The sequence below is a fragment of the Ursus americanus genome, chromosome 23 (assembly GCF_024610735.1).
Source record: "Ursus americanus isolate L20-20 chromosome 23, mUrsAme1.1.p, whole genome shotgun sequence".
Classification (NCBI taxonomy): domain Eukaryota; kingdom Metazoa; phylum Chordata; class Mammalia; order Carnivora; family Ursidae; genus Ursus; species Ursus americanus.
Genome location: NC_142149.1, coordinates 35,312,451 through 35,434,346, shown reverse-complemented (window position 1 = coordinate 35,434,346; position 121,896 = coordinate 35,312,451). Strand labels below are relative to the sequence as shown.

General features: G+C 41.8%; 2 protein-coding genes across 12 annotated transcripts; one reads left to right on the top strand and one right to left on the bottom strand.

The window, feature by feature from the left end:
- Nucleotides 1-310: 310 nt before the first annotated feature.
- Nucleotides 311-87,052, top strand: SYNRG (synergin gamma). Of its 9 annotated transcripts, none has more exons than XM_045773719.2 (23): nt 311-457; nt 7,472-7,512; nt 10,995-11,113; nt 24,729-24,859; nt 25,659-25,764; nt 26,303-26,414; nt 30,928-31,137; nt 32,138-32,371; nt 33,290-33,367; nt 35,604-35,800; nt 36,401-36,649; nt 38,019-38,152; nt 44,139-44,257; nt 44,449-44,511; nt 49,124-50,071; nt 59,229-59,819; nt 60,973-61,136; nt 61,915-61,968; nt 62,448-62,544; nt 64,440-64,588; nt 84,880-84,990; nt 85,352-85,387; nt 86,391-87,052. In XM_045773719.2, the coding sequence occupies exons 1-23, from the start codon at nt 381-383 to the stop codon at nt 86,520-86,522; spliced, it is 4,152 nt and encodes a 1,383-aa protein (XP_045629675.2). In that variant the 5' UTR covers nt 311-380; the 3' UTR covers nt 86,523-87,052. The 9 variants fall into 9 exon arrangements, with proteins under 9 accessions (XP_045629675.2, XP_045629671.2, XP_045629674.2 ...); XM_045773715.2 differs by having other exon boundaries at nt 30,928-31,230; XM_045773718.2 differs by having other exon boundaries at nt 10,992-11,113.
- Nucleotides 87,053-90,208: 3,156 nt separating this feature from the next.
- On the bottom strand, nt 90,209-113,506 carry DUSP14 (dual specificity phosphatase 14). Of its 3 annotated transcripts, none has more exons than XM_045773722.2 (3): nt 113,380-113,506; nt 92,973-93,061; nt 90,209-91,531 (listed from the first exon to the last, which is right to left on the bottom strand). In XM_045773722.2, exon 3 carries the CDS (start codon nt 91,437-91,439, stop codon nt 90,843-90,845), a length of 597 nt encoding a protein of 198 aa, XP_045629678.1. In that variant the 5' UTR covers nt 91,440-91,531; nt 92,973-93,061; nt 113,380-113,506; the 3' UTR covers nt 90,209-90,842. The 3 variants fall into 3 exon arrangements, with proteins under 3 accessions (XP_045629678.1, XP_087710728.1, XP_045629679.1); XM_087854602.1 differs by lacking the exon at nt 113,380-113,506 and adding an exon at nt 111,671-111,834; XM_045773723.2 differs by lacking the exon at nt 113,380-113,506 and having other exon boundaries at nt 92,973-95,749.
- Between the last annotated feature and the right edge of the window lie 8,390 nt (nt 113,507-121,896).

The window sequence follows — 121,896 nt, the reverse complement described above, 5'->3', positions numbered from 1 at the left end:
CATTTCAGTTTAAAAAGCAAGGCTCGATCTCCACTTTCCACTAACCAACATGCCGGTTTTTCAAACGGAGGGACAACGCTTTGCCGCTCGGCCTCCAGCCGGGCTCTCGGGAGGGCCTTGGCAGAGAATGAATAAGCTCGCCTGAGCCGCCCAGGCAACCCCAGAGCTAGAATCGCGCTCGGAGGACCCCTAGCTGCGGTCAGGCCACGTGACGAGGGCGCGCCGCATTTCCCCCCTCCCCGGGGCGCGGAGGGTCACGTGGGCGCACGGCTCCGCCCCGCCGCCCAGTCTGCGGCGTGGAGGGGCTGGCGTTTGCCCCGGAAGTGGCTGTCTTCAGCTGACAGCTGCTTGTAAGGTGGCGGCGGCGGGCCCGGAGCAAGATGGCGCTGCGGCCGGGAGCTGGAGCTGGCGGCGGCGGGGCCGCGGGAGCCGGCGCTGGGTCTGCCGGGGGAGGCAGGTGGGTGTGCAGAGCCGGGCCAGGCCCCAGGGTTGGCCCCGCCGGGGCGAGGGCTGTGTGGCGGTTATGGCGGTTTTCACTCGCTTCGACCCCTTTTCCTTTGGCACTGGTTTACGGGAGAAGGGGGTCCTCCGGGGACCTAGGCCGAGGGGGCGGGGGGACCCCGGCGCCCGACTCCTGTCTCCCAGGCTCACGGGCCGAGCAGCGAGCGAGAGCGTCCCAGTGCGGGGAGGAGAGGAGGAAAAGGAGCAGGAGGTGAGGGTCCGCTTGGCTGGGCTGGCCCCCGGCCGGGGCTGGGGAGAGCAGGAACCCCAACGCCTCGCTTCCAGCCCGGGCTGGCTCCGAGCGACCAGACTTCCCTTTCCTAGGGCTTTCTGGTTTTGACCGGGGTTAGGGTAGTGAAGGCTCTGAAAAATCTCACAAAACTGAACAGCTGTTTCCAAGATGTGTGTGTGTGTACTATTTGTCTTCCCCGTTTAGAATGTCCTGTCCTTTTTATCACCTTAACAACACACGAGAAACAGCAGGAAATGCTGAAGACCTTTGAATTAATAAATAGAGCTCTTGTAGACGTAACTCATAAGACTTGTCTCCTTATTAAAATCAAATCACTATTAAACAACAGTTACGCAGTTATTAGAACAAAGCTTCCAGACTTTTACTTAGTCCTTAAATAAATCTCTCCTCTGTCATATAAAAATTGCCTGTGGTTCTCATATCCAGAATGATAAAGGAGAAGAACGTCTGCAACTTGACGAGTTCGTCGTTTAAGGAAATCCTTTGTTCGGGGAAGTTTTCACCCCACTTCTATAATAATGACCTAGTACGAGTTTGTTTTGTTAACCGACTCATAGTGCATACACATTAGAAGATAAAATTAGCTTTTTATCTTCAGCATCCTAAATTATTTTTGGAAAGCAAGGTGTTAGTGTTTGGTAGGCAGTGTTTTAGCTTTGGAGTCAGGAACACTAAGAAGTGTCAAGTATTTAAAGTTATCACCTGCAGGTGCTTATATATATACTAGGAAAAGAGGGCAGTGGCTGTTGAATGAACCACCTGCGTGCAGCCCCATTTTCCATTTCTTCTACACATCTTTTATTTTAGATTTAAAACTTTTGTTTTCTAATCTACACTGTTTCATTAGCATCTTTCATGAATACTTGATGTAAGTCAGTTTTTGGCTGCAGAAGACAATCTTTTCTATATGTGATGACGGTTTCTGATATGTTCTTGAGTGGTATTAATTTAATCAAGTATATGATTAATCATGGCACTAAGTTCTGGAAAAATATAAACTTAATTTGGTATTTTAGGCCTATGGGTTTTCTTTTGGTTGGTTTGGTTTCTGTTGTGTGTGTGTGTGTGTGTGTGTGTGTGTGTGTGTGTGTGTGGAGGGCCTCATGTGAAGAAAGTTGAATGCATCATCCCCCCTTAGTTTATAGTGTTTTAATGTCACCAGTCCACAAACACTCATTTTTAAAAATAAGTATGGCCTGAATTGTGATAGAAGTTAGAATGATTGATTTTAAAATTTCTTTCATCTATAAAGGTTGGAGTAACATCGAATTCTAAAACTGTAGAGGACAGGGACGCCTGGGTGGCTCAGCCGGATAGCAGCTGCCATTGGCTCAGGGCTTGATCCCAGGGTCCTGGGATTCAGTCCTGCCTCAGGCTCCCCGCTCTGCAGGAGCCTGCTTCTCCCTCTGCCTGCTGCTCCCCCTGCTTATGTGCTCACCCATGCTCTGACAAATAAATAAAATCTTAAAAAATGAATAAATAAAACTCTAGAGGATATATGGGAGAGAAAAGTGGTTTAAATGTTCCTTACCTTGCAAAATGTGTGGTATATGTTACATATATTGAAAACTTTCTGAGGCCAAAAAGCTGTATGCTCAATAAAGAAAGAATTACAGTTTTTAGAGAGCAGCGGTGAGGGCTGAGTTTATTTAATAAGGAAGTTAACATTATGATAGCCTAAGTCTATTTTAAGGGAAAAGAAAAAGAGCCAGGCAGCCTTTCTCAGCTTTTAAAGGAGAAAATCCGGGAACTATAAGGTACCATATTTCTTAGGTACTTGTTTCTGTTCTGAGAGACTAAACAAAAAGCAATGGCATTTTCCAACTTCATTAACATTAGCCTATTTTTGATTGGTATCATCGTTGGGCTACTTTAGAATAAATGGTAGAGTTATATAAAGGACAAAATTTACCCAAGAGATGAGAAGTATAATTTTTTTTAAAGACAAGTACAGCGGAGAGAAAGATCTTGATTAGTCTGTAGCCTTCTGGGATATTATCATTTGTGAGCTTGTCTATGTTTTTCCTTCTCTTTTACAAGCTCCTTAAGGACTTCCTCATCTTTTCATCTTCCACTGCTTTTAGTACATAGAAACATAGTAACATAGAAAACATTCTGTAAATATTTGTGGATTTAGGCTACATTGAAAGCAAAGGAGGTATTTCAGCTGGGCCTCATTTGGAGGAGAGGAAGGGGTCAAGGGATTGTCATAAGAAATGTGAATGCATACTGAACACTAAGGGAACAGCAAGTAAGGCCAGATGGATTGTGGGAGACGAGTTTTGTAAGATAAAACTGAAAAAGTTATGCTAAAACTGGAGGAGGCCTTGGATATAAAGTAAGGAAATTGAGGTTAAGGGGGAATGATTATGATACCAGGAGTGGTCTTATCAAATGGTCCTTTAGGAAGATGCATCTCACCTGTGCTCTGTATTAGGAGTTTGCGAGGCTGGAGGCGGAGGTTTTGCTGGAGTCCTTGCCTGGGGAGGGAAGGTTAGTAGCAAAGGTAACTGAAAGGGAAGGATGAATGGGATAGGCATGTGACAAGTAGACCTCCTGGTTCTGCTTTCATACTTGGGTATTGGTAAGAAATAGTGGTTTTACCTTTGAAATTAAATCGCTGGTCATCTTGCTGCCCAGTTTATAGGTTTTGGGTTTTTGAGGTTTTTTGTTTTTTGATGGTTTTTTTTTGCCAAACTTTTGCTGTCTTACAAGTGTCTTAGCTGCTTGTCTACCCAGTCTTGAAGCATGTTGTTGTTAGTTGTCTAAGCATTCCAGAGAATCATGAATGGTACATAAGTCACTAAAGAGTTTGGGTTGCTAAGTAATTACTGGAGTAAATGATTTTGTCAGTAATGTTCTTAATTTAGTTTTTACTGGTTTTCAAGGTAACGTTTATACATCCTATACATTTATTCTTGTCTATTTGGTTATCTTAGTTGGGGCCTTGGCAAACTTGCCGTTCTGTGTCCTCATTTGACAGAGGGGGAACTAGGACAGGGTGGTGAAGGGGTTTGCAAAGAACTTTACAGTTAATTTATAGCTGAACTGGAAAAAAGAAAATATAACTTGAGTTTCTAGTTTGTACTTAGCCACTAAGCCATATTGGTAATTGTAATCTTTAAGACTGATTTGGAGAAGTCTGGACAAGTTGATTATTTAAATGCATTCCTCCTAAGTTTATAAATCTTAGTATGTGTGAGTAGCTTTTTTAAAAAGCGATAGTACCAAATTTCAACTTGCAGTTTAAACATCTTATCCGGGTAACGCACAGTTTAGCTAATATGTCTTGTGTGCAGTTCAGAAAAGCTGTTCACTATTCAAGCCTCTCTTTGTGTGTGGGACTGCTTGTGGTAGAATTTGCTAACAGTTCAAATCCTCTACAAAGCTGTAAATCACATATAACTAGCTATCCAGCTAGAATTTGTAAACCACAAATTGTTTTTTTAAGATTTTATTTATTCATTTGACAGAGAGAGAGCCAGCGAGAGAAGGAACACAAGCAGAGGGAGTGGGAGAGGAAGAAGCAGGCTCCCAGGGGAGGAGCCCGATGTGGGGTTCGATCCCAGGACTCCGGGATCACGCCCTGAGCCGAAGGCAGACGCCTAACGACTGAGCCACCCAGGCGCCCCCAAAATTTTTTTAAATTAAAAATATTAATAGAGCTAAAAGACTCTAATGTTTGGTGTTTAGCCTTTTTCCTGGAAAGGAAGTAATATACAATAGAAAAATGCAAGGACACATAAATTTGGCATATAATTCTGGATTTCACTAGATTCTTTAAAGATTATCCGAAACCCCCTTCAGATCCTTGACTCCCAAATCGAGTCTTTCCCACTCAGACTTTTTCTTCCTTGAATTGTCCCATTTTCTTTCCCTCCAGCCTCATAGAAAGAAGTCCCTCTTCCTTTTCAAAGCAGGTCTCTTTTGCTACCTTCCTGTGTTAATCTCATTCCCCAAAAAACTTTGTTTTATCAATTTCTAAGTATATCTTTTCTATCCTAAACCTTTCTCCCTACAGGTCCAAGAGTTTCTCTTCCTCTTGACACTGCTTACTCAAAGATCAGCATTTTTGGAAGCAGTGAGCTTTTTTGTTAATCTTCATTCTGATCACCTTTTCTACATCATTAGATACTGGTAACTACTTCCTTCTTTCTGAAATGTGGTCCTTCCTTAGTTATCACTCAATTATAATTAACTCCCTTGGTTTTCAGTGACCATTCCTTATTCAGTTTTTACCATAAGAATTCTCCAAGTTGCCCTTTGGTGTCTTCTCCCTGTATATGCACATTCCCTTAGCGATTTCATTCACAACAAGGGCATAATTTTTTTGTTGTTACCTTTATTTAAAAGAGTCTAGCTAGGGGCGCCTGGGTGGCTCAGTCTGTTAAGCATCTGCCTTCGGCTTGGGTCATGATCCCAGGATCCTGGGATCGAATACTGCATCAGGCTTCCCGCTCAGCGGGGAGCCTGCTTCCCCCTCTTCCTCTGCCTGCTGTTCCTCCTGCTTGTGCTCGCTCGCTCTCTCTCAAATAAATAAAATCTTAAAAAAAAAAAAAAAGCCTACCTAGATTGATCTAGGCCCTTCTCCTTAGCTTGAGTTACTTTTCTGATTGCCTGCTAGTTTGCTCTTTGAGGAGCAATCTTCCTCCTTTCTCTCCAAACCTATTCAAGGGTTCCTTCTTTTAGGAAACAGTATCGCCATCCTTGCCATTGCTCGGGCTCAAAATCTCAGCGTGATCTTTAGCCCTTTCTGCTTCTTTACTGCTTTTCCCCCATCCTGGCAATTGCCAAGTCCTCTTGATTCTTCCTTTTGAGTAGCTTTCATTCACCTCTTCTTTTCTAGTCCCACCACCCTGCTTATGGCCATTTTCATCTCTTATTAAGACTATTGTGGTAGTTTCTTAGCTGGTTCTTTTTGCTTTAAATATTCTCTGCTTTACCATGTTCCTAGAAAAACCTAAACCGCATTTCTGATTATTTCACTTTCCTACTTAGAACCTCTGACATCAGGGAAATGCAGATTCAAATCACAGTAAGCTAATACTTCATACCCCTTAGTATAACTATTATTAAAAAAAACACCCCACAAAATAACAAGTGTTGGTGAGGTTGTGCAGAAATTGGAACCCCATGCGTTGCTAGTGAGAATGTAAAATGGTGCCACGGTTGTTGAAAACAGTTTGGCAGTTTCTCAGAAAATAAGCACACAATTACTATATGACCCAGCAATTCCACTCCGAGGTGTGTGTGTGTGTGTGTGTGTGTGTGTGTGTATGTGTATGTATGTATGTGTATGTATAAATCCATCCAAAAGAATTGACAGGGAGACTCAGACACATGTATACCAACGTTCATAGCAGCATTATCCACAACAGCCAAAAGGTAGAAACAACACACGTATCCTTCAACAGTTGAGTGGGTAAACAAAATGTGGTACATACATACAATGGAGTATTTATTATTCAGCCATAAAAAGGAAAGAAATGCTGATACTGGCTATGACGTGGATGAATCTTGAAAACGCTATGTCAAGTGAAATCAGCCACATACAGGCAGGACAAGTATCGTATGATTCCACTTAATCTGAGGTAGCTAGAATAGGCAAATTCATAGAGACAAAAAGTAATGGCCACCAGGGGCTGGGGGAGGGGGTGATGGGGACTTATTCTTTAGTGGGTATAGAGTCTTTATTAGGGATGATGAAAAAGTCCGGAAATGGGTTGTGGCGATAGTTGTACAACATCGTGAGTGAACGTGACACTACAAACTATACACTTATAACTGGTTAAAATGGTAAAACTTTGTTACGTGTATTTTACCGCAATGAACAATCTCTGCCTTCATATAGTATTCAAAGGAAAATCAGAGGTCCTCCACAGTCTGCTTCTCTAATCCTCTATCTTATAGTCAGCCTTAAATCATTTCTCTAAACACACAGCTCTGGCCTCAGGGCTTTCACTCAAACTGCAGCGTGACTCTCTTTGAGGTTCAGCTAAAAACAGATGTTCACAAAACGCCCTGAGCTGTAACCCATCAAATTAATCTTTTTCTTTTCATCTGTTAGTATTCTGGACCTCTCGCAGCACTTAGCACGTCCTGCCTGGTATTAGAGTTTGTTGCCCACATGCATGCCTCCAACAAGACTGTGAGCTGATCCAGTTCCTCCATGTAGTAGGGACTCAGTCCGTGTTCGCTGAATTGAATCTCATCCAGCCTTCTCATTTTATGGATGGAGAAATTGGAATCCAGGGAAGCCACGCAGGGACAGGACCAGGACTAGCTTCAAGGTCTTCTGTTTTCCAGTTCAAAAATTTTCTCCCGGGGCGCCTGGGTGGCACAGCGGTTAAGCGTCTGCCTTCGGCTCAGGGCGTGATCCCGGCGTTATGGGATCGAGCCCCACATCAGGCTCTTCCGCTATGAGCCTGCTTCTTCCTCTCCCACTCCCCCTGCTTGTGTTCCCTCTCTCGCTGGCTGTCTCTATCTCTGTCGAATAAATAAATAAAATCTTTAAAAAAAAAAAACAAATTTTCTCCCTACGCTAACATGCTGTCATGCAGCCTATGGACATTCAGTCTGTGTTGATACTGAGGATTGTACTACAGGACAAATGGCAGGACTCTGTCTATAGTTCTTTTGTTTATGTAAAAAAATTACATGTTTTATTTGAAATCTTTGTGTATATTAAGATCCTGATAGTTTTCTTTCTGTTTTCAGCTTCATGTTTCCGGTTGCAGGTGGAATGAGACCCCCTCAAGGTATGTGAAAGCTGAAGTTTTAAAGTTTTCACTTTCATGTTTCTGAACTTGGGAATTAAGTGGATAAAAAAAGTCTTGTTGCTGTCAAATAAAGTTTTTCTACAGTCTTGAACTTATACATATGCCAGCTATTCTTCAAATTTCTCAAAAATTGTATAATTCTAGATGGTTAGCTCTGCAGGGCAGAAGCTATGTCTGCCTTAAGCTCGTTGGTACCTGCAGTACCCAGCATACTGATAGAAAATTATAGGGTCTCTGTGGGTGTTCGTTGAATGAGTAAATGAACTTCTTTAATTATTCTGTACTGCCATGTTTTCTCTATATGAATTTGGTCTTATGTATGTAAGAGATCATATATTCTCATGCAGTATAAATTATTTTTTAAGTCTCCGTTTTATTCTTTTCAATTTCTTTACTGGGTATATCCCTTCTCTCTGTTTCAGACAAGGGCCTACCAATATCAGTTCTAGCTGTGTCTTTAGAGCAACCGTATGAAGGGGTCCAATCTTGACTTATGCTGCTGTGCCACTGGGACACAGCATTGAAGAAAGAATATGTCTGCCTTTCTCTTCTTCCTGCTCATACCCTCTTCATTGTACCCCTGACGCATCTCAATCTGCTTCTGAAAACTGGCCCTTCTCACAAAGCCAGTGTTGATTGCTTATGGTAGAATTGCTAGAGAAACAGAGACTCCCAGGTCACCCGTAGAGATGAAAGATAAAGAGCAGCTCAGTAGCAGGTGGTCAGTGGCTCATACTGACTTTGTCTCCATTTGTAATCAGTGATGGAGGTTGCATTTCAGGTAAATTTTTCCAAGGGTCGGTTGTATTATTTTCATTGTGCTGACATTTATGCATTATTTAAGCTATCTGTAATTAGATGTGTCCCAGATTTAGATTGAATGGTTTGAGATCTTTTGTTCTTTAGGAAGGCGTTATAGAGTGATTCATTATTGTGGCTCAAGATTTTGCATTTTTATAAAACTTTCAAGTAAAAATCTGCATATAGAGCAAGAAGAGAGCCCAAAAGGTTGCATGATATTTTTTCTTCCGGAATTTGGAATTGTTTTTGAGATTTTTTCTTTTTACAAAGTATGTTAGCATGGACTTTTTGATCCTTAGAAGGCTTTAAATTATGCATGGATTATTTCTGAAAGCATATACAAGAAGCTGACAGCAAGAGTAGCCACAAGATCATGAGTAGGTAAACAGGAGACAAGAGAGAGATGAGGGTTTTCACTGTGTATACTTTCATGCCTTTAAACGTTGTAGTAAGTACCTGAGTTACCCATTCCAGAATTGCATAAAACAAATCCAAATGAACAAAACTTTAGGTCCAAAGGGGCAAGAGGAAAACATGTGAAGTTCCATGAGGGCAGGGACCTGGTTTTATTGACTACCATGTCCCTAGAATGGTGCCTGACAAGGAGTAGGCCCTCACATGTTTGAATAAATGATTGAATGAATAAATGAATGCTATTACTAATGTTACTTGTAAATATGGATGTTCACGCTTCTGAAATTAAACTGTGTGTAAATAACCTTTAAAGTACACAGAACCCACAAGGTAAACGCGGTATACTTTACCAGACTTTTAATTTTTTTTAATCAAAATTTTTTTCTCCTTTATTTACTTATGTATGTATGTATGTTAGTTACCGTACAGTACATCATTAGTTGATGTAATGTTCCATAATTTGATGCCCAGTGCTCTTTGCAATACGTGCCCTCCTTAATACCCATCACCATGCTAACCCATTTGATTAAAAGCTCCTTATAGTAGAACCAACATAGATGTAATAAAAGTGCAGAATTAGGGGCGCCTGGGTGGCACAGCAGGTAAGCGTCTGCCTTCGGCTCAGGGCGTGATCCCGGCGTTGTGGGATCGAGCCCCACATCAGGCTCCTCCGCTATGAGCCTGCTTCTTCCTCTCCCACTCCCCTGCTTGTGTTCCCTCTCTCGCTGGCTGTCTCTATCTCTGTCGAATAAATAAATAAAAATCTTTATAAAAAAAAAAAGTGCAGAATTAGGGTGAAGTTTGTGTTCAGGCCATGGAGGGATTTTGTTTTGTTCACAGTTGTGTACCAAATACGTGCCTAACATATAGTAGGCACTTAGTATTTATTAAATTCCTGAAGGTATATATCTTTAGTCTCCTCCACTCTTTGGAATACTTCATTGGAAGAGTTTGGGAGTTACTTTAATCTAAATCCTGTTTTCAGGATAGTTCTCCTGCCATTGCATTATATGCTTTCCATGCTGATGGCTATTTAGTGGTAAATGTTATATTAACTATTCATCTAAGGAAAGAGAAGAGGAATATCATTTCTTCTTCAATATCATTACTTCATATTAGGTATTGACCAGTTTTACAAATCAACCGAGGCACAGAAGTTAAGCAAGTCCCAGAGGTACTAAGTGACATTTCTCGTTGGCATCCACAGTTCATGCTATTAGTATATATGTTATTGTATAGTTAGTTATATGCCGCTGCATAAAATATATCCCAAAACTTAAAAAATACACATTTTATTATTTCACATTGTATCCACGGATCAGGTATCTGGGTATGGCTTCACTGGGTGGTTTTGGCTCAGGACCAAAGAAATTGCAGTAAAGGTGTCAACCAGGGCTGCAGGCATCTTGAGTTTTGTTAGGTCTGGGTGGTCTGTTTCCAAGATGGCTCGCACATACAGATGACAAAGTTGTGCTGCCTTTGGGCAAGAGGTTTCAGTTCCATGCCACATGGATTCTCCAGAGGATGGCTTAAGTATTCTTATGCTGTGGCAGTAGCTTTCCCCAGAGCAAGCGATGGAAGAGAGCAAGGAGGAAGCTGCAGTGGCTTCTAAGAACCAGTCTTGGAAGTTACACGTGGTCATTTCCACCACACCCTGTTGGTTATACTGGTCAGCCCTATTCAGTGTGAGGGGAATGAGTACCAAGAGGCGGAGATTGCTGGGATCCATCTTGAAGGCCAAATATCACAATTAGGCCATCCTGTTCATTTCTTAAGAATGCACAAAAATTCTGTAGAAAAGCTATTTTCTTTGCTTTACAGATGAAGTTTTATAACTTGCCCAAGATCACATAGCTAAGTAACTGATGGAACTGGTATCTTACTCAAGTCTGTCTCACTCCACGGCCTGTGCTTTTTCCACTAAACTGTGCTGCCTCCCAAGTAACAAGTCCTTCGTGTACTTATGGTTTTAAGAAGATAAACTTTAAAATACATTGACTTTAGGGGCGCCGGGGTGGCTCAGTTGGTTAAGCATCTGATTCTTGATTATGGCTCGGGTCATGATCTTGGGATTGTCAGGTCAATCTCCACGTCGGGCTCTGCACTGGGTGTGGAGCCCTCTTGGGGTTCTCTCTCCCTCTGCCCCTCCCAAGCTCGCATGCACGCGCACACTCTCTCTCAAAAAAAATTTATTTTAAATAAAAAATAAATACATTGACTTTAGTGACACCTTTGTTTTTCAGCAGGACTGATGCCGATGCAGCAGCAAGGATTTCCCATGGTCTCTGTCATGCAGCCTAATATGCAAGGCATGATAGGAATGAATTACAGTTCTCAGATGTCCCAAGGACCTATTGCCATGCAGGTACTTGCCTCTTTAACCAATTGTTTACAAAGTTATGGTTTGTTGTTACGTGTTACATACTAAGAGCTACATACTAGGAGCTTAATATTATATTTGGAAATAAATGTCTGCATCTTAGGTGGCTTCCTTCAAAATAAAATAAAGATATGTTCATAAGAGTGGGGGGAAAAAACAAGATAAATCATATAAGGAAAATCTGGTGACTACTTTATTTGATTACTCGCTTAGAAGAACTTTAGAATGACATCTTGGAAAGTTCAGGGACCTGATGCCATGAAGAAGCATTGTTAGAAGTAACATTGTTCTCATGAAAGGAGCTGTGTCATTTTTTGGAAGATTTAGAGCCTTCTTTGTACTGAATTATGTAATCTCCATAACTTTTTAAAGAGGTAGTGTCTCCATTTTTCTGAGAAGGACTCTGCAGGTTTGTGAGGATGCCCACAGAGCGTAGGAAGCCAGGATTTGAACCTAATTTTTGAATAAGTCTGTTTTATCCAAATTATACATTGACTTCTCTCTCAATTGAATAGTTTAAAGCAGTGGAATGACACAATCAAATTTGTATTTCGGAAAGATCATCCTGACTGCTAAGTAGAGAAGGATGGAGGTGGAGAGGAGGGCAAAAGTAGATAGAAGGAGAATCATTAAAGGGTGATATAGTGAGAGCAGGTGAGATGTTGACTGATTAAAGCAAATAACGTTACATTTTAATTTTAGAATTGGTGAATGAAATTGATAGTATCAGAATTTAGTAAGCACTGCCTAAGATAAGATGGGATTCTTCCATTTTGGATCTCTCTGTAAATTATCTTCTCTATGATATCCATTTAAACCAAGTAGCCAAATAAACTGAATCCAGGAGTCAGATCTTTGAATGGCTGAATCCAAAGTGTTATAGTATTTTTTTCTAAATAAACATATTAGGGGTGCCTGGGTGGCACAGTTGGTTAAGTGCCTAACTCTTGGTTTCTGCTCAGGTCATGATCTCAGAGTCATGGAACCCAGCCCTACACTGGGCTCCATGCTCAACACGGAGTGTGCTTGAGCTCTCTCTCTCTCCCTCCGCCCCTCCCCCCTCACTGTCTCTTTAAAATGAATAAATAAATCTTTAAAATAAATGTATTCCTTCACAAATAAGCCAGAACCAAAAGAGTTTCCACACTGTAAATAAATATTGTAATGGCATATATTTTGTTTTTGCTAATTTAAAATTTTCTGTTTGTATGTTTTATCATGTATACAATATATTAGTACAGTAACACATATATAATTTATAAATAAGTAATATTCAGCATTTACAATCAGAATTTAAGTTGGGGGCGCCTGGGTAGCGCAGTCATTAAGCGTCTGCCTTCGGCTCAGGGCGTGATCCCGGCGCTCCGGGATCGAGTCCCACATCGGGCTCCTCCGCTGGGAGCCTGCTTCTTCCTCTCCCACTCCCCTGCTGTGTTCCTTCTCTCGCTGACTGCCTCTCTGTCACATAAATAAATAAAATCTTTAAGAAAAAAAAAGAATTTAAGTTGAAACTATTGTGTTGAAGTTATATAAGCAAATAAAGCTTATGTGTTGTATGTAAAGATTTAGGAGAACTTCCAGAATCATTCTTTATTCATCTCCAGTAAAGAAATGGGACTAAATTGAGCTTTTGTAGGTTTTAAATCATGTTACTCAGCTTTTGCTAGGTCATGTTACATAAACAGCAATCCCAAAATCTCTGACTTACAAAAACAAAGGTTTATTTCTCATTTGTGGTATGTGTCCTTTGTGGGTTGGCTGTGACTCCGATCCATGTTCTCTTTATCCTGAGACCCTTACCTAGGACATCCCAGAATTGACATAGGGAAAAGAGATGGCCAAACCTTGTTACAACTTTTAAAGCTTCTTCTCAGAGGTAGCATTTATCGGTTACTTCTACTCACTGAAGTAATATGGCCAAACGAACAGCAGTAGGGGAAGAATATACCAGGAAGAATGTACATCACATAGGATTGTATAATCTTAAACACAGCAAATAGCTGGAAACAATCTACCATAGAATGCAATGTTGTTGTTGTTTATTGAAGTATAGTTAACATACAGTGTTATATTAGTTTCAGGTGTACAATGTAATGATTAACCAATTCTATGCATTACTCAGCGCTTATCAAGATAAGTATACTCTTGATCCCCTTTTTTCACACCTCCTTCCATCCACATCCACATGGCACACACTAGTTCTCTTAAGTGTCTGTTTTTTGGTTTCTCTCTCTTTTTTTTTTTTTTTTTTGGTGGTTCCCTTGTTTTGTTTCTTAAATTCCACATATGGGTGAAATCATATGGTATTTGTCTTTCTCTGAGTGACTTATTTCACTTAGCATTATACTCTCTAGGGACTATCTGTGTCATGGCAAATGGCAAGATCTCATTCTTTTTTATGGCTGAGTCATACTCCATTATATACATCTTCTTGAGCCATTCATCTTTGGATAAACACTTGGTTTGCTTCCATATCTTGGCTATTGTAAATAATATGGCAATAAACAGAGGGGTGCGTAGTGTTTTCATTTTCTCTTATTGTTGTTGTTAGAGATTTTCATTATTTATTTGAGAGATAGATAGCACGAGCACGAGTTAGGGGCAGAGGGAGAGGGAGAGGGGGAAGCAGACTCCCCCTTGAGCAGGGAACCTGATGCGGGGCTCAATCTCAGGACCCTGAGATGATGACCTGAGCGGAAGGCAGACTCTTAGCTGACTGAGCCACCCAGGTGCCCCTTATTTTCATTTTCTTTGGGTAAATACCCAGTAGTGGAATTACTAGATCATATGGTAATTCTATTTTTAATTTTTTGAGAAACCTCCCTACTGTTTTCCAGTGACTGTAGCAATTTCAATTCCACCAAAGGTGCATGAGGATTCCTTTTTCTCCACATCCTTGCCAACACTTGTTATTTCTTGTGTTTTTTATTTTAGCCATTCTGACTGGTGTGAGGTGATAGCATTGTAGTTTTGATTTGCATTTCTCTGATGATGACTGATGTTGAGCATCTTTTCATGTGCCTATTGGCCATCTGATGTCTTCCTTGGAAAAATGTCTGTTCAGGTCCCATTTTTAATCACTTGTTTGTGTTTTTGGTGTTGAATTATATATATCAGATAGATACTGAATTATTCTGGATATTACCCCCTTATCAGACGTATTATTTGCAAATACCTTCTCCCATTCAGTAGGTTGCCTTTTCGTTTTGTTGATGATTTCCTTTGTTGTGCACAAGCTTTTTATTTTTGTGTAGTCCCGAGAGTTTAATTTTGCTTTTGTTTCCCTTCTCTGAGGAGACATAGCTAGAAAAATATTTCAGTGGCCAATGTCAAAGAAATTACTGCCTGTGTTTTCTTCTAGTTTTATAATTTCAGGTCTCACATTTAGGTCTTTAATCCGTTTTGAGTTTATTTTTGAGTGTGGTGAAAGAAGGTGGTCCAGTTTCATTATTTTGCATGTAGGTGTCCAGTGTTCCTAGCCCATTTTATATTCTTGCCTCTTTTATTGTAGATTAATTGACTATGTAAGCGTGGATTTATTTCTAGGCTCTCTATCTTGTTCCATTGATCTGTGTGTCTGTTTTTGTGCCAGTACCATATAGCTGGTTTTTCTTTTTAGATTTTATTTATTAGAAAGAGAGAGCATGAGCAGGGGAAGGGGCAGAGGGAGAGGAAGAAGCAGACTCCCCACTAAGCAGGGAGCCCGATGCCAGGCTCGATCCCAGGACCTTGAGATCATGACCTGAGGGGGCGCCTGGGTGGCACAGCGGTTAGGCGTCTGCCTTCAGCTCAGGGCGTGATCCCGGCGTTATGGGATCGGGCCCCACATCAGGCTCCTCCGCTGTGAGCCTGCTTCTTCCTTTCCCACTCCCTCTGCTTGTGTTCCCTCTCTCGCTGGCTGTCTCTATCTCTGTCGAATAAATAAATAAAATCTTTAAAAAAAAAAAAAAAAAGATCATGACCTGAGCAGAAGGTAGACGCTTAACCGACTGAGCCTCCCAGGGCCCCAGTACCATACTGTTTTGATTACTACAACTTTGTAATATATCTTGAAATCTGGGATTGTGATACCTCCAGCTTTCTCAAGATTGCTTTGACTATTCAAGCTCTTTTGTGGTTCCATACAAATTTTAGTATTATTTGTTCTAGTTCTGTGAAAAATGTTGTTGGTATTTTGGTAGGGATTGCATTGAATCTGTAGGTTGCTTTGGGTAGTATGAATATTTTAACAGTATTTTTCAGTCCATGAGTATGGACTGTCTTTCCATTTGTGTCATCTTCAGTCTCTTTCATCAATATACAGTTTTCAGAGTATAGGTCTTTATACTCCTTGGTTCAATTTATTCCTAGGTGAGACTTCTGGTGTAATTGTAAATGGGATTGTTTTCTTAATTTCTCTTTCTGCTACTTCCATTATTAGTGTATAGAATTGCAACAGATTTCTGTATATTAATTCTGTATCCTGAAACTTTACTGAATTCATTTATCAATTTTAATAGTCTTTTGGTAGAGTCTTTATGGTTTCCTATTTATAGTATCATGTCATCTGCAAATACTGACAGTTTTACTTCTTCCTTATCATTTAGGATGCCTTTTATTTCTTTATCTTGTCTGATGGCTGTGGCTAAGACTTCCAGTACTATGTTGAAAAAAAGTGGTGGGAATGGATATCCTTGTCTTGTTCCTAGTGTTAGAGGAAAAGCTCTCAGCCTTTCACTATAGAGTATAATGTTAGCTGTGGGTTTTTATATATGGCTTTTAGTATATTGAGGTATGTTCCCTCTAAACCCATTTTGTTGAGTTTTTAATCATGAATGGTTTGTATTTTGTCAAATGCTTTGTCCACATCTGAAATTATCACACGGTTTTTATCCTTCTCTTGTTAATGTGATATATCAATGCTGATTGCCAATATTGAGCCTCTCACCCTTGCATTCCTGAATAAATCCCACTTGATCATGGTGAATGATTTTTTTAATGTATTGTTGGATTTGGTTTGCTGATATTTTGTTGAGGATTTTTACATCTATTTTTCTCAGAGATACTGGCCTATAATTTTCTTTTTTTGTAGTGTCTGTCTGGTTTTGGTATCGGGGTAATGCTGGCCTCATGAAGTGAATTTGGAAGCTTTCATTCCTGTTCTATTTTTTGGAATAGTTTGAGAAGACTAGGCATTAACTTTTCTTTAAATGTTTGGTAGAATTCGCCTGTGAAAGCATCTGGTCCTGGACTTTTGTTTTTTGGGAATTTTTGATTACTGAGTCAGTTTCATTGCTAGTAATCAGTATAATCAGAAATTTTCTATTTCTTCCTCATTCAGTTTTAGAATGTTACATATTCCTAGGAATTTATCCATTTTTTCTAGGTTGTTGAGTTTGTTGGTATATAATTTGTATTATCTTATAATCCTTTGTATTTCTGTGGTATTTGTTATTTCTCCTTCTTCATTTCTGGTTTTATTTGAGTCCTTTTCTCTTGATGAGTCTGGCTAAAGGTTTATCAATTTTCTTTTTCTTTACAAAGAACCAACTTCTAGTGTTATTTTTTTGTTTTCTTAGTGTCTATTTCATTTATTTCTGCTGCAATCTTTATTATTTCCTTCCTTCTACCGGCTTTGGGCTTTTTTTTCCCCTAGTTCCTTCAGGTGTAAGATTAGGTTCATTGTTTGAGATTTTTCTGAGGTAGGACTGTATTGCTATAATCTTCCCTCATAGAACAGCTTTTGTTGCATCTCAAATATTTTGGGCCATTATGTTTTCATTTTCATTTGTCTCCATGTATTTTGAGATTTCCTCTTTGATTTCTTGGTCGACCCATTCATTGTTCAGTAGCATGTTATTTGTGTTCTTCCAGATATTTTCTTGTGGTTGATTTCTGGTTTCATACTGTTGTGGTTGGAAAAAATGCATAATATGATTTCAGTGTTTTAAAATTTATTGAGACTTGTGGACTAAGATGTCATTTATCCTGGAGAATGTTGCATGTGCACTTGAAAAAAATGTGTAGTCCACTGTTTTGGGGTGGAGTGGTCTGAATATATCTGTTAGGTCCATCTGGTCTAATGTGTCATTCGGACATGTTTGGATGACCTCTCCATTGATGTAAGCGGAGTGTTAAAGTCTCTTACTATTATTGTATTACTGTCAATTTTTCTCTTTATGTCTGTTAATATTTGCTTTATGTATTTAGGTGGTCCTATATTGGGTGTATAGATATTGATAATTGTTGTATCCTCTTGTCCTTTTGTCTCTTGTTATAGTCTGTTTTAATGTCCATTTTGTCTGATGTAAGTATTGCTACCCTAGCTTTCTTTTCACTTCTGTTTGCACGGTAAATGTTTTTACATCCCTTATTATCTCAATCTGCATGTGTCTTTAGCTCTGAAGCCTTTTGTAGGCAGCATATAGGTGGGTCTTGTTTTTTTTATCCATTCTGTCACCCTATGTCTTTGGATTTGAACGTTTAGTCCATTTACATTTAAAGTAATTATTGAGGGGCATCTGGCTGGCTCACTCAGTAAAACATGCAACTTTTGATCTCCGGGTCATGAGTTCGAGCCCCACTTTGGTCATAGAGCTTACTTTAAAGAAAATTAAAATTAAAACAAATCTTTTAAATAAAGTAGTTATTGATGATCATGTACTTATAGCCATTTGTTACTTCTTTATGGTTGTTTTTGTCATTCTTTTGTGTTCCTTCGTGTCTTGCTGTCTTTCCTTGTGGTTTGATGGCTTTCTTTAGTATTATGTTTGAATTCCTCTCTCTTTATTTTTTCTCTCCATTACAGGTTTTTGATTTGTAGTTACCATTAGGTTCATGTATAACTTCTTACGCATGTAGCAGTCTATTAAGTTGATGGTCACTTAAGTTTGAACTCATTCTAATAGCACTAAATTTTTACTCCCTGCCCCCATATTTTATGTATATGATGTCATACTTTACATCCTTCTATTTTACAAATCACTTGGCTGCTTTTTATAGATAGAATTGGTTTTACTACTTTTGTGCTTTAATCTACATGCTGGTTTTATAAGTGATTCATCTACTTTCATTATATGTTTGCATTTACCTGTGAAATTTTTTCCCTTCATCATTTTCTTACTCCTGATTATGGCCTTTTCTTACCAAAGAATTCCCTTTAACATTTATTGTAAGGATGGTTTAGTGATGAACTCCTCTAACTTTTGTATGTTTGGGAAACTCTTTATCGCTCCTATTATGAATGATAACCTTACAGGGTAGAGTATTCTTGTTTGCAGGATTTTTTCTTTCAGCACTTTGACTATATCATGGCACTGCCTTCTGGCCTGCAAAGTGTCTCCTGAAAAATCAGCTGATAGCTTTATGGGGTTTCCCTTGTATATAACTGTTCTTTTCTCTTGCTGCTTTTAAAATTCTCTCTTTATCACTACTTTTTAATTATTGTGTGTCTTGATGAGGACCTCCTTGGGTTTATCTTTTTGGGGGCTCTCTGATTCCTGAATCTGGATGTCTGTTTCCTTCCCCAGGTTAGGGAAGTTTTCAGCTATTATTTTTTCAAGTAAGTTTTCTTCCCTCTTCTTTCTGTCTTCTTCTGGGAGTCCCTATAAAGTAAACATTATTATGCTTGGTGATACCACAGAGTCTCTTTGACCTGCTCTCATTTATTATTACTCTTTTTGTTGCTGTGGCTCTTGAGCTTGGTTGCATTTCATTAAGCCGTCTTCCAGATTGCTGATGCATTCTTCTGCTTCCTCTAATCTGTTGTTGATTCCCCCTAGTGTATTTTTAAATTTTAGTTGTTGAATTTTTTAGCCCTGACTGGCTCTTTTTAATATTTTCTTTCTCTTTGTTGATGGTCTCACGGAGATCCTCCACTGTTTTCTCAAGTTGGTGAGCATCTTTGTGACCATTACTTTGAATTCTTTATCAGGCATATTGCTTAACTCCATTTCATTTAGCTTCCCTCCTACCCTTTTTGATGTGGTCTTAATTAGCTGTGGAAGGTCTATTCTGCCGGTTTTCAGGTTGTTTTCAGTGTTAGTCACATAGATGTAGTTCCTGTCTCAATGTGTCCATGGGAGGAGGTGAGCTCAGGATCCTCCTACTCTGCCATCTTCCCCAAACTACCCCCATTCTGTTTTTGTTTTTGCTTTTGTTTTCTTAAGTAGGCTGTATACCCAACATGGGGCCTGAACTCATGACCTGAGATCAAGAGTTGCATGGTCTACCAGTTGAGCTAGCCAGGTGCCCCCTGTTTTTTTGTTAGTAGCTGTTGTAATGGATGTGAGGTAGTATCTCATTGTAGTTTTAATTTGCATTTCTCTAATGAAGGGTGTTGAGTATCTTCTCATGTAATTATTGGCCATTTGTGTATCTTCTTTGGGGAAATGTTTATTGAAGTCTGTCCATTTTTGAATTGGGTTTTTTGTCGTTGAATTGTAAGAGTTCTCTGTATAGTTTAGATATTAATCCCTTATCAGATGTATGATTTGCAAATATTTTCTTCCATTCCGTGGGCTCCCTTTTTACTCTGTGGATAGTGTTTCTTGATGTACAAATTTTTAAGGTTTTCATGAAGTCCGAGTTTTGGTGTTTTTTTTTGTTTGTTTTTTGTTTTTGGTTTTTTTTTTAATATTTGGTAGAATTCACCAGCAAAGCCATCAGGTGCAGGACTTTTCTTGTTGGGAGATTTTGGTTACTGACTAAATCTCTGTGGCTGTATGACAAGTCTTCCCATGTCATTCTTCTTTTCAAAATTATTTTAACTATTCTAGTTCTTCTATCTTTCCATATAAGTTTTAGAATAATGTTGTCTATATCTATGAAAAATCTTACTGGAGTTTTGATAGGAATTATGGTAAACCTTTTTATCAATTTGGGGGAAATTGACATCTTTAATTTGTGGATTCTTGCAATACATGAGCATGATATGTCTCTCCATTTAGGTCTTTGATTTCTGTCATCAGCATTGTATGGTTTTCGGCATAGAAGTTCTTTAAATGTTAGATTTATATCTAGGCATTTCATTCTTTTGAGTAATGTAAATGGCATTGTTGTTTTTATTTCAGTGTCCTGTTCATTGCTAGTATATAGAAATGATTGATTTGGGTATGTTTGTTTTGTAACGTGCAACCTTGGTGAACTCACTTATTCTAGGAATTTTTTTTTATAGATTCCTAAGGATTTTCTATGAAGATAGTCATATCCTTTTATTGGATTTTAACCTACTGTATTTGCTTCATATTTTTAAAAGAATAGAACAAAACAGTTATAATTCCATTCTTCTACTTCCCCAGAGATGGTTATCACTATCAAGAATTCAGTGCTTATTGTTTTCGTATGTATTCTTCTTACACTTCTACTATTTTACATGTTTGAATATTTATGGACATTATATATTTTCTAGGGTTTGTACTTTTCTGCATTTGATTTTTTTATTTGACATTGTTTCTCCCTTAGATTTATCCCTGTTATAGAGTGAAGCCAAATTTGTTCATATAGCTGCTGTGTAGTATTCCGATGCATGAGTGTCTGTATACTTATGTTGGTAGACATTTATATTGCTTCCAATTTTTTGTTATTTGTTCCAGTTTTATTGATTTCTAAAAGTTCATTGTATATTCTGGATTCTTGCCTTTGTGGTTTTTGTGTTGTCGGTATTTCCTCCTATACTTTGGTTTGTCCTTTAATTTTGGTGGTGGTGTCCTGTGTTGAAAAAGTTAAGTCAGATGGATAAATCATTTCTACTATTCGAGTTTTGTGTCTCATTAGACATAGTCCTACTCTGAGATCATAATATTATTCTCCTATATTTTCTTATTAAACCTACCTGGAATTGTTCTTTGGCATCAGTGTGAGTCTAAAGTTCTAATTTTATTATTTTCCATTTGACTAGCCAGTTGTCTCCAAATCATTTATCAATATCCCATTCTTTCCTCATTGATTTCTAAGATTATACTATCCAATTTCTTTTGCTTTGGGTTAGTTTCTGAGCTCTTCTATTTATCTCATTGCTGTTTCTGTCTATCCCTGCATCTGTAACTACCTTAGTCTCCTAATTTTTCTAGCCTAAGGTAAGCCTTGATATCTGCTAGTGTGGATCTTCTTTGTTCTTCTTTTAAAGAATTTTAGCTATTCATGGTTCTTTCCTCTTCAGTATAAATTTTAAGATAAGCTTGTCAAATTCCACATAAAATCTGTTGGGATTTTGATTGAAATTGATATTTTTACTTTTTTAATCTGTCCTATCTCTCCAGTTACTCAAATCTTTAGTAACCTTCAATATTCTTCATCTAGGGAGTGAACTTCTTTATCTTTAGTGTTTTTAGCAGTTTATTGGATATATCTCAGATTTCTGAGTTATTTGTCATGTCATCCACCTGGTATATAACTGGAGATCAGTATTCTTTAACCTTTTGGTGTATCTAGATTTCAAAAAAATGTATTAAGAATCTGTATAGGGGCGCCTGGGTAGCGCAGTCGTTAAGCGTCTGCCTTCGGCTCAGGGCGTGATCCCGGCGATCTGGGATTGAGCCCCACATCAGGCTCCTCCCCTGGGAGCCTGCTTCTTCCTCTCCCACTCCCCTTGCTTGTGTTCCCTCTCTCGCTGGCTGTCTGTCACACAAATAAATAAAATCTTAAAAAAAAAAAAAAAAAGAAAAAAAAAAAGAATCTGTATAAATGTGGGGCGCCTGGGTGGCACAGCGGTTAAGCGTCTGCCTTCGGCTCAGGGCGTGATCCCGGCGTTATGGGATCGAGCCCCACATCAGGCTCCTCCGCTATGAGCCTGCTTCTTCCTCTCCCTCTCCCCCTGCTTGTGTTCTCTCTCTCGCTGGCTGTCTCTATCTCTGTCGAATAAATAAATAAAATCTTAAAAAAAAAAGAAAGAAAAAGAATCTGTATAAATGTATAAGCTAACTTTTCAGTAGTAGGAGAAAGACAAAATATCATCTAGCAAGTTTGAATCTTCCTGAAGAACAGAATTTTGTAAATAGGAAGACAATGTGTGTAAAAATGCCTGTACTTTTTTCATTCTTTATTACTTTTGTGAAATATCTGGTCTTTTGGCCTATATGAGTTGAGTGAGGTTTTTTTGCATTTTATGTGCCTTGGGTAAACTAAGAATTTAAAAAGGAACTTAATCCCTCACAAGAAAGAAATGGTGATTATGTGATGTGATGGAGATGTTAGTTAATGCTGTGGTGTTAATCATTTTGCAGTATGTAAGTGTATTACATTAACACGTCGCATACCTTAAAATTAGACAGCATTATGTCAGCTGTATGTCAGTCTGGAAAGCTGGAAAAAAAATAGGGAATTGATTAAGTTATTATATTTAAATAGAGCTGGGAAAAAAAATAAATGTAATCCTAGGACTACAGTGCTAATTTTTAGCAGCAAGAGAACCACACTATGACTAAAAGTAAGTATATATTAAAACTCCCACCCAAGATTTAGAATAGAAAGTGTTAGTAATTAAGCAATATGAATTATTTGTAACTCCCGTTGTAAGGTCCTAAAACTATTCATAAGCCTTCCAAGCTGCTACTATTCATTGAGCAGGTATATGACTGAGCAGATGAATAGACACAGAACACATTGAAATTGTTTTTAAGTCTAAATCTGTGGTAGTTGTTGGTAATTGGAGAGGCAGCGTAGCCTAATGGTGGAGAACCTGGACTTTGGAACCAGACACTGCCTGGTTCTCATACTGGCTCTGCCACTTACCGGCAATAGGTAAGGTAGTTAACTATTTTTGTACTTCAATTTCCTCATCTGTAAAATGAGAATAATAGTAGTGCCTACTGCATAGGTTTGTTATAAAAAGTCTATTAATATATGTAAAGTCTTTAGAAAATTCCCTGGGACATATGAGGAGGTTCATAAGCGTTATTATTAAGGTATTCTTATTGATCATTATCAGAAATATCTCTAATTCTAAGGATCTTACATATATTGAGAATAATGTATGTAAGTGCCTCATTCTAGAGTTGGCATATGGCATGAACACAATAAAACGATACCTGTATTATAACCATGAAGTGTTCATTTTTCTTATCTAATTGCCTTAATTCTGTATTTGCCTGCAGAATCTTACTTTGTTCCAGGAAAATAAAGGGAGGGGGGATCATCATTGTTTTTGAGAGTGTATTACTTTGTTGTCCGTATAATTTTTAATAATTATAATAACGGCTCTTTACTCATATATGCTACACAGTGTTCCGGGTGCTTTACCCACATTATATTATTTCTAGGCCTTAAAACAATCCTCCACTGTTTCAATGAGGTACACTTTTTTCAAGGTTCAGAACGAGGGGATATTTTTGATAATTTCTAAGAGGAACTTTTTTTTTTTGAGGGAAACACTAACGTGATTTGATTTCTTCAACAAACATTTTTAGATTAAAATCAAGATCTTAGTCTTGTTAAAAAAACAAACTTCATTAAAAATGAATTGCTGAGGGTCGCCCGGCTGGCTCAGTCAGTGGAGCATGTGACTCGTGATCTCGGGGTTGTGAGTTCCAGCCTCTTGGGTATCAAGATTACTTAAAGGTAAAGAACCTTTAAAAAAAAAAATGATGAAAATCTGACTATATTAATTCCCATAGTGGTAATATAATCTTTACCTTAAAGTAATTTAAATTTTGGTAGTTTACATTAACCAAGTTTGTATAAGCAGGGGAGTTAAGCTTTATTACAAACACATCCTTCATCCACTCTAACTGAAAGTAGCCATCCTGGAATAATGGACTAGGCAGTTTGGGCGACTAAAGTAGCTGGATGCATGTATTCAGGTTTTTGAAGGAAGAGAGAGGATAAAAGGTTTAGAAGAAGCAAGGAGGAATATTCCCCTTATTTACAGGAAATGTGGAAGAGAAGCAGCAGTCTCCAGATGAGAGCGCTTCCGGAGACAGCCGGCTTTCAGTTAGGGAACAGAAGGGAGGCCTGTCAGGGAGAAGGCTGAGGAGTAGAAGAATTTCCATTCAGTGTAAATTAGCCATTATCATCATTATCAGTGTCATCATCATCATCATTATTAACGTTAGATTTTGTGATTAGCTATTGTGTAATACTGTTCTTACTTCTGGATGCTTGAATAAACTTTATACCGTGGTATTGCTATATCACTTATTGCTGATTAAATATATTTTATTTTCTGTAAAAGTTTGGGTATCAGGCCTGTGATAATAAGCTCAAATTATTCATTATCCTATCATACTTACTGGAAAAGATGTTTAATCTCATTTTTGGAATAACTACCATATGCCAGGCTCTTATCTGTTGCTGGAGATACAAAGACATGTAAGATATGATACCGCTTCTCAAAGAGTGTGGGTTAGTGAGCTCACCAGAATATACCCCGTATGTGCGCATGTGCTTCGAAGCATACGCACCTCTCGCTGTTAGCAGTGGTCACCTCTCAGACAAGGAAATGAAAAGGGTGACATAGTAAGGGGAGCTTCCCATGTTTAGCCTGTGTTTTTTGACTCTGTTATTTTTTTTTAAATTCTATAGCTCATTAATAAAAACACTAAGTAAGAATTCATGGAAGTCATAGTTTTTCTCTGTAACAATTAGAAGGAGGAATTGTGTTTTTTAAGCCTTTTGTTTCTTTCAGGCAGGGATACCAATGGGACCAATGCAAGCAGCAGGAATGCCTTACCTGGGACAAGCACCTTTCCTGGGAATGCGTCCTCCGGGCCCACAGTACACTCCAGACATGCAGAAGCAGTTTGCTGAAGAGCAGCAGTAAGAGACCTCAGGAGTCAAGCATAAAGATGCATGATAGCTGCTATTTTAAGAGCGGTCAAATGTTCTTTCATGCAGATTTGAAGCCAGTACAGTCATGTTGCCTTTAAGATACTTGGCAATACAATTTTCTGTAAAGTTTTAAGCAAGAATGGACCTTACGGACCCTCTAATTCAACCCTTTAATTTTTACATTTAGGGAAAGTGCAGTCCAGAGGATGAAGTGGCTTGTCAGTCCAGGTTACACAGTTACTAGCAAAGCCTGGACCCAAATGTAGGCCTCCTGATGCCCCAAGCATTGCTCTTTCTCCTGTACAACACTGCCTTCCCAAGTCAGTTTCTTTTTTGTCTACCTCCCTGTCTGTTTTTTGAGATTATTTTTGAATGCAAAAGGTTTTCTCTTTCTCTTGCAAATTAGACAAGAAATAAATTCATATCTATAATTTAGGTAAATCTTTTTTTGGACTCATTTCATATATTTTGAAACTAATATAATAGGGAAATAGTATTGTCATAAGAAAATTAAGTATAATTAGCGGTGAGGTTTTTAGTTCTAGAAATGTAAGGTGATATTGCTAAAACTATTAGAAGTATGAATATAACACAGTTTACTCATTTCATTTATTTTGGAATTAATATAATGGGGAAATAGTATTGTTATAAAAAATCAGATATAATTAGCAGTGAGGTTTTTAGTTCTAGAAGTGTAAGGTGATATTGCTGAAACTATTAGAAATATGAATATGACACAGTTGATAATCTCTGAAGCTAGTTCTTTACTAGATTGTTTTGCCTTCAGAAAACGATTTGAACAGCAGCAGAAGCTCTTAGAAGAAGAAAGAAAAAGACGCCAGTTTGAGGAGCAGAAGCAAAAGCTCAGACTTCTGAGTAGTGTGAAACCTAAGGTAATGTCTTCCACCCCCGCAGCACACATACACCCTGCGTGTGCCTCTCACTCATTCAGTGGATTATGTCACTTGGGCACCAGCCCAGGCTCAGGCTGTGGTTGATTCATTTGGGTCTATCCAAGTCTAAAAGTGAAGAATTCTTCTTTTCCTGTAAGACACTGTACTGTTGAACGGAATGGGAGATTAACCATCATCTTCTCAATTCTTTTTTACTACCATTGGTATGTTTGCCATCTTTCCTTGGGAAGATTAATAATTGATCTGAATATTAATTAATATAGGATACTTAATATCATTTGTGTCCTGAAGTGTTTATAAATGAACCCTTTAATATTTTTGTGTTTTATACAGTGTCATTTGATGCCTTTGGTGTACTTATACACTTAGCAGTGTTTTTCTGACTTGGAGAATTCCCTATCCAAAGTACGTGGTAAAAATATAGAAAACAGACCAATATCTGTACTTTCAATTTGGGAGGATCTAGGATGAAGTGAGCCATACGTGAAGATATATCCATATATCTCTTGTCTCTTAGACAGGAGAGAAGAGCAGAGATGATGCTTTGGAAGCCATAAAAGGAAACTTGGATGGATTTTCCAGAGATGCTAAGATGCACCCTACTCCTGCATCACACCCTAAGAAACCAGGTGAAGTTTAATTTAAAATTTTCCTTTCGTCGGAAGGTTATTTCTTGTGTGTTTAATTGACCACTGCGTGTGTGTGGAGAGTCAGTGCTTATCTCATCCTTTTAGCTGAGAAAGACTTGGATGTTTTAAAATTTTCAGGAGGTTAAGAATAACATATCATTAATAGACGAAGAGTTGTTGACTCATTCAGCCAACCAAGTACTCTTTTCTCCTGGCATAGATTACGTTGATAAATGTTATCTTAGACCCTTGTATTGTAGAAGCTTTTATAGGTGAGATCAGTGGGGAACAATCTAATATTGGCACAGTGACCAGTTCTTGACTTTCTGGGACAGCTTTAACTCTGTCCTATTAAATTCACTAGTTAGATTATATACTGATTCTCATTCCACGTGTGCCCCAAAGTAAACTACATAGCAAGCTTGAAAAGAGAATGGATATAGCAGTCAGATTGGGTTCAGAAAGGAAAAACATAAATAAAAATGAAAATTATAAGCGGAATACTTAGGAAGTAATTGAAAAATAGATATTGGAATGTGAAACCAGACCCTGCATGGAACTTAGAAGAAGGGAGAAAGCAGAGATGAATGGTCATCGTTAGGGCAAACACTGTTCTGTCCGTATAGAATGCCGTTTTCGGACAACTAGGTGTAGTTTAACAACCTCATTGTTAAATAATAAATTGTTCTTTTGATATTTAAGTGGTCTCATGAGTTCAGTCAACATGCATGCATCAGCTGTTTCTAGTTAACTGCTTTGTGCTTATCCAAAAAAAGATTTTTTGAAACAAGCCCAAGAAGTTTCCAGAGCTTCTCCAGTTGAGGACTTACACCTAGGCCTAAAGTACATAAAAAGAGTTTTCAGCCGTTTACCCACCAAAGGCATCCCTTAATCCCCCTGCTCCTACTGACTATTCACCTTAAACTATGGATTATACAACCTATCACGTAATTTTATATTTCTTCTTAATCATACATATCACTGTGAGAGTTTGTAAGCCAAAATATATATAACACATAGATTAACATAACTACAAATATAAAGAAACAGGGCTTTAGCATTTGCAGCCTTATTGCTGGTAAATAGGGTCCATTTAAAAAACACTCATAGTAGCTCTCAGTTTTCCATTATTACTAGTTTCTACGAGTGCTGGTCTGAGAACCCAGATTGAGAACTTAAATCCACACTCTCGTAACCATTTTTAGAAGGGGTTGGAATTCACTGGGTCATGGCTTTTTTTTTTTTTTTTAACAAAATTAATTAAAACAGTAGTTTTGGATATTCATTTTGCATCTTCCATAAAACCTGGAAGCATTGAATGTTCTATTTTATGAATTCAAAAGAGAAGCATGTGGTGTCCCCATTTTTCAGATGAGAGTCTTTTTTTAAAAAGACTGCTCCTGTGGCATTAGAGTTTAGTAAATGTTAAGGCAATTTAAAGTAGTTAAAAATATGAAGAAACTTTATGTGTAGAAAACCCTAAAGACCACCAAAAAAATGTTAGAACTAGTAAATTCAGTGAAGTTATAAAGTCAGTATGTAAAAATCTGTGGCACTTTCATACACAGTAAACTATCAGAAAAAGAAATTAAGAAAACAATTTCATTTACATTGGCATCAAATAGAATAAAAAACCTAGGAATAAATTTAACCAAGGAGGTGAAAGACTTGTATACTGAAAACTTCTAAGACATCAGTGACAGTCATTGAAGAAGATACACACAAAAAAGGAAAGATATTTTGTGCTCATGGATTGGAAGAATTATTGTTAAAATGTCCGTGCTACCCAAAGCAATCTACAGATTTCAGTGCAATTCCTATCAAAATTCCGGTGGCATTTTTCACAGAAATAGAACAGTCCTAGAATTTGTGTAGAACCACAAAAGACCTCAAGTAGCCAAAGCGGTCTTAAGAAAGAAGTACAAAGCTAAAGGCATGATGTACCCTGATTTCAAAGTATATCCCAAAGCTGTAGTAATCAAAACAATACGATACCGGTATAGAAACAGAAACATAGATCAGTGGAGCAGAATAGAGAGTCCAGAAATAAATCCAAACATATATGGTCAGTTAATTTATGACAAAGGAAGCAAAAATACACAATGGGGAAAGAAATGGTGTTGGGAAACCTGAACAGCCACATGCAAAGGAATGAAACTAGATTACTATCTTACACCATACACAAAAATTACCTCAAAATGGATTAAAGACTTGAATGTAAGACCTGAAACCATAAAACTCTTAGAAAAAAACACAGGTGGTAAGCCCTTTGACATTGGTTTTGGCAATGATTTTTTTTGGATCTGATTCCAAAATCAAAGGCAACAAAAGCAAAAATAAACAAGTAGAACATCAAACTAAAAAGTTTCTACATAGCAAAGGAAGCCGTCAACAAAATAAAAAGGCAACCAGCTGAATGGGAGAAAATATTTGCAAATCATATACCCATAAGGGCTAATATCCAAAATATACAAAGAACTTATACAACTCAATAGCAAAAAAAAAAAAAAAAAAAAAAAAAATCTGATGAAAAAAATGGGCAGAGGATCTGAATAGACCTTTTGCCGAAGAAAACATACAAATGGTCAACAGGCATATGAAAAGATGTTCAAGATCACTAATCACTTGGGAAATGCAAATCAAATCACATTGCAAGCTACAATGAGGTATCACCTCATACCTGTTAGCATGACTGTCATCAAAAAGACAAGAAACAATAAATGTTGGCAAGGATGTGGAGAAAAGAGAACCCTCATGTATTGTTGGTGGGAACGTGGGTTGGTGCAGCCACTGTGGAAAACAGTGTGGAGGTTCCTCAAAAAATTAAAAATAGAGCTACCATATGATCCAGCAATTCCACTACTGGTTATTTATCCAAGGAAAATAAGAACACTAACTAGAAAAAATACACGCATCCCATGTTCATTGCAGCATTATTTACAATAGCCAAGGTATGGAAGCAACCTAAGTGTCCACTGATGGATGAATTGGTAAAGAAGATACGGTGTATGTATACAACAGAATACTACTCAGCCATAAAAAAGAATGGAATCTCGCCATTGGCAATAGTGTGGCTGGACCTTGAGGGTGTCAGGCTAAGTGAGATAAGTCAGAGAAAGACAAATACCATATGATTTCACTCGTATGTGGAATCTGAAAAACAAAACGAAGGAAGGAGAAGAGAATGGTAGTTGACAGAAGAAAGTGGGGTGGGAGGTGGGTGAAATGGGTGAAGGTGGTCAAGAGGTTCCAACTTCCAGTTATAAAATAACAGTCATGGGGTTGTAATATACAGCATGAGGACGATAGTCAGTAGTTTTGTAGTGCATATTTGAAAGTTGGCTTAAAGTTCTCATTATGAGGGGAAAAAATTTTTTGTAACTTTGTATAGTGACAAATGGTAATTAGACTTATTGTGGTGATCATCTCACAATGTGTATACTCTTATCGAATCACTGTGTTGTGCACCTGAAACTGTGTGTGTTAGCCGTACCTCAGCAACAGCAGAAACAGACTGAGAGGCACATGGTCCAGTTTGAAGCTGGCTGCGGAGGGGCAGACATGGAGATAGGGATGATGTTGCCTTTATCTGTTTCTGTGTGCGACTCTAGTTTTTGAAAGTTGATTTATTTAAAATTTTGTGGATTTTGAAAAAATGTGAAGAAGCAAAAATGATATTATTAAATGAAGTCCCTGTAGAGAAGGTTTATTACATAAGTAAATCTCACATTTAACAGTAAAGAGCTGCAATGATGTTTATAGACTTTAGAGCCAAAGATCTCTTAAACATAGTCCTCAGTCAGGGTTTACTTTCTTAAATTCACTGTTGAGTTGTTTGACTTAGCACTTTATGGTGTCCCAATCTTGATGCTTTTTACAGTACCATCTTGGTATTTTGTTTAATGTTCTTTTGTACTTTTCATTCCTCAAGTGGTAATTTTACTGATGTGAACTATGTATGCGAAGTGTATGGATTAGGCATGGTATGTCCAAAGTGACAAGTATGTGTCATGCATTGTTTCTATCTGGCATAATAAAATTTAATCATCAGAGTACTTATCTGTCCAAAATGTATTCAGCAGCATGGAGGTAGGTTTTCTAATATGTGGTACATACTGGTTTGAGAGGATATTACCCCAAACAGATGACTTGGGTGTCAAAAGTAACCACCACTTCGATGTAAATTATTAGTGGTCTCGGGGGTAGGGGGGAACTGGCATAAACCAACTAAAAGAAGGAAGGAAATTTTGAGTTTTATATTTTTTTGTTTTTGAACAAAATGTAAAAATACCTATGAAACTGCTCTTTGAAAAGAAAAAAATGTGTGTAAATAGACATCAAAGTGTTTTTCATTCATTCAGTAATTCCATTTGACTCTCATTGCATGTTAGTTCTTGTTCACCTCTGCTGTTCATGTTTCAGTATATTCTTTTGGAATTGTACTACATCTTAATTTCTTTTTCCTTGTTGATTTTCATTTCCATGTGTTTCATTGCCATTTTCCATTTTGCAGATTATCCCACATCATCTCATTCTACTAAAACTGTCTCCCCATCATCTGCCTTTCTTGATGAAGAAGAATTCAGTGACTTTATGCAGGGGCCTGTTGAAGTGCCCACATGTGGTCCTTCTTCCACTTCCCAGCCTTTTCAGTCTTTCCATCCCACCACCCCACTTGGCCAGTTGCATACACAGAAGGCTGGAGCACAGCCTCTCCCTCCAGGTCAGATTCCAGTGTCTTTTGCCTTACATGGTGTCCCTGGGCAAATTCCTTCTTTCTCTACTGCTGCAGCCTCATACAATGTACAGAAAGCAGGTAACTCCTAGAATATTAATGAAAGCATTCTTAAGATAATCTTGGATAATTTACCTCTCTTATATAAGTAGAATAATACACTGTTGTTGGTAAAGAGACATATATGAGCACTGAATATATGAGCACTACTGAAATTCACCAAAATAGGAATCTAGATTTTTTTTTTATTCTGGGGGCTCACATTCCAGAAAAATAATTTAAAACTTTTGCTCCTAAATTAGGAGCTATTTAAACCTCCTTCGAACGTTAAAAACAAACTGATTTCTACAGATTACTCGTGTTTGGGAAAATCACCAATATTTTGTTCAGAGTAATGAGTCAAGAAAAGCTGCTTTAAAAAGTGCTCTCTCTGGTTCAGTGGTAGAACACTTGGGGGTCAGAAGCCCGGGTTCTCCATTTATTGTCAGTGTGTCCCCGGACAAATCTTTAAACTGTACCTTAGTTTAGCACTTGTGAAAAGATGGGAGGGGGGATGGTTATACACTCATTCTTGAGACATAGGTCCTAGCAGACATGTACTTAGTCCAAACTTCCTCAGTCGGCAGATGTAGAAAAACACACCCAGAGGTGATGTTACTGGCCAAGGGCCTCCCCAGTAGTGAGTTGGAAGTGTCTATCTTGTGCAGGTCACCAGATTTCTAAGGTAACACTCCTTCCACTATACCATTCTGCCTGCTGGGTCATAGAATTCTTGAGAACCAAAGTAGGTAATGATGTTTAAGTTCTCTAAAATCTCTAAAGGCTTTCGGGTCCATAAAAAGTGTGTTAGTGATTGGATTATTTCAAAATTTACATTATGTGTGGCAGGGCCTACCCTTGAGAATCTGGGGATGGAAATGGATGATTGAAAAAAAAAAATCAGAAATTTGCAATTATATACAAATAACCCTTCATGCTGTTTGTTTAGGCCCTTCCTTGGAGGAGAAGCTCCTAGTATCTTGTGATATAAGTACGTCTGGGCAGGAACAAATTAAATTAAATACCTCTGAAGTTGGGCAGAAAGCCCTAGGCCCAGGTTCCAGTAAGAACCATCCCAGTTTAACGGCCAAAAACGGGGGTGCTGTAGATGGACGTGTAAGTGGCACCACCAGTGCAGAGGCAGAAAAGACTTCAGACCAAAACCTGTCCATTGAAGAGAGTGGTGAGCTCATGAAATACTCAGCGAAAAGTTTATTTAACCAAATGTCGCTCAAACGCTAACACCTTAAGCATTAATCTTCAAATGAATGCTGCTTGATTTTGCTAATCAGTATTTTGCTTAAAATATTTTAATGCATTCCTTTCTCAACAATTAACCCCTACAATTTTGCTCTGAATTCTTTCAGCACAGTTATTCCTTTTAAGAATTTTATGATAACCAGTTTTTAAAAATCAGAATCATTCCTGATTTTAAATTTCTTTTCCTTTTATTTTATAAAAACTCTTTTTCCCCGCTTACACTTTCTGTTCTTCCATAAGGGTTGAAAGTTAAAATTTAACTAGAAAAGTCACCAATGAGAAATAGTTTTCCTTCTCTGAAATAAATCATACACACTGCTGCCTTAAAAATCCAAGTTTTTATAAACTCAGCTTGCAGAGATGAATTAAAATTTGCATGCCCAGGAGACAAACTTGTGGAGGATTTTTTCTGAACAAAATTAAAAATCCTATACATCTAAGGCAGCAGTGTCATACTCAGGTAAAAAAAAAAATCAAACTTTGCCAAGAAATATTAGTACAAGCTGCAAGGAAAGCTTGAGCAATTACATTTTTTTACATGTGTGATTTTTAAACCACCAGCTGTCATGTTTTCTCCTTTAATTTGTAATACATGTGAAATGGTGCAAGCTTCATGTGGTTCAGAATATTGATTTGGTACATCTTAGTTTTTTTCGCTTACTCTTTAGGACATAGTTTATGTACAAGAGTTGTTTAGAAACCAGATCTTTTCATTGTATTGGTGACTTTTTTTTAGTATCTTCAACCAGCGCTCTTCTTATAAAAAAGGGGGACTCAGTGGAATTTCCCCATCTTCTGCATGGACCGTTATGTATGTTAAATAGTGTTTCTTATCTCCTAGGTGTGGGTGTATTTCCCTCACAGGATCCTGTTCAGCCCAGAATGCCTCCTTGGATTTACAATGAGACTTTGGTTCCAGGTAAAAAAGCTGCTTTGTCCAGGATTACCATCTGGATATTAAACTTTAAGTGTTGAAAACAGAGTTGTGAATATTTACTGTTGTGGTTACAAAATATACAGAAGGAATTTTAACTTTTTTCTTATTTTTTTCTGAAAGAGTACAGAAAATTTAAAAGATCTGATATTTCTTTTTTTTTTTTTTTTAACGATTTTATTTATTTATTCGACAGAGATAGAGACAGCCAGTGAGAGAGGGAACACAAGCAGGGGGAGTGGGAGAGGAAGAAGCAGGCTCATAGCGGAGGAGCCTGATGTGGGGCTCGATCCCATAACGCCGGGATCACGCCCTGAGTCAAAGGCAGACGCTTAACCGCTGTGCCACCCAGGCGCCCCAAGATCTGATATTTCTTAAGACAGCCTTATATGTGAAATAGCTATATAAATGTGAGAGAAATGTTTTGCTTTAATGTTCTATTGACGATCATAGACTATTATTTCTAAAAGCTTTGCTTAGATTTATCATGCTTTAAAAGATATTGTTATCTCATAGATTATTAATAACTTTGCAAGAATAATAATAATACGGGCACGTGGGTGTCTCAGTTGGTTAAGCGTCTGCCTTTGGCTCAGGTCATGATCCCGGGGTCCTGGGATCGAGTCCCACGTCAGGCTCCTTGCTCAGTGGGGAGCCTGCTTCTCCGTCTCCTCTGCTGCTCCCCCTGCTTGTGCTCTCTCGTTCTCTCTCAAATAAATATATAAAATCTTTTTGTAGTACTAATACATTTAAGGCAGTTTTCTGAACTCTTACTGATTAATTTTTATATTTTAAAATATGTCTTATGTGAAATAAAAAACCAAGTAGCATCTTTTTCAACATTGGAAGGTGGTGTTTACCACCTGAGCCAAAAAATATCCCTAAGGTGCATATTTCGTGATAGTGTCCAGTCGATATGAGGAGATACTCTATTGAGCCATGGCTGATGTGCCTACAGTAATGACTATTGTAGCAGCATGTGTTAATCAGTCTTTATTGTAACATGTTCACTTTGCTCTATTTTGCCAATCCCTGGAAAACTGTCGCTGAACTTCTTTTGGGGGAAAAACCAGTAATGTCTACTTTACATCATAATCGTATACTCACCAATTGAAAGACTATTTCCCCCAAATCCTATGGGACTTCAGTTGTGCATAAAAATAATAGGTTTTCTTCCAACTGCTCATTAGACAATTTGCATCTTCTTCCTCTCTGTCTTCAAGCCAAACAAACAAACAAAACCCAGATCTGCTGTATTTTGGAGTTCCTTCCATTTTCTGCCAGCTTGTATCTCTTTCTCCCTCGTTCCGAAAATACATCCACACATAATTTTCTAACTAAAATATGTGTTCTTATAGCTAGCCTACTAACCTATAAACCGTATTTAAATACTGCCTGTAAAATTTTTGCTTTAAATGTTTTTTTTTTTTCTGTCTGCCTTAGCCCTACCCACTGTCATCCCCCAAAACTCCTCTGACTAGGGTTGCCAGATTTAGCAAATAAGCATACCTAACATCCATTTAATTTTGAATTTCAGATAAATAGTAAATAATTGTTTAGTATAAAAGTATGTCCCATGTGATATTAGCATCCTCTATTTTATATGGCAACCTCGTCTCTAAGAGCATTTCCCATTTTGTCCTTTGGAAACCCTATTTGATTGTGGAAAAACTCCTCAGCAGTCCCTTCCTTTTTTTTTTTTTTCAAACATGTATCCTGCTTTATCAACTTGACTGAAAGTATGGCTTTCTCTGAAAGCTCTATTCCCATAGCACCTTACTCAGTGCTATTTTTGCTTATAGCCTCTAATTCACTGGGGGAGGAGACAGGTGGTATTGGTACAGTTCTCGCCTCCCCACTGCTATTTTCAAGCTATTCCCACAACATTACTTTACAACTTCTCTTTTAAAGTGCAAAGCATCTGTTTATACCACCTCCATCTTAATATTGTTACTATCTTCTGAATTCTAAGACTTTCTCTGACCGTTAGCCCCAAATCTTCATCTTTAGGACCAAGTTCCAACCTGGCTTCTAAGCTGCAGACTCTGATTGTGTGTTGGATATTTCCACTTGAATAACCTTTACAGCAATTCAAACCCTAACATGACTTCAGTTCTATTAAAGCAGTTTGACTTAAGATCATTCTTGTGTGAGCAACAATGACAAAAAAGAGCAATCGCTTTTAATGTTTACATTTGTAATCTGGTCTTTCCTTTGATAGATGCCTATAAGAAAATTTTAGAAATCACGATGACTCCAACTGGAATAGATACTGCTAAACTTTATCCCATTCTGATGTCATCTGGACTTCCCAGGGAAACTCTTGGACAGATATGGGCCTTAGCTAATCGAACTACACCTGGCAAACTTACTAAGGAAGAACTTTATACTGTTCTCGCCATGATAGCAGTAACACAGGTAGACATTGTTTCTTAAGTTAGATCTAATAATTTTTCAATATAAATCCTATTGACTACAACCTTGTAGAGCTCCCTGTACATTAAAATTTAGATTATTTTTAGGATACAGTACTTCAAAAATGTACAGTTTTGTTTGATTCACATACTGGCAAAATACTCTTTTGTTTAAAGACTGTTTAGTATATTAACATTCTCTGACCTAACTGTATCCTTTCTGAACTTGAAAGTTATTCAGTAGTAGATGAAATTACTCTTCCTGTATTTGAAGTCCATATTTAAAATTCCTTAGATATAAAGTATTCTTGGTCTGGTAGCAATTTTTCTCGTAATACAAAATCATTGTAAATGATTTGATGATAATGAGTTAACTGAACTTGTCAGAGAGTACGGTGTCACCATTGAGCTGTGTTAACCAGTTCTTTGCCTGATATTAGGTTTACATGAACCTTGTAAGTTATTTTCTCGTGTCAGATTCATGAGTTTTGGGACTTAGGGTGGAAAGCTATCAGGACTACAGATTTTACATTTAGGTCTCCCTTTGATTGTATGTGGTTTGCAATCCCCTAAAATGTTTCCATTTTCCTTCTATTCTGTATAGAGGGGTGTTCCTGCCATGAGTCCTGATGCTTTAAACCAATTTCCAGCCGCTCCTGTTCCAACTTTAAGTGGCTTTCCTATGACTTTGCCTACTGCGGTGAGTCAGCCAACTGGGATGTCTTCAGGCCCTGCAGGCTCCATACCCCTCAACCTTGGACAGCCAGTCATGGGCATTAACCTTGTTGGGCCAGTTGGGGGAGCTGCAGCCCAGGCTTCCAGTGGCTTCATGCCAACTTACCCTGCAAATCAGGTAAGTGGAGAAGTGGTGCATATTCCAAATAATCCCTGAAAGTGAATCTGGGCAGCTTTTTTTCCCAGGATGCAGAGAAGATTGTGATGGACACTGGAGGTGAAAAGTAAACAGTAGTAAACAATACAAAATTCAATTTCTCATTATTTAAAAAAAATGAAATTTCTTAAGCCTTAAGAGATTTGAATTTTGGCTAAAAGTTTATATAGTTCTTTTATAGTATATACATTTTAAACATCAAGCTTCATGAGGTTAACTAAATTTCTAGATTCTGTCTTTTGGAAAAGCTACTAAACGTGAAATTCAAGTGCTTCCATTTATTTTTCACTTCTCAGATTAGCAAAAAGTTTAGGAAACATAATAGTGTCAGGGAAAATGGTTTGCTGGTGCAGCCTTCTTGGAAGGCAGGTTTGGCAATAGCTACCCAAATTCTATATGTCTGTATCTTCTGACCTAGCAGTCACACTATTAGGAATCCATCCCATTAACAAAAATATGCAAGGATATTTGTCATAGCATTGTTTGTTAGAGTAAAAAGTTAGAAATAGCTAAATGTCCCTCAGAAGAAGAAAGGTTAAATAAATTTCGCTTCATCCATATAGTGGTAAACTATTTGGTCATTAAAATGAATGATCTACATGTACAACATGGAAAAGATGTCTACATTATATTTATAATTACGTCTTTTTTTTAAAGTGCGGAACAATGTGTAGTATAAGCTCATTTTTCTATAAAACAAATGAACTGTTCACGGTACTTCCAGAGCATGTGATTAGGAGCCAGTGTTTGTTGTTGACTTTATACATATACTAATGGATTATAGTAAGCTTGTATCACTTTTGTAATTTACATCATGTATAAAATGTTTTTTAAAAATGGCGGATTCTCAGTAATAAATGTGATTCAGCTGTTCTAAAATTGTGTAGATTAGTTCTTTAAACCAATCTTTTACCTTTTGTACAAAAGAGTATCTAAAAATACAAGACAGGGGCACCTGGGTGGCTTAGTCGATTAAGCTACTCACTCTTGATTTTGGCTCAAGTCATGATTTCAGGATCATGAGATCAAGGCACGAGTCAGGTTCCATGCTGGGGGTGAAGTCCGCTTTAGATTCTCGCTCTCCCTCTCCCTCTGACCCTCCCACCACCCCCCCAAAATAAAAAAATACAAGACAGATTCTTGCTTTAGGTACTCGAGTTGGTGTTAAATCTAAAGTGTTGTTCTTCTAAAATTAGATAGTCATGCCTATCTAATTAAGGTCCTAAACTGAGAGATTTAAAAGGCAATTTTTGAGTTTGACAGTTGTAAATTTGTTGTTTACTCTTTTATCAATTCGATCTCTCTATTTAAATGTCCTCTATAAACTTAGGTGGTAAAACCAGAAGAAGACGACTTCCAAGATTTTCAAGATGCTTCTAAGTCAGGCTCCCTTGATGACTCATTCAGTGATTTCCAAGAGTTGCCTGCTTCTTCAAAAACAAGTAATTCCCAGCATGGAAACAGGTAGAAAAGGGTTGAATATAGTTAACATTGTGTTTAATAATGGACAAAGAGGCATCCATAGTGAGAAGCCTAAGTAAGAAATTTACTCTCATGCTTTCCTTGATTAGTCCCTCTTTATTCATACTTTTACCATTGAAACTTTTCTCCCCATCGTCCACCTAAAACTTTAGCACTACCGTTTCCTCCCAGAACACACCTGCTTGCCAATATTTTTTTCTTTGCCTGTGCTAAACCTGATTATAGCTGAGTGAAGCTGTGCGGTGATGACTCTATGTTCTTGTATCAGAAGCAAGTCTTTGGCTATTGAAAAGCTTTTTAGACAGAGGCACGTAATTTGATATTTTTGCAATATAACATACTGTTGATTTTCCACAGAAATAATAATTCTGAAATCTAAACATGATTATTTATTCATGTCTCCCTTATGTTTAAGATCAGTGACTTTTAGGCCTTCAGATTTCTGTTCGTTTGTTTGCATACATATTTCTCTAACGTCTTATGTACTAGCTTCACTTTTAGGTTACAGTAACTGTCTCAGTATGTTGCCAGCACCTTTCCATCATTTTTTTAAAGTTTTTAGGGACGCCTGGGTGGCTCAATCGGTTAAGCGTCTGCCTTCGACTCAGGTCATGATCTCAGGGTTCTGGGATCAAGCTCTGCATTGGGCTCCCAGCTCAGTGGGGAGTCTGCTTCTCCCTCTCCCTCTACTGTTCCCCCGCCATTCTCTCTCTCTCTCAAAAAAATAAAATCATAAAAAAAAAAAATGTTTTTAGATACTACTTCTTCCACAGAATGGAACATATACCAGACTTTGAGCAAGCAATAGGAATTTCTTTGGTTATTTCTGGAACTTGTTTTTGTCAGGATACATTTACCATTTCTCTTATGTTCCTCTTGGTGCAATATCATCTTTTCCATTTTAACCAATTGATTATCTCTTAATGCTTCCTGCATATACACTGTAACAAGAACTAAGGGACAGGCATTGTAGGGAATTGCGAATTAGGAAAAGAACTATTCTCTTGATTTGAAGAATACGTCAGACAAACGTAAGTGACAGAGGAGAAACATTTGAGGGATGGGACTGTAAAGTGCAGGGACTTCCGAGCCTGCTACACTGGCGCACACACTTAACCGATAGACACAATAATAATACTTCTTTCTCTGCTCTCTTCCTTCAAACAAAATGTGTATGTTCTGTCTAGAACCTATCTGAATGACTCAGGGCATCTCAGATTACGCGCATAAAATTAGATTCAGTGTTTTCCCAGTCAAAGCTAAATTAAAATTTGTTAAATCACTATCCCCTTTGTTGGTGAATCATGTGACCATATCCAGTCACCAAATCAGAAACATGTTATTTATTTTTGGCTCCCCGCTCTCTCCTTTACCGCCATTGACTCTGTCAGTTCTGCTTGGCCTGGAAAAAGGCTGCGTGTGCTCTTGCCCCTGCCTATTCTTTTGACCATTGCCCTTCCCCCACAGTTGACGCTCCAGCCATGCCAGAATGATTCCAAACTGAGTCTGCTCTTTCAGGCTTCTGACCTTTTATCTTCTTCAATCTGAAGTTCTCTCTATAGTCAATTCTAGTTCTATTTCAAAAATCAGTTTAACATAGGAAGTTTTTACTATCCCATCTGTATCAGTTGCTACCTCAAAGATGAGGGCCCTTCCCTCATTTACTGCCCTAGTGCCTTCTGGATATCTGTGCCCTGATGACTGGGTTACTGTTTACCTTCCTGGGCTGCCGTACCTGAGGACCATCTTTCACGGCTATATATGTAATACTGAGCCGTATTATGTAATTAAGAAAGGATTATTGGATGAATGTGTTGCAGTATGAAGGTTATAAACCAATTCATCAAATTAGTGGTTTACTCCTCTGGGCGGGGGGAGGGGGAGGAGAAAAAACGTCTCAGTAGGTGAAATTGAAATTTGGGCATAGAAAGCTTTAAGATGGTGGCCAGATCCAAGATATATGGGATATTAGCAATTTTTTGTGGCATTATCTCCACATAATAGTTTACTTTCATACACAGTCAGACTTTATAGACTTTTTTTTTTTTCAGTTCTGGCTTGATTACTTCCATGCTTACATGAAAACATTTTGCTCATGTCTAAGAACCCACACTCATTGTTTATTTACTCACTGAAAACATTTACTTACCATCTGCTATATGCCAGACATTGGGATAGGCTCTAGAACTACAAAAGCAGAAAACGCAGTTCCTGCTATAAAGAAGCTTAGTTTTATCTGGGTATTTATAGAATCTGATAAAATTCTCTTAGAATTGGTCCTTCAGTCTTTGTATGTGTGTACATGTATAATGAATTCCCTAGTTTAGATCTCTATTCCATATTATGAGTTTATTTTAAAGGGATATTAAGCCGAGGTGAGACTGCTTTGGGCCGAATTTTTTTCCACTAGGTGTGGAACCTATCACGGGGCTTGAACTCACGACCCTGAGATCAAGACCTGAGCTGAGATCCAAGAGTCAGACTCCTAACTGACTGAACTACCCACGTGCCCCCTGGGCAGCATTTTTAAGCAAAAAATGGGCATTATTGGGGCGCCTGAGTGGCACAGCAGTTAAGCGTCTGCCTTCGGCTCAGGGCGTGATCCCAGCGTTATGGGATCGAGCCCCACATCAGGCTCCTCCGCTATGAGCCTGCTTCTTCCTCTCCCACTCCCCCTGCTTGTGTTCCCTCTCTCGCTGGCTGTCTCTATCTCTGTCGAATAAATAAATAAAATCTTTAAAAAAAAAAGGGGGCATTATTTGAGAAGATGAAAAGCCAAGTAAGTTAGAAGTAGGCTGGAGTGGAGAGTATTGTGAGTCTGTGAAAAAAAATCTCATTAGTTAAGGGCAGCACCAATGTGGGATGGCTTATGATTTGTGACGTAATCTGTAAAGCATTTTAGAGATAAGAAGTGGCCTGAGAAAAGCGATCCCTGCTACTGTGTGGGATAAATTCAGCTGCCATAGTAACCCTGTGGTGAGGTGATGGGAGGTACTCTAGGTTTAGAGTCAGGCACTGAAAAGTGTGCGTCTCAGAAATTGGTCAGACTTGGTGTCGAACTGCATGTCAGCAGAAGTAGCTGGCGCTTGAGTCAGCATGGAAGGGGATGCAGTATCATTCATTTATCTGTTCACAAAACACTTAACTATGAGCCGGGCACTGGGGATCCTGGAAAAATAAACACCACAGACATGGGCTACTGATGATAAAATAGTTCAGAAAGGATTAAGGTGTAGGGGTTTTGAGTTGGTTAGCTTCATTTTACTTTTTACATGGCAGTATTTAGTGTGGTGTCTGTTCAATCAGATGGGGGTCCCCAAATGTGGGGCGATGATCTCGTGGAAGCCGGTGGCGGCCGGTGAAAGGATTCACCCCAGGCAGAACAAAGGAGATAGAAATTTATTGAATACACCGCCAGGGAGCAGTGGGTCAGACAGCAAAGGAAAGACCATCTGCCACCAGGCAGTGTGTAGGGGCCGGTTTAAAGGGGGAAGATGGGGAAGTATGGCCACAAATGGAATTTTCCCTTTTTGGTAACTATGCCAAGTAGCCCACTGGTCTGTTAGAGCCTGTGGATATTTTTGAGCTCGGTGGACTGATGGGCTTGTCTGTATTCAGCCAGGTGGTCGCTGTGGGCCCTTTTGCCTTAAGTTTCCATGGCTCAAGCCTATTGTCTAAAACATGTCAACATTTAGCAGGGTAAGCAGCTAAGTAAAATCATCTATGACAGCCAAGTGGAGTGATTATAAAACAAATGGATGCACTGGAGAAAAAGCAAAATGCTTTTTTTTTTTTTGGTGGCCAAATTCTCTTAAGTCTTATCTTTCAATAGAATGCAGGTTCTTAGATTTTAAAACATTATGCCTCTCACTATCCTTCACTAGTATTAAATAGTAGAAATAACAGTTTTCGGGGCGCCTGGGTGGCACAGTGGTTAAGCGTCTGCCTTCACGCTCAGGGCGTGATCCCGGCGTTATGGGATCGAGCCCCACATCAGGCTCCTCCACTAGGAGCCTGCTTCTTCCTCTCCCACTCCCCCTGCTTGTGTTCCCTCTCTCTCTGGCTGTCTCTATCTCTGTCGAATAAATAAATAAAATCTTTAAAAAAAAAAAAAAATTTTTCTAAAAAAAAAGAAATAACAGTTTTCATATTTGGAATAGATAAGTACTTTATATAACTGGGCTAAACACTGTCATGGTGATTACAGTATTTTTTTTAATAATTTCCGAGAACTAGAATGAGTTATTAATTTGTAATATGGATAAAATTACAGTGTGAGTCAGCTTTTTTTTTTGAGTGGAATTTTATTTTGTTGACTTCAATCAGTATTTCATTACCTTGAAGGTCCTCTATTTTTTCCCAGTCTTGAAAATAATTTTAAAATTAATAATAATTAAATGTCACATTTAATAGATTTTACCAGTGGGCTTTACAAGACCATAGCTAAAGTTGGCATTTCATGAAAAACAAATAGGTTGTTCAACTTTGTGATTTTTTTCCCCTCAAACATTAATTACTTTTATTTATGTGTAACATTCTGTTCAATGAGTTGTAGTTTAATTGCTTATGGAACTTAAAAAATCCACCTATAGTGTATAGATGATGACCTGTTTGTCAAGATCAAATATATCGCAGCTCTTTTAGTGACGTGAAATTATAATATTTGATAGCACTAAGTCCTAAAGCACTGTGGACCTCCATTAGCATGCATGCGCAAGAGCTGGGATTTTTACCTTGCTTGTAGGCCACTGATAAGACGATTTAAATGGCTGTGGAAAGATTTTTGCTTCAGGGCAAAGAACTCAATAGAAATCCATTTATATAACTTGTGTGTGTGGTATTGAATGACACAAACTAGTGGTGGAATGTAGTAATTCATATGTAAAGTTATTCTTCCAGGGAGCTGCCTGGGTGTGATAAGAAAAAGAGAAAAAAAAAATGCCGTGCTTTTATAGTATGTGTTTAAGCCATCCAAGAATTACCCACACAGATACTACTCATTACACTGTTTTTCCATCCAGGGAGAAATATGTCCACAGGCAAAAGTATCTTTATCTAATTTTGAAGTGATTGTTGTTTTGCTACAAAGATAGCTTCTGGAACCGCTGATGTGATCCTTGTGAAAATGTAAATTGTATTAACTCTACTGCGGCTTATCAGCTGTGTGAACTTCTGCCAGTAAGCGATGCAGTAAGATCAAATAAGAACAATTTACATCTCGGCTTGAACAACATTTCATAAATAGATGTTTATCTTTTTTTTTTTTTTAATATTTTATTTATTTATTTGACAGAGACAGAGACAGCCAGCGAGAGAGGGAACACAGCAGGGGCAGTGGGAGAGGAAGAAGCAGGCTCATAGCGGAGGAGCCTGATGTGGGACTCGATCCCATAATGCCGGGATCACGCCCTGAGCTGAAGGCAGACGCTTAACCGCTGTGCCACCCAGGCGCCCAATAGATGTTTATCTTAACTAGTCTACCTCTGCATTTTGAACCCATCTGAAAGAATAATTTATATTAAGGCTAACAGAATTTACTCTGAAATATTGGCTGTATATATTTGGAACAGTTCACTTTTGCAATTTTATGGACCTTAAGTTAAAATTGTAGGAGGTCATCATTTTATGAGAATCTATTTCTAGAGCCATTCCAACTGTTTCTGTGGTTTACAGAGATGATTAGATGGTCAGTGTGGGTCTGACCCCTCTTCAGATAAGCAAGCAAGGAATTATCACATGGGTGGTGTGTCAGTATATTTTTCCAAGAAAAAAAGGTGTTTAAAAAAAACACAAAACATGGTTTTTAGCCTCTGCGGTGATTATAGATATAGTTTCTAACTTTTAAAAGCAGGGAGGCATGAATTTTAATCAGGTACCTGTTTGCCATTTTCATTCTAAGCTTCTATTTGATGATAAGGGAAGGATTCAGTGTTCTAGTCATTAAGAAATATCTCGTTTTCCCTTTCAGTGCCCCTTCTTTGTTGATGCCACTTGCCGGAACTAAAGCGTCAGCTTCGACGGATAAATATGCTGTGTTTAAAGGAATTGCTGCTGACAAGTCCTCGGAAAATACTGTTCCATTTGGAGGTAAAAACACGTTGTCAATTCATAAACCTATGAATGTAAGCCTTTTTAGTGGTGGCCTTTTGTGAGAAATGTATAAAACGCTTACACCATGTGTCAAGCATATATGGGTAACCCAGTCTGCCTTACTGACTTCCTTGAGCTTTAATCTCAAAGTTCCTAAACTTAATGGCCTTTTTGTCTTTTCATCATAGAGCCTGGTGATAAATACAGTGCTTTCAGAGAACTCGAACAGACAGCAGAGAGTAAATCTTCAGGTAAGTTTTTGAGTCCTTAAATGGATAAATTACTTCAATTGTTTAAAAATTTTATTTATTTTAAGTAATCTCTACACCCAGCATGGGGCTCAAACTCATGACCCCAAGATCAAGAGTCACATGTTCCTCTGACGGAGCCAGCCAGGCACCCCTCAATTTTTAATAAAAGACATTTTTTGATGGCTCTTTCAGTGATACTCCTGAACATGTCTTTATTATATTGTATGTATGAGGGTTTCTTGGCTTTGTGCCTCTGGAAATTACAAGGAAACAAAATGTGGTTCTGCTACTGGAAATTATTTTCTAAAATTTAGGGCAAATCCCAAATTGAAGCAATTTCTTCTGAAGCTAGTGCGTTCCCTTTCACTGGAAGCCTTCAAGCCAAGTTAGACTTCTGTAAGAAATGGAGGACTGTGACTGGTCTCAGTTATTTTAGTGTTTAACAAGAACTCGAACTGTTGGCAGTCTGTGGACTATGCAAAAGGTAGCAACCAGTCTTTTCAAGATTTTCAAAATCGGCTCTTAGTAAGATGAGGTAAGAGGGACTTATAGAAGGGCTTAAAGAGAGTAGAAGGAAATATAGAATGATAGTTTGAGAGCCATATGTGTAAAGACTGGAAGTTATGTTTGTGGTTAAATCCTAACCGGATGTGTAGGGTTTAGATAATCCATAGGGCAAATTATGTCCTTCAGAGTTTAACTGCACATGCTATGGTATTTGTAATCTCTGCGGAGGTTTTCTTCCTGAGCACAGCGCCATATTCTACCTTTGTGTGCTGAGTGCTCAAATTGGGAACATCCTTTTTAATCGTTTGGTCTCACCCTTCTGTGGAAGAGGGTGGGAGTGGGGTGGGGGATGAGAGGAGATTGTAGGAAAGGTAATGTATGTGAAAGTTCAAGGAAAAAGTGTACTGCTTAGGGGGCCTGGGTGACTCAGTCAGTTAAGCGTCAGCCTTCGGCTCAGGTCATGATCCCAGGGTCCTGGGATGGAGCCGGGATGGAGCCCTTCATTAGGGTCCCTGCTCGGTGGGAAGCCTGCCTCTCCCTCTCCCTCTGCTGTTCCCCCTGCTTGTGTGCTCTCTCACTCTTGCTCTCTCAAAAATAAATAAAATCTTTAAAAAAAATTTTTAAGTGTACTATTTAAATATCTCTAAAAATAAAAACCCACCAATTCTAAAACTATTGAATCCCTTATAACTCTTAGGTTCTAGAAGTGTTTCCTTGTTTCAGTCAGGCCTTTAGGATGTATTAACTTTTTTCCTCAGTGCCTGTGTTAGGCAGTAGGAATACAAAGATAAACCTGAGAGGAACTTGGGGCACCTGGGTGGTTCAGTGGGTTGAGGGCCAACTCTTGATTTTGGCCCAGGTCATGATCTCGGTCCTGGGGTTGCACTCAGCAGGGAGTCTGCTTCAGGATTCTCTCTCCCTCTGCCCCTCCCCCTGCTCACTCACATGCTCTCTCTCTTTCTCTAAAGTAATAAATAAATCTTTAAAACACACACACACACACACACACACACACACACACATATATATATATATATATATATATATATAAAACCCTAGAGGAACTTTTGGCTTGTTAGTTGGGTTTGACTCCCAGCAGTGCTTTCCTCACCTCTTGGGCCAGGCGAGTTTGGAGTAAAGAGCGTGGTTAATATCAGATTTCTTTGTGTAGTGTGGTATTAGTGATCATATCATAGGTATGTTATTCCCGGGAAAGACAGTGGTGCCATCAAAGTGGAAGCAGTACCTTAGTAACAGAACCCCGTATTGTTGCTGCCATGTTTGTTGGCTTGCCTTCATTCCTGCCTGAACTTTAAGTGAAAGAGTTAAAGAGTTCCAGGTAGAGGTGCCAGCTCTGTTCATTTTAGGAGACTATATTTTATGCTGTTCTCATAAAAATACATTGGCCTGAATGCATCAAGTACGTTAGTGTCTTAGAATTTATGAAAAATCATGTAGTATTGTGTTCAGAACTGTGGGTTTCATAGGTTACTAAGTGACAGATATTAATGATATTTCCTTTTTCCTACCCCTATAGTTTAAACCATAAATTTAAGGAGATGAGGAAAATACTCTATATGGAGAAGTGACCCTTCTTACTGAAGTTTTAGCAAAAAGTGACCTCTTTTGAAATGTTTTTAGGGCCTAAAAAGTGACGGGAATTTATGAGGATTCAGAGGATTAATGTACCCTCTGATACGCAAGCTTCCAATGACTGCAACTAATTTATTTGCCCCAAAATTCCCTTTGTTTTTGAACTTGTAAACCCACGCATTTTTATTTCTTTTTGACTCTTTCACCCAGCTTACGTTTCTAATGGAAACATTTACAGTTCATCAGTAAGTTTAGTTTGCTGTGGTGATTTCTTTTTAAAAATAACAAAGCAAAACTTGTCAATTTCACAGATATTTCAAAGCAGCACATCACAAATTTAGACTGTGACAAAATTGGCTGCTTGTTACGTTTTCATTTACAGAAATGATACAAATATTATCAGTAATATACTTATCCAAAATTGTAGGGTGATTTTTTTAAAGTTTTATATCTGCTTCTCCTGTCAATTTGTGAAATTGACTTTAGTTTTATTAGTGGTATGTCTTAAAAACATAAAATACAGAAATTTTGAATGCTGTTCCTCTCTTTCTAAAATTTCTCTAATAATACTAAATAGGTTTCTCTGTGTTGATGGATTATGATGGTGAATTAAGTGTCTCAGATTAGGAGGAAAAATCAGCTTCCATTGTTTCCTATGCTTGCTTCTTATGATGTATCAAGGTATATATCATGTTACAAACACAATATATTTAAAGCCTATGTTATTTTAATGACAGTTTTAAGAGTTAGATTTTGGTTTGAAATATACTTTTATAGCTCATATGTTTCTATATCTCATTTTTAGGGACAAATAGAATGTTAAAACTGGACAAAGAAATTAAAGCCTATATTTTAGTTTATAACTCTTCAGAAATAGCACTCGTATTTTCAAACAAGTGATGTTGGTATAGCTATACTTATATTTGGTTTATCTCTTGATTTTCATTACTTGGTAAAACCTAGTGGATTTTATGAAAGACCTTCAGACACCATTAGAAAAACTGATATTATCTGCATCCTAACATCGTACTTATGATGAGGCAACTTGTATAATGTATAAATGCTCTGATAATAAAAGGAACTCTATGTAGAATCATGGGTCTAGATTTTTATCAGCATCTTAATTGAGTCTATTTATTGGAAATACATTGTACCTATTTTCTCTAAAAAATGATAAAAAGGGGCGCCTGGGTGGCTCAGTCGTTAAGCATCTGCCTTCAGCTCAGGGCGTGATCCCAGCATTCTGGGATCAAGCCCCACATCAGGCTTCTCCACTGGAAGCCTGCTTCTTCCTCTCCCACTCCCTCTGCTTGTGTTCCCTTTCTCACTAGCTGTCTCTATCTCTGTCAAATAAATAAATAAATAATGTTAAAAAAAAAAAAAGATTAAAAAAAATTTCAGTAAGTCTTTCCTCAGAGTAGCACAATATAAAGTTTAAATCCTATCCCTTGAAATTTTTAATGCAGTTGGTATTTATTCAAATCCCTCTGGATTTTAATAAATAAGAATAAGTGCTCGTTGGTACAGTGGGATGGCTGGTTTCAAGAACAGCCCAAGTACTCAGATTTTTTTTCCATGAGATTCAGCTTATTTGTTGTAGAGTGTAGAAAAACCACTTTAAAATGTGTCCTTAGCAGGGGGCGCCTGGGTGGTACAGTCCGTCAAGTGTTCAGCTCGTGGTTTTGGCTTGGGTCTGATCTCAGGGTTGTGAGATCCAGCCCCGCATCAGGCTCCCTGCTTGGTGCAGAGTCTGCTTGAGATTCTCTGCCCCTCCCACTTGTGCTCACACGAGCACACATGCTTGCTTGCTTTCTCTCTCTCAAATAAATAAATCTTAAAAAAAAAAAAAATGTGTCCTTAGCTAGAATGTTTTACAAATAAGTAGATACCTTTTCAAAAATTTTCATCAAAGTTCCCTTCAAATTAATGCCTCCATATGCTGGAGCAAGACCACATAATATCTAACAAGATGCTTAAAGTGCCTAGTTGAGCAAAGCATTTCACATCCTAAATATTAGATGCAGGATTTTTCATAATACCTCATTGGTACCTGTGATATTTTTTTCCTAACTGAGCACCATGTAAAACATTTCATCTTTAAAGGATCATTATGTCAACGTGTATCTCTTCAGGAACATCCAGCACCTATTTCTTCTTCCCTTGTGTGCTTGGCTGGCTGGCTCTAGTGAGAAGAGGTCCTGAGAGCAGCACTTTTGGCCAACCGAAGGACCTGGCACTAGGAGACATAGCACCCTCAGATGAGCAAGTGAAACTGATACTGTTGGCTGCTCTCTGTTTGATTTGTATTTATTTTGGTATCACTAGCCTTCGACGTGGAAACAGACGCGTAGTTTCCAAAGAGATGTTTTGGTGGGTTTACGGTGTGGTTGAATAATGTCAGGCCAATGAGGGGAAAGTCTCTAAAAGTATGCTTGTAATTTAATACGCTGTGTATCATGTGGTTTTCAGCTCAGCATTCTTATTTATTTGGCTGTATTTTTTTTTCTTTCAGGAGAAAACTTTGCAGAATTCCGATCCGCAGGCGCTGATGATGGCTTCACCGATTTTAAAACTGCCGATAGCCTATCACCACTAGAGCCACCAACAAAAGACCAAACTTTTCCAGCGGCCTTCCCCTCAGGAGCTATACAACAGAAACAACAAACACAAGTGAAAACCCCTCTGAACTTAGCAGACCTAGACATGTTTTCCTCAGTTAACTGCAGCAGCGAGAAGCCCTTGTCTTTTTCAGCTGCATTTAGTGCATCCAGACCTGTTTCCACACGACCGCAGCCGGCAGGATCTGCTGCGGCCACGACAGCATTGGCATCAATGAAGATGTCTAGTTTGGCTGATGATTTTGGAGAATTCAACCTTTTTGGGGAATATTCTAGTCCAGCAGCTGTTGGGGAGCAGGATGACTTTGCAGATTTTATGGCTTTCAGTAATAGCTCAGTTTCATCTGAGCAAAAGGCAGATGACAAATATGTCACCCTTAAAGAGGAAGCGAGTCCTGTTCCTCTAACCGGCAGCTCGAGCAGTACGGCGAAGAGCGGACAGAACTCAGCTGCCACGTCTACCAAATATGATGTCTTCAAACAGCTTTCTCTGGAAGGATCTGGACTAGGTGTTGAAGAACTGAAAGATAACACTCCTTCAGGAAAAAGCGATGATGATTTTGCTGACTTCCACTCCAGTAAATTTTCTTCCATGAACTCAGACAAATCCCTGAGCGAGAAATCAGTGGCTTTCAGACACACCAAAGAAGACTCTGCTTCGGTGAAGTCCTTGGATCTCCCTTCCATTGGCGGCAGCAGTGTCGGCAAGGAGGACTCTGAAGATGCCCTCTCTGTTCAGTTTGACATGAAACTGGCTGATGTGGGAGGCGATCTTAAGCATGTCATGTCTGATAGCTCTTTGGATTTACCAACAGTTAGTGGCCAGCATCCTCCTGCTGCAGGTGAGGAATTGGTGAGATTACTCTGGTGATGGTGATGTAGATTTCAAAGATGGTGTGGTGGGCGTTGATTTACAGTAGAGTGAGGCTCTGGCTCTTAACCTTCATGAATTTCTAATAACCTCTTCATTGCCAATCCCATTAAAGCAGTGTCAGATTTGATTGTATAGATACTTGGATATATGGATCCCATGAATACTGTGGAACTTAGAGTGGATCGCTCAAATATTTTTATTTTTGAAATTGAACACCAACTTGGTGTTAGAGGCACATAAAAATCCACTGCTGAATGAACCCTGCATCACCAGGAATTTTATAAAGACTTCTGCAGTGTCAGTAATGTTGCTCTATTTCTGTGAGTGAGGTCAGTGTTTCCCTCTCCTCTCTTCTCTCGGGTCTGTTTGGCAGCTGCCAATATAGGATTCTGTTCGGTTTATAGAAACTGACTCTTGGTAGGCCAAGAAAGTAAAAATGTCTAGCTGGTTGTACTGCAGTTTGCCACGTCCCCGCCAGAGAGGAGGGAAAGAGCCTGTCTGTGGATGTCCTGTGTGCCAGAGTCTGGCAAGGAGGAGGGCATGAGTTGTTAGTGGAATTGAGGTACAGTTTTCGGCTCCTCTATTACTGAAAGTATTACACTGTAACAAATCTGTAGATGGTAGAATAGGGTAACTACTAACTTTCTCATGAAGTGTTTGAAAACGTCTTACAAGGGAGCCCTCTCTAGATTCTGTATGGATTTACTGGTAGCAGTTTTTTCTCTAGTCCAGCTTCCTGTTGTAAAAACTAGATTCCCAAGTGTCCTCATTTTTATTTTGTTTTGTTATTTGGTATGTTATATAGAAAGATAAACCCATTTTGTGGCCTTTAATAATGAGAACTATCTCAGTATTACTGTATTATTCTAGAAAACATAATACGCATTCGAAGGGTTTGTTGTTTTTTAACTAGAGAGGGACACACAAGACACGTCCAGGTTTACAGATTGTGGCAGAAATGTCAAAGTAGTACGGCTTTTGTATATATCAAATTGGCAAGTCGGAGAACAAAATGACACCCATCCTTTGGCAACTGAAGTGTTGGGGGTACCCTTAAACAGCGTGCTGGTCAGGGGCAGGTTTTCAGAGACAGGACGTGTCTTACACGGCGGCTTGCTAGGGCATTGTCCGAGAGCAGCGGACTGTCTGCAGAGCTCCTTGCGCCTGTCTACTCCCTTTTTTTGTATTTTTCCTCGGATGTTTTCCTATTTTTTTGCTGCTGTTTGTTTGATAGAGTGATTTTGTTTCTCTCTCTCTTTTTTTTTTTTTTTTTGTATGAGCTGCTTGAGCCACAGTGGTAGGTTGCAAAGTGCTCTGTTTTTTGAAAAAAAAATTGATTTTTATTTAAAAAATCTCATGACATGTATACTAACTAGCCTTTTGGACTCTGAAGTTATAAATTAGAAGCTATTTTTCTGAAAGTGAATCTATATTCTTTCATAGTGCCAAGCTAGATGTCTTTATGAGAGGAGTCTAAATCAGGTTGGGGATGTCTTTTTCTTTTTCCTTCTTTTTAAATTTTTTCATTTTATTTGGGGAGGGGAGGGTTTGTTTGTTTGTTTTGGTTTGGTTTTTTTTGACCGAGCTTGTTCTGATCGACCTGTTAAAATAATCTTCTGTGCTCATGTTCTTTTATGTATGTTTGGAACATTCCCAGCTTGGAACCTGTAATGTTCAAGCCAAGTCTCTTCAGTTTGAGGTTATTCTTAAAAGCAGAGTGTTTCCTCTTTTTGATCTGTAAACCTCCTGTCGGAAAGGAGCAGTATCCCTTTAGAGCGGTTGTTAAAAGGGGTTGCTGTCTGACCAATGAGCTCCATTGTCGAGCAAAACTGCTGCATCCATGTACTGTCGAAGGTAAACGGCAGGGACTTCTTCAGTGCATTTGGTTTTACTTTAACCTCATGTTGACGACAGTATCTCTCGCTCTCTTAGTTTGAGGGTTAAAGGTACTTCTTGCTGCAGAAATAAAAAGTGGGCTGACGAAAAGAGAATAAAACCTAGCAGACTGCTATCTCTGGACCTTAATCTTGCTTAGAAACCCTAACTTAACTCTGAAGGGGATACTGTCTCTTTTAACTCTCGCTATAATTCTTTGTATGGAAGGTAGATAATACTAATAACATTGCCTGATTTCTCTGCATATTATTACATTTAACCCTTTGAGCCCTTGCTGCATATAATTTCAACTAGGCTGCTTTTGTCCCCACCACCAAATTTAATCTCTCTGGCACTGAAGCATCTTGATGTGCAGTCCTTAACGATCATCCGGTTTTGTTGGCAGCAAGAGCTTACCCTCGTTTGTGACACTCTCAAAGGGTTAGCAAGACTTCTGTAGCTAGCTGCCTACCTACCTGTAAAGTAGCTCTTCTTTGACATTGAAAACCGTTGTATTTTAATCAGCGCCTTATTATTAGTATTTTTTTTTTTTTGGCTGCTTTTCTGATGTCTTTTTTTCAACCTAGACATTTTCTGTGTGAATGTGCCTTTTCGAACTTGCTTTGGTATATTCCTCTGCAAATACTGACCTGCATGCTTATTCTGATGACTTCTTTTCCAGCTCTTCTGTACCACTCTCTTTTGTGATCTGTAAGTCCTATGTTAATAAATAATTCTTTGGCATATTTTGAAAGTGTGGGGATGTGTGTAATTTGTACTTTTTCAGGGTTAGACCAGAGAAATATCTGGTCCGTATCAAGTGCAAAGCAATAGCACCTCCTGTGATTAGAGGGTCTTTCCCTTTTTTTGTTTCTTCAAATACCTTTCTCCTAAGAAAGTATTGGTTTAGCCTTTTCCCCTTATAATTCCATTGATAGAAGTTTTTAACATGGCACTGAATTAAAACGTAACTTTAACCTTACACTGTGTAATAGGAAAAATTTACTCCTTTCTTCTAGTGAAAAAACAGGTTAGATGTTATTGCTTTGTAAACATGACAGCCTGTCTCCACTAGGAGTTAGAGTGTGTGAAGAGAGGGAGCGGCTGAGGGGACAGATCTAAGAGTTGAGTGTTGGGGACAGGGGATACATCTGATAATAAATAGATACCTGTAAATTTAACTTAAATCATGAAATGGTATTGAGATGGACTTCTGACCACAGTGCATGCAAACTGAATTTAAATTGATAGTCTCTGTAATGGAGAGCGTTCAGTGTTAATACCAGGAAGTCTTCAGGACTGAATTCAGTGTGAGTCTGAAATGGGCACTCGTGCTCGAATTGTAGAGCACGTTATCTTTGCAACTTCAGAGTGTATCATGAAGCCACCCCTGAGTCTTTTTCTTTTTTTACTCATAGTCATAAAGCAAGTTCTTAAAACAATTTTAGGGAATGTCCTCAAAGTAAGCTTTAACCCACTTTCCTTTTTAAGAAAACAATTCTAGAAAGACGCACAAGTTAGCAATGAGAGAATGCCAAGTTTGGAAACTATTTTTTTTCCATTTTAGAGTATATTAATAGCAAAAAGCCTTGGGAATATTATTATTTTTTAGATCATAAACCCAAGAACAATTAAGACCTTGGAAAAAAAGGATTGTTTCCATGGTTTACATTTTTTTTCTTACATTTTGAGATTTTAGTTCTTTGTTCTTTTTTAAAAATTTGAGGTGGACAGGAAATTAAACCATTTAAGATGAGGATTTTGAATAGGATTCCAGAGAGATCGCTCACAGTATCTGAAGTAGGCCGTTTGAGAAAGAGAAAAGTTGCATGTTGGGGTTTGGATTAATTCAAAAGTAAAGCTGTGTCTGCCATTCAAACTGTGTTTTCCAGAAATTAATGCTTTCAAAAGTTGGATAAATATATTACGTCTTAATTATGATGTTTGCTGCTAACTAATTTGGAAGAAAGAGATCTTGGTATAGCCTCTGTCTAGTGATGATACCAACTGCCCTTTATTTAGGATTTTTCTTGTGCCATATATAAGACCAGTCTTGTGGTGGCTTTGGCAAGGAAATTCCTTTGTCAATGGAACGATCTAATGCTAGATTGGTCCATCTGGGACTGCTTTATTTGGTCCTTTCTGCATTTATCTGAACATGCTACAGAAAATGACTAAATAATAATTATTTATATTTATAAAAATAAATATAGCTCATTTTAGAAAATGACTAAAAATAACTGATTTATATAAAACATAAATATATAAATATAAAACATAATCATGTTCATTTAATAATAAATAATATAATATAAACTTAATATAAACTTATTATATTATAATAATATAATATAAACCTAATATAAACTTGCAATAAAGACTTGAAGAACTCATGCTATAGATTCAAACAAACAAAATACTGTTCTGTTTACTCCTGTGCCAAGTAAAGTCATACAGTTAGTTCTTGATGTCATATATCAGTGCCTGAGAAATTGTACAAGTGTAGTCATATTCTACAGTCACTCTCTGTTCACATTAAAATCTCTACTGATTTTTAAAAGTAGCAAATGAACATGAAGGGGACACTGGCAGTATCGAAAAGCTGGGCTAAATTACCTAAAATAACTCAAATTATTTTCTTTTTAAAGACCTACTTCTAGCTTTGTTTTTCCATCAGTTGAATTCTTTTGATAAGTTGTTTTGGAAAATATTGCCCCAATGGCTTTGAGAGCATATTAAGTTCACGGGCATAAGAGGGTCTTCTGGGTGCTGCCTTCTCTCTTGGATGTCCAGAAGACCCCACATGCAGTTGCCATCTTCTGTGCTCATTTGGTGGGTTTTTTAATGAGATTTTTTCACGATGACCATGAGCAGTGCCACTGTATGGTTGACCCTTGAACAACATGGCGGTTAGGGACATTGACACCCCCCCCCCCAGTGCAGTCCAAATCCCCATACAACTTTTGACTAATAGCCTACAGTTGGCCAGAAGCCTTACTGATAATATAAAGTCAATTAACATATATTTTGTATGTTATATGTATTATGTATTCTAATAAAGTAAGCTAGCAAAAAGAAAATATTACTAAGAAAATCACAAGAAAGAGAAAATACATTTACAGTACTGTATTTTTTTTTAAATCCATGTATAAGTGGACCTGTGTGGTTCAAACCCGTTATCATTCAAGAGTCAACTGTGTATCCTGACACCATTCCTTGGCCTTCCAGCCCCTTCTGACTTCAAATATCTCCAGAATAGCTGCTTTTCTCTGTTGAACTTTAAAGCACTGGCACAGAAACCTGGGGGTGCTTTCAGATAGCGTGGGTATCGTTTAAACCATAGATTTCTGTGAGTCGGGACAAAGGAAAAATGAGGTTTCTATGCGGATTAGGGAACACTAGAAGGCAATTATACCGCAGCATTTTGTAGCCTGTCATACTCACGCTGTGATCACTTTCATTCTTCTTTTCGTGAACAACTGTCCGAGTGTTTGAGACTTCCAGGACACAGCCCGGGTTCTCTAGGTAATAGAGCACGTGAAGGTAGAATAGGGTCAGGGGTGGAAAGAAGTTGAGATGTAGGAATATCTCATGGTTTGCTTTGGTAAGTGAAGTTTGGATTAAATCAGTATTGGAAATTAAAAGGTATTTCTTAGTCCAATGAACATTTTTGTTGCTATATAAAACCCTGGGGAATAGTGGACTTTGCACATGTATCCTTTCTTCTTTTTCTAAACTCCCTTCTCCAGAGCCAGGAACTTAATCACCTGGGCATATGCTTACTGCTTTAGAAAACTTCCATGGAAATGGCTATGGCCTTTGCGTCGTGTAGTGGCGGCTCACATTCTTTGTTCCCAGAAACACCTTGTTTTGTCTTCAACATCCATTCAGAGGGGATTTGAATAGAGGTTATGGAAGAGACTGCTCGGGTTACTTGCCAGCGTAAGCAAGAAAGCCATGTCTTGATTTGAGATCCATGATGGAAAGGAGCTCGCCTAGCTGATTCCTTGGCCTTTGTAACAGGACATTCCTGATTGCCAACAAATACCTGTATTACAGCACACAATTTGGCCTGTTATCAGTGTGCAATTGCTGTCCGACCTCGCACAGCCTCGGAGCTCTCCAGGAGAACTGGAGATACAGTAGTGATTCTCTTTTCATTTTATTGCATCCATTCTCTGTTTTCTTTTTCCTGTTTCTCCCGCAATTTTCAGAATTCACCTATCGAATGGAACACCCATCTATAGAAACTTCAGTGCTTACAAAATGTGGGTTATTCCACATCATTCTTCCAGACAGGCTTCCATCACTTACGTTGTAGGTCCTACAGCTTCTTTAATATTTTGAAAACCATCATACGGTAATACATGTAATTTGACTGCTTAGAAAATGTAGAATTGTTAACGTGAGAAATGAGAAATTTTCTTAGTTTAACCTACCCTCAGTGAACTGACTTACCACATTTTTCTTAGAAAATGGTTTACTAATATTCCCCATTCCAGGAACTACTACTCAGTTTTTATATTATTTATAAATGCTAAGATTTGGGAAGCCTGTGTTCTCATCTTCCTTACATAATTCAGTGTTCGTACTTCCTTATGTGCTCAAATGCATTGCACTTCAGTAAATTTTTTTTTTACGCTTTAGTAGCCAATGAATAAGCAAAAGTAAAATTTTTAAATCAACCTTGAGGCTGGATTTTGGTATATTTGTATATTTACTTTTCTTTTTTTTAATATAAATTTTTTTTAATCTTTCTTTGGTCATTTCTGTGAATTGCTCTAAAAGGCAAAATGTTATGCCTCTCATTTTTAATAAAAGTAAGATTTGTTGAAGACCTGTATGTTTAAATATAAACATATTTAAAAGCTCTTCAGCTAAGGTAATCCCTTATTGTTTATAATGCATTTAACCTGATTACATTACAATCATTTCTGGTTTTTTTTAAAACCCTAATTTTTTTCTTACTGCATAATTGCACAAAAAGGTCTTTTTATTACCATAGTAACCGGGTTGTGGTTTCCGAACTAGAGCTTAACTTCTCATTAAATTTACCTTTGGTCTTTGGGAAAATTGCCACCCTTCTAGTAGATGAGATTCTTGGCGCAGTTCATAATACAGCTTCCCCAGAAAGCTTTCTAGTAGGGTCTAAGAATGAAAAATACCCATGTTGTGAGACATTTTTCTGAGTGCACCCCTTGAAGATGACTCTCGTGTTTAACTGCGTCTGCCTCCAGATTGCAGTCCGCCTCGTTGGAGTCAGGGCACCTGCTGCTCCCTTTCACTATTTGGGGGGGCGGGGGGAACAACACTACAGCGGACACCAAGAAAGCATTTTGCCTGAGGTCTTGTTTTATTCATTCTAAACCGTACATTTCTCACCTGAAGTCTTTTTTTCCCTGCCGTTTAACAAGCCAAATTTGAAGGGTACCATTTACACCACAGAGGTCTAAAAAACACTGTTCTGTGAACGTTTTCTGCTTTTTGCTGGTTCGCCTTTTGTGTAATCCAGGTTTTTCTTTCCACTTTTATTATTAATGTAGTGCCCTTTTCCTAATTGAGTTTAAAGAGAAAGCGAGAGAGGTTCGGAGTATGCTCTTGGAGGAGCTATGGAAATGTCAGGAATCTCTTAACCCTCGGGGGAACAAAGACACAATGACCTAGTGTGGTTCACCTATTGACTTAGTTAGGAAAACCTGGGCCCCAGAACTCTTGAGCATTTGCCTTGTCAACCGTGTTTGCGGTTGTGAGAGAGAGGGAGTCTTGCACCCGGCCCTCCGGCCTCGTCCACCGAGACTGGAAGGACACTCAGCCCGTCAGCCAGACCGGACGGCCGGCGCGCTGGAGTGAGGGCCCCGCACACGAGCGGTTTTCAGCCTCAGCCGCTTTGGCGTTTTGAAAACGGGCAAGAAACTTCCCCTAGTTGAGACCTTTAAAATGATGAGTTGACATTTCATTTTTACTCTGAAATAATTCCATTTTAGGCCCTAAAGCGGCAACTAAATGTAAGATGAAGGCCGGTGGCAACTAGGCTGCACAAATACCATTAGTACACGTTGCTCACCAGGCGCTGAGCGGGGCGCTTTACCCGCGTTTCCCGTCCAGCGTCACGACACAGCCCTTCCAAGGCCATGGTCTTCTCAGTTGACTGAGAAGCAAACCAAGGTTGTAAGAACTGTTAAAGGACTTGTGTCGTGCACGCAAGCAGTAGGTGGCGCCGTTGAGTTGAACCATGATCTGTCTAAATCAAAACCCTACGTTCTTGGGGCGCCTGGGGGGCTTGGTCGATTAAGTGTCTGACTCTTGATCTCAGCGCAGGTCTTGATCTCAGGGTTGTGAGTTCAAGCCCCACATTGGGCTCCACGCTGAGCATGGAGCCTACTTGAAATAAAACCTTCCATTCTCTCTATTGTTTTATGCTACATCTTAAATTATTTAAACGTGTATTAAGAATGCTTTGTAAAATGAGTCTTCTGCCCCAGCATTTCTTTCTTTTTCTTCTTTCTTTTCTTTTTTTTTTCTTTTTTTTTTAATGAGGGGCTGATACATAGTTGAAGGAGAAACAGGAACCCACCAGGACCCAGACATTTGATTCTATTTGTTAGAGGCTAAAGTAGATTAGATTGATTTTTCTTTCCTCATACTCCATCACAGCAGTGTGGCGTCCATATTGACAATAACAACTAGGTAAGTAACTGCTTAATTAAAATCTTACCTTTGATCTTGCCTGAGACAGAGACTCCTAAGAATTGGTTAAAAGTTAGGTAACATTATTTTCACTTTACTTTTGAGAAATTGTCAGTTTTTAAGTCGTTTGTCATGTACATTTCATACGTCCATGTGTTCAAGGAACATTTCCCAACCAAGTCAAGACGAAAGGGACCAGTTTTAGGCAGGGAGTACTGTAAGTACGTTTTAAAGTTTGTAAGTGAACAGTTTATTAAATGACCCTAACCATGTCATACATTGGTAGATGATACTCCTGTCTTTTTATAGTAATCTTTACATGCAGGGAAATAAAAGGCTCTTTGTAACTAAATATAAATGCCAACTCAAAGCTAATGTGGGTTTTTAAAGATCAGATTTTACAGCCCAATTCCTTTAATTTTAGTACAAGCTCTAAATTTAGTTAACTCCAACATAGCATAAAACTAATCAAATATGCTAGACATTTTGCTTCTGCAGAGTTCAGGGCATTTTGCCTAAATCATGAGCTTGCCTCTAATTGTGGGGTCTTATTTCCCTTTCAGATATAGAGGACTTAAAATATGCTGCTTGTGGAACCTACAGTAGCAATTTTGCAGTGAGCACACTTACGAGCTATGACTGGTCAGACAGGGAGGACGCGTCTCAGGGCAGAAAACTCTCTCCATTTGTCCTCTCAGCAGGAAGCGGAGCCCCCTCGGCTGCCTCAGTTCTTCAAAAGAAAGAGACATTTGGCAGTTCCGAAAACCTCACCATGACCTCTCTCTCCAAAGTAACAACCCTCGCAAGTGAAGATGCTCTTCCAGAGACCGCCTTCCCAGCTTTTGCCAGTTTTAAAGATGTGATTCCTCAGACCAGTGAGCAAAAGGAATATGAAGGTGGGGACTATAAAGATTTCACGAGACAGGACTTGCCGACAGCCGAACGGAGCCAGGAGGCCACCTGTCCGAGCCCAGCTGCCAAGAGTGCGTCTCACGGCACCCCTAAAGAGTGTGCAGATGACTTTGGAGAGTTTCAAAGTGAAAAGCCCAAAATCAGCAAATTTGACTTTTTGGTGGCCAATTCACAGAGCAAAATGAAATCCAGCGAAGAAATGATCAAAAGCGAGCTGGCGACCTTTGATCTCTCTGTTCAAGGTGAGTCGCTTTCAGCGTCGATTATCGTACTGTGGTGGTTTCTTCCACTGAGGTGATAGATGTTCTTTCATACGAATAAAAAGTTGGTCTCTGGTTTAGTGGGACACAGATTTTGCAGCCTCTGAAGTCCGGGTCTATCATAAATAGCTATAAAAAAGGTTTACAACTGCACTGAAGTCAAGCCAGTATCCCTCAGATAATTGCTTTGGGGGCTAAAAACAAACGTAGCGCAGAGTCTGTCGTTCATTAGTGTGTTGGCTAGAGGAGTACTGTGTTGAAAGAGCCAGAGAAATGGATTTGATCCCCTTGCGGGCAAGTTCGCGCTGCTCTCATTCCCTGGCTGTGGACTGTATTTTTCAGTCCAGAGACTGCAGCGTGGTGGTGTGGGTATGGATCCCGTCTGCACACTTGTTTTGACTGATCCACACAGAAGGTTTTTAATGTGTGGAACAGCTGCCAGTAGATAAGAATCATGAGCTTGCACGATGTGTGTTTCTACCTTTTCTTGAAAAGTTGCCATCTCTGGCACCCCTAGGCCTATATCTCCCCTTTCGACAGTCCTGCGGAGCTGTGCAGCACTGCTCCCTCTGACAGGTGGGACGTGCTGTCCCAGTGTCACAGGCCCACCACTTCTTGTCCCCGGCTGACCTGGTGCCATCATTTACTTGACCTGCCTGCTCTCCGAAGGCATTGGAGTGTGCCGCTTCTGCTTTAAGCCCGTCCTGACCCAAGGCATCCCTGGTTTCTGTTGGATTGGGAGTATGTAGGAGTTCGGTGCAAATCCATGACTAATGACTGGAAAAGTAACACAGCTCTTATGCACTGATATTTAAAAATGCTATTTACTGCACACTTAACAGTCTACAGTGTAGGGTAAACATAACTTTCACATGCACTGGGAAACCAGAAAAAAAATTCATCTGACTCACCGTATTGCAATACTCACTTTATTGATGTGGTCTGGAGCCAAACTATCTCCAGTATCTCCGAGATATGCCTGCATAGCTTGCCAGAGAAGAATGAACAAGGATTGTGTTTCTGAATGCTTCGTGACGTAAGCATCCAAAGAAGAGGGTCATGTTAGCAAGGGAAAGCTTCCGCCTGCGTTAAGCTGAGTGATGAGAACCTTTGACCGTGCCATCCACTTCTCCAGGATCGCACAAAAGGAGTTTGAGCCTTGGCGATAAAGAAATAAGCCGCTCTTCTCCCTCTCCGGCTTTGGAGCAGCCTTTCAGAGACCGTTCCAACACTCTGAGTGAGAAGCCGGCCCTGCCTGTCATCCGTGACAAGTACAAAGATCTGACCGGAGAGGTGGAGGTGAGTAGGGGACTTTCCTCCAGGGGCAGGTAAAAGACGAGCCGGGCGCTGAGGGCCTCAAGAAAAATGCTCATGGGGAAGCGAGGGCAGAAAGTCACAAGGAACCAGACGTAAAATATTTAACTAAAGGGAGAGCATGGCAACATTAGCCCTGGATGAAAATACTTCCAGGTGGGCCATCTGCCGGAAGTTGTCAGCGACCCTGAAACTGAAATTATTCATGAGCCTTCACGAGGAAGGAAGTGTTTGAAGGAACTTGTCTTTGAGCGCTTAGACTTTATCATTTTAGACTTAGCGAATGTTGAACCATCAGAATAGAGGAGAGGGGGAGCGTGTTCCAGATCTGAGTCCCACGCTGTCTTCCTCCTGCAGCCAGTACTCTCAGCTCTCCGCCTCGCCCCTCCTTGTCACTCATCCATGCGCGCACAGCGGCCTCGCTGTGGAGCGGGAAGCCGTGGTCTAGTGTTAGCCCTCGTACTAAACGTCCATGGGGTGAGCACCTCTGAAGAAGTTTGCGCTAGTACCAGAGCAAATGAGGCAACATGTACAGAGGGAAGCTGCTACAAAACGTTCCCCTCAGATTTGCAAATCCTGTGCTCAGAAGTTACACGTGTTAGTAATTTTGAACAGTCGTTAGTGGTTTCAAAAGATAAACCGTGCTTGAAGTAGAGTGGTTTTAATAAAAAGGAAAGTCTTCCAGTGCTCTTTAAATGGACAGAAAGCACAGAGGCTTCCAGCCTTCCTGGTTTTAACCCAGCTCTTGTTATGAATTCCGCAGGAGAATGAGAGATACGCGTATGAATGGCAGAGGTGCCTGGGGAGTGCCCTGGATGTGAGTATGTTGCTGCACGGGAGTGCTGTCCTGTGCCATTTTGCCTTCTTGTTCACTCGAATGGACAGAGGAAAACCCGAGGAGAGCCCTCCCTCGATGGCCTCGTGCAAAGGGAAGCTCTGTAGAAAGTCATACATCATAAGGGAGGCTTTCACATTTATGTTAGCAAACACTGGCTCATTTGTCACTTGTGCCCTCACCTGTCACTGTGTTTAAAAAATAACAAAAGGCTGTCATTAACACTGCCTAAATTAAAATAGTATTTAAACTAAGGAATCTCTTCTCCAAAGAAACGGAGGGTTGTAACTTCAAGGTTAAAATTAAGTTCTCAGATTCGTGTCCGTGTAGTCATTTACATGTATCAGCCCATCATGCTTCTTCACACCTCCCGGCTTCTCCATTGGGTTTTCTACTGATAGGAAATTGATTTGCAGTGACTTTTCTCAATTATATAAGGCGAGGCCTTTCATTTCTCGTAGGTCATTAAGAAGGCAAATGATACTTTAAATGGAATCAGTAGTAGTTGCGTGTGCACAGAAGTGATCCAGTCCGCTCAAGGCATGGAGTATTTACTAGGTACGTTCTTTTGTGTTGTAGTTATTCAAAATCTTGACATTTGACAGTATTTTCAGTTTTCCCTTATGTTAAGTATTGTAATCTAGATCTTTCAAGCTACATCTGACTTCACTAAGTAGCGTCTGCATTTGTAGGTAAGATGCTTAAGTCATAGAAACAACTGTTTGACTTAAGGACCCTGTGGCGAAGTTTCTCAATCCTTATACACATACCAGCAACAGCGTAAAATTGGGTCTGCGTTACCAGTTTATCAAAGAATCTGACCTAGATGAGGCATTAGAGTGAAATCCTCTCGGGGGCACTTGGGTGGCTGCATCGGTTAAGCATCCGACTCTTGATCTCAGCGAAATTCTGGGGTCTCCAATTATTGCCTTACCATGCTCGTGCTCTGTTGATTCTTCCTCTCTACCCCTTGATGACATCACAGATTCCTTACCTTCCGGACCATCTCTGTCTATTAAATGTCACAGTCCAGCTTGAGACCCCAGTCTCGGTCTAGTCCGGTGTTGCTCTCCTCCTGAATCAGGTCACATTTGGCCCGTGGCCAGAGCCACGTGCACTGGACCCGAGTGGTTTTCAGATCTCTGTTCGGGTGTCACCTTCTGAGTGAGGTCTTCCCTGGCCTCCCTTTCTCAAAACTGTGTCCCTGCAACCCACCCTGGCACTTCTGTCCCTTTCTCTGCTTGATTTCTCCTTTGCCCTGTCACCTTTAATAGCTTGTATATTTTACTTACTCTTGCTGACAATCTGTTTCCCTCCCCTGGAACGAACCTCCAAGAAGGGAGTGATTCGGTCTTTTTTGTTCCCTGCTGTGTCTCTAACACTTCGACTCGTGCCTGGCACACGGCAGTCACTCAGACATGCGCTGGACGAGCAGAGAGTGAAGGGATGCGGTCTCTCCTTCGCTTCTGCCGCCTCCCTCTAGCTCCTCCCCCTGCTCAGACCGGCACAGTCTCACTGCACAGACAGACCAGGTAGGAGGGTACCTGTCTGTCCTCCTCTAGATTTCCTAGCACCTGTGAAAGATTGTCTTAGAAGCCCCCTCACTTGACTTAGGGTAGGCAGTCATTCCTGCCCTTCCTCTGGGGAAAGAAGAGGAAAAGCAGAGTGGTGGACCCCAGCTGATGATGCCCTACTCTGAAGACCCCCTGGAATTCCTCCAGTCCTTTCTTCTAGAGGTTCAGGGGAAAGCTGGGGATGTATCTGGTGGCTGTCCTTAGAAAGTGAAAATACTTGGCACCTTTCATCCTGGCTGGAAGAATTCAGCCACAATTCAGAGACCACAGGAGAAGGACCACGCTCTGTTCTGTTAAATATATGTAAAAGATGCATGAAGCCACAGGGTTTGTAAATCATTGGGCATTCGGAGAAGTGAGATAATTCTTAATTACTTTGTGATGATATTGACATTCAGATTCTTTTAGGCTTTTGATGTTCCCTTTTCCGCCAGTTTAATAGGATTTCCCAACTTAAACAGACGGACTTATAAAGAAGCCAGAAAAAAATGAGCTAATATTTGCATGGCGTCTCTTGTTTTACGGGCACTGTTGTAAGCCTTTTACAGTATTAACCCACTTAATCCTCTTTGGCGAGGTGCTTTTTATTATCCTCGTTTTACAGATGAAGAAAGTAAGGTCCAAAGAGGTTATGTGACTTCCCTAGAGTGACACAGCTAGGAAGTGGCAGAGTTGGGATTTGAACCTGGGTGGTGTGGCTGTGGTCTGTGCTCTTACCAGTAAGGTACACTGCAGCACTGTGTAGGCTGGAGTAGTACGTTCACTTCTGTGCAGATACAGTCCGTATTTCCCGCTAAGATACCAGCAGGCGGTGGTGCAGCCCTGTGCTGCCCACGCCGCTCCGCGCTGCCCGCCTCACCCCGCTCTCTCACCCTGCAGGTGTCGTCGAGGTGTACAGAGTGACCAAGCGTGTGGAGCTGGGGATAAAGGCCACCGCGGTGTGCAGTGAGAAACTCCAGCAGCTGCTCAAGGACATCGATAAAGTATGGAATAACCTCATTGGCTTCATGTCCCTGGCCACGCTCACGGTAAGGCCGTTAGACGTTCAACACTCGCTTTCCTTTCCAGAAACCTCAGTGGTAAAACGAAGTGTCCGTTCCTGTGGCGGCACTTCCTGCAGGATGAAGGTGCAGTGCCTGTTGGACCGTGGGACGTTCAGGGAAGGGGATCTTTGTACAGTTAGCTGAATGGCACCAGCTGGGCCTCTCGCTAGCCTCCGGGCCTGTGGAGCCCACATAAATCAAGAGCACAGGAAAACAGTCACTCGGTCAACATCCTGCTGCTGCTGCTTTTTTTTCGTTTTGTTTATTTAAATAATCTCTCCATCCGACGTGGAACTCACGCTCACAACCCCAAGATCAAGAGTCGCCCATCTTCCGCCTGAGCCAGCCAGGCACCCCTTTTAAGTCACATACATAGACACGCATTTTGCAGAGCATCGGTGTGAGTTCCTCTGTTTGCCCTTCCAGGTCCGCACGGCCCCGTATGTGTCCTTTCAAAAAGCTGGGCAACACATCTTGCTCCTGTCCTGTGGTTCATTTAGCCTTTTTACTTTCTTAGGTCCTTAGATTATTTCTACTTCTTCCTATTATGAATAGTTCCATTCTGAGTATCATTAAACAAATGACTATTTGTCCTTTCAGGGATATAGTTCCTCCAAGTGGACTTAAAAGGTCAGAACATGTGTTTGCACACGTGCGTGCGTTCGTATATAGCTATTGTTACTTTTCTTGTGTGGCTTTCCAGAGAGCTGGGGCTAGTGGGCAGTGCTTCCAACAGTATGTAAGTGTCCTTCTCTTTACGCTGTGTTCCAGCTTGTTTTGTCCGCTACTTCATTTAGCAAGTGTGTAGTGAGTATCTAAAGGTGTTTTGTTTTGTTTTTAAAGATTTTATTTTTAAGTAATCTCGACACCCATTGTGGGTCTTGAACTCACAAGCCCGATATCAAGAGTCACATGCTACCAACTGAGCCAGCCAGGTGCCCCCCTACAGGTGTTTTATATTTCATTCATTTTGTAGAGGCTATGCAGCATTCCAGATGATAATTTATTTCCTTTCTGTGTAAATTGATCCTCTGTTTTGACCATTTGAGCATCTATTCAATGAAATACGGTCATTGACCTTACATATTTCATATTTGTAATAGATTTATATATACACACAGACATAGACTGGCAAACTTATATCTGTTATTTTCTTCATCTTCTATTTTCTCTTCGTTTTCCATTTCATTGGGCAAAACTATTTTATTTTTATATATTCATACCTATTCAGTTTGTCTCTGATAATATCCTTTATTTCACAATAGTCAGAAATTTATCTTCCTTCCACAGCTGGAATAAATATGCTATTCCATTTTCTTCCTTTCTTTCCCCCCCTCACATATAACTGTGTGACCCATCTGAGCGGGCCGGCAGCCACGGGGTAGGAAGCGGTTCTCACTGCGCTGTGCTGATGGGCAGGCGGATACCAGCTGTCCCAGCTACATGCCTTCAACAGCAGATCTTCTCACCATTGTTAGGTTGCTTCTGGTTTGTAATCTAAGTTCTTAAAGAGTCTAAATCATTTCCAAAATCTCTATTCTGTTCCGTTGGACTATTTTTCAATTTAGAACCTAAAATCATACAGTTTGGGTAATTATTTTTGAAAAATACAGTTCTGGCCAGTACAATAAGAAATGAAATATAAATATTTGAAAAGAAGAGATAAAATTATGTTTATTTGGTGATATGAAATACTTATGAAATCTGAATTCAAGAGGTTAAATTTATTGAGTTTGGCAAAAATTCATAGCATTCTTACATATTAATCGTAGCTAGAAAGTATAATAAAAATGGGAACCTCATTTTTCTTAATGTATTAAATCACTCAGGTCCTTATCACTTCTGACCGCATAGCTAGAGTTGCTGGTTCATTTTGTTATCCCCTGTCAATCTGTTGTGCACACCCTCCTGGCCCATTATTTCTGAAATGCCAGTCTGGTTGTGTCATTTAAATCCCATTTAAAATCCTGCAGTGGGCTCTCCACAGTCTTCAGGATCAAGTTTCAACTCAGTATATAAGGCCTTTTCCATCCCTTGGGCTGCCTTTGCCTCTTTCTCTGTTAGACTGCTTTTCCCTCTGCATCGCTTCTCCCAGAAGTCATTCCAAAGAGCGTCTCAGTCTGAATTCGATGCCCTTCCTGGGTGTGTCCACCGCACAGTTCTCTCTGGCCGAGCACTTAACGTGCTTGTTGATAATCGTGTGTTTGCTTGTTTCTTGCCCACTAGGTTGTCCGCTCCTTAAAAGCCAGACTGTGTCCTTTATTTCTTTGTGTTCTAATGCAGTGTTTGGTGGGACTTTGCACTTTTTGTTTTATACCCTTTTGAACCTTCCAATTTTTTTCAAACTAGGTATGCATTTTTTTATCCTCATAATGTTCATAACTGGTGTAAATTTTTTAAATAAATGGATAAGAAAAATGAAACAGGGGAGAAAGGAGGGGAGATAAGATAAAGCCAGGAATGAAGTTAAGTATACAAAAGTGTGTGCTTTTAAAGTGCTTTCATTTGCTAGTGGTGAGCTGTAGCTAGTTGACTTTATGCTTTCTAGGAATTGACGTAAAGAAGACATGATGAGTTCTGTAATTCACCGTGTTCATAACGTAAAAACAAAGCCACTAGTTGGGAGACGCGTAATTATTCCTAGTACTGATACCAGAAAGCTTGTCTTTTGTGGGCTTTTGTAAAAAGGAAACTAAACGTAACCCGTGTTATCTTCAACCTCCTTTCCGCAAATAAAGCAAGAGGTTTCAGTGAGTCCTTTCTTCTGGAATCTCTCGGTATAGACCAGATGGCACAGCACCAGGCACAAGTTAGCAGAAGTCATTCTAAGTGTGGGAAAATAGATTACACGGGAACTGGGAAATAGCCCGGCAGGGCACACGGGCAGAGGGCTCACGTCTTTGCTCTGTGAAGAAAACCTGCAAGTAGATGGAAATAGACCACCATCCCAGTAAAATGTGAGCAAGACCGTGAAGGGATCTGTGGAAGGGCAGGCACAGCTAATCCGTACACGTTCACTCAGACCCAAGCAGGATTGCATTTTCTACCTAATAACAAACCCAGTTTTTGTTTGGTTTGCTTACTGGAATCCTAATGGTGTCGATGTGGTAAAATGGGGACAAATCCTGAGGGAATTTACTAGGAGCTCTAAATTGGTATCACCCTATAGAGGGTGTTAAACACTGTACTTCCCCCCATCTGTGAACTCCTTGAGGACAAGGACCAAGACCACATTTTTTCATCTTTTGTTCTCTGAGCACAGTGCCGGGCACCGTAAATCCCCAGTAGAGGTCGGGCGAATTCAAGGACTTACACTGAGAGTAGTTGACGCAGCAGTCCCGCTGGTAGGAAAACTTCCCAAGGCGACGGTTCTAAATACAAGGCCACAAAAAGAAGCAAGTTAAATGCACAAGTTGTTCTTTGTAAGAGCGAAGAATCTAGAGGATCAGTCAAGTCAGTTGTGTGGCTCTTCCTATGAGGCTGTTGTGCAGCCGTTTCTTTAAAGCAGCACCAAGTTTGAAATAACACCGGCTGTTACGACAGGGCGGGAAGGAACTAAGCCACGACGGCAATAGGGTTGTGTTTGGGTGACGAAACCCTGGGTTTTCTAATGTTCCTGAGCGCCAGCTACAAACCAAGCGGGTTGGCTCATGGCGTTCAGGGGTGGCTGCGGGACAGGGCAGGACGTGTTACCAGCTGTTCATCATGGAGTTCACTGTGGTGGTTCCTTTGCTTCGTCTCTCTCGCCAGTCTTCCAGAAGTCTTACCTCGGAACTCATCTGTGGCATGTTTCTAAGGAATACGATGTCTAAGACCAAGCGTTAGCAACCTAGAGATCAGTGTGTGTCTGGGTCTCTCCTAATTCACCCATCTTTTGCTTCCTAACTTTGTGCTAAGGTGAACCAAATAAAGTGTGAATATCTTCAGCAGCAGCAGCCAGCTTTTACTGAATGCTGACCATGTGCCGTACCCTGTTCTTAACTCTCAACTTTTTAATTTACTTAATACAGGACTTTTGAGGGTAGATACTATTATTCTCCCCCCTTTACAGGTGAAGAAACTGAGGCACCAAGATATTAGACCTGGTTTCAGTCTCAAAGTCAGGAGTCTGCTTTTCAACCACTGTACTCCGTTGCATCCTTGAAATGGGCAAACTGGGCGGGGACAGCCAGAGATGTGCAAAAGCCTTTCCGGGGAAAGAGGGTCGTTACTCAGCACCCGTGTTAATGAGGGGGAGCACCAGGCGTCTGTCCTGGCATTTTGGGTAGGAAAAAGTCAAGTTCTTTTCGGTGCATTTTCCCCTATTTTGTATCCCAGGATTGGAGAGCAGCTTAAGAACCTCCCCCTTTCCATTTAGATGGTAAGATTCTTTGTTTTGGTGGCAGTCAGTTTCTCATGTAATTAATGCTTTGATTATCTTTTTTTTTAATGTTTTTTTTTTAATTATATTATGTTAGTCACCATACAGTACATCCCCGGTTTCCGATGTAAGGCTCAATGATTCCTTAGTTGCGTATAACACCCAGTGCACCATGCAATACGTGCCCTCCTTACTACCCATCACCAGCCTATCCCATTCCCCCACCCCCCTCCCCTCTGAGGCCCTCAGTTTGTTCCTCAGAGTCTCTCATGTTTCATTCCCCCTTCTGATTAGCCCCCCTTTCTTTATCCCTTTCTTCCCCTACCGATCTTCCTAGATCTTATGTTCCATAGATGAGAGAAATCATATGATAGTTGTCTTTCTCTGCTTGACTTATTTCACTTAGCATTATCTCCTCCAGTGCCGTCCATGTTGCAGCAAATGTTGAGAACTCGTTCTTTCTGATGGCTGAGTAATATTCCGTTGTATATATGGACCACAACTTCTTTTTTTTTTTTTTTTTAAAGATTTTATTTATTTACTTGACAGAGAGAGACAGCCAGTGAGAGAGGGAACACAAGCAGGAGGAGTGGGAGAGGAAGAAGCAGGCTCACAGGGAGGAGCCTGATGTGGGGTTCGATCCCATAACGCCGGGATCACGCCCTGAGCCGAAGGCAGACGCTTAACCGCTGTGCCACCCAGGCACCCCCTGGACCACAACTTCTTAATCCAGTCATCTGTTGAAGGGCATCTCGGCTCCTTCCACGATTTAGCTATTGTGGACATTGCTGCTATGAACATTGGGGTGCATATGGCCCTTCTCTTCACTACATCTGTACCTTTGGGGTAAATACCCAGTAGTGCAATGGCTGGATCATAGGGTAGCTCAATTTTTAACTTTTTAAGGGACCTCCACACGGTTTTCCAGAGTGGCTGTACCAACTTGCATTCCCACCAACAATGTAGGAGGGATCCCCTTTCTCCACATCCTCTCCAGCAATTGTTGATTCTTGCCTTGTCAATTTTTGCCATTCTAACTGGCGTAAGGTGGTATCTTAGTGTGGTTTTGATTTGAATTTCCCTGATGGCTAGTGATTTTGAACATTTTTTCATGTGTCTGTTAGCCATTTGTATGTCATCATTGGAAAAGTTTTCATATCTTCTGCCCATTTTATGATTTGTTTATTTGTTTCTCGTGTATTGAGTTTGAGAAGTTCTTTGTAGATCTTGGATACCAGTCTTTTATCTGTAGCATCATTTGCAAATATATTCTCCCATTCCGTGGTCTGCCTCTTAGTTTTTTTGACTGTTTCCTTGGCTCTGCAGAAGCTTTTTATCTTGATGAAGTCCCACAAGTTCGTTTTATCTTTTGTTTCTCTTGCCTTTGGAGATGTGTCATGAAAAGGGTTGCTTTGGCCGATGTCGTAGAGGTTGCTGCCTATGTTCTCCTCTAGGATTTTGATGGATTCCTGTCTCACATCGAGGTCTTTCATCCATTTGGAGTTTATCTTTGTGTATGGTGTGAGCAAGTGGTCAAGTTTCATTCTTTTGCATGTAGCTGTCCAATTTTCCCAGCACCATTTATTGAAGAGACTGTCTTTTTCCCACCGGATGTTTTTTCCTGCTTTATCAAAGATTAGTTGCCCAAAGAGCTGAGGGTCCATTTCTGGGTTCTCTATTCTGTTTCATTGGTCTATGTGTCTGTTTTTGTGCCAGTACCATGCTGTTTTTGTGATCACAGCTTTGTAGTACAGCTCGAAATCCGGCATTGTGATGCCCCTGGCTTTGTTTTTCCTTTTCAACAGTTCCTTGGCGATTCGGGGCCTTTTCTGGTTCCATACAAATTTAGGGACTATTTGTTCCAGTTCTTTGAAAAATGTCATCAGTATTTTGATCAGGATAGCATTGAGAGTGTAGATTGCTCTGGGTAGCATGGACATTTTAACTATGTTAATTCTTCCGATCCATGAGCATGGAATATTTTTCCATCTTTTTGTGTCTTCCTCAATGTCTTTCAAGAGTGATTTATAGTTTCTAGAATATAGGTCCTTTACGTCTCTGGTTAAGTTAATTCCAAGGTAACGTATGGTTTTTGGTGCTATTGTAAATGGGATGCATTCCCTAATTTCTCTTTCTTCAGTCTCGTTATTCGTGTATAGAAATGCAACTGATATCTGAGCATTGATTTTGTATCCCACCACATTACTGAATTGCTCTATAACTTCTAATAGTTTGGGAGTGGATTCTTTTGGGTTTTCCATATAGAGTATCATGTCATCTGCGAAGAGAGACAGTTTGACTTCTCTGCCGATTTGGATACCTTTTATCCCTTTTTGTTGTCTGATGGCTGTTGCAAGGACTTCTAGTACTATGTTGAATAATAGTGGCGAGAGTGGGCATCCTTGTCGTGTTCCTGATCTTAAGGGAAAGGCTTCCAGCTTTTCCCCATTGAGAATGATATTTGCTATAGGCTTTTCATAGATGGTTTTTATGAGATTGAGAAATGTACCCTCTATTCCTACACTCTGAAGGGTTTTAATCAGGAAAGGATGCTGTATTTTGTCAAATGCTTTTTCGGCATCTATTGAGAGAATCATATGATTTTTGAATTTTTCTTTCTGGATAAAATCATGACATTGATTGATTTGTTAATGTTGAACCACCCTTGCATCCCAGGGATGAATCCCACTTGGTCATGATGGATAATCCTTTTAATGTACTGTTGGATTCTATTAGCCAGGATCTTGTTGAGGAATTTGGCGTCCATATTCATTAGGGAAATCGGTCTGTAATTCTCCTTTTTGATGGGGTCTTTGCCTGGTTTGGGGATCAAGGTAATATTGGCCTCATAGAATGAGTTTGGTAGCTTTCCTTCGGTTTCTATTTTTTGAAATAGCTTTAGGAGAATAGGTATTATTTCTTCTTTGAATGTTTGGTAGAATTCCCCAGGAAAACCATCCGGGCCTGGAGTTTTGTTATTTGGAAGGTTGTTTATCACGGACTCAATCTCTTCATAATTAATTGGCCTGTTTAAAAAATCAATTTCTTCCTGTTTCAGTCTTGGTAGTTTATAGGTTTCCAGGAAGGCCTCCATCTCTTCCAGATTGCTTAATTTATTGGCATAAAGCTGTTGATAAAAGTTTCTAATAATCCTTCCAATTTCATTGGTGTTGGTTGTGACCTCTCCTTTTTCATTCATAATTTTATTAATTTGGGTCCTTTCTCTATTCTTTTGGATAAGTCTTGCCAGTCGTCTGTCAATTTTATTAATTCTCTCAAAGAACCAGCTTCTAGTTCTGTTGATCTGCTCTACTGTACTCCTGGTTTCTAATTCATTGATTTCTGCTGTAATCTTGGTCAACTGCTTCCTCGTGCGTGGATTAGGTCTGTCCCTCTGTTGCTGTTCCAGCTTCTTGAGGTGAGAATATAAAAACTGCATTTTAGATTTTTCTATTCTTTTGAGTGACGCTTGGATGGCTATGTATTTCCCCCTTAGGACTGCCTTTGCAGTGTCCCATAGGTTTTGCACCGTTGTGTTTTCATTCTCGTTGGTCTCCATAAATTGTTTAAATTGATTTTTGATTTCCTGGTTTATCGAATCATTCCTGAGCAGGATGGTTCTTAGTCTCCAAGTGTTTGAGTTTCTTCCAAATTTTTCCTTGTGGTTGAGTTCCAATTTCAAAGCATTGTGGTCTGAGAATATGCAGGGAATCATTTCAGTCTTTTGGTATCGGTTGAGACCTGTTTTGTGTCCCAGAACATGGTCTATTCTTGAGAATGTTCCATGGGCATTAGAATAGAATGAGTATTCTTTGGTTCTGGGGTGTAGTGTTCTATATATATCTATGAGGTCCAACTCATCGAGTATGGCATTCAAAGCCCTTGTTTCTTTGTCTATTTTTTGCATGGGTGTTCTGTCTATTTCTGATAGTGGGGTATTGAGGTCTCCTACTATGAACGTATTTTTATCTATATGTCTCTTTATTCTGGTTAAGAGTTGGCTTGTGTATCTTGCTGCTCCCCTGTTGGGGGCATATATATTTATAATTGTCATATCCACTTGTTGGATACCTCCTTTAAGAATAATATAGTGCCCTTCTGTGTCCCTAATTATAGTCTTTAGTTTATTTTTTTTTTTTTTTTTTTTTTTTTAAAGATTTTATTTATTTATGTGACAGAGAGACAGCCAGCGAGAGAGGGAACACAGCAGGGGGAGTGGGAGAGGAAGAAGCAGGCTCACAGCAGAAGAGCCTGATGTGGGACTCGATCCCGGATCGCCAGGATCACGCCCTGAGCCGAAGGCAGACGCTTTAACGACTGCGCCACCCAGGCGCCCCTATAGTCTTTAGTTTAAAATCCAATCTGTCTGATATGAGAATTGCTACCCCAGCTTTCTTTTGAGGTCCATTGGCGTGAAAGATGGTATTCCATCCCTTTACTTTCAGTCTGAATGTATCTTTAGGTTCAAAATGAGTCTCTTGTAGACAGCAAATGGATGGGTCATGTCTTTTTATCCAGTCTGCAACCTGTGGCGTTTATGGGAGCATTTAGGCCATTTACATTGAGACTGATTATTGAGAGATATGATTTTAATGATGCCATGTTGCCAGTAAAGTCTTTGTTTCTATCAATTGTGACTTTCTGTTCTGTATCACTCTTGGGGCCTTTTCACCTTTATAGAACCCCCCTTAATATCTCCTGTAGGGCTGTTTTTGTGGTTACGAAATTGGTCAATGACTGGCGATTCTGGAAGGTCTTTATTTCTCCATCAATTCCGAATGACAGCCTTGTTGGATAAAGGATCCTTGGCTGCATGTTTTTCTCTGAAAGAGCTTTAAAAATGTCCGCCCCCCCCAACCCTTTCTCTCATTCCAGGTCTGTGTAGACAGGTCTGACGTAATTCTGATACCTTTGCCTTGGTACGTGAGAAATTTCTTTGCCCTGGCCGCTTTCAATACTGTATCCTTGGATCTAATATTTGCAAATTGCACTATGATGTGACGTGGCGTAGGTTTGTCGTCGTTGAGCTGGGGGGGGGCGGTCCTCTCTGCCTCTTAGACACGAATGTTTGTTTCCCTTGCTAGATTAGGGAAGTTTTCAGCTACAATTTGTTCAAATATCTCTTCTAGACCTCTGTTTTTCTCCACCCCCTCGGGGATGCCGATGATTCTGACATTGGAACGTTTCATTGAGTCAGTAATCTCCCGTAACCTACATTCTTGAGCGTGGATTTTTTAAAGTCCAGATTCTATTTTAACTTTCCCTTCTACTAACCCATCCTCCAATTCGCTGATACATTCTTCTGCCTCATTCACCCTGTCCATCAGAGCCTCTAGTTTTGACTGCATTTGGCTCATAGAATTTTTAATTTCTGCCAGATTCGCTCTCATTTCCGCCCTTAGAGATTCTATATTCTCATTAACATTTTTGTTAATACTTTTTTCAAGTCTACACATCATCTTGACCATTGTTACTCTGAATTCCATTTCTGATAATTTGGTTATATCCATATCCATTAGTTCTATGGCACAGGCCACAGACTCATTGTCTTTTCTTTGCTGGGGGTGATTTCTCCTTCTCTTCATTCTGATGAGGAGAGGTTGCGGGGTTGTCCAGAGCCCAAATTATTGATCGGGACCCAGGCCGTGTGCCCTTGTTTTATAGGGACCTTAGGGATGTGGGCTTCTTGATTTTTCAGCCTGCCTTCTGGGGGAGGGGCCTGCCGCGCCGATACTCAGGCAACCCTGTTTGGGTAGAGTCTCCGTGTCCCCTGCGAGGAGGATGGGAATGGGCATACTGTGAGCCGGTGTTTCCAGGCTTTTGTTCTCTGGTGGCTTTCCCTGGCGGTTTGCTGTGCCTCTTCTGAGAGTCAGAGCAGCAGTGGCCGAATCCCAGCCTCTGTCTCAGAACAGAGGGATCGTGGACCGTTCTCCACTGATGTTCTGGCCACTTTAACTCTGTTTCTGTTGGTGCTGCTCAGCCCTGCAGCGTCCTGGGATGTGCGCCCCACACCCGGCGTCCCAGGCCTCAATTCCAGGGCCGGCGCGTCTCTGTCCTTTGTGTTTCTAACGCCGCCAGCAGCCCCTGCGTGTTTCCCGGCTCACGGTCTCTGTCTGCTGTCTCGAGGGTGCCCGTCCGCGAGTCCGCCCGCTCCCCCGTGCAGGTGGCTACCGTTTCCCGGCGCCCAAACGCGGCGGCTCCCTCCCCCTTCCGTTTATCTTCCGATATCTGTGTGCGGTTTCACGGCTCCCCGCTTCGTACCTTAATACTCAGAGCTGGAGATATTCGTTTGTAGAGATCCAGATGTATCCTCCTGCGTCTCAGGCTGATTCCGTGGATGTTCAGGGTGGTCTGGTACCTATCCAGCTCGACTCAGAGGACCGGCTGAAAAAGGGGTCCCCTTCTCCTCTGCCTTCTTAACTCCCTCGTCATGTAATTAATGCTTTGAAAACTAGATTTCTGTGCTCTCTGGGTCATGAGATCAAGCCCTGTGTTGGGCTCTGTGCTGGGCGTGGGGCTTGCTTAAGATTCTCTTTCCCTCTCCCCCAGAGATATAGTAAGTTGTGTTACTTAAACCATTGAATGAGCTTTGACAAATGCATACCCCAAATAACTAATGCCCCTGTAAAGATGCAGGATCTCCCAATCATTCCAGATGGTTTCCTCATGCTCATTCTTTGTCGTCATCCCACTCCGAGATTGTAATCCGCATTCTGATTTTTTTATACCAAGGATTAATTTTGTTCAGACCTTTTTAGAGAGCCATAGAGGGGCACCTGGCTGGCTCAGTTGGTAGAGTATGCGACTCTTTTTTTCTTTTTTTTAAGATTTATTTATTTATTTTCGAGAGCATGCGCACGTGAGTCAGGGGACGGGCAGAGGGACAGAATCTTCAAGCAGACTCCCTGCTGAGCATGGAGCCTGATGTGGGGCTCGATCCCAGGACCCTGAGATCACAACCTGAGCCGAAACCGACAGTCAGATGCCCAACCCACTGAGCCACCCAGGCGCCACGAGCATATGACTCTTAATCTCAGGGTTAGAAATTGGAGCCTCACAATGGGTGTAGAAATTACCTAAAAATAAAATCTTTTAAAACAAAACAAAACAAAGCCGTAGAATTTGCTTTTGTGATTTCAAAGAAACCCTGTTGAATCTGGTTACCATCTAACCTGGGGAAGTATTGCCCTGTTCACATGTGGTGATTCTAAATCCCTCAGTGTGGCAGAAAGTGAGGTAAATGGGAAGGGTTGCCAGACTTCCGTGCCCTCCTCAAGCTCCCCTGAGGAACTTCCATATCTAGCATCCATTTCTAGTGACTGATGTTACCTGACATTTTTTTTTAGACACGGGATAACAGCATAGGGATTAATTAGTCTGTAACTAAACAACCCAGGAATGCATGCAGATTGTACAGGAATGCAACTGAGTATCCGTTCCTCTAAGTACTCATGCTTTTCCAGTTGTGCCTTTTTCACCAAGTTAGCTGTGACAGAAAAACAATCCTTCTCTGCTTGGTTATTATCCCTGATTACACCGTGCATTCATTGCCTTCTGATAACCTGTAAGTCTTTGGTCTACAAAACTTACTTGAATTGCCCACTGCCTGAAGAATAGTATGCATTCGCCAGAGGAAGTATAAGATAGGACTTGTCACAAAGAAACTTTTACTCTAAAGATAGATACGCGAATGTAAATGACACCAACGAACATCTGTGTAGTTCCGTTGGAACAAAACTGCAGCCTCCGGGGACTCTGGATGGGAGACTCAGTACAAAGAGATCATTACTAGAGAGAAGCAGGTTGGAGGTTGTGTAGGAAGCTTGTAACTCTTTGTACCGTTGCTTCATTTAGGTAGAATTTGAAGTTCTTTAATGAACCAAACGGCCATAGTCAGCCTCTTCGATTCCAATAATATGATAGTTTATTTTGTACCTAGAACCTGTCAGGCATTGTGCTGTGTGCTTTCCATTCCTTCTCGTTTAACCCTAGGAACAGTCCTTTGAGGTCAGTAGTATCATCCCCATTTGCAGCTGATGAAATTAAGGCTCAGAGATGAACCTTGCCTGAAACTGACAAATCAACGATTTGAATGCACATCCTAGTTTAATTTTTTTTTTTTTTAAGATTTATTTACAGGGTGCCTGGGTGGTATAGTAGGTTAAGCGTCCGACTCTTGGTTTCGACTCAGGTCGTGATCTCGGGGTCGTAAGATCAAGCCCCGAGTCGGGCCCCAGGCTCAGTGCAGAGTCTGCTTGAGACTTTCTCCCTCCCCACTGTGTGCACGTGCTCTCTCCTTCTCTCTTAAAAAAGTTTTTTTTTTTAAGATTTATTTACTTATTTGAGAGAGTGTGTGTGAGCGCACGAGTGCGGCGGAGGGGCAGTGGGTGAAGGAGGAAGTGGACTCTGCACTGAGTGCGAGCCCCACGCGGGGCTCAGTCTCACGGCCCTGAGATCATGAGTTTCAAAAGTCCGCTTTTCTTACCGTGTCGGTGCCAGCTTTCAGGACGCTAAAAAAAAGACTTGTTTCTTCCATGAAGACATCATGAAACTATTCCCATCAAGAAGCAGCCGCATTACCTTTCTTCGGTGAAAAAGACCTGGAGCGTTAGCGCTCTGTCACAGTCCCAGTGCTTGGGCCAAGGAAAGCAAAGAACACAACCCCAGGCTCCAGACCATGGCTCCCTGATATTTACTGGAGCTGGAAGCTCTCCTGTCGAGTTCCAGCGAGCTCTTTAAACGCAGGCCACACCTCCCTCTTGTGGTGGAAGCGTATGCGCCTTCGGGCGCAAACCTGCCCGAGCTGGTGTTTCCCAGGAGGTCAAAGTCATCTGTTTTAGTGAGACGAGGGAGTTAAGAGTTGAAGTGCAGTAGGTTTGGAACAAAGGAAGTCTCGGCCCTGGAAAACAAAACAGATGCGTTTTTGCCATATAAAATCTGCAGAAAGAGACAGGACTGCTACTCTCCTAACTCCGGTCAACTGACAATCATACAGGCTTTGGTTCCACTGTTATCCTCAGTGTAATGCAGATTCTTCTGTACTTCCTTGCAGTGTGAAATAAGCAGTGAATCTCAGAGCACCTCCCTTGAGTCGCTGAGGCCTGTCAGGAGATCAGTTTATTTTTCATAATGTTAGCTTGCTTATCATCTTGCCAGCGCACACGCTGTTTTAGAGACCGAATCTTCCTTATGTTTCTGCATGGCTGTCCTCAGTTGACAGAAGGTGATAGGGTGGATGGAATAAGGCACACACCCCCAAAGATGACCATGTCCTAATCCCGGGGACCGCGAATTTCTTACCTTATGTGGTAGAAGGGACCTTACAGATGTGATTAAGTTAAGGGTCCTTAAATGGGGGAATTTACGCTGGATTATCAGGCATAGAGTGAGCATGAGAAAAAGCCACAGACAGTTGGACCAAAGAAGTTGGCAGATCCTCTGCTGTTGGCTTTGAAGATAGAAGGTGGGACCATGATTCGAGGAATGGACAGGTGGTCTCTACAATCTAGACAAGGTAAAGGAACAGTAGAATTTCTGGAAAGAATGCTGTGTTGCCGGCTGACTTTAGAATTCTGACCTCCAGAACTATAAGAGAATAAACTTCTGTTGTTTTAGACAACTAAATTTTTTCCACTTTGTTAGGGCAACAATAGGAAAAATTAGACAAAACATTGAAACTAAGCATCAGAATGGTTACATTGTAACTCAAACCAAAAAAGTCTAGAATTACTTGTGGAACTGTGTCTCAGTCATTGTTTGTATTAGTCAAATTAAGGCGGGGCTCATGCTGTGGGACACCTCCCCCACCGTCTTAGTGACGTGGGACCACGGAGCCGTGGTGCTCCTGCTCTGCGGACGTCTCAGGTTGGAGGGGACCCCGTGGACAGGTCCTTCTCACTCAGGGACCTAGGCGACAGAGCCCCCACCACGTGGTACAGAGCTGATCACCAAGGGAGGGGCAAGGGAACGTGACAAACATCACATTGGTCGTAAAGGCTTCCTCCCAGAAGTGACCCGCGTGACTCACGATCACATCTGCATGCTATATGGCCATGCATCGTTTAAGGGGATAGGACGTGCCCGTCCTACCATTTGTCCAGAAGAAGTGTAATGAGGATATTTGTAAAGAACACTAATTACTACCAAATTCTTCTTCCTTGATAGTGATTTTCTTGGACGCCTTTTTAGCAGTTTATCGTTGGCTAAAGACTCAGGATTGTATATCCCGGTCTGACTTTGGGACTTACTGTACGAAAGTCATTTATACCGTAACTGCTTTTTCAAATCTTGACTGAATGCATGAAACACTTGCCGATTAATATGGATGATGTTCAACTTAAAATGGCCTGTAGAGGGCACACCTTCTTAAAGCCTCACGGCCACGGATTGCTGTCACACTGCTGCTGTGTTCAACAACCCGTTATCGGTGTGTATTTGTAAAGGTTAATTTTATCATTTGAAAGATTAATGTGATCACAGGGTAGTTTATGAAGAGCCTTATGATTTTCACGGGAGATTACAATACGACCTTTTCTTTTGCTTTCTTTATGCCTTTGGTAAACAGATATTAAAGGGCTTTTCTTAATTGGATTGATTTCAAGATTGGCTTTTCCCAGTTTCTAATTATTTCTCAAATAGCATTTGTTCGGTAGTAACATGATCGATGTCTATAACGTAGAGTATAGAAGTGCCACTGTTCTTTTAACCTCTTAAAAAAGCTTGTTGGATTTTGTCAAAGTAAATAATTTTAATACTTATTTAGAGCATTTCAGAGAACTTTTTATATATCTCTGATGGTCCCAACAGCAACTGAGGAAGGTAGGTAGGACAAGTGAAAGTGTTAACCACTTTATAGATGGACAGAATTGGACAGCAAACAAATTATAGTTTAGCCTGCTTCTAGATTTGACCAGAGTTGGCCATGATTGCAGTAGAAAAGAAAAATGACTGTCTGGCTTGGCTAAGGCCACGTAGGTTCGCTTCAGGGTCAGAGTCCTCATGCGTTTCGGTGAAACATCTGCCTCCCTTTTCTTTGAGAACTGTCTGTCCTTCCTTCCCTAGGTGTGATCTGAATGGATTCAGCTCGGGTTAGTTCAAGAAAGGTTTGTGAGGGGCGCCTGGGTGGCGCAGTCGTTAAGCGTCTGCCTTCGGCTCAGGGCGTGATCCCGGCGTTCCGGGATCGAGTCCCACATCGGGCTCCTCCGCTGGGAGCCTGCTTCTTCCTCTCCCACTCCCCCCTGCTGTGTTCCCTCTCTCGCTGGCTGTCTGTCAAATAAATAAATAAAATCTTAAAAAAAAAAAAAAAAAAAGAAAGGTTTGTGAAGCTAATACACTGTTTATGGTTTCAAATTAGAAAGGGATGAGAGGGCGCCTGGGTGGCTCAGTCGGTTGAGCATCTTTCTTTGGCTCAGGTCGTGATCCCAGGGTTCTGGGATCGAGTTCTGTGTCGGGCTCCCTGCTCACCAGGGAGCCTGCTTCTCCCTCTGCCCCTCCTCCCTGCTCGTGCATGCGCGCGTGCGCTCTCTCTCTCTCTCAAATAAAATCTTTAGAAAAGGGGGGGATGAAGAAACATCATATATAATCTATACATTTTTCTAGGGAGAAGCCATTTTTTCCCGTAGGGAAGAATAACATAATTTCTCAAATACAAAAACAGTACACTAACTCCTCATGGTTCAGCTTAAAGTAACTATAAAAGATGTGACTATTATTTTGGCAGGAATTTGCCATCATCCTGGGTCACCTCAGTACCCACTAGGACAAACCAGCCAACCTACCAGGCTCCCAGATCCTTGACCACTGGACTCAGGGACCCTTGTCTCCATGGCACTTCGGCCACCCGTTCCCATGATCTCATCAAACTGTAGTACGTGCGCCAGCTTAAAGCCAGACCTGTTTCTGAGCCCGGATTTGTGACCCTCTGGCTGCCTGCACTTGACTCACACTGCTCTCGTTGGGTTCTCGGGACAGGACAGCTGTTTGACCCTTTTACTTGGTTGCCATCAACTTCCATCCTCACCTCTTGTTCCCACCTACTTGGTTCTTAGCTTTTGAGGTTCCTTATGTCTGTCCTTGGACAACCATGGATACCAGTTTGCGTAGGACTGAGGGATTTCCTCAGAGCTGAAACTGGAACAGTCTCGAACAAACCAGGAAGTTGGTCACCCTGGTCTGTGAAATCCATATGTGGCAACACTGTAGGATGGTACTGCAGGCACCCCTTCCCCGCACCGTGTTCACGACATCACACTGGCCCCTTGAAATCAGCCGTGGTGGCGGTATTTATACCATGGAAGTCTGAATGCTACATTGTGAATTAGACCAAAGAGCTGAGGAAACGTTCTCCCATATTTGAGAACTGTTACCTGATTCAGCGAGTCATTCACCTACTTGACAGATGGGGGACATTCTGAGATCTGTCTGCTTCCCCACCTCAGTCTCAGTCCTTCACGGAGAAACCAACCAGCGCTCACGACATCCGCGCTCTGGTGAGCGCGAGCATGGGCTGACTGTAGATGCAAGAGCTGGGCAGCCGTTCCAGAAAGAGCACTGAGAATCGGGTGACTCTGGAACTCGCAGTAAAGATGATTGTGTATTTTATTATTTGTAAACTGTGTGCTTCGTGGTCTTTATATCAGTAAAAATTTATAAGCTCATGTACGCGTGTGTTTATATGTGCGTGTACGTTTGTACACACGTGTGCATATTTGTCTCTTCGCAAAGTCCATTCTTAGTGGATTAATGCCTCCGGATTGGCCAGGGATCCTGTTTAATGTCCTCCAGTGCAGAGGACAGGCCCCACAATAAAGAATTATCCAGCTTAAAATGTCAGTGGTGCCGGGGCGCCTGGGTGGCTCAGTCGTTAAGCGTCTGCCTTTGGCTCAGGGCGTGATCCCGGCGTTCTGGGATCGAGCCCCACATCAGGCTCCTCCACTGTGAGCCTGCTTCTTCCTCTCCCATTCCCCCTGCTTGTGTTCCGTCTCTCGCTGGCTGTCTCTATTCTGTCGAATAAATAAATAAAATCTTTAAAAAAAAAAATGTCAGTGGTGCCAAGTTTGAGAAATCTCTGCTCTAGGGTATATAAAATCAAAGTAAATTGGTTTAGGTATATCTAAAACTTCTTCACATTAAGAATACAACTTTTCGGGGGCGCCTGGCTGGCTCAGTCAGTAGAGCATGCAACTCTTGATCTCAGGGTTGTGAGTTCGAGCCGCACGTTGGACGTAGAGATTACTTTAAAATCTTAAAAAAACAACAACAAAAAAAACCCCACAACTCTTCTGAAGCTTTTTTTTTTTTGGCTTGTTTTGTTTTGGTTTTATAATTAAGTGTTTTTCTTAATTGAAGGATAAGTGAAATCCTAAATGCAGAGTTGAATCGGTTTGTAAGCCCGCACCCCATCAATATGTGCCGTGTTTTCATCACCTCTGAAAGTTCTCTCGCCATGATCTGATTCCAAAATAACCACTGATCTATGTTCCATAGAATTCTGTCACCCTAGAGTTGCCCGCCCTAGAACGTTGTATGGAATTACATAGCATACGTGTGTTCTTGTGTCTGGCTTCTTAGCATGTTTTGAAAATGCGTCTACATTGTTGTGTGTGTCAATATGACCCCTTCGTCAGTGAGTACTAGTCCGTTATGTTGACATACCATGGGGCTTTAATCCGTCTCCTTATTTATAGAGACTATTTCGAGTTGACTAATGCGAATAGGGTTACTGTGAACACCTTGTACATGACTTGGTTAACATGTTTTCATTTCTCTTGGATAAATATCAAGGAGTGGAATTGCATATAAGTTCATACAGTAGATATGTATTTTAAGAAATGAAGAGCTTTCAGGGCGCCAGGTGGCTCAGTCAGTTAAGCGACCAACTCTTGATTTCAGCTCAGATCTTAGTCTCAGGGTTGTGAGTTTGAACCCCACACTGGGCAGCATGGAGCCTACTTAAAAAAAAAAAAAAAAAGAAAGAAAGAAAAAGAAGTGAAGGGACGCCTGGGTGGCTCAGTCGGTTAAGCATCTGCCCTCGGCTCAGGTCATGGTCTCGGGGTCCTGGGATCAAGTCTCACATCAGGCTCCTTGCTCAGTGGGGAGCCTGCTTCTCCCTCTGCCTCTGCTGCTCCCCTGGCTCGTGCTCTCACTCGCTCTGTCTCTCTCTGACAAATAAACAAATAAAATCTATTAAGAGAAAGAAAGGAAAGAGAGAAAGAAAAGAAAGAAAAGTGAAGATCTTTCCAGGACCACCTGGCTGGCTCAGCCGGTACAGCATGTGACTCTTGGTTTTGGGGTTATGAGTTTGAGGCCCCTGTTGCGTATAGATATTACTTAAATAAATAAAAAAAAATTTTTTTAATTTTAAAAAGGGGGCAACCCTTTTGGGTCCCCTCCGTCCTTGGGAGCTTTGTACTATCACTTTGCTATCCCTCAATAAACCTTACTTTACTGCCCACCAAATAAATAAATAAATAATAAAATAATAATATATATATTTTTTTTAAAAGAAAAAAACAGCTTTCCAAAGTTGGGACCTGTCCTATTAATCATTGGGCTACACTCCATATTTCATAGATTTGTTTTAAGGAGGAAATTATAAAATGCATGTGGAGAGCTTAGTGTGGTACATAGCAAGTAAGGGCTTGGCTGATAATAACTTCGTATGTATTCTCTCTAGCTGATAACTTCTAAGTCTCACAGTCTGGAGCACTAGCACTATATAGCCGTCTTAGTGCTTATGTAACATCAGAACTTGGCTGTCCACAGGCATTTCCAACTCAGCATATACCAAACTGAACTCTTTTCTTTTTTCTTAAGATTTTATTTATTTATTTGACAGAGCACAACAAGCAGGGGGAGCGGCAGGGAGAGGGAGAAGCAGATTCCCCACTGAGCAGGGAGCCTGATGTGGGGCCTGATCCCAGGACCCTGGGATCATGACCTGAGCCGAAGGCAGATGCTTAACCGACTGAGCCACCCAGGCGCCCCACCAAATTGAACTCTTATCCCCAGACCCCAGACCCAAACATGGGTCTCCTCTGATGGGCCTTATCATGGCGAATCCTGTTGGCTGCCCAGGCCTCTCCCCCTCTTGCACATCACCCAGGCTTTGTCAGGTGACCGTTTCTCTCCGTCCCCCACTGCTGCTTCCCTAGTTCTGACTTCCTTCACTGTCTCCTGGATCGCTTACAACAGTGCCCTAACCCGAGGCCCAGAACTTGAGGATTGCCACCCGCCATTCGTTGCCTGCGCTGCAGTCAGAGGGGTCCGTCCATAATACAGACCTGATCCTGTCACGGTCCAGTTAGAACCCTTAGTGGCTTCCCAAAATAAAGTCTTCTCTTCCTTTCAAGGCCTTCATGCTAGAGTTCCATCTCCTACCTCCTTTCATAAGCTTGGCTCCCAGCCCCTGGATTTCTTCTCCTAGCCTATCTTTTGCTTAGAGGCCTTTGCCTGTGTTGCTTGTTCTACTTAGAATAAAGACTGTCCCTTCTCTTACCGCCCCCTTGCCCATCGCCGTCACCTAGCACATACCTCTCGAAACTCAGCCAAGGTGTTTCTAAGTGCTAGGAAGCATTCTCTGCCATTGGGCTCTTTCTCCCTTGGGTTGGAGCCTGTGCCACCCCACCCACGTGCCCTAGTGTGGCTCTTGTGGCACTGTCTTGTGGCTTGGTACCCACCTGGCCCCCGCCCTAGACAGTGAGTTCTCAGAGGACAGAGACCCATTTTTGCTCATGCTAGCATCCCTACCCCCTAGCACAGCAGGTGCCCAGTAAATGTTTGGGAAATAGAGTCGCTGTATTGATGGTATCAGAGCTGACTGAATTTGCGGCTAGACCTGTTGGGGATGAGTGAGAGGGAGTGAAGCCAGCAGCATTTGGAATTGTTGCGTCCTTACCCATTTGTCTTGTCCTCACAGCCCGATGAAAATTCACTGGATTTTTCCTCGTGTATGCTACGGCCTGGGATTAAAAACGCTCAGGAACTTGCCTGTGGGGTATGCCTTTTAAACGTGGACTCCAGAAGCCGGGTGAGTGACACACCTTCCCTCCGCAGCTGGCAAAGCGCTTCCCCAACGTGACCTCCGGGGACGTCCCCTTCTGGCCCCCTTCCCTGCCAGGGCTGTGAGCACAGGCGGGGATTTTGATGAGGCCCTGGAATCTGACCACAGAAGTCCCTCGGTTCTTACAAGAGGGCAGTGGGCGGAGTGCTTGAGTGAAAGGGGGCGCAGGTCTTCCCTTCCCGGCAGAATGCTGTCTGCACGGTGCCCGCGGAGCCCTCTGCACAGCGGGGTGGTAAAGAGAGGAGGTTATACCTGGAAGGCTTTGTTTGGAGGCAGGAGGTCCTGTTCTGGGAATTTTGTTGACCTTATGGTTTCAACATTATTTCAGAAAGAAGAGAAGCCTGCAGAAGAACATCCTAAAAAAGTATGAACCAGTTACACATGATCTTAGCGTCTCCATCTCAGTTTTGAGTGTGGAAAGCAAATCCGATGATTCCACTTCCGTCCTGAACTGTTCTGATTGTGAATCCTTTACCGAGTCCTGTCTGTTCCCATAACGTTTGATTTAACCAACTAGTGCGTCTGTGTGGGTCTGTTTGTGTCTTGTCTGCACGCTTGTAGCTCATAATTGGCTTCCGGTGTTGCAGGCATTTTTCTCTGTGCACAAAAAGTAACAGACTGAGCAGCTTATGGAAGACTGGAAGTTGTGACACAGAGAATGAGATCAAAGAGCAGCAGGATTCGGCAGTTATCAGACAAAAACAAATTGGGGTTCAGAGATTTGTTTACTTGTAGTGCTTTAGAAAACCCCCGAGGAGTTGAGGTTAGGACTGGCTGACTGGGACTTACCTGTAAGCGTTAGTCGTCTGGGAATAATTCTTACGTGCTTTAATATCTTTCTTTTTACAAACCCTGTACCTGGTTGGACTTTTTAATTATGTTGGTTCATTTATCAGGTGCCAGTGGCATTGGTCCCTGAGAGTTGTTGGTCTTTTGTTTTTTCCATGTAAGGACTGTAACCAGTCACAGAAACGTGGGGGGCTGCAGGTATAGTCAAAGGCCAGCCTTAGGGGAAGGCTTCCTTCCGCACAGTTGAGGGATAAAAATGAGCCACGGCCCTTGGCTATTTTAGTCCCCCATATAATGAACACCCCCCCCCCCCGGCCTCCCCCCTCCCAGCCTGTCTGCCTTTCCTGGGAAAGATTTGGCCTTCTTTGGCTGAAACTGGGTTCTAATGGTAAAGATTTTTTTAGAACTTTAATTAGCAAAGAACTTTCTCACTTGAATTCCTGTAGCTCCCTGCTCAGCTTGTGTGTGCCCGCGTGGCCTCAGCCTGCGGCCTGGACGGGCGTGCGCGCTGCTCGCGGGCCCGCGCTCGGACGCGGAGGCAGCCTGACCTGCCGCACATGTCTGTGTATTCTTGGCAGGCGTTCAACTCCGAGACGGACAGCTTCAAGCTGGCATACGGAGGGCACCAGTACCACGCCGGCTGCGCTAACTTCTGGATCAACTGTGTTGAACCCAAACCTCCCGGCCTCGTCCTGCCTGATCTGCTCTGAAAAAAGTTCCTGGACGAAGCACCTACTGGTGGTTTTTTCCATCACACCCCATGAGGTGACAGGGACCGAGAAACAGAACGCAGGTACTGCCCGGTTCGGCTCCACGAAGCTGAGTGAAGACTCCCCCAAGCCGCAGCAGGGAGAGAGATGCTGCCGGGTTCCCAGTCCTTCCCACACACGACCTTTGTCCCCCGAGGTCCCACTGCCAGTCTTGGGGGTTTGAGGTAAAACTGCCTTGCCCAGACTGTGCGTGGTGCCGAAGTTTGCTAACTTATCTCTAGTTCTGGTACGATGTTTGAGAATACGGACCACAGTTTTGTGTCTCGGAGGAATAACTTGCTGCTGTACTGAAACTGTGAAGAATTGGTGTTTGAAGAGAAATCAGTTGTCGGTATAGAACTGGAATTGGCAAGCATGTTTTGAGCCAGTGCTTTTATCTAGAACACTGTTGTCCTGTGAAGTAGAATGCGCTTACCCACATTTAGTTTGTTGATACCCAAAATGAATAAAAAGGGGAAATTGTGATTCAACTGATGTTCCTTTTATAGAAAAACTTGTGCTCGTCTTCGTGGGACAAGACACGGGCAGGTAGGTGAGGGGAGATTCACCAACTTTACTGTCACAACTGAACCAGTTCTCCTTTTGTTCATTTCTAACACTGTCAACTTTCAAGACGACTCTTCCAGCATGCCTGGGCACTTGGTGGTGGAGTGAATGTTCACTTTGACAGAGGCCCAAATCCTTGGTGTGGGATAGATCACCTTTCCCTCAGGATCCTCCACAGAAAACTCTGGTTTACCTCAAAGACCGTGAACATGGTACTTTTGTTCAGACAAGGTTTGGAAAGGCAGCTGAATGAAACCTCTTTGCAGTGGCCTTTGTCCAGATTTCCAGAAATGACTGTGCAGGGACCAGTGCTGCCTGACTTGGCAGTATCTATGTGAGAGACCTGGAAATTAGTTCAGGTTAGAAGGTGGAGTTCCTGACCTACTGAGGCAAACAGTGAGATGGCTATTTATGGTAGAGGTACAGGAATTAGAAGCAGTGGAAGAAAATTGTTCTAAAATAGATGGAATTCTAGAAGGAAAAGGCTCATGCTCTCTGGTGTAGGGAATTTTCTTTGTCACTTAAACTGAATGCACAAAATCAAGCGGGGGGTTGAGGGGAGCCAAATGGTTAAGGATTGTCAAGTCCTGGGAAGAAAGGCCAACCTAGGACACACGTTTCTCTGAATTGTAAATTATGTGCTTTATGAAGAGGTTCTAAATCTTGTTTCCCGTTGTAGGACTCAGGCTCTCTGCCTTGAATTAGTTTTTATTTATAAACTGAACGAATTAGTTTTGTCTATAAAATTGCTGCTTTACATCACTAATTAGACTGTTTTCCCCTCTCAGGACAAAACTTGAAGGGATTCTATTCTGCTCCGTCTTACCCCTTTTAGCCTCCATCTTCTCCAAGAAAGGTATAGAATGTTTTCGTTGAACAGCTCTGGTTGAGGCTTCTGCTTCCCCTTGCTGTGCCCGAGTGCGGAGAGGTGCTTTTCTCTTCGTCTCCAGATTCATCTCCAGCTGACACAGCTGTCTGAATTATTACCCTCAGGGCCTCTGTCCTCCGTGGGGCTCGCGGAGCGTTAGGAACCACACGACTGGGCCGGTTCCTCAGGCTTCCCCGAGGCCTGTGTGCTCCGCATCTGCCTGAGCGGCACCTAGTTTCCTCCTGGCACTGGGGTTCAGGCAGCTTCTCGTGCATTCCGTAAGAGACCACGATAGCAGAGTCTGCCTGCCCGGTTAGAGTTCACAATGCTGAGAGTTTGGGGGAGTGCCGTATGGACCATTATTCTGTCTCAATGGCCTGTGTCCGTGACATTTTAAAAAGTACGCTCACCTGCTAACTGGAATGGTTCCATTCCTAGATTCCAGAATCTAAGTGTAATTGCTGCTGGCCTTACCAAGTATGAGGGCTGTAGTCACTCCACGGGAGGTGCAGGAGGGAACAGCAGACGTCACCAAGAAGCCTGGGCTATGACAACTGTTCCCTCCTCGTAGTGCCTGTCCATCAGCGGCAGCGTTCACACACGGGCCACCAGGGATCTCGGGAGCGTGGAGGCCCGCTGCGTTTTCCTGATGCACACGAGTTCATTCGAATGGCTCCACATTGCATTCAGCTGCACCCCGGCTCTTATTAGCCGAGTCCAGTGTCCTTGGAAACAGTAACCAAGGTTACTTATTTCCGTACTGTGAATCGTGCAGGCAGCTTCAGCCCCACCGCCTGAGTGGCGATTAGTAAGCGCTCTTCTCTCTCGGTATTGTGTTCGGCTTTCCAGCATTCTAGGGCTGTGTGGAATTGAATCTGTCTGGACGCACTTGAGGTCAAAGAGGCTCGGTGTGTTACCGGGCAGGCTTTGTTTCTTCTGTGGCTACTAGTCAGCACTCTCTGTAGGCTGTGTGTTTTAAAGATGCCTTCTGCTTTAATGACTTGTGTGACCTCAAGCTTGGGAAAGATTATAGGACCTTTACATTACAGAAATTTGCAACGCTTGCTTGGCGCTGGGGTCACTGCGGAAATCCCCGACACCCTCTGCGTCACACGCGCGCCTTCGTGAGCAGCCACTAAGCTCTGACGCTTAGATGAGAAAGGAGTTAGGCCGAAGTACTAAGAACGCTTAGTTACATCCCAGTCGTGGCGCTAGCCAGGATTTCTGCAGGAAATTTTCCTGCCAAGAACATCTGTCACCAAGTGTTCCCTTCCTATAGTACAGCAGTTATTTCTGGCCTCTTACAAGACTTAGAGTTTGCTTTCGTGCTAGAGAAGCCACAGCCTGCACAGCCGCGGATCGTTCTGTTCTTTTGATGGATTCTTGGCCATGTGCTGAGGTAGCATTTATGGGCTCCTCCGGTTTCCCATCGGAACAATTAACTTCATTTTAATTTTCCTATTTAGACAATGGTGCATGTTTATCAAAGTAAATGGTATGAAAACCACAAGGTAGAATTTGGATGGAAACCATTGCCACAGACCAGGTAGGATCTAGAAAATATATATAAGCATGTAGCCACTGACGTATTTATGGCTTCTTGCCAAAATAGGCCAAAAATCTAGCAAGTTCTTCCATGAATAAGCAAGGGGCAGCCTACCTGGCAACTGAAGTAAAACAAAGCAGCATGGTGACAAAGCCAGGGCAGCTGGATGACTCCCAGTGGCTTGTAAGGTGTGGACTAGGGGAGAAGCAAGTAAACTTCTGCCGGGTCCCTGAGGAGTTACGTTGCCATATTTATTAGCAGTTAACCGAGTGACGTTTGCTTATCACGTTGAGGTTTGGCTTAGGGCATTTTTGTGTTTGTTAACAGTCCAACAAAGGCAGAGCTTTTGTTAAGCAGCATCTGGTGGCGGGCTCGCTGCTTCGGCGCAGTGCGCTCCCGCTACCCAGAGACCGCTGGGAACAGGACCTTTTATCAGAGCGTCCGCTCCACGCTGTCTTCAGGGTTCTGGCCTTGTGAGTGATACTGACATGTGCCGTCTGCAAGGATGTGAAACGCTGACATAACTCAGCTGGGGTGTCTGTTTGAAGTAACATTCAGAGTTGGCACAGGAACCGTATTTGAACGGAGTTAGTGCAGGGCATCTTTTTTCCAGCATCGACACACAGACACATACACACCCTGACGTTCTTAGTAAAAATTCCAATATGTTATGCAGATATATTTATTAAAAATAATGCTAATATAGTCCTGGGGCACAATGATTCCAAGAGGGTGTTTGCAGATTTCATTATAATTGCTTAACAACTAGATAATAAAGGTTTGGGTTTTTAACTTACAGAATCACTAAATAATAGGAAAGGAAAGAGTAGGGCTAATCCAGTAGAGACTGAAGCTGGTTTCAATCTTCCCTAAGCATTTGTTTGGTTGGCAGCCTTGGGCAAAGCTGGTCTCTAAAGGGTTAATCAGGACCCAAAGTGATTTTTGCACTGAGCTCCTCCCGCACCTGCCATGATGCCTAAAGGCATGGGATTCAGAATAGAGCAGAACCAGTTTATTAAACTGTTCAAATTGTTAAAAATGATTAAAAGCCAGTTAAAGATTTTCATAAACACTATTCCAAAATGTTAATTTTTAAAATGTTACTAGCAATGTATGCATTCCCCTTATGTTCTTCCCCTCCCTCCCTATCTTTTAAAATAAACTTGAACACCCAGTGTAAAAAACACTTGAGGGAGAACCAAAAGTCAACCATTTGAAAAGAAAGGTGAAGAGGGGAACAGACGGTGAGTAGCAGATGCTGGTACTGCTCGAGGGGCTGCTGATGCAGGCTTTGGTGGCATTATATCCCCCAGTAAGGCATCAGGTGTCGGGACTCTTTCTCATAAACGTCTGGAACTATGCCATACGGCGTCTGTACCATTTTAACTGTCGACTTCCCGAAGAGCTGGCGCTCGTAGTCTATCAGCTGCCTCCAGAAGCCTACGTTGGGCCTGATGACGGGCCTGCGGGCCTTCACCCAGTTGTAGGCCTCCAGCAGGCACACGCTGTGGCACTTCATCAGGTAAGCAATGCAGAGAGTGGCCGAGCGGCTCACCCCCGCGGCACAGTGCACCAGCGTGGCCCCGTGCTTCCTGCTCACGCTGTGGATCTTGTCGGCCACCGTGTCAAAGTACAGTCCGATGGGGGCGTGGGGCATGTCGGCCAGAGGCACTTTAACATATTCAAACTGGGGCCAGTTGAAATTGGGGATCTCGATGGTAGCGTTAACGATGCAGGTGATGCCCCGAGCCTGGAGGAGGTGCCGGTTGGAGGCCACGCTGCCTCTGCCCAGGAAGAGAGAGGAGGTGATTTGAGCGATGCCTCCTACGTCGCCCTCAGAAATCATCCGAGGGGCCATGAGAGTCCGTGGAAGTGTGCTGTGACCTCTGGAGCTCATGAAGATGCCAGCAATCACACTTGCATCGTTGGAAGCAAGACCAGAGGGTTTGGTTTTCTTCCACCAAGGAATGCGAAATCGCCGTCTCCTTCCTGAAAAACACAGGTATCTGTCAGTACTTTGATTCGTCACGGCCTTCTCTAGTTTTGGGGAAGGGGAAGGTGAACGGATTCTACAGTAGAGTACGTTCTTTGTAGACAAATCATTTTCTGTTAATAGGAAAAGTAGCCTAAGACAGCAACATAAAATCAATGTTAAAACTCAGCTCTCTGGTGATTCTATTAAAAGGGGGGGGGGTAAATGGAAATCGTCATCCTATTTTAGAAATAATTCTAAACTCAGAGACATGCCCAGCTGGTTCCTGAACAACAATCTTGCAGGGCCTTGCTCTTACTGAAGGGTGTGCTGCTCCTTGGTAATTACGAAAAAATTAGAAATTTTGACCACTCCTGGAGCCGTGTTCTTTCATACACCTCTTGCCTACTTAATTCCAGACATAGAAATCTTAGAAAGGTATAAAAATGATACCACATGAGGTAATATATTCAAGGAATTTCCTTTAAAAACTGAAAACAATGAATTCAGACTGAGTTACAGAAAAGTCAAGACCTTAGCCCTTTGTTATTTTTAAAAAAATAGCTAAGGGGTGCCCTAGGTGACTCAGTCAGTTGAGCATCTGACTCCTGATTTTTGGCTCAGGTTGTGATCTCAGGATCATGAGACGGAGCCCTGCTTCAGGCTCCGTGCTGGGTGTGGAGCCTAAGATTCTCCCTCTACACACACCCCCCCCCACGCTCTAAAATATATCATTCATAAATTCAATCGCTAAATAGTAACACGCTGCAGCATTCCCATGGCAATAATCCCAGGCACTATGAAGGCCATGATCTTACATCAGTCTACGGGGCGCCTGGCTCAGTCAGTAGCACATGTGACTCTTAATCTCAGGGTCATGAGTTTGAGCCCCAGGTTGGGTGCAGAGATTACTTAATTTTTTAAAAAACACATTACTCTAGGGGCACCTAGGTGGCTCAGTCAATTAAGCATCTGCCTTCAGCTCAGGTCCCGATCCCAGGGTCCCCTGCTCAGTGGGGAGCCTGCTTCGCCCTCTGCCCCTCCCTCCACTCATGCGCTCTAAGTTCATGAACATTTTATGACCTGACCCTGGGTGTGGTTAAAAGAGTACGTCACCTTCCTCAGCCAAATTTCAGCTCCAAGACGAATCCCCTTGGCTTCAGATGCGTGTTGGAATTAAAATTTAGTTTAAGATTTGAAGATCTAATGAGAGTCATTAGTACAGTGTTTAAAAGACTAACATTATATACTGTCTATATAGGACACCAGTAACAAAAGAAATAGAAAATGCTGGTTTCCTGAGATTTTAGACCGATCACTTCCTCACACTGCTGTATAGTCTGGGCCTGCTGGGAAATGTGCTCCCCCCCACCCAGGGTACCGTAGGGACCCCTGAAATGACTGCAGCTGGACAAGAACATCCTCGGTGCCCCAAAGGTGGTGCTAGAGCCAACTCACCTGTGAGGAATCTGGTTACTCCACAGTCCTGGGTCAGGATCTAGAAAGTCCTAACTGAGCGTGCTGGTCACAGTGGGTACAAATCAGATCTGCAGAAAGACAAGGGGGCAACAATGTGGCCAGTCAGGAAGTTCAAAAGAATTCCTCCTGGGTTTTATTACTAAACTGGGTTTGACTAGAATAAAACTAGCAAGTGGAAAGCATGTTAACTAAAGAAGATGCCAGTAAGAAATAACCTGAGTCTCAGCTTTTTGTTAATGACACGTAACTCGTGTTGTAATAAATGTAAGTACAGTTTCGGCCATAACAAAGACAAATTTTTGAAAGGAAATGTACTAAGGCACTGCTCACGGGGCCGGAGAAAGATGCAGAACCATGTGTGCCCTCCGTGCACCAGCGGCGTGGGAGACCGTGCGGCCGGACGGACGCCAGGGGACAGCCCCCCCGAGCGCCGGCCACCGCGGACAGCACCGAGACCGCCCCTGCTCTTCCGCGTTGGCCCCTTAGCTTTGCATTTATGTAACAGTACGGTGCGCACCAATGAAAACATGCGCTCCTCCCCTGCCTGTCCCTCCGCTCTGGGAGGGTCCCAGGTAGCCATCACACTCAAATATATACCTAGTTTTTACAGCCCTGTTGAGGCGTGACTGACGTCCGAGCTGCTGCAGCACTTGACCAAGTATGCAACTCGAGGAGTTCTGAATTCTGTGCCTACACTGCACACACCATGACTCAACACGATCAATCCATCGCCCCCTCCAGATTTCCTCGTGCTCCTTGAATCCATCGCTCCCTCACCCTCGAGCCCCACCGCCAAGCAACCATTGATGTTCTGTCACTATTTTCACATTTCCTAGACTTCACGTAATGGAATCCCAATGCGAGGATTTGTTGGTATGGCCTGGCTCTCACGCAGCAGTTATTCTGACGTTCTCCTCAGTTGCTGCGCGGATCAACAGCTCCTTCCTTCACGAGGCTGGGTGCTGTTCCACGGCGCAGACGCGGCAGGTTTATTCGCTTACTCGGGTCTGGCCGCGGAGCCTGTTACAAGTGCAGCTGATGCAGACCATGACGTGAAACCTCCACGTACAGGCCGCCGTGCGGACGTGCGCCCTCCTTTCTCTTGGTTAGACAAGGAGGAGCGGAAGGGCTGGATCATAGGACATGGTCACGTTTAACATTTATTAAAAGCTTTAAAAATAGTTCTAGCATGGGGCCTGACGGGCAGGCGTCTAACGAAGCACATACGGATGTAAGCATCCACTGCAGTCCTCTCCAGAATGCCCATCTTTCCCAGACAGGAGCTTCTCCGTGTGTCTGTGCCCTGGGTCCCATGGGACTGTAACAAATGAAGAGCCCACTCTCCCTGGCTACCACCCTCAGGGCACTGCACGGACTGTTCTTCTGTGAAAAAGCCTATTGCTTGTCCTGGAGCTTTAGCCTTAGGGGCAGGCTTCTGCCTTGGCACATATCTGGGGGCCCACTTAGGCTTACTCCAGGGACCAAAGCCAGGGGATGCCATCTTTGGGTCTTCCCTCTGCCCTACTCCTAGTCTCCAGTATCTCCTGGAAAGGAACTTGTACACCTGTCTGATGTCCTGATTTTTGTGACTGCTGTCCAGTGGACACTTCTAGACCACCAGGCTCTGCTGGCCAATGAAAAGGACACTTGCAGTCCCACAGGACTATGTTTATCTGCATATGTTAGAAGCTGCTAAGTGACATCCTCCCCTTTAGAACACTGACAGGTCTTGTCACACGTGAAACAACTGGGAGCCACTAAAAATAGGCTGCTTGGACAAAGGTTTGAGTGAAAACCAAAACGAAGGCAGTCCTGAACGATAAGGTTCACCTCCTACAGGAGGCCACTTCTTCAAGACTGGGAGAGGTGGCTGTTTTATCTAATGCACAGAAACCAACCCAGAGTGGAGGAAAATGAAGAAACAGAAAAATATGTTCCAAATGGAAGAACAAGATAAAATCTCAGAAGTAGTCCTTAATGGAAACAAGTGATTCACCTGAGAGTTCAAAAGAATGGTCATAAAGGTGCTCACTGAACTTGGCAGAAGAGTGAACACAGTGAGAGCTTCAACAGATAGAAAATGTAAGTACCAAAGAGAAATCACAGAGCTGAAGAACACACTAACTGAACTGAAAAATAAATGAGAGGGTTTCAACAGAACTGCCTGACACAATCAGAGCAGCAAAAGAATGAAAAAGTGAAGACAGCTTAAGGTACTTACGGGACATCAAGTGGACCAACATTCACATTACAGGGGTCCCAGAAGGAGAAGAGAAAGGAGCACAAAACTTATTTGGAGAAATAATGGCTGAAAGCTTCCCTAGCCTGGCTGGAGAAGGAAACAGACATCCAGATCGAGCAAGCTCAGAGAATTCCAAATAAGAAGAACCTAAAGGGACCCACACTAAGTCACATTATAATTAAGCTGTTAAAATACAAGGAGAGAATCTTAAAAGCAGCAAGAGAAAAATAACTTTTTACATACAAGGGAACTCCCTATAAGACTGTCAGATTTTTCAGCAGCAACTTTGCGGGCCAGCCCGGAGTGGCACGCCATGCTCAAGGCAGTGAAAGAAAACACTTCGAAGCACACTCGGCCCAGCAAAGCTGTCACACAGCAGTGAAGGAGAGAGAGTTTTGAACTACAGGAGTTCATCACCACTAAACTGGCCTTTCAAGAAATATTAAAGGGACTCCTTTAAGCTGAAAAGAAAGGGTGCTTATTAGTAACAGGAAAACACATAAAAGTATAAATCTCACTGGTGAAGGTAAATACAGTAAAATTTAGAATAATATAAAGGTGGTAGATTAGTCACTTATAAAGCTACTATGGGGATGCCTGGGTGGCTAAGTCGGCGAGCCCAGGGTCCTGGGATGGAGTCCCATGTAGGGCTCCCCACTCAGTGGGGAGCCTGCTTCTTCCTCTGCCCCTCCCCCTGCTCGTGCACTAACAAATAAAATCTTTAAAAAAAAAAAAAAAGCTACTCTGAAGGTTAAAAGAAGTAGTAAAAATAACTATAACTACAGTAACTAGTTAAGGGATATACAAGATAAAAAGATGCAAAATGTTAACATCATAGGGGCGCCTGGGTGGCTTAGTTGGTTAAGTGTCTGACTCTTGGTTTTTCGGCTCAGGTCATGATCTCAGGGTTGTGAGATCGAACTCTGAGTTGGGCTCCACACTCAGTGGGGAGTCTGCTTCCCCACTCCCCCTCCCCACACTCATACGTGCGCTCTCTAAAATGAATAAATCTTTAAAAAGTAATTTAATGGGGTACCTGGATGGTTCAATCAGTTAAACGTCTGCCTTTGGCTCAGGTCATGATCCCAGGATCCTGGGATCAAGCCCTTCAGCAGGGAGCCTGCTTCTCCCTCTCCTTCTCCCCTCCTTCCCCCACCCCCATTCATGCTTGCTCACTTGCTCTCAGATAAATAAATTCTTAAATAAAATGTGACATCAAAAATATATAATTGGGATGTGTGTAAAAGTGTAGAGCTTTAGAATGTATTCAAATTTAAGTTATCAACTTAAAATAGACTCTTGTAAGTTGTTATATGTAAACCTCACAGTAACCACAAAGCAAAAGCCCACAGTAGGTACACAGAAGATAAAGGAATCTAAGCATACCGCAAAGTCATCAAATCACAAAGAGAGCAAGAGAAGAAAGTAAGAGAGGAATTACAAAACAGCCAGAAAACGAACAAACTGGCAATAAGTGTGTACCTATCAATAATTACTTTAAATGTAAATGGACTAAATTCTTCAAATGATAAAATGGCTGAATGAAAAAAGACCCATCTATATGTTGCCTACAAGAGACTCATTTCAGATGTAAGGACATATGCAGACTGCAAGTGAAGGGCTAGAAAAAGACATTACATGGAAATGGAAACCAAAAGAAAGCTGGAGTAACTATATTTTCATCAGACGAGAAAGACTTTAAAACAAAGACTGTAATAAAAGATAAGAAAGGCATGGCATAATGATAAAGGGGTCAATTCAACAAGAGGATGTAACATTTGTAAATAATTATGTGCCAAACAGGGGTGCCCGGCTGGCTCAGTCGGCAGAGTGACTCTTGATCTCAGGGTTGTGAGTTCGAGCCCCACATTGGTGTAGAGATTAAAAATATTTTTTAAAAATTATGCACCCAACATAGGGGTACCTAAATATATAAAGCAATATGAACAGACCTAAAGGAAGAAATAGACAGCAATACAATAATAATAGGGGACTTTAACAACCCACTTTCATTAATGGATAGATCATCCAAGTCAGAAAATCAATAAGGAAACATTGGTCTTAACACCTTAGACCAGATGGACTTAACATATACAAAACATTCCATCTAGAAGCAAGAGAATATACATTCTTAAGAGTACATGGAACATTCTCCAGGATAGATTATAAGGCCACAAAACAAGTCTTAATAAATTTAAGAAGACTGAAGCAATGCCTCGCATCTTTTCTGACCATAGTGGTAAGAAACCAGAAATCAACTACAGGAAGAAAACTGGAAAATTAACAAATACATGGAGATTAAACAACATGCTACTGAACAACCAATGGCTCATAGAAGAAATCAAAAACTACCTTGAGACAAATTTTATGGGATGCGGCAAAAGCAGTTCTGAGAAGGAATTTTATAGTGATAAATGCTTACAGCAAGAATCAAGAAAGCTCTCAAAAGATTTAACTTTACACTTCAAGGAATTAGAAAAACAAATGATGCCCAAAGTTAGAAGGAGGGAGATAACAAAGGTGAAAGTAAAAATAGAGACTAAAAAAACACTAGAAAAGATCAATGAAACTAAGAGCTCGTTCTTTGAAAAGATAAAAATTGACAACCTTCAGCTACGCTTAGCAAGGAAAAAAGAGAAAGGACTCAGATTAATAAATTCAGAAATGCGAGAAGTCATGATCAATATTACAAAGAAATACCAAGGATCATAAGAGACTACTTTAAACAATTATACACCAACAAATTTGACAACTTAAAAGAAATGGACAAATTCCTAGAAACATAAAACCTGCCAAAAATGAATCATGAGGAAATAAAAAATATGAACAGACCACCAACTCATAAGGAGATTGAATCAGAAATCAAAAACCTTCCAACAAACAAAAGTTCAGGACCACTCAGCTTCACTGGTGAATTCTACCAAACATTTAAAGAAGAATACATACCACCTTTCTCAAACTCTTCCAGAACATACAAAAGGAGGGGACACTTGCAAGCTTATTTTACAAGGATTATGTTGATACTAAAACAAGACAAGGACACCACAAGAAAATTATAGGCCAATATCCCTGATGAACATAATGCAAAAATCCTCAACAAACATTAGCAAACTGAATGCAACAATACGTGAAAAGAATCATGCATCACCATCAAGTGGGATTTGTTCCAGGCATGCAAGAATGGTTCAACATTTGTAAATCAATGTGTTACACCGCAATGAGATTATCACTTTACACCCATTACAGTGGCCATTACAAAAAGACAAGAAATAACAAGTGCTGGCGAGAATGTGGAGAAAAAGGAACCCTTGTGCACTGTTGGCAGCAATGGGAATTGGTGTCGTTGAAAATAATACGGAAGTTGCTCAAGAAATTAAAAATAGAACTACCAGGGGTGCCTGGCTGGCTTAGTCGGTAGCACATGTGACTTCTGATCTCGGGGTGATAAGTTCAAGCCCCACGTTGAGGGTAGAGATTACTCAAAACAAAACAGGGGCGCCTGGGTAGCGCAATTGTTAAGCATCTGCCTTCGGCTCAGGGCATGATCCCGGCATTGTGGGATCGAGCCCCACATCGGGCTCCTCTGCTGGGAGCCTGCTTCTTCCTCTCCCACTCCCCCTGCTTGTGTTCCCTCTCTCGCTGGCTGTCTCTGTCAAATAAATAAATAAAATCTTTAAAAACAAAACAAAACAAAACCCTACCATATGATCCAGCAGTCCACGTCTGGGTGCTTATCTGAAGAAAATAAAAACACTAACTTGGAAAAAACATATGCACCCCCATGCTCATCGCCAAGATACGGAAACCACCTAAGGGTCCACTGATACAGATGGAAAAGATAAAGAATATGTGGTATATAAACACAATGGGATGTTATTCAGCCATAAAGAAAATCTTACATTTGAGATAACATGAATAGACCTTGAGGGCATTTTGCTAAGTGAAATAGGTCAGAGAGAGAAAGACAAATATTGTATCAGTTATATATGGAATCTAAAAAGAAAATGAAAACAAGCTCATAGATCCAGAGAACTGACTGGTAGTTGCCAGAGGTGGGGGAGGGGGCACTAAATGGGTGGAGGAGGTTAAAAGATACAAACTTCCAGTTATAAAATAAATAAATCATGGGGATGTAATGTACAAGTTAACATTTACTGTACTGCATATTTGAAAGTTGCTATGGGGGCACCTGGGTGGCTCAGTCGTTAAGCGTCTGCCTTCGGCTCAGGGCGTGATCCCAGCGTTCCGGGATCGAGCCCCACATCAGGCTCCTCTGCTGGGAGCCTGCTTCTTCCTCTCCCACTCCCCCTGCATGTGTTCCCTCTCTCGCTGGCTGTCTCTGTCAAATAAATAAAATCTTAAAAAAAAAAAAAATAGTTGCTATTAGTAAATCTTAAAAGTTCTCCTTACAAAAAAAATTTGTAACTATACAGTGATGGATATTACTAGACTTATTGTGATGATCATTTTGTGCTAATGTAAATATCAAATCATTATGTTGTATACCTGAAACATAATGTTACGTACCAATTACACCTCAATAAAAAAATAAATGAAAGTTATAGCTTCATAATGCAGTGGTTCTCAAACTTTAGCATGCATCAGAGTCTTGTTAAAACAGATTTCTGAACGACACCTCAAGAGTTCCTGATTCAGTAGTGCCAGAGGGGGGCTCAAGAACTGGCATTTCCGAGGTGATGCTGCCAGAGGACACACTTCGAGAACCACTGTGAAGGTCGGCACTGGGGTGAACCACTGGTTCCCTGCTTCAAGACCGAGGCACTCAGTCCTGATAAGTCACAAGTCTCTTCCCACAGTCTGCCCTTTTCTGAAGGGTAATGCCTCACCCAAGGTTACAGCCTTCTCTGGGGACCAGCATCGTATACCAGCATACACGCAGCACATAAGTGAAATCGCACCATGATGAGGAACAGGAAGTAGTCACCTAAGGAAATGTGTGCGGATGTGTGTTAGGTGGAAATGGAAATGGGCCGAATTTATATAGGAGAACATCCTGTCCTGCCGCAGAGCACAGTCTCGTGCCACTTCCAAGTCTTTCCCTGGCACAATCCTAGTGATTTAGAAAGCAAAGTCACTGTAGTAATAAGCACAAAATTAGGCTCTCAAACTGCTGGTGATAACTCCCTCCTGACTGGAAAATCTGGAAGATGCTAATCAAATTTCCAACCAGGTTATTTAGTCACTGCCTAATTAATAGTAACTCAGTCTTGTGGTCTCCCAAATCATCATTCTGTTTGGGAAGCCACTTGCCCTCCTGAGGCAAAGGTCCCAGACTCACTGGTCTTTGCGGCAGAAGTGTCTTCATCAAGGGGAAATAATGGATGGCCCGGAAGCCTAACTTCCTCTGCTAACTCTCCTTTGTCGGGCAGTGATAAGGTACTTGGTACTGCAGAGAAAACAGATTGTCAGTCCTCAGGGCAGAATCCAAGTGAGACAGACACGATGCTCCCTCCCTGCTGCTGCCATCAGTCTTGTGCCAACAAACCTGCATCACATCGCCAAAGCTGGGTCTAAGGTTTAGAAAAACAGCTTCTGCCAGAGAGCGCACAGAGGGCACAGATTTCCCTGAGGCTCCTCTGACAAACACTCCTGACCCTTTTACAGATCAGAAAATAGAAGGTTCAGAAAGGCTGAGACGATTTCCACTTCGAGAAGATAAGTGACAAGCAGCAAAAGACCCAAGGTGTCTGGGCTCCTAGCTCCAGCCCACGCGCTGCCGTTCTGCGTGACCGTGGGGAGCGGCTGCGTTCTCACTACCTGCCTTACAGCACCACCGCCAGGACCTTCAGTGTGGGAAAGGGGTCTTGGGACTGCCAAGAACAGTGTGTTTAAATGCTGCTTACAGAAAAGCCCAGCTGGACTGAGCTACTGCAGCTTCTCCTGTTGCCCAGAACTGGGAAATAGTGCCGCAGACTGGTGTACCATTCAGGACACACACAGCCCCGATAGCAGAGGGCCCTCAGCAAGGGCTGGTTCCACAGTAAGCACAGCAAGAAGCCCTAGCGTGCTCCAGTGCCAAGACCAGGAGATTCTGGCCATACAGAAGGAAAGAATACATGTGTATTACGTCACCGGTTCATCAAAATCATCTCAGTCAATGTGTACTGGAGGACAGAAGAAGGGGCTCTCTTAGCACAGTACAACACTGAGGCACGTTCGAGGGATCCAAGCAGCAAGGTACTCTGAGTGAACTCCCAGCGCAGCACACATGTCTCTGAGATGACCAGAGGGGGTGCCAAGGAAAGTTCATGTCGCTGTCCATGGTGGTCAACGCAGTCCTTCCACATTGCTCTGGCAGCTACCTTTACTTCTTGGAGGGAAAAATGCTTTCCGGGCCAGGAGAATGGGGATGGGGTACAGTACAAGACAAAAAGGAGGAGCTGTCCTAAACCAACCCCAAAGAGGTACTTTTTTTTTCCCCTCCACAAGTTCTAACATCTTGCTGGTCTGTCTGAATAATAAACATCAAGGCACTAAAGTGCTAAGCAAAAATGCAGAATTAGTGTCTGCCCAGGTGGCCTGTAATCTCGATGCATGAGCTAGTAACAGCTGACTGCTCCCTGCACCGGGAAAGTCCTGGGATGTGGGCACCAGCCTGGAGTCTGCACTGGCGTCTACACCTGAAGCAGCCTTGGAATCGCTACCTGGTGTCCCAATCTGCTCAGAGCATCCATCCCAATGCCACGGACACTAGTTTTCTTCCTACTTTTTTTTTTTTGTAATCATAGCAAATAACCACCAGAATAAGCAGTTAGAAACTGATATTCTATCACTGCTTTCTCCCTTCTCATATTGAATAAGCAGAAAATGGCCATAGTGATGCTAGAGATGACCCTGTCAAATGACCTGACTAAATTATTTTCAGTTGTAGGAATTTCAGAAGGACATAGTATATGCTAGAGGCCTACACTGTGGGGTTTTTTGTTGTTGGTTTTTTTTTTACCTGAAAAGCCTATGTAATCACATTTTCTCCTGTTAAACATTTAAAGTTTTTTTTTTTTTTAAAGAACTAGATAAAGTCACCTCTTTAAAATAGAAGCATATTACCTACATTGCCATAAATAAATAAATGCTACTTTTCTCATTAATTTTCATTATTAAATTACAAATGTGTTCCACTGGGGGAAAAAATTAAAATACTCTTAAAAATAAAACTCATAGGGATGACTGGGTGGCTCAGTTGGTTGGGCTTCTGCCTTTGGCTCGGGTCGTGATCCCAGGGTCCTGGGATCGAGTCCTGTGTGGGGCTCTTTGCTCAGCAGGGAGTCTGCTTCTCCCTCTGCCTGCAGCTCCCCCTGCTCATGCTCTCTGACAAATAAAATCTTAAAAAAAAAAAAAAGAATACAATTCAAACAAATGTTGAGTTATATTTGTATCAAAATAAAATGAAATAAAAGATACAAATTGTTCTCGCTCATCTGGAAAGCTTTAGTAATTTGGCTAAAACACCTCAACACTTACTTCTGGAGGAGGGGCTGTGTTTGCTTTCCCACCGCACAGATGCACTGATACGATGTCCTGGGATGAGGGTAAACACACATGATACACATAAAGCTAAGGACAGAGTCCCCATGCTGGCGGCCACAGATCTTCCCCCGTGCGACACACAATGGCTGTAGAGCAACGGCCCGCGTGGTTGGGATCTGACTGCGCACCTCGATGTCCTCGGGTGCGTGCCATGAACCAAGCCCAACCAGCTGCTCAAGAGTACACGCAGCCCAAAGAATGATGTGGGCGGTCCACTCAATGAGAGCAGGGAAAAAGTATGACAATATGGTGACATACACAGTTGCACAGACCTTAAGAAGTTTAGTTCCGTATGCTAAGTTCGGAGGTTCCCATGTTGGAAATAGAACGGGGAGAGTACTGGAAGAGACTGTTAATAACTATAAAAGGTGAAAGCATATATTTATTCGGGTATCATGGGGTAATCTGTTCCTATCTGGAACTGAATTTTTGAGTTTGATCCTCACCCACCTAGGTGGTAAAATTACTTGCCACTCGTTCACACAACAGTTTTACTGAGTTCATGCCATGTGGTCAACACTATTCTAAGTGATGTGGGGATTGTGGGGAAAAGGTCTCTGCCGCAAATGGCCACAATATCTCCGATCCCACTTGACCTTCTTACAATGTGACCAACTCAACCAAAAGAGTACAATAGAAATAATACTCCTGAGGCTAGATTATAAACATGTCACACACCCTTGCTGTCTCAGGACTTAGTCTTAGAACCCAGCTGCTATGCTGTGAGGAAGCTCAACAGAGTTACCATGTGGTGAGGTCACACGCAGATGTTCCAGAGAGCAGCCCAGCTGAGGTCCCAGCTGACAGCCAGGATCAACTAGGAAATACGTGAGTAAAGACAAATCGATGATTCTAGCTCCCAGCCATCGAGTCATCTACAGTCTTTGACTATCCCACCATTGGCCCCAGACACTGTGGAACAAACAGAAGTTGTCCCCACTACATGAGGTCCAAATTCCTGACCTACAGGAATCTGTGAGCAAAATAAAAATGGTTGTTTTTACACCACGGAGTTTTGGGATGGTGTGCTATGCAGCAACAGCTAGAACAGGGATATTAAGGTTTAACACAAACCATCATCCTGTGCTAGGAGTCTATCATCCTAAAGGGATGACACAAGATACACTATAAAACAGTTGAATAACCACAGGAGATCAACTAATATTAAGTGACCCAGATGAGTGGTGCAAACAGTGGGTACCTTAGCAATTCAGAGAAGGCACAGGCTCAAAGCAAACAGTCAATGGGGCTGAAAAACAGACCTGTTTCTTGGGGAGGTGTCTCATAGATGATACTATCGTGCTTTTTCTCCAGTCCATTTAAAACATACTGCCATTTATGGGCACCTGGGTGGCCCAGTTGGTTAAGTGTCTGCCTTCAGCTCAGGTCATGATCTCAGGGTCCTGGGATCAAGCCCCGTGTCAGACTCCCTGCTTGGTGGGGAGTCTGTTTCTCCCTCTCCATCTGCCATGCCCCCCTCTGCACTCTCTCCCACTCTCTCAAATAAATAAAATCTTTATAAAAAAAAATAAGACATACTGCCATTCTTGACATTCAGGAGCCTTCTTACTTTCAGATTCCAAATAGAGAACACAAGCCTTTTCTATAACCCCTCACTACTCCAAGTGTGATCCAAGACCTGGCAGCATCAACCCCGAGCTGGACAGAAATGCATCATCTCGGGCCCCATCCTAGACCTATGGAATGGGATTCCACAGTGAACAAGATCCCAGGTGATCTATATACACAGGAAAGTGTGAGAAGCATCGCTCTCAATCAGCCTGTCTGTCCCACTGGACTTGCTGGAAAACAAAAAACAAAAAGCAAAAACAATAACTCAAGTGCCTACTTTGTTGAACCCACGTGAACACGCTCAGCCTCACATGGACAGTATTGTTCTGCTGTCACGGTTTCCAGATGAGGAATCAGAGGTAAATGGAGGTTAAGAGGCTTTCCCAGACTCTTCATAGAAAAGTAGTAACCCCACTGGGACCAGAGCCCCTTTCCCATGAGTTGTTTATTTGTTGATTAGTCATACCATCTGACCATGACAGGTCAGCTGATCTAAGGACTAACAAAATGTCCCCATTTCATGGGGGAAGAAAACAAAAACTGCAAAGAAAAAATATTAAGGCACATAAGGTCAGTCTCATTGTGCTTGATCTATAATGTGGATATGAATCTAAGAAATCCTACACTGGTATGTGGTATGAGATGGTCTTAGGGTGTGAAAAATCTGATAAACCTAAACCAAAAAAATGCTTGCAAAATCCCACAATCATATTTAAATTTGTTTGGTGAGAACTAGAAACCAATTTGTGCCACAGCCTATATAAATACTTTAAAATCTTCAAGGAGTAAGTGGTAAAAATTAAATATGAATCACAGATTCTTGGTTAAGCAGTGAACTTTGATTTATATAGGTCAGAACACCTATATGCAGAGTACTTTAAAAAAAAACAACACAGCAATTAAACCCAAAATAGATAAAAATGTGCCTCAAAACTGCCGAAGTCACTATCACCCTCTGAGAAGCAAGACTATGAAATCTCAGAAAATACAGATTTTTTATTTTAATAAATAAGATCTCAGTCCTTAAAAGTTCATTACTACTTTAAGGAAGACAAAAAAGAATTTATAAATTAAAATAAAGTTCACAGGACTAAGAGCTCAACCAGTGAATACCTGACAACCTTCAATCATTTCACTCTCTTACTGGATGTATCGGCATCCTTAAAACTCAAGCAGTGAGCCTTAACTTTCTCCCTACAAGGATTTCTTTATCATGCCCATGGCCCAATTCCACATTTTTGGTGATTTCATAGCAAATTAACTTCATTTATAAAGTACTGATAAATTAATTTCCCTTTTTTCTTATAAATCAAAGGCATCTAATTACCCACTAGCGTTTCTGAGCAGAGTAAGATAACCAGGTAAGTCTCTTGAATTTACTAGAAAGAGGGAAGCCGATGAAGCTCTGTGCCCTTTCCCTGCTGGGACAGCAGACCTACCATGTTCTGAGGGCAACTGGGTGTGTCCGGGCCCCCCTGTAGCAAAGGGAGGAATCAAGTTTTTAGCTAAATGGAAGTGCAGAGGATCCTGAAGTTATTCCCTTGTCTCCTGAAAAAATAGTCTAATACAATAAGACAATATACATAATTCTTCATGACAGTTGTTACTGTATTAGCATAATTTATATAGACTGTATTACTGTTATTCACAGGCTATGAGAGAATGCGGTGGCTGCGAACCTCACGCTGCTGTGCTTCCAATCAGGGGTTGGCAAACCACCGCAGGCAGACCATGTCTAGCCCGCCACATGCTTCTGTACAGCCCATGAGCTCAGAATGGCTAAAAATTAAGTTACAAGCACAGTACACTTCATGGCCTATAAAAACTGTATGAAATTAAAACGACAGTGTCCCTGAAGTTTCACGGTAACACAGCCGCGTTCGTTTGTTACATATTAACTACGGCTGATTTCCTGCTGTTGAGTTGAGAAGTTGCTGCAGAAAAGGTATGGCCCACGAGATTAAAATATTTACTACCTGACCCTCTACAGTTCAGAAAGCTTAGTTGAAATGATGTTCTGAAGCCATCACCCTATGGCAAAGTGTGGACCGAAGGACCCCTGCATGAGAATCACACGAGCTGCTGGTTAGGAGGCGTATTCCGAGGCCCCACCTCAGACCTAATAATCAGAATTTCCAGGGGTAAAAGCCTGAGAATGTATATTTCTAGCGAGTATCTTTGCAAAAGGAATTTAAAATAACATTAAGCGGCGCCTGGATGGCTCAGGTGGTTAAGGTTCCGATTCCTGATTTCAGCTCAGGTCTCCATCTCAGGGTGGTGAGTTCAAGCCATGTGCTGGGTGTGGAGCCTACCTCAAAAAACAAGTGACTTGGACTTGTGGTGTTACCTAGACTTAACATATAAACCTGGGTGGCTCAGTCAGTTAAGAATCCGACTCTTGATCTCAGCTCAGGTCTTGATCTCAGAGTCGTGAGTTCAAGCCCTACACTGGGCCCCACGCTGGGCATGGAGCCTAATAAAAAAACAAACAAATGAACAAACAAAAAGACATAATCCCGTATGAAAACAAGTTTCACTTCATTTGCATTTTGGATCATCTTAATCTGAAAATTTAAACCAGGTAGTTGAAACTCTGTAAAATACTGAATACTCCAGTTTTTAGCAAGAATCATGTGCAATGACGTACAACCTCTAACCCTGAAAGAGTTCATTTCTAAAAGTCCTAACACGACATACGTGACAGTGCGAGTTAAAGGCTACTGAAGATTTCTGCGTCCTTCTGACATTCATCAAAAATGCACTGTTTAATTTTAAACAAACAGATATTTAAATAAATCAAGTGGGAGGGAGTGAAACCTATCAAATTCATGGGGGATGGTTGCCTCAGTGGGGAAGGAAGGGAAGGGGGCCCAAGGAGGATTCAACTTTATAATCTTCACCCCGTTTTTTAATAAAAGAGAGAAAATATGACCAATTTGGGGTGGTAATGATATAAATTTGTTCTTTATAATTTTCTATATGAATTTCTTTGGAATTTCTTTTGTTTATTCATTTATTATTACTTTTGAGAGAAAGAGGGATGGAGGGAGAGAGAGAGAGAGAGCATGAGCAGGGGGAGAGGGGGAGGGAGAGAGAATCTCAAGCAGGATCCATGCCCAGCACAGAGCCTGACATGGGGCTCAATCTCACAACCCTGAGATCATGACCTGAGCCGAAATCAAGAGCTGGACACTTAACTGACTAAACCACCCAGGCAGTGCCCCAGTATATGACTGAAATTTCTAAAAATAAAAATTATTTGGAATAGAAGAAAATTAACTACAACAAATGGCTGTCAACACAAACCCCCCTCCAGGCTCTGGACTGCACCTGCTCTTCGCATGGGAGCCAGACTCACAGCTGATGTGGTAGGAGAACTTGGCAAGGACACCACAGTGCACAAGAGCTAAATTAGTGAAATTCTTAATTATAAATTTTGATTTCAGATTTGTATGTAACTTGCATGCTGACAGTACTCTCCTGGATTTCATTTTTACCAGTACTTCCTGAAAACGTCAAGCAAGCTCACAGTCTCTCTCCTGCAGTCGAGGACGGCTGGTGCTTCACGTGCTGTCTGCCGCAGAAATGTTTACTAGTTCAACAGAAGCAGCGTGCTCTACCCGAAGAGGCTTCTCCCGCGTTACCCACAAACTCGAAGACCTAAGGAGTCGAGAAAACCTGCTGCCACAGGCCCGTGATGCTGAAACTATTCTAGGACAAAGGCAGAAGTTAAGACCGGCAGTTGCCTGTGAATTTGTGGGCTGAGACTCTGAGAAGGCAGGGGGAAAAGCTGGCCGAACTGTGAGGGCCACGGCAGAGGTGGTTAAAACTGGGTCAGTGCTAAGAGAAAGAATGGCAAGTGGCAAGGTGAGCTGGGAGGGCCGTGGGTGTACGTGACCCTATGTGGCCAGTATGGCCACGACCGCAGCACCCACACCCCACCCCCTGCCCTGCAGCAGGTGGGATACAGAGCTCTTCCATCAACTACTGCCCGCCCGAAGGGATTACCAAAGAACACAAATAGGACTTCTCCCCCCACCACTCAGATTAAGAGGCTCTGACACTCCATTTTATCCTTTAAAATTTTTAATTTATATAGAAGTAGTTTTTAAAATTATGACAATTTTAGAGAATCTGAAAAAAACTTTAATATGTAAGTGAAAAAGTACTCATGATTTATGGAAAGCCAGAAATAGAGCATATAGCCATTTCTAAGATGCCTTACAGAAGAAATTAAAGAACTACAAATCTCACATTCTTTGGACTGTTCTTCCTTTACCCCTCCAACTAAGAAAAAGGATAGCCCTGAGGGTATTTTCTAAACCTACAGAACCGTAGAACATTCTACTCCAAGGACAGAAGCAAACTGTTAGCAAATAATACTAGGCACTGTAGATATTCAACAAACACCTGCCCTGACATAACCTCCCCATCTCTCCCCGTACCCTTTCCCCCATCCCTTCCCTCTCTCCCCTCCCCCCACCTCGGCCCCCCTGGGGCGCACACTCCACACACCTAGCTGTAAATCCAGCTAGCAACACCAAACACAAGCACTTAAAGTTAACCTGGCAACTGTCTACTCAAAAGCAGAAATTCTGATTTAAACCCAGTTTTAAGTACCTCTACTATGGTATACTAAGGAAGATTTGGGGGAAAAGTACATTTTAAAGACTCTAAAAGACTACTTTATTCCCATAGCAAAGAAGCTGCGGTTCGTTTGGAAACACCAAGGAAAGAGGAGCCTTGGTCTGTGCTCAGTGCCTCTTAAAGGATCTGCACGTGCGCACAAGCGTGATGGGAGGGGCCTCCGAGGGTACGTTAACAAGGACTGGCCTGGGTTCCTACACACATCACACACTAAAGCCAGCACTGCCGGCCTACACATTCAGGGCTGGGCACAAGCAGGCCTTCCCCAGCACAACTCAAGTCACCAAGTCAAGGCATCTAGTGGCCCCAGAGGTAGGATTCACCCAAAACCTTTAAAAGACTCTTAGGTAGGGGCCCCTGGCTGGCCAGTCAGAAGAGCATGCTGGGGTTGTGAGTTCACGCCTGACGTTGGGTGGAAAGATTACTAAAAAAACAAAACAAAAAAAAATCTTTTTTTTCTATTCAAAAAAAAAAAATCCTGGGGCGCCTGGGTGGCACAGCGGTTAAGCGTCTGCCTTCGGCTCAGGGCGTGATCCCGGCGTTACGGGATCGAGCCCCACATCAGGCTCCTCCTCTATGAGCCTGCTTCTTCCTCTCCCACTCCCCCTGCTGTGTTCCCTCTCTCGCTGACTGTCTCTATCCTGTCGAATAAATAAATAAAAAAAAAATCTTAAAAAAAAAAAAAAAAAAAAGAAATCTTTAAAAAAAAAAAAAAAAAAAAAAAAAATCCTTTAAAAAAAAATAAGACTTCTAGGTAACTGGACACTTTTATTCTTCACTTTGCATATTTAAATTTTCCTATAACTAAGCATCTGTTAAAAAAAAAAAAAAAAAAGGGAAGGCTTTTCTTGGGTGTTTGTCAACCAACCAGAGTGGAAAAACCATCTCTGGCCTTTGGGTGGTATGTTGGTCCGAGCCATACAATTAAACCTGTAAGTATATATAAATCCACTGGTACACAAAGGACCAGGGATCAGACCACCCAGGTGACGTTCATTCATTCACACTGTGGTTATCCAAACATTGTGATATCCAAACATACTGTGGTTCAACAACAAATACAGTGGATTATAAATTCAAGGCTGACACCACTGGAGGAATGCAAATTAGTACCAACCACTTTGGAAATTAGGCAACAGCTAGTAAAGCTGCAGATAAACACACCTGTAGCCCCTGTTCCTAACTGCCCTGGACCAGAAACGACCCAGCTGTCCGTCAACAGATGATAGGTAATTTGTGGTATGTTCAGACAAAAATGAACTAATTACAGTCACAGATAACACGAATGAATCTTCAAAAAAATACCATGCTGCAAGAATTTTAAAAAGCTGTCAGTGTGTGTGTATATTCCTATATACATACATGCATATATACACACGTATATGTTGACCCCCCCAAAAAAAAGTATTTAAAAGAATACCTACTTTGATTTCATTTGAATAAAGATGAAAACAGACAAAATGAAACTTGTTTGGATATTAATATTTAGGAGAGAAAAACTAGCAACAAGAAAGGAAGTGATTTCCACAAAAATGAAGCTGGGTTACTTCTGGGGTGAGGGGGAGGCTGTCATCGGGAAGTATGGGAGGAAGGTGCTTCTTGACCTTGGAGATGGTTACAGCTGTGTGTTCTTAAAAAAAAAAAAATGTATCCATTTGTTTTATATGCTTTTCTGTGCGTTACAATTCACAAGAAAAAGGTTAAGTACATAAAATGTTGATGTCCAGGAATTCAGAACCATTACAGTTCTGGCCAATGTGGGGGAAGAACACTTCCTCTCTATAAATGTCACTATTAGCCTATCAGTTTTGTCAGTTTTCAGGGACCTTATCCTGAAACTACTGATCTGAACAGTGCCCACATTAACACTTCCCTTTGTTTCCCAGTGAAGCTTTCATAAATAACTAAAGCTACTACCCTTAAATGTTCACCTTGTAAGTTTACACCCAGGTGCTGCTGCTTTAGCAACTCTCCCTGCCTTCCACTATTATGCTTCCTTATAAGAAAAGATGAATACACTAGTAGTCCTAGATATATTTTTTTTAATGGAAAAGTTTTCATTTTCAACCGAGAGTAACACCTAGGATCTTAATGATGTAAGTGCTTTGAGGCTGTTTAAGAAGGGGGCATTTGCCCATCGTCCTGAGGGATACTACCATGCTGCAGAGCGAATGAACCTTTACAACCAGCTGCACTTGAAACACATACTACCTATTCTAGACAGAAGCCAAGTCTCTAGGAACACGACCGGTTAATTTTATAATTCATTGCAATTAAAAAATCACTTTGCGCAGACACATAAAAATGCTTAGAAAAGTCGAAGAGGATACACACAAACCAATAAAGATATACACAGCAGTTACTTTTGGGAAAGATACTAAAAAGAAGGCTTTAGCCTTATCTGCAAAGTTCTAAGTTTTACAAAGAGAATTATTAATGAATTTCTGGTGACAGTGAGAAAAAGCATTTTCAATCCACCTTGCCTTAAAATCCCAAATGCAAAGAAATCCACCAAACACACATTCCTCCCTAAAGACCATCATTTAAAAAGGTTAAGGTTTTCATGCTAAAGTTTTAAAGGATTTCCTGGATTTATACACCTGACCAGTATTTTTTATATGAATATACATTTATGCCATTCTATCAGGGAATATTACAAAAATCATACCTGCATTCAACCAATATGAAAGATTTCAGATGAGAACTCAGCATAGACACGTTTGACACTGACGTTAAAACGACTTGGAATGAAGGAAACCGGCTCCTGTTTTATGGGGGAAAGCCAAAAATATCAAGCAACTACCTTCTCCTCCCCCAAGCGTCAGAAGATGAGTCAGAGCTGGAGGCAGGAATAGGGCCCCTGTGTCAAGCCGCCTGTGCAGGGCGCCTTCCTACCTCCACCCCACAACCCTCTCCCCCCACCCAGGTCAGGGTCCCTGCCTCAGCCTGTCCCTGACATGAATTCTCAGGTGTCCCTGGTGAAGAAGAGGCAGTTATTCATTCCGGGGGTGCCTCATTCCCTGCATTTCTAAAGGGAGTTCGCGAACAGGAGGCTTTATGAATCCACAACTAACAATCACCAAATGCAGCTCAAGGGAGTGCAGCTTCCAGACACACTCACACAACTTTGCAAAGAAGACAGCCCCTTTGTTCCCCTCATTTTAAACAACAGGAAACATGCAGGGAGCAGCTGTGACTTGTCCAGAATCACTTAACTTTGTGATAGAGCTGAGTGTCAAGCACCTACTGCTGACACCTGGCCCTAGCCTCTTTGACTTTTAACTGATCTGTACAATCCCAGGGAAGATGTTCCAACATTCCATTTTACTTCTGTGTGGCCTAATGGACTAGGAATTCCAGGAAACTCGGGGTTCAATTTCTTGGTCCATATTCCTTTACCATTAGCAACAAACTGGACCTGGTTCTTTGCCTCTGTTTTTACATCTATAAAACGGGACGGCAGTGCTCTCTACCTACCCCTCCTATAAAACCACAACGAACGGCTGGTTAACACAGGCCGAGTGCCTTGAGGTCCTGCTGGATGGAAAGTACAAGGTAGTTTTGTTTTTTGGTTTTTTTTTTTTTTAATCCCTACACAGCAGAACTGCAATTGTAAGTCACTCCTCCTTCCCTTGCCTCTGGGATGCCCAGTTACCATAACACTGGCTGGTACCAATGGCAACATCCACCTAAATAAAATATAGTTATACAATCCACCAAGGCAGCTCCAGCAGGCGACTCCTCTCACAAACAACTCAACTTCGCTTTGAAGCGAGGGTACTTAGGAGAAATAAGACACGTTAACAGTGTGCACCCCAATCTATCACCGCAGAGAAACACTCAAGTTGAATACTTGGCATTGCTGAAAGTCAAGTTGCTTCTAGCAATGCACCAGAAACCTATGGAAGAGGCAAAGGGCCGCCGACAGCTCCAGAGGCTCGGAGCGGGTGGATGCTGACCGCGGGGGAGGAGGCGCTGGAGAGACCATGGCGCGGCCGGAGTGCAGAGGGTCGGGAAGGAGGAGGAGGAGGGGAGGGGAGCCCACAGGATGCTGGCCAAGGAGCCCGAGGAACCGTACGCGGGGCCGGGGCGTCGGCCGCACCGGGGCGCAGCCGGGGGCGCGCGCCCAGAGCCGGCGAGGCGGGGGGTCTGGCGGCGAGGAGGGGGCGCGGCGGAGGGCCCCGGGCCTCGCCCCTCCCGGCTGCCCAGAGGATGCGAGAACCGCCCGGGAGCAGGTGTGGGGGCCGGCACAAAGTTTCCAGAGACGAGGGTCGCGCGGGTCCCCGGCCGCCGGGTCCCGCCAGCCGCCCCCCGGGGTCGCGTCAGCGCCAAGTTCCGCCCGCCCCCCGGTCCTTGCCCGGGCCCGCGGCCCCCTACCGGCTCGGCCCCGCGGCGGCTGATACTCCGTCCTCCTGCGCGGCTCCCGGCTTCTGCGGGCTGCCCGCCGCGCGCGCCCCTCCTTCTCCCCTCCGCCCGCGCCCGGGGCGGGCCGCGCGCACGCTCCCTGCGCCCCACCGCCCTCTCCCGAGGGGGGGGCGGGCCGCTCGGGGCGGGGGAGGGGCCTCCGCGCGAGAGGCGCGCTACGGGGGGGGGGGAGGCCGGCGAGGGACGCGCGGAGCGGCGGGCAGCGCGCGTGCGCACTGCTCCGTCCGCTGCCGCGCGGAGCTGCGGGGCGCACCCGGCGTTTTCCTGGATGTCCCTTGGGTCGGGCGTCTTCTGGAGTCTCCTCCTGTGTTTCACAACATACGACCCCTATCGTCGCCTCTTAGGGGTTGGGGCTGGGGCGCAGGGGTGGTGTACTGGAGTAATTTCTGGATGCGAGAGGGTTAAAGGCAAGGAAACAATACAAATATAAAAGGTGTGAAGACTGCAGTAAGTGACTAATCACCGCCTCTCACCCCACCCCCACCTTGTAACCAGCACGAGAGAGCCCAGGAGTTGGGACCGAAGAGTGAAGGGAAAATAAATCTCATGGATGAATTTTGCTTGGGCGGGTACAGGCAGTTTCTTGTAACTCTGGGAGGCTGTTTTGCCCGAGACTCAAAAGTAGCTACACGTAGGGCCATCCCCGAGACCGCCAACCCACCAACATACACCGCAGGCGCGGTCGGACTCTCAAAACACCAGCTCCACAAACCGCGCGTCCCAGGTAGAGCTGTAGCGTGTCCGAACCCCAGGCTGAACACATGGATTCGTGGAGGGCGTATTTGCTGTGTCACTGTGAGGGTCTTTTTAAATTTAGGTTTGCCCATCTGTAACATGAGTAGATGCGAACGGACTTTTTCAGCACAACCTGCTCTGGCAGGTGAGGGGAGGCATAAAGGACTTCCTCAAGGCTCTGCAGTGAGTCAGACACCGAAGAGTCCTGACCACGCCCAGCCCCTTTACTCACCAGCCCTAGCTCCTCACCGTTGTAAATCGTTGGCGGCATCAGAACTGCTCAACAGTCAAACGAGTAGTCCTACGTTTGGGGGGAGGGGTTGGGGAGGAAGGTAAGGAAAAAAAAAAAAAAAAAAAACGCGCGTTGGGTTTACATCTCCCGGGCACCTTCAACCAAAAGCTTTGAGGCTTTTCCATGCTCTTCCTGATCTCTCTGACTGGATTCAGAGTCATCCCGTGGGTGCAGGAATGTCTAAAAGTTCCGTTTCCCAGACAAAAATATAACATGAAGGCATTTTAGTGATAATCTTAGGGAAGCTAAAAAGGCCTGGACTGGAGAGATTTGTTTATTTTTGCCTCCATTAAAGAGAGAGTTAAAGCTTTAAAGTTCGGCAAAATTAATCTTTCGGCAAGAGAACAAAACAGAATCTGATTCAAGAAAAAACACTAGGAGTTCACATCTTGCCTGGGAAAGGCATTTTTCCGGCACTAAATTGCTCCACCATCAATTCATCTAGTGACTTATTTTGACATGCGAATACCAAAATAGCAAAATCTCTAATAGAAGCGATTGTATGCAGCTTCGTTTCTCCCCCCACAGACCTTCGTTCAGTCAATTCAATGACTCAGCAACACAAATAGATACATCCCTCTTCAGATTCAAGCTTGTTTGTTACACAAGGCAGGTTTCCAGTACGCTGTAGTTAGTGACAACGAGCTGAGCATTTTCACGGATTATAGGAATTAAGTCTACCGTAAAGAAAAATATCCTCATCAGTGAAAAGGAGGGAGGAGGGCTAAAATAGAGTTTGTGTTGAGTGTGATGTATGCGCAAAGATCTAGAGATTACGGAAAGTAGGAAGAAATGCTAAAGTCAGTAAGACCACTTAGTGACTACATATATGCCTGTGGGCAGGGAGGTGCTTTACATCTTTAAGTGCGGGCTGACCTGTGCCTCTACAAAAATGCAGTTTGAAGGTATTATCTTCTAGATCAGATGGTCCAGTAGAACTTGGTGTGATAGAAATCCTCTGTATCTGCACTGTTGCAGTAGCCACTAGCCTCATGTGATGTCTGAGCACTTGAAATGTGGCTCTAGTGTGCCTGAGACACTGGATTTTTTATTTAATTAATTTTAATAAATTTAATAGCCACACGAGGCTAGTGACTGCCTTACGGGACAGCACATTACTAGACTGTACATAGATAATTTTATAACAACTATTTTAGATGTAGATACATCTTAGAGGCCATCTGCTACAAAAGTATGACTGGTCTATGCCCAGGGAAGGGGTGGTTGATCCCAACTGCGTCTAAACAAGCAGTGCTTTGGAGCAGTGCAGGTTCCGTGCAGAATGAGAGCTGATTAGATGCAGTAAGTAGAGGGTGGAAACTTCTACTCTGCTTGGCTTCTGAAGTCTGCTTTTCCAGAAATATGCTCCTTAATTGCTTGGGCAATGACTTAGATTAGACTAATCAGACCTTTATGAGTCCCTTAGAAAGAACAGTTGCATCTTCCATTCATTCCATTCGTATGATTGGCTCTGGTTAACAAATTGGCAACAGCATTGATGTATCTGTCAGCATTGGGGAACAGCTGTGATCAGGGCTCCCCTGATCTACAGAAGTCTGATTTCCAGGTGCCATCAGGTCCCAAGGCTCACAGATGTTTCGAATACCCGCTTGCTAATTCCAGAGTATACGCTATTGATAGCTATAAAGATGCAAATCCCCTAAAGAAGTAAATCTTTATTGTCCTTTGATATGTTGGAGAAGAACAGTGGACACCAGGTATCTGGGAGGAAACTCTATAAATATGGAAAAGATAAAAGAACTAGGAGGACAGAAGTCCCAGAACATATTTTATCGGGGCACCTGGGTGGCTCAGTTGGTTGGGTGTCTGCCTTTTCCTCAGGTCATGATCCCAGGACCCTGGGACTGAGCCCCACATCAGGCTCCCTGCTCAGCCGGGAGCCTGCTTCTCCCTCTGTCGCTCCCCCTGCTTGCACTCTCAATCTGTCAAATAAATAGAATCTTTGAAAAAATACACATTTTATCTACTACAGAAATTTGCTGAAGGCTTGTGCTATTTTATAAGATGTAAGATAGCACCTTATATGGCTAGCATAAGGATTAACTAATTTTATTACATGTAGAATATTCCAAATTTCTATTTTTAGAGTTTTCATCATTCTCATAAAATATTATTTTTCCATTAATAAGGAAGTGTCACACTACCAAAAAAGAGAGAAAGCATCACCCATAATTTTACTACTTTACCAAAACAACTAGCAACTTTTCTTTCCAGTCTTTCTTCTATACATGATTTTTTAGTTTTATTTATACAGTTACAATCAGAGTGTATATACAGTTTTGTAACCTGACTTCAAGCTTCTTGAGCTAGGCATTATATAAGAGACTATTACAACATACCTATGGTAACTAGGTCATTTAATATCTGTGTCTGAAGTTTTCTGCCCTTAATTCAATGCTGGGGCTGTGACAATGATGCACAGTGCCGAGAATTCCAAAGAAATATCCTCGAAAAAGGCACATCTACCTGTTTTTTTTGTTTTTTTAAGATTTTATTTATTTATTTGACAGAGAGAGAGAGACAGCCAGCAAGAGAGGGAACACAAGCAGGGGGAGTGGGAGAGGAAGAAGCAGGCTCATAGCGGAGGAGCCTGATGTGGGGCTCGATCCCATAACTCCGGGATCACGCCCTGAGCCGAAGGCAAATGCCTAACCGCTGTGCCACCCAGGCGCCCCACATCTACCTGTTTTAACATTTGTTCTGTGTCTTTTACTGTTCCTCTGTGAGCCTTCAGCAATAGTATGAATTGTGTGGCACAGAAAAATCAAGCACTGTTCATATCTGGCTGGAGTTAAATGAAAATATCAAAGGTTCGATGGGAAGGAAAAAAGAAAGGAGGTGCCAGCTGTGTTATCCCACTTCATTTTCATCACACCAAGTCAGGTAGGTTTTATCAAACACACATTAGACGTGAGGGATTGAGAAACTTGCCCACGGCTGAATTATTATTAAGTAGCAGACAAGAATTAGCACTCAGGTCTTTCTAACACATGGGGGCAGGTAACAAGAAAGCATATAAATGTCATTAAGAAAGGAAACGAGAGGTTGTTTTTTTTTTTAAGATTTATTTATTTGAAAAAGAGCATGCACGCACGAGTGGGGGAGGGGCAGAGGGAGATGGGGAGAGAGAATCTCCAGCCGACTCCCCACTGGGTGTGGAGCCTCTCATGGGGCTCCATCTCAGGACCCTGAGATCATGACCTGAACTGAAATCAAGAGCTGGACGCTTAACAGACTGAGCCACCCAGGCGCCCTGAGGAGTTTAAAAGTTTTTTTACAACCAGAATAATATATTCATGTATTTCTTGAAAAAAAAAATTGTTTTTAAAAAGACCTTTAAAGAAGGGTAAATGAAGAAATAAGATATTTCCCCCAAGAGTGAGTTAATCACCTCTGGTAGTAACAATACCAGAATTGGTAAGAGATACACTTTTTTTTTTTTTTAGATATTTAACTTTTTTGTTATTATGTTAAATTAGCCAGCATATAGTACATCATTAGTTTTTGATGTGGTGTTCAACAATTCATCAGTTGCTGTAACACCCAGTGCTCATCACCACACGTGCCCTCCTTAATACCCATCACCTGGTTACCCCATCCCCAAACCCCCGCCCCCTTCTGTAACCCTCAGTTTGGTTCCTGGAGTCCAGAGTCTCTCATGGTTTGTCTCCCTCTCTGATTTCTTCCCATTCAGTTTTGCCTCCCTTTCCCTGTGGTCCTCCACGCTATTCCTTATATTCCACATATGAGTGAAACCATATAATAATTGTCTTTCTCTGCTTGACTTATTTTATTTATATCACTTAGTATAATCCCCTCCAGCTCCATCCATGTCAGTGCAAATGGTGGGTATTCATCCTTTCTGATGGCTGAGTAATATTCCATTGTACATATGAACCACATCTTCTTTATCCATTCGTCTGCTGAAGGGCATCATGGCTCCTTCCACAATTTGGCTATCATGGACATTGCTGCTATGAACATCGGGGTGCATGTGACATCCTGGGTAATTAATGCCACTTTGCATAATCTACTACAACATCAAAGACAAAAAAAACCTTGATCCCACTCAAGGGGAGTGGATGTCCATGTCAACTCAAGAGCCTGAAGACTTCCCTTCTAGTTATAAATTGCTACTTAAGTCATGTCAAGCCTTTGACTTTGTAAATGAAAGAGTGGAATGTGAAGGAGGCAACGGGTAGCAGAGGTTCCCAGATTGGTTAAAAGGCGACATCTAACCTACTATGCTGTTCACCAGCTTTCTGCTTTGCCAAATAGTAGCAAATCTGTGTTACAGGAAGTTGGATGCCTCAAATAATTCTTCACCAGACCTAAGATGTACACATTGTAGTTGCAAACATATCTGACTGCAAAGGGTGTCCCTAGAGCCCTGGAACAATGTGTGGTTACTTCCTGGATGCTAATCAGGGGTATCCCCTTTCACCAGAGAGCCTCTAAGCTCCAACGCCTATATCCACCCCATCTTGCCACATCTGCTGGAAATCCGTGGCTTGCTTTTATCCCTCTCCTAGTTTCCATGGAGACCCAACAGTTTACTTTTTTCCCCCAACTCTAAGCCATGGTTATTTTTAACTGTAAAACTCTGAGCCAGGTCACAGCTGGGATCTGGAAGATGCAATGACGTCTGTAGCCACCCTTCTCTCCCACAGACGCCTTCTTTTCTGCAGTTGCTGGGGGAGGAGGCACTCCTGGGAGATTTTGCTCTCAAAAGCATTTTGCTTTGCATCATGAAGTTAAAACTATGCTGACTTCAATCTGACAGGTGTCCTGAATCTGAGACCATGCACGCCCGAGACAAGGCAAAGATTTTCGTGGGGTGGGGGAGGAGGGCTGCCAGGTCAGCTTGGCATTGCTGTCATGAATCTGTGGCTAGAGCTTAGGTAAATACCCTCTGGTAAAAATATATCAAAGTGCCATCCTCTGGGAAAAAAAAGAAGAGCTCTGGCTCCTGCCCCCAGTAGAGTGGCTCGTTCTGCTGCAGCCTGCCGTTGGTTAAAAAGAGGCTCCTCAGCAGGATACTGTATGGAAGAACCACTCTGCCTCTCCAAAGCAGACCGCAATTGTCCATGGGGTCAGGGTTGGAACCCTGCTGCCCCCTCCTCCTCTACGGAGAGTTCAAATTCGTCCACCCAACCCTAAGGCCCCTAGTACTTGGACGCTAGTGTCTTCGTGGCACTTCTGAACTTTTCACTCCTTTTCAATATTTTTCGGGGGGAAAGCTATTAAATAACCCTGGAAATTGCCCTTCTCATCTTAGACACCATCCTAAAATTGAAAATGGACATAAAACATAAGACACAGCCCCAATTCAGTACGTTTTCTCACAGGGGACATTGATTGGGAACATTAAAATTAAGCGCCAGGGCACCTGGGGGGCTCAGTCCATTAAGTGTCTACCTGCAGCTCAGGTCATGATCTCAGGGTCCTGGGATCGAGCTCCACGTCGGGCTCCCTGCTCAGCGGAGAGTCTGCTTCTCCCTCTCCGTCTCCTTCTCTGTGTGTCAAATAAATAAAATCCTCAAAATTAAGCTCCCTAGTGCAGGTTCCATTAATTTTTTATTTCTTAAAATAATAAATTTTTATGTTTTTAAGGAATTCCCTAAATGAAGGGTGATCATAGGGGAAAATCCAAATCAGGAGTTATCCACTGTTTAATGGGAGAAAAGAGAAGGTTAGGTCATTGCAAACAATTTCAGAAACAGAGTGTATACCTGGCAGATAGCTCTCCAAGGAGAGGAGAGATGCATTAGAAGTGTCATGACTTGGCACTTGGCTGTCAGTTCACTGAAGAAGGGTGATAAGATGACAGCATTTCAGCATTTTTACTTTGATTAATAAAGTGCTGGTTTCTTAAAACAACTGTGAGGTCTCGTCCTTTCCACACTTCCTAAGATGCTACTTCTGTTCAACGTAACTCTAGCCCAAGGCAGGATTATCAGCAAGCTTCCACCCGGAAGCTCTCTGCCACGGAAGACCTCAGGGGAAACCAGAGCAAGTTGGGGGGGGGGGGGGGGAGTGCTGCTTGGTTAAGAATGAGAGATTAATTCAACCAAGTAATTAGTGTGGTGCCACAGAAATCTACCTCGTGTGCTCCAAAGGAGAAAACAAGTGCCTCAGACTTAATTACCCAGCCCTGAAAGACATTAACAAGTCTGGGCTGGCGAAGGTTAACTATAGGACTTGCAAAGACAAAGGGAGGTACATCTATGAAATCAATTTTTTTTTTTTTTTGGTAGCTCTCGGTTTTAAACCTTTTAATGGCCACTTCCTGGATTCTTATCTCAACTTCCTCATTATTCCTGCTCCTAACAGGAAAGAGGGCCCAGTACACAATGGGTAACAATCAAGTAACTCATTGTGACGAAGGACTTTTAATGTCAGATGTAAGACTGTCATCCTTCCCTTAAATACCTGTCTCTTGACTTGTAAGCCTGGTCAGTCAAATCAAAGAGCAGTCGATACTCTTATCCTGGCACATCTCAGCTGAAAGAAGCCAAGACGGCAGGCAAAACTGAAAACAGAAGAAGAACTCCCTTCCATTAGATTTAGAAACTGGCCTTCATGGCTTCTCAAGTGATTCACCTGTCCCCACCCTCCAGCCCCCAACCCCTCAAAAGCAGCAAACCAAGTTCCGGTGTATACTTCACGGTTAGGTTACTTAGGTTCCCAAATACTAAATGCTCACTTACTGTTCTCACTAAGTGCCTATGTCGGCATGCCCATTACTATCCTATCCAGGCTGCTCTGACCCTGTTTGCAATCAGAGAGCCTGCTCAATCTCACTTACATTGCACTCAGAAGAGGTGGTCACTGTGTCTGATTGAAGAGAAATTCTTTGTCTTAGTTTCTACACAAGGCTATGGGCATGGCGGTATCCCTTTCTGGCAGGTCAGGGGCAAGTTAACCACATCTAGCTAAGCAGACTGGAAAGGAAAGCAACACTTCTAGATCAGTACTTCTTGAACCAAACTTTTTTAGAAATTCAGACAAATGAAAAACCAGGTACATAGGAGTTGTGGGAAGGCTTTTTGCGTTAACAGTAATACAGTGTGTATCTAGAGGATACCCACAAAGACATCCTTAAAAATGGATGGGCAGTATTCCAGGATGCTGTTTAGAACACAGTACCACTCCCCTGCCCAGAGAGAGGTGGAAGAGTGTTATGGATGAGTTTTTCCAAGCTTCTCTTTATAATTTGGGTCTCTGATTCTTTACACTGGAAATTTTAGTTCTCTTATTACATACCTACATAGTTCCTAAAGCTGGAGTGACTTACCACCTGGAATTTTGTTGATGAATGTCATTGGTCTTCTCCCCTTTCTGGCTAACCACAAGCTGATTTCATGACTCAAAACTAGGATGCTTGTTCTTACCTCCAGCAAGGACTGATTAGTCAGCTG

Bases quoted from the DNA above. Each gene is read 5' to 3' on its own strand.
- SYNRG (XM_045773714.2), top strand. From the start codon at position 381: ATGGCGCTGCGGCCGGGAGCTGGAGCTGGCGGCGGCGGGGCCGCGGGA. The intron at 25,765-26,302 runs GTAATGTCTTCC...CTTGTCTCTTAG, and splicing joins TGAGTAGTGTGAAACCTAAG to ACAGGAGAGAAGAGCAGAGA. The intron at 85,388-86,390 runs GTATGAACCAGT...TATTCTTGGCAG, and splicing joins CAGAAGAACATCCTAAAAAA to GCGTTCAACTCCGAGACGGA.
- DUSP14 (XM_045773722.2), bottom strand. From the start codon at position 91,439: ATGAGCTCCAGAGGTCACAGCACACTTCCACGGACTCTCATGGCCCCT.